The 133,757-nt window shown below is 48.4% G+C and overlaps 4 protein-coding genes across 7 annotated transcripts; 2 read left to right on the top strand and 2 right to left on the bottom strand.

Annotated features, from left to right (window-relative positions):
- Nucleotides 1-6,152: 6,152 nt before the first annotated feature.
- DHDDS (dehydrodolichyl diphosphate synthase subunit) lies at nucleotides 6,153-38,558 on the bottom strand. 4 transcript variants are annotated; one of them, XM_068539217.1, is made up of 15 exons: nucleotides 38,478-38,558; nucleotides 37,644-37,759; nucleotides 35,617-35,733; nucleotides 33,091-33,233; nucleotides 30,005-30,121; nucleotides 29,060-29,161; nucleotides 23,466-23,580; nucleotides 20,830-20,937; nucleotides 13,159-13,398; nucleotides 9,747-12,442; nucleotides 8,690-8,734; nucleotides 8,457-8,486; nucleotides 8,040-8,090; nucleotides 7,511-7,606; nucleotides 6,153-7,013 (listed from the first exon to the last, which is right to left on the bottom strand). In XM_068539217.1, the coding sequence occupies exons 2-9, from the start codon at nucleotides 37,704-37,706 to the stop codon at nucleotides 13,159-13,161; spliced, it is 1,005 nt and encodes a 334-aa protein (XP_068395318.1). In that variant the 5' UTR covers nucleotides 37,707-37,759; nucleotides 38,478-38,558; the 3' UTR covers nucleotides 6,153-7,013; nucleotides 7,511-7,606; nucleotides 8,040-8,090; nucleotides 8,457-8,486; nucleotides 8,690-8,734; nucleotides 9,747-12,442. The 4 variants fall into 4 exon arrangements, with proteins under 4 accessions (XP_068395318.1, XP_068395319.1, XP_068395317.1 ...); XM_068539218.1 differs by having other exon boundaries at nucleotides 9,747-13,395; XM_068539216.1 differs by lacking the exon at nucleotides 38,478-38,558 and adding an exon at nucleotides 38,380-38,460 and having other exon boundaries at nucleotides 9,747-13,398.
- Nucleotides 38,559-43,032: 4,474 nt separating this feature from the next.
- LIN28A (lin-28 homolog A) lies at nucleotides 43,033-54,883 on the bottom strand. Its single transcript, XM_068537808.1, has 4 exons — nucleotides 54,853-54,883; nucleotides 54,205-54,389; nucleotides 43,987-44,171; nucleotides 43,033-43,249 (listed from the first exon to the last, which is right to left on the bottom strand). Exons 1-4 carry the CDS (start codon nucleotides 54,881-54,883, stop codon nucleotides 43,033-43,035), a joined length of 618 nt encoding a protein of 205 aa, XP_068393909.1.
- A 13,203-nt stretch (nucleotides 54,884-68,086) lies between these two features.
- ZNF683 (zinc finger protein 683) lies at nucleotides 68,087-97,592 on the top strand. Its single transcript, XM_068537517.1, is given in 8 exon segments — nucleotides 68,087-68,163; nucleotides 90,973-91,088; nucleotides 91,971-92,095; nucleotides 92,736-92,940; nucleotides 94,321-95,015; nucleotides 96,078-96,206; nucleotides 97,219-97,513; nucleotides 97,516-97,592. Coding segments are annotated over 8 exon segments (1,719 nt in total).
- Nucleotides 97,593-99,190: 1,598 nt separating this feature from the next.
- On the top strand, nucleotides 99,191-127,543 carry CRYBG2 (crystallin beta-gamma domain containing 2). Its single transcript, XM_068537807.1, has 22 exons — nucleotides 99,191-99,306; nucleotides 101,333-101,402; nucleotides 103,047-103,783; nucleotides 110,417-113,063; nucleotides 113,476-113,523; nucleotides 113,611-113,723; nucleotides 113,894-114,023; nucleotides 116,262-116,401; nucleotides 117,226-117,352; nucleotides 117,593-117,628; nucleotides 117,983-118,119; nucleotides 118,280-118,406; nucleotides 118,686-118,825; nucleotides 118,938-119,064; nucleotides 119,330-119,362; nucleotides 119,487-119,599; nucleotides 122,440-122,569; nucleotides 123,840-123,979; nucleotides 124,358-124,481; nucleotides 126,021-126,179; nucleotides 127,185-127,344; nucleotides 127,439-127,543. The coding sequence occupies exons 1-22, from the start codon at nucleotides 99,191-99,193 to the stop codon at nucleotides 127,525-127,527; spliced, it is 5,643 nt and encodes a 1,880-aa protein (XP_068393908.1). The 3' UTR covers nucleotides 127,528-127,543.
- Nucleotides 127,544-133,757: the final 6,214 nt, after the last annotated feature.

The following is a 133,757-nucleotide window of genomic DNA, read 5'->3' as shown; positions in this document are numbered from 1 at the left end:
GAGGGCCAAGGGAAGATGCTTTTGAGGCTTGGTGTTTGTCCACAGGAATGATCCAGTAGAGGAGAAATGGATAAGGCAAGAGAGAAAGGGGACACCTGCATGGGTTTAGTCTTACAGGAGCTGAGAGGGATGGATCTGGATGACAAGCTGAAGGCTTGGACTTAGAGAAGAGAGGTCTACCCCCGTAAGAGGAGGGGATGCAGGTGGTAGGGGAGGAGGTGGGAAGATGAGGGGGCTCCTCTTGACTGCATCTTCCATGACTACGAAGCTTGAGGGGAAGTCACCGATGAGGACGGAGATGGGGTGTTGCAGAGGGGAGATGAGGTAAAGGTGTGGCACAGGTTATCTGAGAGGAAAGGTGAATCTTTTAGGGAAATGTAAGGGGGAATATAACATTATTTATCTGTTAAATTTTTTTTTTTAAAGGAAAGATTAAATCCAACAAAAAGGCCCATCAATGAGAAGGGAGGGCATAAGGCAGAGAATGATACAGGAACAGAAACTAGACTTCTCTGAATACATCTTGTTTTGTAGATTAGACCTGGAACTATGTAATTACTTTACATAAGCAAAATTAAACTAGGGAATTCCCTGGCAGTCCAGTGGTTAGGACTCCATGCTTCCACTGCAGGGGGCATGGGTTCAATCCCTGGTCAAGAAACTAAGATCCTGTAAGCCACACAGTGCAGGAAAAAAAAAAAAATTAAACTAAAAAATTCTTAAAGAATGGAAAAATAAAACAGGTTAATAATATAAATGTGTATCCAGTTAGAAGCAAGCCACACAGAGAGGAAGTATACTAAGTAAGTTTAAAACCAATTGCAATATGAGACCCTGTTTGGATTCTCAAACAAAAAAATTACTTAAAAAAAAAAAAAGGGGCTTCCCTGGTGGCACAGTGGTTGAGAATCCGCCTGCCAACGCAAGGGATACGGGTTCGATCCCTGGTCCAGGAAGATCCCACATGCCACGGAGCAACTAAGCCCGTGCGCCACAACTACTGAGCCTGTGCTCTGGAGCTCGTGAGCCACAACTACTGAGCCCGTGTGCCACAACTACTGAAGCCCATGCGCCTAGAGCCCGTGCTCCACAATGAGAGAAGCCACTGCAATGAGAAGCCCGCCTGCTGCAACAAAGACCCAACACAGCCAAAAATAAATTAAATAAATAAATTTATTTTAAAAAAAGACCTTTAGAAATTTGAGAACTTGAGTATTTCATATTAAGGAATTAATGTTTTTGATATGCTAATGGTATTGTATTTTAAAAAGTCCATATCCTTTAAAGATATATACTGAGGTATTTATGGATGAAATATGATGTCAGGTTATGGTAAGAGGAATAAGCAGACAGTGGTATTAAATAAAACAAGACTGGCCACGAGTTGAAAATTACTGAAGCTATGTGATAGGTACATGGGGGTTTGTTACGTTATTCTACTTTTGCACATACTTAAAATTTTCCATGACAAAAAAAATGAAAAAAAATTTTCCCAAAGTTCACCATGATTTAGGCACTCACTGGAAATGAGTGATGATGGGGAGGGAGGTGGGTAGCTGGGCTAACTTTCAGGATGATTGCTTGAGGGATGCTTTTACCAGATGTGGGACCAGCAGGGGAGGTCAGTTTGTGAAGAACAAGATGAGTTCCATTTTGGTCACGCTGAATTTGGGGTCCTGTGGTATGTCTAGGTGGGACTGCACAGGAAGTCAGTGCAAATACTAAACTCAAGACAGATGTGGGGGCTTCCCTGGTGGCGCAGTGGTTAAGAATCCGCCTGCCAATGCAGGGGACGCGGGTTCGAGCCCTGGTCCGGGAAGATCCCACATGCTGCGGAGCAACTAAGCCCGCGAGCCACAACTACTGAGCCCGAGTGCCACAACTACTGAGACCACGCTCTAGAGCTCGCGTGTCACAACTACCAAACCTGTGTGCCACAACTACTGAAGCCCGCGCGCCTACAGCCCGTGCTCTGCAACAAGGGAAGCCACCGCAATGAGAAGCCCGCGCAAGACCCAATGCAACCAAAAATAAAAATTAAAAATAAATAAATTTATAAAAAAAGAGAGAGAGAGATGTGGGTGGAAGATGAACATGTGAGTCACTGGATGACACCACTATGAGAAACTGTAGAAAAGGGGGTCTCAAAGGGGTCTGAGTGGTCATAAGGCAAAGACCAGGACAAATGGTGTCTTAGAAAATAGAAGGCCCAGAAAGAGGTCTAGAACAGTTTTTAAAAGGAGGGAATGCTTGGACCTCACACCATATACAAAAACTAACTCAAAATGGTTCAAAAACCTAAATTTAAGAGCTAAAATTACTTAAAACTCTTAGAAGACGTAAGTGTAAATCTTTATGACCTTGGACTAGGCAATGGTGGATTTAGATATGACACCAAAGGACAAGCAACCGAAAATTAAATAGGCTAAGATTCCATGCTCCCAATGCAGGGGGCCCAGGTTCAACCCCTGGTCAGGGAACTAGATCCCACATGCTGCAACTAAAGATCCTGCATGTTGCAACTAAGACTCGATGCAACCAAATAAATAAATAATTTTTTTTTAAATGGGCAAAGGATTTCAATAAACATTTCTCAAAAAAAAAAAAAAAAGGAATTCCCTGGCCGTCTGGTGGTTAGGACTCCATGCTTCCACTGCAGGTTCGATCCCTGGTCAGGGAACTAGGATCCCACATGCCATGCGGCAAAAAAAACCAAAAAAAAAAACAAAAACAAATGGCCAATAAGCACCTGAAAAGATGCTCAACATCCTAGTCATTAGGGAAATGCAAATCAATACCACAATGAAATATCACTTCATACCCACCAGGACGCCTATAATAAAACAGGAAAGTATGTGTTGACGAGGATGTGGGGAAATTGGAACCCTCATACATCGCTGGTAGGAATGTAAAATGGCACGGCTGCTTTGGAAAACTGTTGGTTCCTCAAAAAGTTAAACGTTAAGAGATACCATATGACCTGGCAATTCCACTATGTATATACCCCAAAGAACTGGAAACACGTCCACACAGAAATTTGTACACAATACTCATAGCAGTATTCATAATAGCCAAAAAGTGGAAACAACCTGAACGTCCAACTCATCAATGGATAAAATATGGTGTATCATCCATATAAGGGGCATTTGGCAATAAAATGAAGTACATGCTACAACACGGATGAACCCTGGAAACATGCTAAGTAAAATCAGCCAGTTGCAAGACTACCTACCCTAAGATTTCATTTAGATGTAATGTCTAGAATAGGCCAATCTAAAGACAACATGGAGGGCTTCCCTCGTGGCGCAGTGGTTAAGAATCTGCCTGCCAAGGCAAGGGACACGGGTTCAAGCCCTGGTCTGGGAAGATCCCACATGCCACAACTAAGTCCGTGTGCCACAACTGCTGAGCATGCACTCTAGAGCCCGTGCTCCGCAACAAGAGAAGCCACCGAAATGAGAAGCCTGCGCACGGCAGTGAAGAGTAGCCCCCGCTCACCGCAACCAGAGAAAGCCCGCGCGCAGCAACGAAGACCCAACACAGCCAAAAAAAAAAAAAAAAAAAAAAAAAAATTAAAAAATAGACAATGTGGATTAGTGGTTGCCTAGGGCTGGGGGGAGGGGGAATGGGGAATGACTGCTAATAGGTATGAGGTTTCTTTTTGGAGTGCTAAGAATATTCTGGAATTATTGGTAATTGTTGCACAACCTTGTATTCTAAAAACCACTGAACTACAGGCTTTAAAATGGTGAATTTCATGGTGTGTGAATTATTTCTCAACTTAAAATAAAGGTGGGGCGGGGGGGCTTGTGCTCAGCAGTGTCAAATACTGCAGTGTCAAGCCGTGCAAGGTGAGGCTTGGAGACATCACAGGATCTGAGTGTAGCAGTAATTGTCCACTCAACCCTTCTTCTGTCATCATCTATCCCTCCCCTATTTAATTTCAATAATCCTGTCTGAATCCTAAACAGATTCTGTGGTTCCATCCCTCTTGCCATGATTGGTTTAAGACTGGGCAGGTGACCTACTGCTGCCCAATTAGACACAAGCTACTAAGGCACTTCTGGGAAATAATTCATTATTCTTTTTTTGGCCACGCCAAGCAGCACGCGGGATCTCAGTTCCCCGGCCAGGGATCACCAGGGAAGTCCTGTATAATTCACTCTTCTTAAGGAGAAAAAAAGAAACAATCTTCTGCCTCTGGAGACTGGTGTCAAGTTGAGGTCTGGAGCAGCTGACTTGGAGGCTGAGGTGGGTGGACAATGTTCTGAGGGCAGCAGAGCAGCAAAGTTGGAAAGAACCACCCGGGTCCTTAGAACCACTCTACCTACCTCAGGACTTCTCTTAGGAAGATAAATCCTCCTGTTTTAGCCATTTGACTTTTTTTAAAGAGCCAAAGCAGCCTAATGCAGGTTACTGGCGACTCTTCCCAAATGGGCTTGGAGACAGGACTAAGGGGAAGGGAATCCATTTTTATATATCTCTGATTATTTTTAGTTCAGGTCAGGACTGCCACTGATCAAGCTATTACGGCTGTCTTAAATGTCCTCACCAGGTTTTCACATTTGGTTTCTTGATTTTTAAGCCCAGGCACTCTCATGGTCCACAGCCAGTCAAATCAGCAAATATTTTCTGGGAAGGAAAAAAAAGTTCAAGTTCACTCTCCTCATCCTAATTTCTAGGTAACACAAAAAAATGGTTACTACTGAGTATAACCCAAGTCAGTCACTTCATATCTGAGTCTGTTTCTTAGCTATCAAATGGGGGTAATACCTACACAGGATTGACCCAAAGATTAAAGGAGAGCATCTGGCCAAACTTCTAGCATGGTCCATGGCTCAACACGTCTTGACAACCTGAACTCTTAACAAATACTGATGAGATAACCCCAACTGTGGCTTTCCTCAAATCCTGCAACTTCTGTGCACGTAACAAGTTGCCATACCCCTACTCCTAACAGCTGTATCAGGCTCCACTCTGGAAGATGACACCATCCCGGAATAAAAATTAACAACCTACATCCTAGAACTATTTCAGCAATAATGGAAGCAAATGCCTGGAAATTGCCTAAGTGGGCAAACTTTACTTTATCTAAAAGGTGCCCCTTAAAAGTCGAACTCAGAAATTATTCTTGACTGAAGTTGGGGGTTTGAACCAGGACTTTGCTACTCATTAGATGTACTCATAACCGCTTCTCTTTAGATGTACACATAACCTTGAACAAGTCTCTTCATCTGAGCCGTTTCCTCATCGGTAAAAAGGGTGTTAAACACTTTACACAACTGCATTACACAACATTACACAACTGCATTACACAAAACTCAAAGTTTTGTCTCAAAACTGAAGATCAGAGATAATACACAGAAAACTTATCAATGAAGAGCTTAACTGATATGAAAGCTCTACCGTTTTGACTAAAGGCATAAACAAAGCAACGTAAGATTTTTTTAAAAATAGCCTCCAATTTACTTTATTCCTCTCAAACAACAGAGGTGACCCATGAAAGCAAATTCAAATTGCAAGCATCAATTTATTACAAGTTCTATTTCCTAACAGATAACTTCTTGCTATTTCCCTAGAGGAAAGGGGTTCTCTGCAGCGTCTCCAGAATAAGGCAATCAGCAAAGTCCCCATTAACATCTTTGCTTTTGGAGCTAGAGCAGTTTACCAGCAAGGACAAGAATTTAATCAATTCACAGAAGACTTGCAGGTCTGCTCAACAGCAGGGTGCCATCTGCCTTACACATCTTATGGCCAACTGTGTAGACACAGAGGCATTTTCTTCTCGCACAAGGACTATATAGCCGTATCTATTAACTTGCCAATTCTACAGAGATTTTAAATGTGAATGAAGTGGAAAGGCTCTTTTACTATCAGCTGCCAGGCCAAAACCTCAGATCTACCAAATACCTGCATTTAAAAATACACTTCAGGTAGTGCTACACAACCAAGTACAGAAACCACTTCTCTGCTCCCAGCCTCTCACCACCAGTCTACTCCTGGGATCTTTCCCAATAGCACTGTGTTCTACAGATGGACCATAAAGACTGACTGTGCACGGAACCTCTACACCTCACACCAGAATGCACCCTGTCCCAAGAGACTTGGAGAAACCAGGCTCCCCCACTCCTGGGAAAAGATTAGAGGCAGCATTCCAAGTCAAACTGTATCCAGCTTTATTAAAGATACTTTTCATAAACAATCATGGTATTTCAGGCAGGACATGGGCAGACAATCGTTAACAGTATACAACAACTTTCAAACTCCCTTTTGCAATGGACTACCAAAATCAGAAAGCCACTATAAAACCCAATGAAGTCTTCATGTGATGCTCTGAACAGGGAAAGTTTAGAGTGAGGGCTGACATTTCACATTTAGTATGTTGTTTAACAACTTTTCACAAGCCGACCCTGACTTTCAGGAAATGGAAATGAAAATGGCGAAAGTATCAATCTGAAGATCCACAATCTAAAAAAGGAACCGCTGCTCTTTTGAGGGACGCCATCTCATTGGTGACAATGCAAAGTCAAGATTGCCTGACATACTGGTAACCAATTTTGGGGGGTCAGGTTCCAACAGGTCTCTGGGTTTAAGGGAGTCAAGTCTATGCTGAAGGTGGAGAGGGAGAAGAGGACATAAAAACTAATTTTAGTTTTTCCACACCACAAGGCGTTTGTGCCAAAGTGGCTACTGTGTGTCAACATCAAGGAACCCCTCCTTCCTGGGAACCAAGAGGAAGTCTCTCAAAACCAGAAGGGAAAGGTGTTTTTTTCCCACATCAATCCAGCTGCAGAGACAATCTATTAGTGACATGTGCTCTTCCCCCAAAAAACAACAATGAAGTGTTCTGTATGCTAACAACATAGCTTAAAAAAAAAAAAGTAAAACAAAATTCTGCATTTTTATAAAACTTGATAAAAAATAGTATTTCAAACTGTACAGTCACCAGAAGTACACAGTTATCAAAAATGCACACTTCACTTGGCATCTCCAGCACCTTCAGCTTTCTGTGCCTAGAAGAAAAACAGACAGATGAATACAATATGTAGACGTGGAAACGATCTTCATTCATATTTCATTTATACCATTTCTTTGCTCCCAGGCCAAAGTTCAGGTTTTAGGCACTTTGACACTGAGACTCAGTACTTCTTTTGAAAATGACTTGGCAGGTAACTTTGCTAAGTCACTTCCCCTCTGGACTTTACTGTAAAATTGGGGAAGGGGGCACACCAGTATTACAAGATCTGAGGTTATTCCCAACTTGAAAACCATGGTGTAGCATGAGTGCAACACCTAAGGACAGGACAAGGCTCATACCACAGCTCTCTTTATTGGACAGCAGAGACTTCAAGAATCCAGATTAAACTCACAGAAAAAAAAAAACACAAGCAAACTCCAGACTAAAAGGCACACTTGGAGTGATACAGATGCAAGAAAAAGGCCATAAAAGCTTTTGGGATCATTAACTGATTGAATGGGCAGACTTAACATAAAGTGAAAATAGTTGTACCTGGTCTGTTTTGGCATCTCCGTTTTCTGCAGGGTTATTCCCATCCTTGCCAGCATCAGCTTTCCCCTTTTTCCCTTTGGGTACCTTCTCTCCCTTCTAAAATGGGGAGATGGGGGGAAAAAAGCTGTTTCTCCTCATTTCATGTCATCGGGATACAAGTCTACAAAAGCTCTGCACAAGTAGGATTGTTTATCAAATATAAGATACACACATAAACTATATACCCTCCCCCATTCACAAAAACAAGGCCAAATTGTGGTCTTCAATACACGGAATTCTTTATCTGAGTGTAAATAATAGAATAAGACAGCTTAAACACTTGCACTTGTTTAATACCCAAGTGTACAGTTTACTGTAAATTGAAGACAGAGTTCTTGGTTAAAGACCAGTCCTATTAACTTTGTCAAATCTCAACTTTGTGTCAACAGATGAAGTTGTTATATAGCAGGTCTCCCTGTCAGCAACATGGGAAACTGTTCAGGCTTTTATGTAAATCCTAGACGCATGTTTGTCTCACTGTCCTACTCACCTTTGCAGGGGCCTTTTTAGGCTTGGGCTCTGGCTTTGGAGGAGCAGGTTTCTTTTATTTGGGGAAGAAAAGGGAAGCAGAGAACATTAGTACAATGGACCAAAGAAAACAACCCACAACCAAACCACAGCACCACTGGCATAGAAGTTTCTCCTACTTTGTAAAGTTTGTGGCGGGCTTTCCATTAGAACTTCATATCTTCAGAAACCCACTCAAGTAACACTTGGAAGTGTCCCACTTTGGCTACAGCCATCACAATTTCAGAACCAGCAAATTCCAAATGGGCAAGAGTCCATAGCAGAGTAAGTCATTCAATACCAGCCACTGACCGTAATTCATGGGAAGCAAAGGGAATCGTTTTTCAATGCTTTTTAGTTTCAGGGAATAATATGAAAATTTAAAAGCACACACACTTACAGCAGATAACCTGGCAGATCTTCTCTGTGGCTATTTAAAAAAAAAATAAAGAAAGTTACAAATAGGACAGTTGAACCACTTAAAAACAAAAAAGTTTTGGAGCTAAACTCTTCTAGACTATAGGAAGTAAAAAGAGCTTACTGAGGCAAATTCAGGACTATGAATATGGCTAATTACCACTAAAGGAGCCCAAGGCTTTGTGAGACTCCAAAAGCAGTGAGAATAAGACTTACTTCATCCTTCACCTTGGTTTTATCTCCTTTAGCATCCCCTTCAGCCTATAAAAAACAAGCAAAGGCTAAGAAAGTTGCAGCTTCTGAAGCAGTTAATGATTCAGTAAACTTAACAAAGTCCTAAAGGGGGGAAAAAAAAATCGAAGGCAATCTTGTACACAACTTTCCTAGGACATACAAATCCTCAGTTTGTGGCATCCCCAGCTCCTATGCAAATCCCCGAAGTGCTCAGAAAGCTCTAGGAACGCTCGTAAGTGTCAGCTTCACACCCGGTGTGGCTCATAGCGCGCAGGGACGGCGGGGCCCCGCGAAGCGCGCGCAAAGCTGGAGCGAGGCGCGCGAAGTGCAACCCGCGCCGCCGCGCCAGGCAGAAGCAACAGCTGCACAAGGAGCAAACAAACCCCTCCGGAGGCGGGGCCCGAGCGCCGTTGCCATGGCAGCCGTCGAGGGCGGGAGACGGGAGGTGCACGCAGCCGGGGGAACTCGTGGGCGGCAGCGGCGCGCACCGGGGCGAGTCTCGTGCGCGGGGGCCGTGGGCGGCGCGCGGTGGAGGTGGGGCCACACTGCGAAGTCCCGCCCCCAGGGAAGAGGGCGCCGCCCCCTCACGGCGGCGGTTTTTTGGCGGCAGCGCGTTCCCCCGCCCGCCAACCCCGAATGCCGCCTTCCCGCCTTTTCGGGTTTGAATTGCCCGCCCGCGGGGAAAGGAGGGGGGGGGGGCCTAGCGGTGGGGGGAGGGGGCGCGGGGCGGGCACGTCGAGCCCAAGGGGAGCGGGATAAACAGCCGCCAACATGGCTCCTCCCGCCGCGGCCGCCGCTCCTCCAATATGGCCTCTGGCGCCCGCGGGCAGCCAAGCCGCGCAGGGTTAGCCCGGGGCCGCCTGACACCGCCTCGAGCTACCGCGCCGGGGGGCTGAGCCTGCTCCAGCTCGCCGGTGATTCGCGCTTCCCAAAGCCGGGGAAGCGGCGGCGGCTGCTGCATTGGTGGTGGTGGTGGTGGTGGTGGCGGTGGTGGTGGCGGCGGCGGCGGCCCAGCGCCTGGGGCCCTCGCGCCACGTACCTTTCTCTTGGGCATGGTGGCGACGGCGGCGGGACGTAGGCGCTGGACACGGGGATGCAGTGGCGCGCGGCTTTGGCCAGTCCAGGGGTCGCTCTCGCCTCTTCTTCACACTGCTCGGGCTCCGGGGGGGTTTATAAAGTTTTTATAGCGCTGGGAGCCCCGGACCGGTTAGAACCGGATTTCACCTCCCGCCGCCGCTCATTGGCCCAGCTGGGGTCACGTGGGCGGGGTTTAAACTCACCTCCTCTGGAGGGAGTGAGGAGGGGGGTATGGGGGGGAGGGCGCGGGAGACGGCGGCGCGCCTAGGGGGTGGGGGCGCAGTGGGGGAGGCGCGCGTCGAGGGCAATAAATGAGGGAGAGTGGTGCGACTCGGCGGGTTCTGGGTTTCGGCTCCCGCCAAGAGCTGGCTTTTGCAAACTACCAAGTTCCTTCCACCTTATGCAACCGAGCTACCCACTTCTCCAAGCCATGCGACACTTAGGGCGCATCTCAGCCGCTTTCCTTCCTGTTCCCGCTGGGGGCCCCAGAAGAAGGGTTTGCTAGGCCTGGCCGCACTGCCCTTCTCCGCCGGAGGCGGGAGGAAGCGCGCGGCTTGGAGGCACAGGCTGCAGTTCCCAGGGCCAAGGCTGACGCTGAAGTGGGGAAAGAGCGGGGAAGCCAGCTCGGTGCAGCCGGACGTGCATCCTTCCAGGCTGCCACTCGGAGGACGCCTCTCGGGCACCTCACCTGGAAGGCGGTCCACTCGAGGTGGGGTAGGGGTTCCAGGGGTAGACTTTACACGCAGAGGTGCCTTTCGGGTGCAGTGGGGCAGGTAGGAGCTGTCCTTTCAGCACCCGTTGCTCAGCCGCCTCCCCAAACACCAACGAAGCCCCCCCAAAGCCTGTCGGGTGGCTGGCTCTCTTAGGTCCTTGTATTCCTGGACCTCAGAACCCCGCCACCGAATGACAGAGAGTGGCGCCAAGAAGGCCTACTAGCACTCCCCTCCCTCTAAGCTTCACCCGCTTCGGAGACATGAAGCTCAGCTGCCCCCACCCGATGCAGCCACCAACCCTGGGCGCTGCAGACGCAGCTGGCGAAATCCCTCCTTCCTCACTGGCAGGCTGGCTGGCTTCCTTTCACTTGCGCGAGGGAAAAGGAGGGTGGAGGAAAGCGTCCGGGCATTAGGAAACAAGTAGAGGTACAGGTGTTGCAATGGAAAAAGGGCTCTTCAAGTGGCTCCCCCCCCCCGCCCCCAAAGCTAGGGATCCTGGAGGTAGCCAAGTGCACCTGAGGGAGGTAGACAATTGCTGCAGCAAAACATGATCTTCTGTTGCACTGTTCGCAAACAAGTTTTACATCTAAAAGAATTTTTAAAATTCTATTTGACACCCTAGAGAACTCAACACGATAAATATCCTCAACTGGGGGGGTTGGCTCACAGGTGGGAGGACATTTAAATAGGTCTCACCGAGTTTCTTGAGGCAAGGGTTGAGCTGGTTTGTACAAATCACACCGGTAGAAAGCAATCACTGAGAGTTCATATCAACTATTTGCAGTTCTTGTTCCTGAGCAGCAGCGATCCCTCGGCCTTCTCTTTCCACCCCTTACACTGCCTCCTGAGGCAGCCACTCCTCACCCCTCCCCACTGTGTACCTTTCCCAGAATACAGGACCTCAGGCCAAAGATATCAGCCCCATTAATCACCTCTGCTGTACCCCAATCATAGTTAGGGAAAGTCAGACCCAGAAAGGAGGCAGGACTCAACAACCATGCTCACAGGGCAGATTCCATTTGCTGCTTCCAGCCCCTCATTCCCGCCTTAATTGCAGGGCTCTGCATTATAGCCGCATAATTCATGCCTCCCTAATTAAGGCTGTCAACAGCCCCATTGTAAAGCTGGAAAATGTACAGCACCTGCTCTCTGGGAACCCTGTGCCAGGGATTGGTAGTGGGGAGTGCCAGGTGTGTGAGTGGGGGACTTGCCAAAGGGTGCATTGATTGGCTTCTCAATCGCAGTGCCGGGCATTTATGCTTGATTCTGGGAGCAGGGATGATGGCCAAAAGGTCTCTTGTGCCAGGTATCCAGGCACAGAAAGGGGAGGAGACTGGAGTATAGGGAAGTTAGAGGTTTTAAAGAATATGCTCTTAGCACTGCTTGCAAGATCCTACCTCTCCCCTAGAGGGAGGTGCTGGGAAACTGTGCAGAAAGTAAAACGGGAAGACTAAACAGAGTAGCCTTTGGTTGGTATTACTCGCTGGTGCTTGCTGCTCTGGGGCACCTGAAGCACAGAGCTGCTCAGACAGCTCTTCAAAGGCACTAATCCTCTCAGCAGCTCTGCAGCGAGGCCTGGCAGGGAGAGGTAAGGAAAAGGACACAGCCCTTGACTCGGCCCTCTTCTCCCTGCTGGGCAACCTTGGCCCTCACAAACTGAGACTCTGCCATGCTGGGAATAAATCGTCTCACGGTCTACTTAGGGGGCCAGGTCAAAAGCTGAGAAAAGCCTCAAAGGCTGTAGAGGTGGGAAGCAGAGTCCGAGATGCTGAGGGCAGGAGGCAGTCAGTTGGGAGAAGTGCTTGTTTCTGTGCTCTTGGTCCTGATGTGATCCAGGGAAGGTGGCCTGTGCTGGATTAGATTCACCAGGGCCTATAGGTCTTCTGTTACCCTGTAGCCATGGAGGGGACCGGTCTCACTGGGGAGTGGAGCCTGGCCCCATGCCCTGCAAGAGGAGGAGAAAAGCTTGTGTGGGCTGAGTCGACAATAGGTAATTGGATTGTAATCACCCGCCTGGCTTCCGTGCACCATTGGGGGCGCTGCTTTCAGTGAGCAGTCAGCACTGTGTGGTGGGAGGGGGTAGAGATTCAATAGCAAATCCCAGGTGGAGAGCCAAGGGGGAGGAGCAGCAGATGGGCAAATTTTCTTTCTGTCTCTCCCTCCCCTTCCTTGCCTAAATAACGCTGGCTGCCTATTAGCTATTTACCAGCAGATCCAAGGTGGGTCCACATCTTTTGTGAAGACTAAGATGGATGGGTAAAGGGCTAAGGTTCTGGGGAGACCTCTTCCCCGAAATTCTTTGTGTTGAAGGATGTGCTGGTGGAAAAAGACAGTGCACCTAGGAGTACAGGTAGAGGTGGCAAAGATGGAAGGGCTGGGGCCCTCTGCTCTCCGAACCTATTCGTGATCAGAGTTTGACCTGGATCAGAGTTTGGGTTTAGTGTACTTGTGAGAGACTCTCACCCTCAACCCTCACCAGGGGCACTGTCCCAGGCAGCCCAAAGATATCTATGGCCAGCAAACCTGGCCTCTGGGGCTCCCTTGCCGAGCAAAGGAAACACAATTCATCATCAGGAGGGAGGTACCTTTCACCAAGAAAAGAAAGGGGAGTGGGGCCCTAGAGGCAGAGGGCAGGGCAAAGTGGCAGGAGGCCAGCCTCACTCAGGCTGATGCAGTGCCCAGACGTGCCAGCCAGTCAGCCCGCTTGAGTTCTAAGGCCTGCAGGAAGCCTTGGACCCGCTCTTCTCGTCTGGCTGAGAGTTTGTGCAAGCGTGTCCGTCGGAGCTGGGCGTCCCCACTGGCCTGGAGCCCCTCTTGCAGCAGCTGTTCTGTCACTGCAGCCTGGTCCCTCTCCAGCTGCTGCCTCTTCCGATCCTCTGCATACATGTCTCGGGCCTTCTGCTAGAGAAAAGTGGGGATTGGGGTGGGGAGATCATTTTTAGGCGTGGGTGGAATTGGGATGGAGGAGGTAGGGGTGGGGCACAGGACAGGCCAAGTTAAGTGGAACAGTGGGAAGTCTGTAGCAGATTTGGAAAGATCTGGGAGTAGGTGTGCAATGGGTGGTGCCCATGTTGTATAGGCAGGGCAGTGGCAGTTCTGGATCCATCTTGGTTTGTTTTGGGTGGGAGTTTCTATATTTCTTGAAATTCTTCTCAGGTTTGCACTTGGAAGGGAACAAGACAAATGTGGGTGTGACTTCTGGTTCCCCCACCACCTAGCTTTGTGGCTTTGGGCAAATCCTCTCCTAACCTCACTTCTTCATCTGTAAAGCGGGGGTTGTGCCTACCTTGAAGAGTGGTTTTAAGGATTAGAGATAATATATGCAAAACCCCTCCAGCATATTAGCAGGCTCTCAAACAGAAACAGCAATTTTACAAGTTATTACTGCCTATTCTCTGATGCAAGGAAGGTTCTATTCCTGCCTGGGGCATATCCAGTGGGTCATTTCTTTGGTTTCCCAGGTCACGCTAAGGGTGCCATCCTCCCAACTCCCTAAAGTTATCTTTCAGACTTTGGATCCAGAACTGCCTCTCATATGGAGACCAGGCTGACTCGCCCAGCAAATGACCCTCCTGTGAACATTATGAGAAGCAGGTTCAGCTTTCTTAAGCCACTTACTTCATCCTGCCTCTAGAATAGGCACTAGTGTCCACAGTCCACATTTTCTGTTAGAAAAATGAACCCCTGAAGGCTCAGTGGAGCCCTCAGGCTCCTGGAACCAGTTCTGACACCAGGTAAGTGATTATATTCCTTGGCAGCACTTCTCATACCCTGTGTGTCTTCAGACAAACCATAAACTCCTAGAGGACAGAGACTGTGGCTTTTCCTTTCTGGCACTTGGGGCACCCTGTACGTGTGAAGTGCTCAGTACACTGACCGTATGATCCCAGGAGGACACGGAGGATGCTCCTGGCACAGAAGGGGAAAACCCTTTTGGAGCAGAACCAAGGCCTTGCTGTGCCTCACTGATGCTCTCTGCTCCTGCCACTCTAACAGGCTGCAGAACCTTAGCACCAGAGTCCCTCCTGCCGAACCTATTCCATGTGTGAGAAACTCCCATTTTGCTGCCGATTTGGTATCCTATACCCTTTGTGACCCTTACCATATTCTACCTTGTACTGTGGTATCTGGGTACCTGTCTGTGTCCTACTCAGCCTGTGAACACCTGGATTGCTTTGTTTTAATCCTTTAAGGAATATCTTACATGTACACAAGCACTTCATCTGTTGTCTCACTTGACCCTCCCAAAAGAGCTAGGGAGGTACTTTCTATCTGCTGGAGACAGACATGGAGGTTCAGTGTAGGGAAGTGATTTGCTAGGGTCTCTCAGCAATAAAGACTTACTGCATGAATAAAGATGACAAATGAAAAATCTGGAAAATCCCCCCTCCAGGCTGCTGAAAGATCCAAGGCATTCAAGGGTACTCTTCTGCTATGATAACGAACTCCCATATGGAGCTATGAAGACTAAAACAAGCTTAAAAAGTTGCTGCTAAGGGTCTTCATCTTGTTAGAAGGGCTTCTTCCTGGCCTTAGTCAGGAGGAACCCTGGGTCCTACATACAAGACTTTATTGGGGGTATGGAAATGCACAGGACGTAGTCACCGCGATCCATGTGCTTACAGGCTGAGTAGGACACAGAGATGCACCCAAATACCATAATACAAGGTGGAATGTGGTAAGGATCATCATGGAGGTAAGAGAAAGGGCCATGCAGTTCGGAGGAAAGAAACTGTGGTTGATGAAGTTCAAGGGGACAGTGAAATCTCATGGGCAGGCAGAATCTGAGCTGAGCTTTAACCAATAGGGAAGATTCAGATAAAGGTAGAGTGTAGTGGGGGAGGAGAATATCAGGCGGGGGAATAATGGGCAAAGACTCAGGAAATCAAAGAGCGTGATCAGGCCAGTGTGAGTCTGCCTGGAATAATGAGGTTTGAGAAATTTCTGTCCAGAGGACTCCCTCACCTCTCCAAGCCTATTTCTTCATCTGCAAAATGGGGATGATAGTGTCCATCTCACTGGGTGGTTTGAGGAAAAATGAGATAAGTGCCCAATCTGGTGCCTGGCTATTATTAACAGTTAGCCCTTCTTCTGTCACCACTGCTTGTGGCTAGGGCTAAGTAGGCTAAGTCCTGGCTGAACAGAAAGGATGAGGGCACTGAGCCACAGAAGGAGGAAATGCGGAGCTGGTTAAAATTGCTCCATGAGGCTCAGGCTTTTTCCAAATGGCAGCCCTAGACTGAGTGCTGAGCAGGGAGGCTGCAGCCAAGCAGATCCTGGCCCCTAATTTGCCAGGAATCAGCGATTCACTGTTAGGACGACAGAGTCAGGGGAGCTCGTAAAGACCATCAGCTCTAGCCTTCTCATTGTACAGACAAGGACACCAAGGCTGAGGTGCGGAGGGGCTTGGCCTAGGTCACACAGTGGGTTGAAGTTCCCTTGGTTTCTCCACTAACATAACTTCTTGAAAGATCTTTGGGAAATGTGTTTCGTGCCTCTGGATAAGCTGTACTTTCTAGGGGTGGAGTGGGGAACCAGTGGCCTGCATCTGGGCGCCTCTGTGCAACCTCCACATGGTCTGGATCTACCTCCCTATCTCAAAGGTGTTGTAAGTTCTTCTCAGGTACTCAGCCTCTGAAAATCTAGGCTAATGGAAGTCCTAATAGTCAATTTCTCTCTCCCTGACCATACTGTCTACTCTCCCTGTATAATGACCAATCAGGGGAGAGGGCGTTAATAATTACCTTAGACACTTCTTATGCAGACCTTATGTGGTCTTGGTGTAAGGGCTCCAAGGAGCTCGTTTTGAGAAATGGGGCCCTAACCTATTAATATAAATCTCTCCTGGGCATCAAGCCTCTCTGCTCTTGTTCTCTCCTCAGCCGAATTAGGGAACAAGATGTAATAGCCCCCCAAAAAAAAAAAGTAATAGCCCCTCCAGTATATAAACCCTCAAGTCCTCTGACCTCACTGGGGCATGGAGAGGATTCAGGTCTTGGGTTTCAAAACATTCATTAGCTAATGACAAGTCTTCCCATAAGTTCCCATTTGCCACAATCAATATGCCCAGGTCAGTAGCATGGGGGGTGCATTTCTGAGGGTTGTTAGAGACAGTACCTCTTGCTGGAAACATGATGTTTTGACGAGCACCCAGAGTCTCCCTGCTAAGGGAACTGTACTGGTGATGGGATGAGCGGGGTGCTAAGTGTCCGTGGTTTTTCTGGAGACAGATGAAGTCTGAAGAGCCCAGAGACATACATGGTGAACGATATAGGCCACCAGTCTCTGAAAATGAACTCTGTTCCAGCGCTTTTAGTGTATTAGCTTACTGAAGACTTATCACAAACCTGTGAGGCAGGTATTATTATTATCATTACTCCTCTCATTTTACAGATGAGAAAAGTGATTCTCTGAAGGGTTAAGTAATTGCCCAGTCAGTCACACAGCTAGAAGGCAGTGCCATGACTCAAAGTCAGGAATGTCTGAGACAATAGCTGAAGTTTTAAACTTCTCTTGAGAAGAAGATAGTGACTACCTGAAGAGCACTAGAAATAAAATGGTTGATTGTTCCACCCTGGCGTTTAACCTCTGACAAATGCATCAAAGGAAGTTTAGTGGGAATATGTATATTCTCCCTCTATATCATTACAGATTAAGTGGACCGAACACTTATTCCTCATCTCTGTCAATGATCCCCCCATGGACCTACCATCCATGCAGCTTGTAACTGAGGATCAGTGGCTCTGTACTGCTGCCCACCCCTTCCTTGCCCTGATTTTGTATCTGTCCTACTGTGTCATAGTCAAGATTTCTTCCATTTGCCAGCCCCCATTCTGTAACACGGATGGGTGACCACCTGGAAACTGCCATGGTCCCTTCAGATACCAAGGTATAGCCTCCAACAATTTGTAGCTGAGTTCCTGTTTCCATTAGCATCCATCAGCTGCCTTCATCCCAGTGAGCTACTATAGATCAAGAACCCAACTCCCTGCCCTGGCTTCCTGCAGGGAATGGGGACATACTGGGCTGGGCTTAGAGACAGAGCAGCTCAGAATTTAACAATGGGAATTTGGGAGATGGGGCAAGAACGCAGATGTGGAGGCAGAATACCAAAGGGTATGGGAACAAGGAACTGTGAAGAGTCCAATTTAGTGATGATACAGGATACATACAAGGGAGATATTAGAAAGATCAGCTCTCTGGTCTGAGGCCAAACTGGTCAGGATGTTGTCAGTCTGGATTGTACGCTTAGTGCTTCTGCTGAGGTGCTAAGATTTCTAGAAACAGAGTTTGAGGGCTCCTGGGTAGAGGAAATCTGGCCAAAACCCCTATGAGGTCTGCTGAAAAAAGGTTCAGGGCAGTCAATATCTCTATTACTTTGGTTTCCTCACTCTAAAAATGGGGGCAATTAATAATAGTATGTACCTTATAGAACTACATGGAATCTAAGTAAAAGGATGCCTGACACGTAAGAACGCAATAAATGTTTGAAATTATGATTCTCAGGTACCAAATGAAACTCTTAATGGCTGTCCTCAAACACGCTCCACCCCATCCTAGGAAACAGCAGAGCCATCTACCCAGCTGCCCAGGCCAAAACCTAAATGTTTTGGTTCCTAATAACATTAACATTTGTACTCATTTGTTTTATCCTACAAGATGCATAAAAGAGTTTCAGAGTTACATCATCAACATTACCACTAATAAACCTCTTAAGTAATGTTTAAGTTAGCTTTCCAGTTTGTATTATCCTTAGAATATATCCTACTAAAAATGTATAGTCAGAGAACTATGTTCAGGTAACTGGAATTAATCCCTTTCTCTGGGGGTTATATTATCAACTTAGTTTCATTTGTTTCTGTTTTAACTTTTGTTTTGCCTCCATCTCAGTCCACTCAGCCCTCCCCTTCTCTACAGCTGCCACCCCACCTCAAGGCACATTCTCCCACCTGGACTACTGTAGAAGTTTGGTCTCTGACTCCTGCCCTCTGAAAATCCTGAGTGATTTTTACAAAATGTAAATCAGATCCTGTCACTCCCCCGATCAGAAGTCTTCAGATGTGCCATCAGGGCCTACAAGGCCCTCAGTGATCAGAGGCCTGACTCCTACCCAGCCTCATCCCACATCCTTCTCCCTCATGCGTGCTGGCCTCTTTCTTTGTTCTTCCAAGACCTAAACTTTATAACTTTAGTATCCTTGCCCTTGCTGCTCCCTCTGCAGAGAATAATTCTTTCCCCCTGGATTTTTACCCATCTGGCTCCTTCTCATCTTTAATATAATGGCTTAAAAAAGACCTCCTTAGAGAGGCCTTCCTTGACTGCTTTATTCAGCACCTCCTGCTCTCTTCATTACTTTCTAGCATATCACCCTGTTTTCTTCATTGCCTTATTACAATCTGAAATTATTGTATATACTTGTTTACTTATTATCTGTCTCCTCAAGTAAAAATATAAGCTCCATGAAGGTACGGATCTTGTCTGGCCAACTAACTGCTTGACTCTCTTGTGCCTAATACTAACATAGTGCCTGACTCAGACCAGGTACTCAGTAATAGACATTTATGAAATGAGTGAAACTTGAGGTAATTCCTCCGATAGCCATGTGGGAAAGTATCTGAGAAACCTGAAATTACTAAAAGACTTCTGAGCAGCCAACTTAGAGACAAGAATATCCATACACAAAAGCTCGTGCACCAAGATCCTCTGGGCTTCATGCAAGGCCAGTTTACTCTCACTTTACAGACATAACTCTAACAAGCTTGGTTGCCTGGTTTCCTTGCCTGTAGCTGATTTAAAACTGGAAATAGGAAGAGAAGGGAAGAAGGGATGCTGTCAAAATTAGCCATTGACCATATATAAGAAATCCCAAAGCCAAGTATTTTGAGACAATCTAGCTTAGAGAAAGAGTCCCACCCTTCAAGGCCATCCTGCACAGTGAAGTTACTTCAAGATGGCAGTTACTAACATATTATCGTTATCAGCATCATTAGAATGTGATTATTCTAATCATCATCATTATTAGCAAGTGCCTGGTATACAGAAGGTGTTAATGAATTATGCACAAGACCTGTTTCAGAAAGTTTTCTATCAAAATAGGATTAAAAAATGTTTTAGTTCTTAGAGGGAGACTTGGTCATGCGGAAAAATCTGATATTCATTCCTGACAGTGGACAATTGAGACTTTGCTGTTTTTCCTTTTACTTGAACTCAACTTCCTTTTTCAATTTCCTCATATTCTGAGACTAAATGATCAAGCACATGACCAAACCGTCATGATTTGATTGACTTATTCCAGGAGTTCTGGACTTGGGATTCATGGAACGATTTCGGGAGTTACGTGAACCCCCAGAAGCAGTTTATGTGTTTCAGGGATTAATGTAATTCTATGCAAAATGCCATGTGTTAGAGTGATCTTTGCAATTTTTCTAGGGAAATGGTCTGCGGCTTTCGTTAGCTTCTCCAAGGAGTCTGCGATGCCAAGGGGACCGAAAAGCCCTGACTTACATCATTATTTCCTCCTGGCCATTACCTCTCCAGACTCAAGAAGCAGCACCAGCTTTGATTTTAAAATTCTGTGACCTTGGGACAGTTACCCTGCCCCTCTGTTGCCGTATCTGAAAAACAAGGACACCAAGCCTGCTGGATTGCTGGAAGGGTTAAATAAGAAAACTTACATGAAAACACCAAAGTGCCTTAGTAGACCCTCAATACGTTAGCTGCCACCACCACACACGCTGCCATTATTACTAAGAGTCCTAATCAGACGTAGGTGACTCTGCCTCCTAATGAAACCTGTTTCAAGATCTGGTGATCAAAACTGAAAGCAGAACTTCAAGTCTTGGTAGAACACGGTTTCATACAACAGAAAGACAGTGCTATTTCATTTTTAATCCCTCTGGAAGCGTCTTGGATTTTGTATACTTCCACTTCTACAATCTTTTATTAGGCTAATTCCTTCAGGGAATAATGGCCAACCTCTCTGAGAAGCCTTTCCTGGGTTTCCATAGTAAAGAGATTAAAGATTTATAACTTGAATCCCAGTTCCGTCTTTTACTGGTTATGTGTCCTTAGCTAAATAATTCTGATTTACTCATTTGCACAAATGGGGCTAATAATACCTAGCTCATTGGGTTCTTGGGAACACTGAATGAGATAGTGCACATAAACTGTTCACAGTGCCTGACACATAGTAAATACTCAGTAAGTGGTAGCTACTCATCATTATCTTTAACATGATTATTAGCAAGTGCCTGACATATATAGCCGTGGGTGGTCAATCAATGCTAACCTCTTCTTCCATTCCATCCAGTCAGGCCAGCCCTGAACTCTTACCTGAAGCATGCTATGGTTCATCTGGAACTGCAGGATGGCCTCACAGAGGTTCCAAAACGTGTATTCTGGCCACAGAACAGGCTGGAACACCAAGCAGGAGTGGGAGGTCTGGGAAAGGTGGGGAAGGAAGAGAGTATGGTTTAATAACGTTACTGGAACATATCCCTGGTCAGGCTCCAAAGAAAGAGCAGGCTGATCACACCCAGAGATGAGGTTGGACAGGCATCCTGAGCTGCAGCTGCTGCTGCCAGCCCGGATTCACTCACTAATAGGGGGACGGGTCATCTGAGGCAGTAAAATCACCTGCCTGTAGCAAGGCAGAACTAAAGCGAGACTAGATCAACATTTCCACCAGGATTTTTCTAAGCCAATTTTAGGACTATGAAATAACATCTAGATTATGTTATTGGCTCTTGGCCCTTAGAGGTCATCTGGGAGACACAGTGTCTGATAAAAGTCAGCAATGAACAAATGGTAGCTGCCACTGTTATTTTTAAGTAGCAGAGTGTGGGACAATGGTTAAGAGCATGGGCTCTGGGGCCAGACTGCCTGGCTTTGAATTCTGGCTCCACCGTTTACCATCTAGTTGACCTCAGGCAAGTTGCTTAACTTCTCTGGGCCTCAGTGTCCTCAACTGTAAAACTGGGTGATAAGAATAACTAGTTTTTAAGGTACTGTGAAAATTTAACAAGATAACATACATAAAGCAGAGCACAGAGCTGGGTGAACTTTTAACAATAATCACTGATATAGGACTCCCTTTTGGAACATTCTTGACAGCCACTGCTTGACACCTTTAGTGGTGAGGAATTCAGTGCCTCAAGGGGGATAACTTTAGCTGTCAGATAGCTCATTAAGTTAAACCAATGTCACCTACCAAGGTCTCAGGTCTTTTCTCTGGAACAACTTTATTTCTTCTTCAAAGTGACATTCTTTCAAATATTTGAAGGCTAGCTTAGAGCTGCCTGTTATCTGTTCCCAAGGTTGTAATGACTTGTTCAGTTTGTCTTTTCCAACAAACTCTAAGTTTTAAAATAGTAGGGATCGGGTTTCCCTGGTGGCGCAGTGGTTAAGAATCCGCCTGCCAATGCAGGAGACACGGGTTCGAGCCCTGGTCCGGGAAGATCCCACATGCCTCGGAGCAACTAAGCCCATGCGCCACAACTACTGAGCCTGCGCTCTAGAGCCTTTGAGCCACAGCTACTGAAGCCCGCGCACCTAGAGCCCGTGCTCCGCAACAAGAGAAGCCACCACAATGAGAAGCCCACACACTGCAACAAAGAGTAGCCCCTGCTTGCGGCAACTAGAGAAAGCCCACGCACAGCAACGAAGACCCAACGCAGCCATAAATAAGTAAGTAAGTAAATAAATAAATGATAGTAGGGATTATTTCTAACTTGGTTACTGCCATATTCCTGGCACAAAGGAGGAACTCAATATTTTTTCCCCAAGAGAATAAACTATCACCATTCTTCTCTTTTCCAGACCATTATTCTTCACTCATTCCTTATAGCAGTGGTCCCCAACCTTTTTGGTGCCAGGGACCGGTTTCGTGGAAGACAATTTTTCCATGGACAGCGTGGGGTGGGGGGATGGATGGATGGTTCAGGCGGGAATGCGAGCGATGGGGAGCGGCAGATGAAGCTCCGCTTGCTCGCCTGCTGCTCACCTCCTGCTGTGCGACCCGGTTTCTAACAGGCCGCAGGCTGGTAGTGGTCCGCGGCCCAGGGGTTGGGGACCCCTGCCTTATAGGACATGAGCTTCAGACTCCTTGCCATCCAGGTTGGCCTCTTCTGCTAAGTCCTCTAGTTTACCAGTGCAATCTCTTAAAACTCAGTACCCAGAAGTAAACTCTCCAGACGTAATCTGACCAGCAGAATGGGCCATAAAACCACAAGCTGCACATTATACTGCTTTCAATATAGCCAAAGACTAAAAGTATCTTCAGTAGCTAAATCTTGTTAGTTCACTCTTAAGACTATGGTCCATTAAAATTTCCAGAACTTTACCATGGGAATTGCTTCCAAGCCGAGTTTCTCCCTTCAGCCTCTCCTTGAACAAGATTTCCCCCAGCCAAGTGCTACCCAGGGGCCAAGTTAACAGATGATGGAGATTTTCAAGCAAAGACAAACTTATTTGGACATGGGCTTTTAGAGAACTACCTACACTGGGATAACTGAGCTGAGAGGCAATGGCAGGCCCCGAAGAAAGAGTTTGCATACAGTTTATATCTCCTGTGGCCTGTGCTTGGGTAGATGCAGCCCTTTATTCTAAAGGCGAGAAATTATTAAACGCAAGGCAAGGTTCTAGCCCAGAGGTGCTGGGTGACATGGCAGGTTACCAGGGCAGGAGTTTATGCTCAGGGACCTAAGGCAGAAGTCCGGTTCCTTGAAGAGAGGTACAAGTAAAGCTTTCACCACAGCTGGATAGCCTTGATTTTTCCCCTGGGCATTTTAGACAGCAAGAACTACACAGGCTCACAAAGCCAGGGACAGATGAGGAAGGGACAGCAAAAGTTACCAGGCACAGCCTGGAGACATTTCTCTGGATTTTAGCTGACCCTCCAATCTGTTTTGTGGGTGCAGTCACAGTTTTCAGTTTCGACACAAACAGAACAATGGTTGGAAACGACCTACCTGCCAGAGGAGAAAGTCGCTGAGCCTCACTTCCCCAGAAGTCCGTATCAAGATGTCAGGATGAGGAGAGTGGTTGGTATAGAGGCACTTATCCAGCAGAGACTCAGAGACATCGCTAAGGTGAGTGGGGAAGAGACAAAGATAAGTCCACATCTCTTTTTGGATTATTCTCATGGTGAACTTCCTTACATAAAGCTTCCCAGTTTATAGAACACCATCAAATACATTAGCCAATACTACCTGGTATGTAGAAGGCCCTCAGCAAATGCTTGATAAATTAATGAATGGTTTCAATCCTCACAACTACATTAGGTACTTCTATCCTCACTTTATAGATAAGGAAACTGAGGCTCAGAGAAGATGAAAAATTTGCCCAAAGCCATTTAGTTGCAGCCTAAAACCAGATGCACCCACCAGAATATGTGTTGTCCTTCACTTAAAACATCTTGTTTTTAAAATGGATACACCTTATGACCCTGCAATTTGATGAAATACTATGCAACTGTTTTTAATAAAGATAAATCTAACTGCATTGATTTGGAAAGATGTCTAAGATGTAATATTAGATGAAAAAAAGCACGTTTCAGAAAAAATACAGTGTGGAAAATACACACACACACTCACTCACACGTGTGAATACATGTATATATAAACAAAGAACAAAATCTAGAAAGGCATACACCATTCTATTAATGGTGATTACCTCTGGAAGGTTGGATAAGAAGGAAATACTATCTCTTTTTACTTTATATACTTCTGTTATTGTTTGAATTTATTATAGAGAACATTTTTAAAACCTTAAATTTAAGTCATATGGACCCTGAAACACTTCAAAAAATCCACTTTACTTAGGATTTGAAAAAACAGCAAAATGATGAGCCCTCTTGTGTTTGATAAGAGCTACTTTCCCAAGCAGACACTCAGAAAGGAGACGGAATGAAGGAAGAATGGGCACTGGCAGCATTTATCTTAAGTTAAACTCTCCTGTCCATGGAAAGAGGGTATTTGCAAGACTGGTGTGTGGTGGTTCCAAGAATGCTGTTTACCTATCCTGCCAAGTACCCAGAGGCAGGATTCAGAATCTCCAGGTGGTAACAGCTGCACCTTAGGAAGGGTCTAGAAGACAAAATTTCTGGGTGGGAACATTTTTCTGGGAGCATAGTCAAAAAAGAGCAGAGATCTGGGCTGAGTGTTCAGAACAAGGATCTACACTTACTAGCTGTGTGCCTTTGGGTAAGTTACTCCATCTCTCAGTCATCTTTTTGCAAACCACAGAGGGAGCTTTATTTTCTGTACCATCATATGGTAAATAATATTCACTTACGACTGGGCAATAAGAAGGGCTCTGGTTCAGATTTCCCTGATAATTTCTGAGTCTTGTCTTGACAGCATGATCTTAATTCTTTAATTAAGAATGTGAAACCTGGGAGATCCCTGGTGGTCTAGTGGTTAGGATTTGGCACTTTCACTGCCATGGCCTGGGTTCAATCCCTGGTCAGGGAATTGAGATCCTACAGGCCACATGGAGCAGCCCAAAAAAAAAAAAAAAAGTGAAACCCTGTGCAATCAACAATTTCTCAGCTCTCTTATTTTTGAAATGGCACATTTGCCCTATCTACTTATAGGTTATTGTGAGAGTCAAATCGAATGAAATAACAGATTTGAGTGTACCTTGGGAACTATAAAGCACTACATAAATAAGAAGAATAAAGGTTATTTCCAGACACACTACCCTGATGTGGGACTTTGGATCCCCACATAACCCCTCTGAATCCCCACATAACCCCTCTGAATTTCAAATGTGTCTGCATTTTTTTTTTTTTTTGGCCGCGCCGCGCAGCATCAGAATGACGTACAGATTTCAATTCCCCAACCAGGGATCAAACCCGCACCCCCTGCAGTGCAAGTGTGGAGTCTTAACCACTGGAGCACCAGGGAAGCCTGTCAACTAAACTTTTTAAACCTTGGTTACCTGGTCTTATAAAATAAGACAAATAATAGTCACTACCTTATATGAAAATTAGATGAGAATATGCATGATAAACTCCTACTAGTCTCGTGCCTGCCTCATAATAAGATCTGATGACTATTATTTATTTATTTATTTTTAGTATATTTTTTTGATGTGAACCATTTTTTTTTAAAGTCTTTATTGAATTTGTTATAATATTGCTTCTGTTCTATGTTTTGGTTTTTTGGCCACGAAGCATGTGGGATCTTAGCTCCTGACTAGGGATCAAACCCACACCCCCTGCATTGGAAGGCGAAATCTTAACCACTGGACAGTCACGGAAGTCCCTGGTAACTATTAGTTATTAATTTTTATTTTTATACTGTGTTTTTGTTCATTTCAACCTTCCTATAAGGCAGTCAGTATGCCATAGTGAAAGAGAACACAGGCTCTGGAGCCAGGCTGGAAATCCTGGTCAACTGTGTGAACTTGGACAAGTTATTTAACCTCACAGCAAGGTTCAATTTATAAAAACAGTATCTACCTCAAAGGGTCTAAGGATTAAATGAAATAACGTACGTGGAATACTTAGCAAGTGCTGGGCACAGAGTAAATGCTTAGTAAACATTAGCAATTATTATTAACACTATTGTTTTAAGAGGAAGACAGAGGCCTACAGATGGTCAAGACCTGCTCAAGAGAGTTTATTAACTATCATTTATGCTAAACCTAATTCCTTCTTCTGTAATTTGAGATTCAAAAAACAATCGATTAAAATGACTGCTAGAAAAAAATATATTACCCTGGAAGAAAGGAAAATGAGGAGTTGGATGGTGGTGATGAGAGAACAGAAAAATTCCAGTTATGGGAAGGGTAGAGCCTGACTGTAATTAACTCATTGACTCTCTGTTATAAATATGGATTTGTCTAAAGCTGAATAATGTAAAGAGCACTGCCTCAGGCCCTGATCAGCCCAGTCTGAGTTGAACATCAAGCTTCCTGAGCTGATGGGTTGAGATATCAGCCTCCTTACCCTAGTAACCCGCCCAGCCCACGCCATGTCTGCCTGACTAACCCATACAGGTAAGTTACTAAACCATGCAGGGCAGAGAAAACGGATATGAGAAAACTAGCTGGGCAAGAAGCAGGGGGTCAGTGGCTATTGCAATGTGTTATCAGTATAAATCACGCTGCACTAGGAGGCAAGATCAGAGTTCTAGTTCCAGGCATGAATGCATATTAAATCTGCTTGCTAAATAGCTTTTTTTCTTTTTAGCATAAACATTTGTCCCTTATTTTTTTTAAATATGTTAATTTATACAAAAAATTATATAAAACATTAATGGTAAAGCACTAAGAATATAATGAACTATGAAATCATTCCCCAAGCCAAGAATCAGAAAATTATCAATAACTTTCATCTACTTATATATCCCTCATCTACTTATATCTCATCTTCCTGCCCAGCCCCCATACTGCCAACTTAACCAATATCTTAATGTTTTTTCCCCAACAGCTAATTTTCAATCCACGTATTAACTGACCTCTCTACAGCATTTGACACTGTTGCTCCCACCAATGCACACCCGCCACCCCACCTGCACTAACAAACACCCTCTTTTCTTGGCTTCTGTAATACTGGCAGCCCTTTTGTTTCTACCTTTCTGGTTGTTGATTCTCTTTTTTCCTTAAGGCTCATTTTCCTCTACCCAGCCAGTAAAACTTATGAGTTTCTCAAAACTCCATCGTAGGCCCTCTCTTCTTCTCACTCTAGACTCTCCTTAGATTCCTCATGCTCTCTCTTTGCTTCAGTTACCATACTGCTATCTCCGGTCCCCACTTCTCTCTACTGTCAACCTGATATCTGTGTTCAACATCTACAATATATCCCAAACCAAACTCCTGACCTTCTTCCTCAAACTGCAGCCTCTCAGGTTCTCAGCACAGCGAAGGGCACCACTATCCACTGTTTTATAAGTCAAAATCCCTGGAGTCACCCATAACACATCCTTATCCCAGAGTCAATCCATCAAGTCCTCTCGATTTTTTTTCCTCTCTCAATAATATTTTCTTTTTCTTTTTTTTTATTTTTTGAATTTTATGTTTTTTAATACAGCAGGTTCTTATTAGTTATCTATTTTATACATATTAGTGTATATATGTCAATCCCAATCTCCCAATTCATCCCACCACTCCCCCACCAAGTCCTCTCTATTTGATCTGCTTCATAGCTCTTAATGCAGTCTGTTTGGTCTATTCCACCATCACCACCATAATCCAAGCTCCCTTCCAAGTACTCTCTACTTGAATTATTCCAACAGTATTTGTGCAACCAACAAGCTCTTCATAATACTGCCTCTTTTCCCAGTTACTGCTTATCCTCTCACCCCCTTCTTAGGTCACTTATCATTTCCTCTGGGGAGCCTTCCCTACCAGGTCCATTCCTCTTATTATAAATTCTTGTTGAACCATGCACCAATGCCTTTATCATGCTTATCATCATTATAAATTTATGCTAATTTGTATAATGTTGATAATGTTTGTTTCCCTTACCAGAGAGCCATGAAAGCAGGAAATATGTGTTTTTTATTTTTACCACTGTATCCCCTATATACAGCAATGTGTCTGGCCTTTAGTTGGCACTTAAAAAATATTTGTTACACGAATGAATGACTGATTGAATGAATAAACTACGTGGCACAGAAAGATCACTCAGCTGTTGGAGAGGAGAGGGATTCATAAAATAGCCTTAAAAACTGTCTCCTTTTCTTCTTATCTAATTTCATTCTCACTGAGAAACTTCTTCATTTTTAATTTAGTTTCCCAGGAAAATCGAATTACACCCAAGAAGGGAGTCAGAAAAACTCCTGGGTCCCACAATCCCATATATAATAAAGGTAAGGACAAAAACTCTAGAATCAGACAGTTTTTGATAGGAGTCCCAGCTCTGGCACTTACTAGCAGAATGACCTTGGGACAGTCATTTCAATGTGAGCTCAGTTTTCTCATCTATAAAATGGAGAAAAGACTCAAATCTCTTAAACATGAGAATACTAACTTAATCAAATAAACAGAGCATAACACATTGCCTGGCTTGTTTTTTGCTACTATTATTTTACTACTGCTGTTGTTAGTTTACTAATATTATTACCAAAGGTTACAATAATAATAACAGGAGAGGGACTGAGCAGATAGATGGCTTCTAAAGTCTCTCCCAGCTCTGATAACTCTACCGTGTTGCTAATGATGAACAACTTTCTTTTTGAAAAATACCTGGATCTTGCATGAAACTGGAACATGAGAGGCCTAAAGGCCAATACCCCCAACAAGCTGCATTCCTGAAAAATCATTCTTAGAAAAACTCCGCCAAAGGGCCAGGAGGGCATCATGTTTTATTGAATGCCACGGTGTTGCTACAAGCCATGCCATTTTTTCTGGAGCTTCTTGGTTTGTGGTGAACACAGAGAAATTCTGAAGCAGGCTATAATAAGTCATTCCAAAGCTCTAAGTGCGGGGGACCATCCCTCTCAAATCTTTCCACATACATTCCCGATTTGACTTCTGGCCCAAGTACATGACTTAGGAGGGATTTTATGGTTCGGTGCATGCCTGTTTTCCCTATCATGCTGAACAACTGCGTTACCTGGGATCCAGCAGGCCTTGCTCCACTCCCCAGGCCATCTCTCTCACAGCATTGCTGATCTCATGACGGGATGTGTAAGCAAAACAGACGTTCAGGAAACACCTGAGAAGGGAAGAACAGAATAATTTACCAAAGGGGGGCGGCGGCTAAGGAGTGGAGTCACTTATTACAGAGCACCCCTTCTGTGGTAGAACAAACACACACCAAATGTTAACCATGGATACCTCTGAAAAGCGAGATTATTAATTTTTTGAGTTTTCCAAGTTTTCTTGGGAAAAAAACATATTAGATTTGTAATAAGAAAAATACTAACTGACCCTTATTATTCTCCTAATCTTCTTCCCTTCTGCTAACACCCAGCTTTCAGAGGATGTGAATTCACTGTGATATTAGAACAAGCAAAGAATAGGAAGGAAATCTGATGTGAAACAAATCCACTGCCAAATATGCATTATATTCCAAAGCCACACATAATGAAGTCTAGATTATTAAACTCTGTTCCCCTCTGCATCTGCATGCCCTCCCAAGGTCATCCCCTCTATTGGTTAAAGCAGTGGGACAGAAAGAGAATTTCTTGAAGGATCTGTCTTCAGAGACAGGGATAAGGCCTGCTACATTCCCACCCCATTCCCTGTCAATTAAACACACACACACACACACATATATATTTATATATATATAAAAATACATATGTATATGGGGGCAAGGCACATGAAGGAGGAAGATAAGAAACTGTATGTGTGAGTATACGCACATATAACAAGGTGCTGCAGAACCATCTCTGGTCTGCCCTGCAGATGGAGGAAGAAGTCTCAAGCATCCAAAACCAACTCCTCATTACCTCTTGTACCAAATGCAGGCTAAGGAAGGCCTAGGACATCTCCCTAAAGTTAGCAGGGAGTCATAGATTGATACAGGTCCCTAAGGGGAAATCTGAAAACTTACTTGTTGTAGTTCTTGGTGGCCTGCACAGCCTGTGCGATCAGCTCCTGGAGATCCAAGGGCAACAAATGCAGATCACCCAGGACCCGGATACATACCCCATGCTTCTGCAGTTTCTCCCTGATCAGGGGGGAAAGGAGGCAGGTTTGGGAGGTGGGACAGAGCACCTGCTGAGCTGGAGAAAGCAAAGTGCTTAGCTGATACTCAATTACCAGTTTTTGAGTGCCTTCCTGTGTGTCAGGCACTGATCTACAAGTATTATTTCACTGAATGCCCTCAACAACTCTGAAGGGAGTTTACTACATTCCCTGTTCTACAGCAGGAAACTGAGGCTCAGATAGAATAGTTAGATAGGGATTGCCCAAGGTCATACAGCCATTAAGTGCTGTGTCGGGACCGAATCCCAGGTTTGCCTGATTTGAGAACCCAAACCTCTTTACCACACATTACACCACCTTGGGTGTCCTTGTCGACAAGTTGCATTTCACATATTCTGTGCTGTTTGTCCCATTTTGATGGGTGAATAAACTCTTCAACAGCAGGAGTTGTATTATTGGTTACTCTTGTAACATCTAACATTAATTATATGTTTACTAAGTGCCAGACATTGGTCTAAGTGTTTTACATGCATTCCATCCTTACATCAACCTTTGAGGCAGACACCATTCTCATTCCCCTTTTACAGACGAAGAAACTGAGGCACAGGGAGGTTAAGTAATTTGTTCAAGATCAGACAGCTGGTGAGTAGAAAGCCAGAAATCGAACTTAGGGAGTCTGGTTCCAGAGCCTGTCTTTTTAATCACAACATTACACTGCCTCCATATGATAACTCCCAAACCCTGCACAGTGAGCACGAACTCACTGTTCCCCAGCCAGCTTCTCACACTTGGGAATGCTATGGAGGAACTGAACAACTAATGTTTGGAAAATGGGAGCTTCATAACAAGAAGTACACTGTGGGGCAAGGGTATCTGGCAACGTCCTGGAGAACCCTGATCCAGAGCTGAAGGCTACACCCACAGCCTATCCACCCTATAACCCTCAACCACATTTCTTCAAGAGTGAAGCAAGATCTAATCACCTAGCTTTGAGAACCCACTTGAGTTAGAGTAGACAAATGTATATTCAAATTAAGGCAACATTTGAATAAGAATACCTAGATTCAGGAATTCCACGGTTCCTCCGTGGTTCCACTGCAGGGGACATGGGTTTCATCTCTGGTCGGGGAACTAAGACCTCGCATGCTGTGTGGTGCAGCCAAAAAAAAAAAAAAACCTAGATTCAAGCCCTAGTGCCTAGTACCACCGATTACTATCTGACCTTGCATAACCACCCCTGCCATACTGTGAAAGTGCTTATTCTCAGACATCAAGCACATGACCTGAGTAAGAAGGTGTAAAAGCCCTGGCGAGGAGCCAGGAGATCTGGGTTCCCAGCCTGGCTCTGCCACTAGCTAGCTGCGTGACCATGGGCAAACCTTTCTCTTCTCTTCACCAGGATTAGTTTCCCAACTGATGAAACTGAACTAGGCCAGTGGTTTTCCAAACTTCTTTTAGCCAAACAAGTCTTTCTTGAAATCAAATCTTAAACAGAAGCCCAATAAATAAAACAGATAAATGCAAACAAGCACCGTATACCCCATTCCCTCTAGGTCATTGCATGCCCACTCCTCACAACTATGGGATTCTGTGGCACCTCGTTGGAAAACCACCACTAAGGTTCCTTCTTGCTCAGTCTAGGACTTCATAACCTAAGACCATCTTCTCTACTCGTGACTGATTAGAACAATCTCAGGAGCACCTCTACTGCCATGCATTTTGATCTTGTAAGAAGTGTTAAGACTGCTTCCTGTCTCTACAGCAGACAACAGCTCAGCTCTAGAGTCAGAAAGACCCTGTGTGCTTTGGCTCGGCCTGTCTCATAGCTGCGTGACCCAGGATACACCCCTAAACTTCTCTGGTTTTTACTTTCCTCCTCTCTACAACTGGGATAATAATATCTTTCTCACAGGATAATATGAATTTTAAATGAGAGTACATGTTAGGCTCAGGGCCTGACACATAGTATAAGCACTTAAAAAAGGTAAGATTAGTGTGAAGTACAGAAGAATTTGAAGAATTTGAACACCTGGAATGTGTCCCCATTACCTCTGTCCCCAGCCCCTTGGGTGTGAATTCTGAGCCACACGGGAAGGAGTAATGTCTGTGGCCCAGAGACTCACTAATATGGACAGAGAGAAGCCTGGCTATGCTCCCCGCACCCTGACCCACACAGGGATGGAAATGACAGAACTGTCCTAGGCCCAGCTCCACTAGAGCTCTAAGCTCTCTGTTCTCTCATCTTCCTGGTCCTGGTGTCGGGAGGAGCTGGGCAGAGAATGGTTGTAATGAAGACTTTGGGGCAGTCCTGGCTGGAGAGGGTTCCACACTTTGAAACAAATGATCTCCACCAAACTTCTACTTTGCCCCATTCTGGCTTTGCTCCCTAAGTTAAGCTTAAACATAGTGATAGCAAGAATAGTACTGACTCATCCCCATAAAGGCCTTTTATGCATCATCCTGTCTCATCCAAGGGTATATGCAGGGAAGTACAGTAACTTTTTAGGGATGACTTGCACAGCAGAAAATGGCTTTTTCAAAGTCTCTCTCACTCTACTTCCCTGGTCACAGTTCACTGGTCCTGGGGTAGAAATTTGAACTAAGGTGGACCAATTAAGGGTTTTAATTCATTCTGAGCTGCTCTCTTGAAGCAGACAAAGTTAGTCTGCGGAGCAAAGGAAGTAAATGTCCGAGGAGGCTCTACCTAATGGATTTCAATTCCTGGCTTCGGTTTTGCCTGAGGCTGGCTATCCTTGTCCTTGAATTCTGTGAAATAACTCTATACCCTCAAATAAATGTCCCCTTTAAAAAAAAGAAAGAAAGAAAGAAAGAAAGACAGAAAAACTAGCTTGCCATATTTGCCACTGAAGAGGTCTGACTAACAGTAGAAGGGTTTAGAGTTCCTTAACTAGCCTCAGAAAAGAGAGTTGAGGGTTACGTAAGGCTGGACGTGGTAGAAGAACACAGGCTCCCCCTCTGACAGCATCTTACTTTTCTTCCATCAAGCGGCTGAACTTCTGCCGGGCCAGATCCATTAGCCCATCTACCTCACTCTTGGAGCGTTTGAAGTTCTCAATGCTGAATGCGTAGACCGTCACCTCTAGGACGCCCAGGTTCAAACACCAACGCAGAGTCTGAGAGGGGAGAAGGCAAGGAGCTAGGGTACAAGGAAAGAGCAAGAAGGGAAACAGGAGATGCCTCAGCCCTGACTCAATGAAGAGACAGACTTTTCTCCTCCCCAAACTGGGTAAAGCTAGGATAATACCAATGCTTCTGTCAGAATAATGAACCAAATAAGCAGAAAGCCACCACCTGAGAGACTGAAAAATGTGAACTTAATGAGTACTATTATGCTGATGCTATTGTGGTTTACTGGAAAGAGCTTTTCACTGAGAGAGTAAAGATCTAGGTTCTAGTCTCTCACTCCATCAAGCACTTGCTATGTGACTGCAGGCATATCACTTAACCTCTCAGGGCCTAAGTCTCCTTATCTGTAAAATAGGATCACAATCCATCCCTCACAAGGTGGCTAAAGATACATAAAAACACAAGGTATTATTACTCACAGCATAACATCATTATTCCAATAGACTGAGAGGCTGATGAGTTATAAGAATAAAAGCAACAATTGCACAGCTGTGTAGCATTTAAGTCTGCAAAGGGTTTTCACATACATTATTTCATTTGATTCTTCAAGCAACCCCTTGAGAAAGGAATTATTGTTTTCATGCCTACTTTATAGATGATAAAATTGAGGCTCAGAAAGTTGAAGACGAGTCAAAAGTCCACAGCTCTACCATATGAATCCATTATATGAGGTTCTAGAACAGCAAAAACTCATCTAGAGTGATAGAAATCAGAAGAGGAGGGGGAAGGGGAGGAGAAGAGGAGGGAAGACAGGGTTTGACTGGGAAGGGGCACAAAGGAACTTGCTAGAGAGATGGAAATGTTCTATATCTTGACAGGGGTGTGGATTAGACAGATGAATGCAACTGTCAAAACCCCAAATCTGTGCATTTCCCTGTATGAAATTATACCTCAACGAAAAAAGAAGTGAAACTCAAATTTAAACTCAGTCCTTTGGTACTGCTCTAACCCAGTGCCACTAAAGGCGGAGAACAAACTGGAGATGAGAATAACAGTGTTGAGATGGGGAGCCTGGAGGTTAAAGGTAAGGGACAGAAAACATTCAAACAGAACTGAAGAAATAAAGCTGAAGAGCTACCTTTCTAATCCCTTATCAGACATACAAACCCATTCACTGCCACCTTAGGAAAATTACCAGTGCAAACCTGACACTTGAATAGGCTTGGGCCCTGAAGATCTTACCAGGCAGCGAACTTGGTGGGTACACCTGGGTCGGAACCCACCACTGACCTCAGTCAATATAGGCTAATAACAACAGCTTCAATTTTTTGAGCACATCCTTTATGCCAGGTCTTGTGCCACATGCTTTTGATTGTGCCATCTTGTTTAATCCTCATGTAATCTCCCCATTTTACAGATGAAGGAACTGAGCCAAAGGGAAGCTATGTAACTTGCAGCAGGTCACAGAGCCAGGAAGTGGCAGAGCAGGGGTGCCAATGAGTTCTGAGTGACTAAAGAGCTTTAGCTCCTAAGCACTAGGCAAAAACTGCCTCTTAGTCACAAAAGAGAACTGAGATCAACAAACCTGAAGACCTCAGTGTTGGAGAGAACCCCACAACCACTCATTCAAGGCAAAAAGTATCACTGCCCTGGCTTCAGGACGTGTTCTTGTGCCAGGAAGCTGGGATCCGTGGGCTACAGAGTTTCACAAAGATCGACATATTCCATTGTTATTGTTAAATTTACTGTTTCCCAACTTGCAGTGGGCATTAAAACCATAAAACGTTGATGATGTTTGGTTGGAGTGATGTCCTGGTTTGTCTGGCACTTTTCCTAGTTTAAGCACTTAAAGGCCTGTGTCCTGAGAAACACCTCAACCTCAGGATGGGTAGTCACCCTCTACCTTTGCTATGGAAATGTCACTTCTAAGAATTTATTGTAAACTAGTACCATTTATAATGTCCAATAATAGTGGAGCAGCTAAACAAACTATGTCAGATCCTCAGAAAAAATGTTCCACAGTCATTAAAACATATAGGTAGAAAGCTATAGATCAACCTAGAAAAATACTTGCCAAAATGTGAAGAAAAAAATAAGGTTATCAAAGCTATAGATGTAATTTTATAAATGTTAAGTCATGTTGAACATATTACAAGGATTGGGATGAGGCACAGAAAAACATAAATTGTTGATTAAAGTGGTAAGAGGAGACAATTTTGTTCTTATTTCTAATATTTTGTGATGATTCACTGGATGACTTAATTTTCTGTTAATGTTGATATGAGATCTATGGCTAGCAAGCAAGCAATAAAACAGACAAACAGCTATAAAAAAACACTCTCAAACCACAGCAAACTCAGGGCCTGGTCTTCTAGCTATAATCCAATTCTCCACAGACCATTCACCTTGGGTTCTGCCACGTGCACCCACCTCAGCCAGTTTGTTGAAGCCCTGTGAGTGGCCCTCTTGCCTCTCCACTTGGCACTTCTTGGCATAGCGACGGTTCCCATCCATTATAAACGCAATGTGTTTGGGCATTGGGCCTGCCTGTGAAGTAAGAAGACAAATGAACACATCACATACTCCTCAGAGATAAAGGGAGACAATATCCCAAGCTGACAGGCTTGAGCTATATGATAAAAGCCCTGAGGAAAAGAACTGGGTATTCTGTACTTTTAGCTCAATACATAAGCATTAAGCACTTTTATTCATTTTTATTTATATGTTTATTGAGCCCTTACTACATGCCAGTAACTATGCTGAGCTTTTCACATTTCATCTTAATTTTTTATCATACAAACATATGAAGTAAATAGTGTTATCTTCATTTTATAGGTGAAAAAACTGAGGCTCAGAGAGGTCAAGTGACTTGCATAAGTCACACAGCCAAGAAGAGACAAAGAGGCATACACTTCTCAGTTTTATCCGAGTCCTGTCACACAGGAATGGGGGCCTCATATTGTTGGATCTTCTTATTTTACAAGAGAAGCCAATCAAGATTTTTATAAAAATTTAAATGTCAGGAGCCATTTGAAAACAAACAAAAAAGACATTTTGGGGGCAAACAAAACAAAACAAACAAAACTTCTGGCCTAGAGCAGACTTTTGTTGTCTATCATAGCAAAAATTCACTCCTTGGGCTGTTTTTCCTCACTGGAGGGGCTCTTCATAGACCACTTCCCCTGCATCTCCCAACATTTTCTACTTTTGTCCCCCATATATAGCCATAAAAAAAAAAAAAAATTCCAGTAAAGTCATGCAGCTTGCTCTTCCCAACACGTGACCACAGTGGCTCCTTGAGGAGATGCTTTTCTATTTCCTGGACTGCCTGAGATCACCTGGCATTTGTGTGTGAGTGTATGTGTGGGTACAAGGCTTACTTACTCATAAATTCACTGCTACTTGCTGCTTGACAGCCTGTGGCTGAAAAATAAAACCAAGCTGACTGGCTCCAATATCAAACCTTTCATATGAGGAGGATATAACATTGCTGTGATTCCTAGAGAAAAAGCTGAGGGAAGATCTAGGGAACCAAGTGGAGTGTAGGAAACAGAGTGATTGTAGTCTTCAAATGGTTGAAAGACAGCCCCAATAATAGTAATTAAAAACTGCTAGACACTGTGCTGAGTGTTTTCTACGTAGTTTCATTTAATCCTCAAAACCACCATATAAAGTTACATGATTAATAAATGATAGAATAGGACTTTCATTCATGCTTGCCTCCAGAGCCCTCTTAACCATTATGCTCTACTGTCACATCAAAGAAAGATTAGTTATTTTATCTAAACCCAGAGGTCAGGGACTTCCCGGGTGGCGCAGTGGTTAAGAATCTGCCTGCCAATGCAAGGGACACAGGTTCGATCCCTGGTCCGGGAAGATCCCACATGCCGCAGAGCGACTAAGCCTGTGTGCCACAACTACTGAGCCTGAGCTCTAGAGCCCGCAAGCCACAACTACTGAGCCCGCATGCCACAGCTACTGAAGCCAGCACGCCTAGAGCCCGTGCTCCACAACAAAGAGAAGCCAGCACAGTGAGAAGCCCACGCACTGCAACAAAGAGTAGCCCCCGCTCACTGCAGCTAGAGAAAGCCCGCACACAACAACGAAGACCCAACGCAGCCAAAAATAAATTAAAAATACAAAACAAAGCCCAGAGGACAGTACTAGGAATAATAGATCAAAGTTCTAGGGAAACAAATTTCAGGAAGATCTAACAGTCTATGCTGCCCAATGATATTGGGAGGTCTCAGGCTTCCTGAAAATGTGAGAGTTAGGACAATAATCTGACAGAAATATAGACCTGGAAGTTACCTGCAATTCTAAGACTCTTTGATACCATTGTTAAATTCTACTACAAATCCATAAACATCATGGGTTACCCAGTTTTAATAACAGGTTTTGATATAAGATTACCCAACGAACCAAAAGGCCAACTGGTGCTTTGGGCCACTGCTCACCTTTATGATGTTGGCACAGAACCGCTCCCAAAACGACAGCTCTCCTTCCTTGATCCATGACATAGTTCTTGCCTCAGCAGAAGAAGCACAGAACAATTAGACACCAACCAGGTAACCTTGTATAAACAAGACAGAGAATTAGAAGTCACCACACCTGCAAACAACTATGGCTGACTTGCAGGGATTCACCAAAACGGTAGAGAGCAGCCAGCATTAGAATCCAAAAACACTGGCCCTGGACTTCCCTGGTGGTCTAGTGGCTAAGACTCTGCGCTCCCAATGCATGGGACCCGGGTTTGATCTCTGGTTAGGGAACTAGATCCCACATGCCACAACTAAGAGTTCGCATGCTGCAACTTAAGATCCCGTGTGCCGCAACTAAGACCCGGCACAGCCAAAAAAAAAAAAAAAATACTGTCCTAAGCCTCTAGTCTTTCACCACCCAGAATTTATAAGCCAATAGGACCTTTGGGGCAGAGGCCTTTCCTTGGTTCTATGGGCTTGGTGGACCTTGCTCCCATCCCCTTTTTTCTCAGAGTCTGCACTGCCTTTTTCTGAACATGTAAGTCTGCTTCCTGTCACATCGTAGTGCCTACATCCTGATCCTTCCCCCTTCTTCCTTCTCCATCTTCCACCAGGCTGTTTCCCACTCTCGGGGCTCCGGGTCACTAACCCCTTCAGTTGTTGCACCCGTTACCTCCTACCCCAGAGATTTCCCAATTATTTACTCCCTCACTTGTATCTTCCACTGTCCCCTTTGTCTCTCCCACAGCTGCCTCCCGCTCAGTCATCTCTCTCCTCTTCTCCTCTAATCCCCCCTCATGAATCCAGCACCTTGACAGGCTCCGCCGGCACCTTTCAACCGCCCGAGGGGACCGACACTTCCTCACGACGTGGCGCTGGAAGAACACGTCATCGTTGGGCGCTGGGACACGCTTCTGCCGTCACCTGATGGGCGGGGCCCTGGCCTGCGCCTGCGCGCTCGGAGGAGGAGCGGAGCTGAGCGAGAGTTCTCGGCTGTTCGCCCTCCTGGGGCGGGGCGTGGTGGGGTGAAGGGGAGAACCATGCGGGCTACCCGGCTCCGGGCCACGTGCGGGGGACCCGGCTGGGGAAGGCGGGGTTCAGTCCACCTGGGAGAGCCGAGGAGTCTGTAGACAGTCAGGCGGGCTAGGTTACGGGGCAAGAATTAGGAGAGCCCCACCTCAGAAATGCAGGGACTTCTTAGCCACTGGTGGCAGTTTGGACTGTTGAGAAAAGGGGTAAGGCAGCGTCCTGCTAGCTGGAAGGCCGCAGCACTGGCTTTAGAGCTCTGGTACAAGTGTTTTTTGTTTGTTTGTTTTTTTGGTACAAGTCTTAAAAATCCTGTTTTTATACTCTTTTGTCTTATTTAGTGAATTTATCGTTTGCGAAGTTCCTAGCCGTAGTTAGCCTCACAGGGCACTTAATATCAGTCCATTTTGTGCTGATTTAAGGCACTCAAGATTTTAGGATTTGCATTCTCAGGACCTACCCAAAGAACTCAAAAAAGGGTTAAGGCCAGAAAGAACTCTAAGAATGACTTCTAAAGTTTAAGAAAGGCCATCAACTAACCCTGACAGAAAAATCAAGGGCATTCATTCTGTACCAAACCTTTAAAGAAAAAGGTTGCAGGAATTTGAGGCACTAACTCACAAAAGATATTGGGAGTTTAGTTTTCTCAAAATTAGAGAAGGGAAAAAAAAAAAAAACTTTACCATTTTCAGAGAACCTTCTTGTAGTTTCTTACTTTGGGTTGCAGTGTCAAGGAAACAAGGCAAGGAAGAGATACTGCAGTCATGACTCCCGATTCATTACGTTTGTCTTCCACTCTTTCTGATGAAAGGGTTATTTTTAACAGAGTGAAATGATCAAAGAAAGCCCTCCAGAGATGAGTAACCCACCCATGAATAGTCTCTTAAGCTTTTCCATCCTTCCTGCTTTGCACGTAGGTTAGTAAGTTTCTGCCTAGCTGATTACTTCAATTTTGCAGGAAAACCATTTATTTAAGTCCAGTAGTAGTTTGCTACTTTTAACATCTTCCAAGGTCAGCTTTGACTTTTGGTAGGAAGTCCCTAGAGGGATATATGAAACTTCTTACCCTTGTTCTGTTGAAGTTTCCTTGTACCTTGTGTGATAGTTGGTATGCCTCCAATCAAGTCTTTCTTTTCTAAACCCTCCTTCCCTTAGGGGGAGCTAGATGTTTAAAAATACCGTGTTCATCAGAAGGCTAGTGAACTTGTTAACATGTGTTTATAGCTGGTCAGTGTATCTCCTCTGGCCTCAATTTCTCCAGTTTCCCGTATTTCCATCCCTGGGTTGCTGAAGGGGGTTAATTAATTAAGATTTGTAAAGGGCTTTGAGGAGCAAGGGACAAAGTATTATTAGGGTCTCATGCCCCAAGCCATGGCCCCATCCTTTCATCCCAGTCAGTGGCACAGGCAACCCCATTCTTATGCATGCCAAGCCTTTAATCCCCTCTTGAATGTGGCAGCTTCTAAGGAAAGGACAAGAGGCCTTAACTAGAAACAAAAATCCACTGTAATGAGGTGCGAACTGAACTTTCAAGATTCACTCCTAACAAAATGGCTGAACAGAAAACTTAATGGTTCTTCTTGTGACTTCCGAGTCCCAATCCAAGAAAGTGGAAATAATGGTAGGAAGAAAGCACCTTAAATATCAACCAAGGAGATGACAGTTTCGGTACCAATAAGTCTTTATTCATTGTATTTTCCCAAGGAAAAGAAGGGGAAGGGAAAAGGGTCAGCATGTGTATTACAAAATGATAGCAAATGGGAAAGGAAGTACCTGGCACAGCAGAATCAACCAACAAATAAACACTGCCCAGATGGGGTCGCCAAAGCCCAAGGGGGCTCAGTCTCCTGCAGTTCAGTAATGAGGGGAAGGGATGAAGAACAGGTACATGCTTTTCTACCCTCCCTCCCTCCCCATAAATTCAAGATTTCACACAAAGCTTTGGTTTCTAGCAGTAAACATGGAGTTACATTCGTCCGTCTCCTATTAAACAATCTTGTGGCCACTTTGACATAAGTTTCTTGCACCTGCATAAAAGTTCCTGAGTGACTTGGCTATACATTCATCTTTCCTTTCGTGGTCTCCCAACCCCACCTTCTACATGGAAGGCCCCCTCGTTGCTCCTCTCTACCCTAGGATTAGAGATTAAAGTAGGTTTTAATCCATCCAAAGACAGCAGTCTGTTTGGCATGAATCAAATCAAGGAATGGTCATGACTCAGGAGATTGAGAACAAGGGATGGTGAGTTCTTAGCTTCTTCAGGATTTTTGCACAAGTCATTTAATCACAGACACCCCACAAATTAAACATATAGGTGTATGGACCATTTCGGGGGGGCACGAAGGGGAAAAGAAGAGGGGGTAGGAATACAGTTTTTAGGACAGAAGATCTTGTTCAAAATAGGAAACAGGGGAGGGGGAACACAAAAGAAAGTGTAGTTCAAGACCTCCCACTTCAAGAAGCGGGGCCCCCAAGTTTATGTTTCAGATCTTTTTGGCTGGTGCAGACCTTTTGTCAAAGATGCTTTGGCTATTTTTCTCAATATAAAAAAGAAGTTTGTAAACAATAAAACCCCAAAAGAACACGGAGAAGACCAACACATTATATTTACACAAACTAGGCCACCTAGCAATCACCAAATCAGCTACTTGTGAAGTCCTACGAAGCCCAGACAAATACAATAACTAGAGGGGGGCAGCAATTGGGGGAGACAAGAACCCAGGATCAGACACACATCACCCAATGCGTTCTATTGCATTTGCCCCGTTACAACACAGTGAGGTAGGTTTGCAGTGATCTCACAGCATGTAAACGAAACCCCCTTTTCTCCTTTAGCTACCATGACACTAATTATTGCTGCAGCAGGGCAGGACACTGGCTCTGGGAACCACAAAGAAGCCATCACTGATGGTCTCTCTGGAAACCAAGGAGGAAAAGTCCAGAATTGTTAAAGATTAAGGATCTTGTCCTTGCTTCATATATCCATCCCTGGGCAGCTCAAGATGGGTACAGAGATATCATTCTTAAAACCTGTCCTTACCAACTCACAGTTTTTACAAAATCACATACAATACACCCTGTTGTGTATGTTAGGCCTAGCCCAATCCAGTGAAGGATGGACCTGGTATGTAAAGCGAGTTCTATGCCCTGGGATTAGAGGTCTGGAACAGGAATCCTTTATCACACATACAGATGACCTCTGCCTAATCTTGGCTTCCCCTCTCTGCACCTTTTACCTGGCCCAGCCTCTCCTAACCTCTCTGTACCACCTTTTCCTGTTCAGACCAATTTCCAATCTTTCAGTAGAAGGAGACCAAGTCATGGGGCAACCCAGTTAAAACCTAGTCTCCCATGAAACATTGAAGATGGAGGGGTTTCAAGAGGACACTGTGGCAGAAAAGCCAGCTCTAATTGGCAAAAATGAGGTAGTTCGTTAGGCTATACGCTCCAAATAGTTGTTCTCTCTGGTGATAGAGCAACAAAAAGTATTCCCGCTGTGCAGACCCGGAGCTGCTGCCGACTTATCCCTGAGATTGCTCACGTACCTGAGAACACAGTGCAGGAATGAGGGCCTTAGATTAAAATACACAAAAATACAAAACCAGAATATTTATATTATGAAAAAAAAAAGTTAAAATGCACAAGATACGTCATTCGCACACAGCTAGTGCACTTGGCATCCTGGAGAAAGTGGGACCCAAGGTACAGTCATCCAAGGGAGCAAATAAATAAAATTGTATTGGCCCAGAATGGGGTGGGAGTGAGCTTAGAAGCAGCAGGTCTGCAGCTGTTCCCTCAACCCCCCTTTTGCCTATCATCACAACCCACTGCTTGGGACAGTTCTGTCAGCACTCTATCCCAGGAGGAGGTTGTGAGGAGACAAGATGTGGAAAACCCTGCCTTACCCCTGAGATATTTCCTCCCACAGAATGTAGTGGCTTGTGGGTTGGGTCCATCAATCTGGTCTCATGCTTAATCTTTTCACTCTGGCACAGGAAATATTATTCCATATCCTTCTTGAAGAGTAAAACAACTTCCCTATCCAGGCCACTTTCAAAAGCTGGAGATTCTGGGGGTGGAGACTCAGATAAAGCATGCAGGAAGGGTTACCCCCCAAAGCCCTCACGTGCATTTGGATAGAGCATGATTGGAGTTTCTTTGCCTCACCCCTTCCCCCCACCAAGAGGGAAGAGGGGGTGACGCTTTGGCCCCCGGCCTGAGATATATGGCAGTGCCAGCTGCCCCTACCCACCCTGCCCCCACTTTCTCCGCTCTGCCGATTGATTCCTGTTCCTCAAAACTTTCTGATCACAAACGGATAGCCCCCACCCACTGTGGCTCAATTCTGGGCCTCTGGGAGCATGGCAGGGCTATGGATCTCTTCTTCCTCCTCCCGAAAGTAGGCTGGCTTTCCCTGTGAGCTGGGAGCTTGCTGGGCCTTTAGTGGACACGAGGCTACCATATGGTTGATGCTCTGGCAGAAGTGGCACTTCTTGGGCTGGGGTGGCAGTTTGCATTCCTTGGCATGATGGTCTAGACCTCCACAGTTGTAGCACCTAGCACCAAGCAAGATGGTAAAGTTGAGAGAAAGGAGTGAGAAGAGACCACAAGCCTTCCTCTGTCTGAGAGAGGACACCTGGGCTCTGGTTCAAGTTGTTACTATATCCACTTCCCTTCCTAGAGACCAATTTCCCCACTTAGAAAAGGAGGAATAGGACTAGATGACACTGAGTCCTTCCCAGATACGTAATTGTCTAGATGATATCTTCAGATTCATGTCAACTTGAAAATACCAAGAACAGAAATCCTGGACCCCAGTTGGGAACTACCATACCCTTAAAAAGAGTACCTGTCATTCATTAAAAATATAGAAGAAATTAAAGGAGCCAGAATATGTGATCTGTTTGAGCACAGAACTAAGATGGAAGAAACCAGCCATTTGGAGACGTGGTGAAGAAGTAACAGGTACAGATACACCATCTTGTCCTGACCACATACACTTTCACATCCATGGTCTCTTTTAGTTCTAAAATAATCATGTGAGGTTAGTATCGTGATCCCCATTTAGCAATCGAGGCTAGAGCTAACAGAACATAATTACTTGTCAAGTAGAAGAGCTGGGTCATGAAGTACCCTCCTCACATACTGCCCTCTCTTCACCTCCCACATCCAGGGGCCACAGGCTTCCTTTTACCTTTGGCAATCTGGTCCAAGAAAGGGGCAAAATTAGGAGAGTTTTCCTCATCCTCAGCATGTCCCTCCCAACCCACACAAGCTGCCTTGCAATCCATACCTGTCTCCCTTTGATCTGCGTTTCTGCATGTTCTTCCCTTTGGGCCGCCTCTCACTCCCAATACAGAACACCCCACCAGGGCCGGTGACTCGGATAGATTCCAGGCCCTTAGCAGACTTCTTAAAGGTGAACTCTACGGCCTCACCCTCCTTCAGGCTCCGGAAGCCCTCCATGTGCAGCTTACTCTGGGGGAGGGAAGCATGGTAGATTTTAATGTTAGTCTCCATTATTACACCAAAACCAAAAAAATCTGCATGCACATGTTCCTCTAAGGTTGGAAGAACACTTCCATTTTATCGGTAAAGAAACTGTGACTCAAAGAGTCATCACAATTAAGAACAAAATATCTACATCACATTAGGAACAATCATTAGATAAACAGATGCCATAGCATTTTTTGCAGCTATTCTCAAAGTTCTACGAAAAATAAAACAGAAGAAAAATTCTTGAACATAGCATTTATAAGAAATCAACCAATGTAAAACTGTAAAATATAAAGTAACAGGCCTGGGGCTTCCCTGGTGGTGAAGTGGTTAAGAATCCGCCTGCCAATGCAGGGGACACGGGTTCGAGCCCTGGTCCGGGAAGATCCCACATGCCGCGGAGCAACTAAGCCCGTGCGCCACAACTACTGACCCAGTGCTCTAGAGCCCGTGAGCCACAACTACTGAGCCTGTGCTCTAGAGCCGGTGAGTGACAACTACTGAGCCCGCATGCATAGAATCCGTGCTCCGCAACAAGAGAAGCCACCTCAATGAGAAGCCCGAGCACCACAAGGAAGAGTAGCCCTGCTCGCTGCAACTAGAGAAAGCCCGCATGCAGCAGCGAAGACCCAAATGCAGCCAAAATTAAATAAAAATAAATAAATATAAATAAAAATAAAAAACAAATAAAGTAACAGGCCTATACACTTAAAAAATGTCAGTCATGAAAGACAAACCCCAGAGAAGTAAAGAAACTGAATGCAACACATGATTCTGGACTGGATCTTAGAACAGGAAAAAATATTAGAACAACTGACAAAATTTGCATATGGAATGTAGATAAATGTTTCAATGTTAAGCTCCCCAATTTTGATCATTGTACTGAGATTAGGTAAGAGAATGGCCCTATTTTAGAAAAAAACACACTGAAATATTTAGTTAAAGATGCTTGATATCTGTCTGTCTATCTGTACAAAGAAAAAGAATAATAAAGCAAATGGGACAAAATGTTAAGGACTGATAACTCTGGGTAAAGGTTATATGGGAGTTTTTAGTACTATTCTTGCAACCTTTTCCCAGGTTTGAAATTATATCAAAACAATGTTTCTGAAAGTTGAAGGGAAAAGACAGTATGACCCAAGCAGACAGATCAGTGGATTAGAAGGGAAAGTCTACTGGGAGATCCAAGATTAAGTGGAGAAATCAACAGGTGAGGAAAACAATTCCATAAATACTATTGAGAAAACAGTTATCCATTTGAAAATGAAGCCAGAAATCTACATTTTGCATCATATGTATGCAAAACATATTTCGGAAGAATTAAATATCTCAGTGTTAAGAGGAAAAAACTTTGAGACAGTTTTTTAAAAAATCAAGACAGATAACTAAACTGATAAAACTACAAAAAGCTACATAAGTCAGTAAGAAAAAAGAATCACAGAACAGAATATAAGCAGGTAATTTGCAGGAGGACTTAGCATGACACATATGTTCAGTATCTCACTCGTTCAAAAAAACAACAGGAAACAAAAATACCATGAAGCCATTAAAAAGGATGTAAAGTTGTAAAGTCCCTGTTTTGTTCGCTGCTGCATTTTGACACCTAAATAATGCCTAGCACATTTTGGATGAATGAACAAGGAGGTAGGTTTTAATTATTTAACTTGGGAAGATGAGCAAATTGTTAAAGGAAAGGACTTCGAATAATGTGTGGAACAATCTCACTAAAACACTGCATATTTGAACCAAAAAAAAAGGAGTTATTCACACAGCTAGTTGAGTGGCAAAACCAGGATCAGAAGAACCCAGGGTTTCCGATTTGAAGCTAACAGTCCATTTCACCTTGCCACTTACTGCGTCAATAACACATTAGTGGAGTGACAGCCTCTCCCAGACCCTGCCCAGAATAGGCTTCATTATAGATAGCTTCCAAAACAACCAAAGAGCATGTCAAATATGTCAACAAGGTGCAGTCCTCATTGAAAATGCGGTTCAGAAGCAAAAGGGATCATCGTGCACCCAGTCCTGGCTTGAGGCATGTTATGCTGCTGGTGGTAGTGACGGGGCAGGGTGGATATTTCAAACTGGGACTTAGGTGAAACATGCTCTTTTGCCAGATGCGATCCCCAATTCCTCAGTCATTTACATTTTTGTTTTAATTTAGATGGTACTGCTTAAGACAAAACTTCCGTTGAGGTAATTGGTTAAGAGCATAGGCTCAGGTGCCAGACGCAACCTGGTTCATGAAATGCTGTTTCTACCAATTTCCAGCATCATGTGTGACCTTGGTCAGTCACTCACCTCTGGGCCTCAGAGCCTTCAGAGAACAGGATAAAAACCTACCTTAGGATTTTTTTTTTTTTTTTTTGGTTGCACTGGGTCCTAGTTGTGGCAGGCGGGCTCCTCAGTTGTGGCCCGCCGGCTCCCCAGTTGCAGCACCGCGTGGGCTTCCCAGTAGCGGCAGGCAGGCCCCCTTGGCTGCGGCTCCAGGGTTCCTTAGCTGTGGCATGCGAACTCTCAGTTGCAGCATGCATGTGGGATCTAGTTCTGAGACCAGGGATCGAAGCTGGTCCTACTGCACTGGGAGCGCGGAGTCCCATCCACTGCGCCACAGGGAAGTCCCTACCTAAGATTTTCATGAAGATTACATGGGTAGGGAAACATCAAGAATATATGCTCAATAAATATCAGTGAAATATTCCAAAGGTTGGGGATCCTTTCTTCTTATTCCCACAGGAACAGCCAGAATTGTGATGACTCCCTCCACCAATCTTGATGTGGAGCATTAAAGCAGAAAATAAAAACATTGCAGAAAGGTGAAATCTCTTTCCCTCTCCCTGTTGTATAACAACCACACTGAATTTGATGTTAAATCTGACTTGTCTCTTATTGAGCTGGGACAAGCCAGTGAGTCAGGAAGTGCTGGAGGAGCCAGACCAAGAGCATTCTTGACCCAGGCAAACCCAGCTTTTCCCATTTGCCTAGTGGGCTCTTAGGCTGGAACACTCCCAGTCCTCGCTGTGATTCAGCAGATAGACAAGTGACTAAGAGCCAGGGTTTAGAGTCTGACAGCCTGTCCCCACTTTCTGTGCTACCCTACAAAATGGAGGAAATAATAATTTTATGGTGGTGCTGTGAGGGTTTATGCATGAACCGTAGTTAACACATAGCCTGCCACACATAAATCCTGAGTGGCAATTATCATCAACCTCTTCAGACTGGATGAGGGTGTGGTAACAGTGAGAAAGAAGTGTCAAGAGACTGGGAATTTTAACTCTAGTTTTTATGACTAACTGGCAGTGGAAACTCAGAAAAACATCCCCTCTCTGAGCTCCAGTTTACTGAGGACAACACTCTCCGCCATCCACACCTCCTAGACTTACTATGAGAACCAGAGGATAATATAAATGGGGACATATGAAATTGACCAGCCCTCTCAGCTCACCCACTCCATCACTGGAGGATTTGAGGTCTGCTTAAGACTTTAAAAGAGTGGAAAAAAAAACAAAAACAAAACCAAAAAACCCCCAACCCTGCAGGCACCTCACCATAACCGGTCAAGATTTAGACTGGTGGTCTCCAGGGGTGGCTCCCGGGGAGTGGGTGGGGGCCTACCCCGCCCCTTTCTAAAACACATAGTTTGAATTCCTCTCTTATCAGGTAGGTAATCGGCGTGCAGCCCCACGGAGCCTGCCTCACAGGGCCTGCATCGGAAAGGAGCCTGAAATTCTTGCTATCACCCCACCCCACCCCCAGCCACACACAAAGCGGGGCCCTGGCCCCGCCCCTCTCTCCATCCCCTCCAAAAAGAAAAGACCTGGGGGGGAGGGGCAAGGCTTGAGCTCCCCCAATAGAGCCCAGCTCCGGGGAAACAAAGAGTTGACACTGGCTGGTTCTGGTGGTCAGATTCCTGGAGTTCCAGAGGCTGCAGATTCCCCCCTGACTCCCCCCCACCCCACATTCACCGCATTCATCAGTTCCTTCCTTCCTCTCCACATAGGGGTTATGGTCACGGTGAGCGAAACGGATACAGAGACACCTTTCTTCCCCAGTCAAGCTTGCTGGTCTGCCAAAGTCACCGCCGCCAACAGCCATCTTTCCTTCTGACCTGCCCTCCCACCCTTCCAGGGCCTTCAGTCAAACCTTTTACTCAGGGACCTAATTAGGGTTATTTATTCAGATAAATTATATTAAAGGTGGGAGGGAGGCAGGCCTCCCATCTTCCTTTCCCAATTTGTTAGAGGTAGGAGGGTGGGCAGCCTATAGTGGGGAGAGAGGGGAAGATGGCAGTTAATCAGACAGAAAACAGTTACCGGAGGCATTTCTCTTTTTTTGGATGGCAGGGAAGGACTTGGGCCAGTTACAGTACTTAGGCCTCCTGCTCCCCTAATACCTCACCACTGCCTACGCTAAGCTTCCCCCACATCAAGTATTATGCCTTTATAACTTAGAGATAGAAGGGACCTTAGGGGTCACTCAGGGCACGTGGAGTAAAAAGCTCACAGGAACCCGAGTTTCCCTCAACTTGCTCTATGAAATTTGGATAAATAAGTTCTGGTTTCTATAATCATCTGTAAAAGCAGGGGATCAGACTTGATCAAAGCTTGGGTTTCTGGCTTTTCTGCAATACCCAGGGCCATTCCAGCTCAAGACTACCTAGTGCATGTTTATACCCTCAGTTCTAGGTGCCTAGCAGTGCACAAACATTTGTAGAAGAAACTAAGTTCTCTACTATCTAAAATGACTAATATTTAATTTTATTACAAATATTTACTATAGGCTAAGCAGTGTTTTAAGCACTTTACATGTTGTAACACATGTGACCCTCATACCAAGCCTGTGAGGTAGACCTTATCATGCCCCCTGTGTTACAGGTGAGGTCACAGAGGCAGAGGGGTGAAGCACCTTGCCCAAATTTATAGTGTGAGAGCCCCGAGCTGATTGCAACTAGCCTCACTCTATATCCAGCACTATGCAATATAATGCAAGACGCACAGCCGTTTAAAAACTTTCTAACAGCCACAATGAAAAAGTAAAAAGCAGCAGGTGAAAGTAATTTTAATGACCTGGTCCCAAGGTGTCCTCGCAGTTCAACCCAAGCGTCATTCCTGACGGTAGGGTTTGGAAGGAGCTAGGAAACCAATGGGTTCTATTAGAAGCAGTTTATTTTGATGATGTGTGTGTCAGGGAGGGTCGGGGAAAGAGATCCGTGCAGAACCAAAGGCTGCGAGCATACAACCCCACACACATCACCTCTGCTCAGACACACGGCCAGGACCACCAGCTCCAGCCTGGAGTTCTCCACCAGATGGTGCTGCTCGTCAGCCTGTCTGCACAAAGGCAGCCAGAGGGAGACCGGAGCAGAAGAGAGGAAGGAGCTGCGCGGTTCTCAACTCTGCACACAAGTGTTCACCTAGACTGATCTTCCCAGCTCCTTAGGGTGGGCATCTTCTCCTTGGTCCTTAGGAAAATGGAGTCACAAGGGGACTGAATTCTGATGAGGACCCATCCCAGGGAAGGTCCCCACCCCACCCCCTACCCACCTACCCATGGAGTGAAGAAAGGGTCCGGGAGTTTCAAACCAGTAACCCAGTTGTTGTTCTGCTCTGTTGACAAAAGCCATTTACTCTCCTTTCCAGTCTGAATTAAGTTAACTCCAAGCTGCCTCTGTACTAAGTGCATACTATTCTTGAAAGTTTTCTCCTCCTCCCCCCCACCTCCTTTGACCTCCCAGATTTAACACTGATAGTAATTGCTATTCTTGCCTGCAGGAAGAAAGGAGGGGTGGTTTGCCTAGGGCTGTTTCTCAGAAAAATAAAAAAAGCACCAGCAAATTCCAATAGGCTAAGGAGTATGATAGTTTGATTAGGAATGTTCCAGAAACAACCTTGCCCTGGAGAAAATCACTGAAAACCACTTGTATGGCAAGCTTGTGGTGTCACCAACCACAAGCTTTGCTCATGATGGTGGCACAGCCTTTACTTGGGACACTGTCTAGAAAGCATGTCTCTTCAGAAAGAGAAGGACCCAAGAAGATCCCATAATGCTCAAACCAACTCATGTGCTTCTCTGCCAACTTCCTGAAAAAATCCACTCATTTAAAAAATAGTTTCCTATTAAGATGGAAATGAAATAACTAATTAATGAATGACCCATCACACCCGTGCCTCCAATATCCTATCGGGAGCTCAACTGCGATCCATTGACATTCACTCTACAAGCTTTCATGGTGTTTCTACTGAGTGCCAGGCCCTAATCAGGCCCTAGTCCAGAAAGAGACAGCAACTATCAGTTAACATTCCCTCCCTACCTCCAGCCTATTTTGTCTGGAGGAAGACTTCTGCTGACAAGGACCCCCCAACTGTTAGTGTACTCCTGATTCCTCAGGGGACCCATATTCATTTCTTCAGCCCACCAAGTGCGTACTAGAAAACTAACCAGACTGCTAGTCTCTCTCTTCAAAGAGTTTACAGGTTAGAGGAGGGGTTAAGATAAGTACATCAAAAAACGAAACATAAGGTGGGTAATCAGAGGCACTAGTAAGGTTATAAACCAGGTGGGAAAGATCCCTTTACATTCTCCCTGCCCCCAAACCCAAGAGCCCTACTCTAGACAGGCCTGAGGTTGCTCTCACAACCGCCCCCACCTCGCCACCCCCCCCCCCACCCCACCCCCCCCCCCCCCCCCCCCCGCTCATCCTTTTCAGAAAAAGCAGGCCACGTGGCTTCAGCAGTTTCTTGGTATTGGAAATTTCTTCTCCTAACCCAAATTTGGTCCCTCGGTCAAATTTGGGCTCTTCTTTTGCCTCCAAGCCTTGTAATACAGCATTTTAGCCAGAAAGCCACTTTAAACAGACTTGGGTTCCAAAGAGCTGTGGGAGAAAGCAGGGGACCTTTTCCTCATTTTCAAATTTCTACAAATCTAGGGGGTTTGGGAGTTGAGCCACAGGAAAACATGAGGTAAGCCAAAACTCTTAAAATGGCCACAGAGAATTGAGAATTCTTGGTGAACCTCAGGAAACCAGGAGACAGTAGTTAGCTCTTTCTTGTTCCACCTTGCGATGTATAACTGTTTTTCAACTGGGGGTGAGTTTGCCTCCCAGGGGGCATTTGGCAATATCTGGAGACATTTTTGGTTGTCGCAACTGAGGGATGCCCGTAATGAGAAATTATCCTGCTCAAAACATGTCAATAGTGCTGAGGTTGAGAAACCTTGATTTAAGGGCTGGCCACCTGTCATTATTATGATTCTTAAATTCCCCCAAATTCAGGGACAGGAAGAGAGTTCTAGCATAAGACCTGTGGCTGAGTAAAAGGGTTGTTACAGAAGTCTCTTTGCTTTATGGGTTTTATTTACTCATTTTTTTAAAAAGCTAAAGGTAGGTTTTCTTTCCCACTCATCCACCCCTGTGGGGCACTTTGTGTTTGACAGGGAGTGTAAGAATAGTGAACAGTGTGTTGGGAACCAAATAGGCCCAACCTTGGAAGGGAAAAGAAAATGTTTAATTGCTCCCCCCTCCTCTTTCCTTAGGAAAGGAGCTCCCTGATCCCCTCCCTTAGCAGATGTTATCTTAGGACAATTATCCTGCTCACCACCCACACCGCAATTCTAAGGTACCCACCACCAGCAGCCAAAGGAGAGGTTTTCTTGTTAAAGAGAAATGTCTTATTCTCTCCACTTTGGGAACACTCCCCTCCCCCAGGAGGATTTTTAAGGATTGTCCTGCATCTACCTAATTCCTCTATATTAGATCCCCAGGGAGAGATTTCAAATTTCTCAAGTGCAGGACTGCAATCACTAGTCTAACTGCTATGGTAGGGTTTGAGGATCAACCTAAGACCCAGCAGTGCACAATCTAAAGACAGAGCTACCAGGTAAGGCTCAGGGAATTTCCACCATTGTCCTCTGTGACTGTTAGTAGGGGGTGTTAGGGAGACAAATTCTTGATTCCTTATCTCAGCTCAACTCCTTCTGATAACTTATTCAACTGTGGAATGTCCCTGGACATTCCAAGACCCCAAAGTCCAGTTATCTCCCAGCAAACCCACCTGAAATAACGTGGTATGGGCTCCACTCCCCAAACCAGAAGGTCCCTGCTTTCCTTTATGCCCTCCAATATTTCCCAGCTGTTTTCGATCCTAAGGGTAAGTGGGCTGAGGCACAGATCCATTTGCTCAGGAAAACCTTCCTTGGGAGTTGGATATCACCAAAGAACCTCAGAGGGGCTACATTCCCCTCCGTCCTTCCCTATTCAACAGCCTTTGGAAGGGAGGCAAGAAAACGTTGGGTTTGACTCTTTTATTCCAAGCCTTCCAAAGTTGGGGAAGCTGTCCAGTCATCTCCAGACCAGGAGAGATTTTAATCTCTTTGTGATCAGATAAATGGGAGAGTGGGGGAGCTGGCCACCCCGCTGAGGAGGGCCATTCAAAGCTGGTTCCTGTAATAAAGTGATTTAATAGATCTAAAGAGGCCAATTCCCTTCTTTCTCCCACAATTACTTCCTGTGGGTTATCATTCACATATGTAAATGAGACAGGGAAGGGGGCAAAGCCACCAGCCAGAATTAGTTGTCTGATGGGGAGGGGGTAAAGTTGGGGGTGGAGGAACTGGGTGAAGCAAGGGGGTAGCCAAGCATTCTGCTGCCGACCCTTCTGGAAAGATGTTCTAGTAGCCCAGTGGCCCCAACATTAACTGGTGGGCCCCCATCTCCCCATATCCTCTATCTCCCCTGTTCCCCCCATTCTGTGTCCTCGTTGAGGGCCATGCTCAGAGACTTCCCTGCTGCCTCCAACTACTCCACCCAGCATCTCCACCCCTCCCCCTCCAGAATACCATCCCTCAGGCTCCAACCCTTAATCCCCACATCCTCCTTTCCCCTCCCCCACTGCTCCTAAAGCCAACCTCTCCGAAGTAACCCCTCCATGCCCGGCCTGGGTGTCAACCTACTGTGCCTGGGATTAGCAATTTCTTCTCAGGTCCAGCCCCAAACCTCCAAAGGTGGAGGGAACACAAGCAACAACTTCCTTTACTTGGTTGTTATGTGTGGCTTGTGCCCAGGACCACAGAAATGCTTCTAAGATATTCAGGAAGGGGTGGCCTGGGAGGAGGGAAACCTGAAGTCTCTGGTTCCTTGTTTGAGGCTGGGAATGTTAGGACAGCAATCAATGGCTGTCTGGGGCCATAAATGCCAAGCTGAGGAGAATAGGTCCAGAGGCTAGCCTCCCTCCACCCTCTGCCCTGCGACACTGAATTTCACCCCCACTGTGCTGCCTTGCTTTAACTGAGAACTTGGGGTTGCAACCTAACTCCCTCCGAGCTTGGCCCAGGAATCTAAGGCCTGGGCTCCTTGGGTTTTCTTTCCTGATAGGAAATTAACAGCAAAAGCCCAGCTAGTGAACCATGTGCCTGAGACTGTGTTCTTGAGGAACTTTCAAGTCCCCAGAGAGATCCTTCAAGGATCTGCCAAACCCACCCAGGCCCCAGAGCTTGAGTTTTGGGTGACCACCTGGGTGAGGAGACCCCGCTGACTTCTCAGCTTTACCCCGTTGGGTCCCAAAGTGGTTTCCTTCCCTCTCTCCAGGCCGGGAGCTCCATTCACACCATAGTGAAAGGCGCGGGCGCTCACGGCTCTGCTCTGACCGGGCATGTGCTTCCCTGGCCCGCCTGCTCGCCCTCCCCCCACTGGCAAGCACAATACAACCTTAGTTCTGCCACATGGGGTCATCTCCCTGCCCCCTGCCCCCTGCCCCCTGCCCAGGGGAAAGAGGTAACAGACACGTGGTAAAACCAGAGGGGTTCCCGGAGGGGGGTAGGGGTGCTGATACTCGGCTCTGCCCCCAGCTCTCGTCCCGCTGGAGTTAAAGGGGACTCAGAACTGGGGTGCCACGGCAAAGATGGGAGCGCACAATGAGGGCCCTTGATCTCCCTCAACCCAACAGCCGAGGCCGTCCGCCCACCCTTGGATCCGCGCGCCAACATCCCCTTCCCGCGGCAAAGTTACCGGGATCGGTCTCACCTGGTGCACAAAGACATCCACCGGAGGGTCGAGTGCGACCCCGGCGCGGGCAGTCATGGACAGGAAGCCGAATCCCATGCGCACGTTGAACCACTTACAGATGCCGGCGCCGTGCAGCAGCTGCGGCTCCTCAGCCGCCCGGGCCGCGTCCTCCTGCGCCTCCTCCGGCGCCTTGGCGCCGCCACCTGGAGATTGGGAGGGCGCTCAGCTGGGGGGCCACGGAATTGGAGGACCCCACCAGAGACCCGGCAAGGAGACCCGAGTGTGCAGCCCGCGGGTGGACACCCAGGGCGCTGCAGCTACCAAGCTACCGGCGAGAAAATACCTGTCCCGGCTGCCTCCCGCGCTCCCCAAGCTTAAACTGAGGCCAGTGGTGCCCCGAAAGTTTTGCTCATCTTCCCACAACACGTTGCCCGGGGACAGACGGCCAGACAGGCCCCTCCTCTTCTCTCCCCCGCCCCCGTAGCTTCAGCTTGCACGCCACTGGGACACCAGGGTTCCTTGCTCCAGAGATCGCCCCCTGAAACAGGAGGCCGCAGACTTGGGGTCCTTCGGCTAGCCTGGGGGACACTTCCCCCACCTCCCTTTTATGTGGCTTCTGGGCGCCCCTGCAGCCTAAGTTGTCCCCAATAAGTCCCGAGGTCGAACCTGCAAACTGCTGGTTTGACACAGAGCCCATGGTAGTCGGCTGAGCCCGCGGCCCCGGGCCCCAGGTCGGCCGGCTGCTGGCCCCAGAGAAGTCCGGAGGCAAAGGGGTGGCTCGGAGAAGAGGCTGCTACATCTTCCCCAGCACAATAGCGGTGGGAGGGCCCACGGCTTTTCAAAGGCTCCCAAATTCTAAAAGACAATGACCCAACCCCCCGCGGGCAGCCCCCCTCCCCTCCCCTCCCTCGCCTCTCCCCTCCCTTTCCCTCCGGCTCCAGCTCCGGCCCCCACCCCCCACCCCCGCCCCATCGGTCTCTGACACCTCTGGGGTGTCCCTTCTCAGAACCTTGAGGTTTGACACCCCCCCGCCCACCCCCCACATCTGGAGATTGGGGCCGTCAGCCCTAGAAGTCTTGAGTACCCGGGAATTGGGGATCCTGCGCTTTAAGGACTCATTGGGGGTCCCCAAAGCAGCATACAGGTGGGGGGCCTGTGTGTGGGGGGATAGTTTTAAAGCCACGTGACTGCTCCCACACACACTCCCACACCACCCCCACCCCCCTTGCAGATAATTATACATTCCAGAGAGTTGGGGGAGGGAGGTGTGAGCCTGGCAGCGCTGGCCAATCAGAGACACAAACCACCTGTCAAGGGAGAAATGGATGAGCCCTCCCCCTCCCCCAGCCCTTGAGCGCCCCTCCCCCTCCCTTCCCCTTCAGGCCTCAGAGCTGACCCGGCAGCTCAGCGCTGACCCGCTCTCACCCCCACCCCCGTGAGCTTAGATAGACCTGGAGTTCAGGACACTAGGAAGCCTAGGATGGGGAAGCAGGGGGGAGGCTGGAGACTCAACAGGGCTGATCTCCACTCCTGACCTAGGTGCAGCCTCTCAAAGTCTGTCTCTGACTAACTGAATGTCTCTGCCTCCCTGCGTTTCCGACTGAGTTTTTCTGGATCTCTCAAAGCGCTCCTAAATTGATTCTGTGTAAAGAATCCTTCCTTGTTTCCTGTGTCTAAAACTGACCCCACGTAGAGTTCCCTGAGAGAACAGGAGGAACCCAAAGAGGCTTGAAGGGTGTTCCTCTCTCCACCAGCTGCCCTCATCCTGCCCCCATTCCCATCCCATCCCTATCCGTTGCTGGGATCCCGACACTCTCAGGTTCCCAGACCCTCCTCGTTTGAGCCCCATCCTGAAGTGCGCTCTCTTCCCCATCGTGAGGTTGGTGGGGGAACTGGAGTAGGGGCTCTCCTCATTTGAAGAGTTAGCCTCCCCTTCTAGAAGATAAAGAGGGTTGGCCAGGGGGGTGGCTAGTGCCCTGGTCGGAGATGGACAATGGCCCGGGGCTCAGTGCACGGCCCTGGCCCTGCCCCTTCACTTCCGGTGCTCAGTTCAAACTGGACAATGCCAGCTCCGGCCAGTTCCCCTCCCCCACTGCTACAACCCATTTAAAGGGACAGAGCCTGCTTTCGGGGGCATCCGCTCGCTCGGAATTCAGTCGTCTCCACTAAGTGTGCAGGAAGCTCTCGTGCTTCTCACCCTGCGCCCGCGCGCGCGCACGTGTGTGTGGGTGTGTGTGCGCGCGCGCGCACGTGTATACTTGAGAAACGGAGAACGGGGATGAGTGGGGGTAGGGAACGGGAAGATGGGGAGGAGAGCAAGGGGCTGCGAAGAGATTATTTCTCTCTCTTTCCTGCCAGGAATACTCTCCAAGAGACTAAAACTTCAGTATGAGATGGGGGATAGGACTTTGGGATAAGAAGGACAACAGTGGCCCTTTGCTACTCAGCCTAAAAAAATACAAATCATTTAAAAATATCACTAACAATGCCACACTCCCATCTGAGGACCCTGATTTAGATCTTCCAAGAGTTGTGAGAGTACATCAGCCAAAGCCATTTTTTATATATATAATACTCCTCACCCAAGTCTTATCTCCTCCCGTTACTAGCCCCCTGAAAATATACTCACTCTCTGTACCCCTGTTCCTAAGATTCAGGAGCAGGTGACTGAGGTCTCGCTGAAGAAAAGAGAGAATAAGGGAATTTAGCGCTTTGCTTTCCCTTGGTCTGCTCTCAAGTCAGTCTTGTTCCCGGCAGGCTCGACCAGCTTCTCTGTCCAGGGTCCTGAAGGCGCCCGGAGCTCTGTCCACGGTGCTGAATAGAGACCCGCTCTCCTGGCTCCCAGCTCCCAGCTTTGAGAATGCCTTCTTGAGTTCTCACCTCCAAGTCCTTCCCAGAAAGCCTGGTTCTTCTCAACTCCCCAGTGACCCTGACACGTTTGAGACGAAGGAACAGACTTTTCTGAATGCTAAAGAGAGGGCATTTCCAGACGTACATGACTCTGTGAGAGCAGTGCAAGTATCTCCAGCTCCCCTTCAGAAAAATGGGTATAACTATGCAAGTAGCCATAGAGTGAGGAAAGAGGAAATAATATTTTTGATTCAAATAAAATGAGACTAGAAGAGAGACTAATCTTTTTTTTCAAATTATTTCTCTAATTATTAGCACTTTTCATGGGAACACAGACGTTGGAATCAGATTGTCTATGTTTGAATCTATCTATCTATTTAATCTATCTATTTATAGCTCTGACACCTGGGGCAACTTCTCTATCTTTTTTATGCCTCAGTTTCCTCCTCTGCCCAATGGGGATAATGAGGATTTAACTCTCAGAGTTATTATGAGGATAAAGTTAGATCATCTAAGTAAAGCTTTTAAAATTGTGTCTGACATATAGTTAGTTCTTAACAATGAAAATTATTACTATTACTATAGCTATTGTGCACCAACTTCTGTGATCTAGAACTCGCTGGACCATTTGCTCCCTGAGGATTTGGACCATCCATGTGTTATTTCTTTCTGCATCTTCTCTCACATCCTTACCAGTATTTAGCACAGTGGCTGGCCCACAGAAGACACCCAAGAAGAGTTTCCTGAACAGGTTTTTTTTTAATTTATTTTTTATTGAAGTATAGTTGAATTACAATGTCGTGTTAATTACTGCTGTACAGCAAAGTGACTCAGTTATACATATACATACATTCTTTTTCATATTCTTTTCCATTATGGTTTATCACAGGATATTGAATATAGTTCCCTGTTCTATACAGTAGGACCTTGTTGTTTATGCATTCTATATATACCAGTCTGAATAGGTTTTGATTGAAATAATGAATGTTGTTACAACAGTCATAATACTTATTCTTCTAGGCTGCCTCTCTCAAGTCTAAGCAATACAAACCCAGGAAGGCTCAGGACCCCATAGAGTGGCACACGTGGAGGCAGAGGATGATTTAGGAAGGGACACATGGCTCCCAACATAACTGATTCCTCATCCGCATTGGGTTGTTTCCATGTGGGAGATGGAGGCTCCTGACTAAACTTTCTCCCTTTCTTGGGTCCCCATCTCAGTGAAAACTTATTAGGTAGCTACTATGATCCAGTCATTGTGCTAGCTCACACATTTGGTGGAGGAATCAGATACATAATATGCACTAAGTAGTGTAATGACCAAAAATGTACCCCCAAAAGTAAAGAAGAAACATTTCCTGCCATCCAAGAAGTTGCAGTCTAGTTAGGGGAACAAGACAGGATATAGCTAAGTATTGCAAATTTCTTGTGTATTGGTTTCTGGGAATAATATTATCTAGGTAAAAGGAAGAAAAGGGAGCTCTTTAGAAAAGGCAAAGTTGTCTAGTATCAACACAAAGAACATCTCCCCCTTTTTTTTTTCTTTTTAAATATTTTTATTTATTAATTTGGTTGCACCGGGTCTTATTTATTTATTTATTTTTATATTTATTTTTGGCTGTGTCGGGTCCTCGCCTCTGTGCGAGGGCCTTCTCCAGCTGCGGCAAGCGGGGGCCACTCATCATCGCGGCGCGCGGGCCCCTTCACTATCGCGGCCTCTCCTGTTGCGGAGCACAGGCTCCAGACACGCAGGCCCAGCAGCCGTGGCTCACGGGCCCAGTTGCTCCGTGGCATGCGGGATCCTCCCAGACCAGGGCTCGAACCTGTGTCCCCTGCATTAGCAGGCAGATTCTCAACCACTGCGCCACGAGGGAAGCCCATCCCCTTTAAAGTACTTTGCTAAGTTTCTCTTGTGTAGGCTTATATCTCCATAAAAGGAAGAGTTGAAAGTGATCTTACTAACAATAATAACTCATCAACATTAAAAAATATATATATTTATTGAGCACTTCCTCTGTGGCAGGCATTGTTCTAAGTGTTGGGAGTAAACAATGCAAACAAAAATCCCACCTTTGTGGAGCTTATATTCTGATAGGTAATACTAATAACAGCTATTATTTATCAAGAATACAGGCAATTTTCTTATCTCATTCAAGTCTGTCAATAACTCTAAGTAATAGGTATTAATGTTTCTACCTTACAGGGGAGGAAACAAGCCTAATGAATCAATACAGTTTGGCTAATGTAACTCAGCTAATACCTGGCAGAGACATATTTGAACCCATATGTTTGACTCCAAAGCTCACATTCTTTCCACAGTCCCAGTATGTTGTTATCATGACCGGTACTGTCCCCATTTTACCAATGAGGAACAAGATATGTGCAAACAAAATGGCTGTGAGGGGAGACTATATGTTCTATATAATTAGTAAATAGGACCCAAGCTTGTGACTCCTCTTCCCTGGGCCAGAGCTCTAGTCTGCCATTTCTATTGATCACCCTCCCCCAAACTCCTTGACTTTCTAAATCAAAGAGCTGACAAGAGCCAAAACAGGTCCTCTTTTGGGCAATCATCCACATCCAGCTCACATTTCTGAAGTGTTTTGAGAACCCTGTGGTGAGGTCCAGGGTGGTTGCTTGGAATTAAGACCTTGACCATATGCTAATATGAGTGATGGTGTGCATTTGAAAAAAGTATTTTCCGCAATGTGTCCCTCAGGATACTAGTTCCATGGGATCATTAATACATCTTACCATTTTAAAAAAGTCTCTATAGTGAAATCATTTGAAAAATGGTATGTTAAGTAGGTTTCTTATACAGGACTTTGTAAAGCCTTTAGTATGGTAACATGCTCTGTGATTCATGAGGAAGGGAATACGATGTGTGCAGTGTTTCCATTCATTCATCGGTTCATTCACTAAGTCATCTAACAAATATTTATTGAGCATCTATTATGAGTCAGGTGGCACTGTTTGCAACCCTGGGGATACATCAGTAAACAAAACAGATGAAGTTCCTGCCCTCATAGAGCTTACATTCTAGAGAAGAGGGACAGATAATAAACAAATAATTAAGTAAAACGTATAATATATATAGTTCCAGCCTGTTCATTTGTCCTGTGATCTCAAGAAAGACACCTAGGTTTATGCTTTAAGGGTAAAATGAGGGAGTTGGGTTAGCTCTTAGACAAATGTTTCTTCCGTTTCTGACATTCTAAAGTGATATGATGTGTGTGTGTGTGTGAGAGAGAGAGAGAGAGAGAAAGAGAGAGAGAGAGACGCCATTCTTAACTGCTCTGAGAAACAATCTATTTTCACCCCATGCTGTCATCTTCATCCCTCTCCAAGGACCAGGGCTTCCTACATCAAGCAGGATTGTGCACCTCTCACCTCTTAGGCCTGTTGAATTGGCAGAAGGAGGATGAGCCAAGGGAGTCCCCTTCCTTCTTTCAGTCCTGCTCCCCATGTGGGCCTTGCTTCACAGAGCAAGACGCCAGGCACTTGCTTTCACCAATAATGGCTTCATTACTTTGAAAGGAGACTAGAGTGACCTCAGTGAAATAGACTTCCTGACCCCAGCTGACCTCTGACCCTCACCCTGACAGCCTCTAAATCTTTTCCTTCTGACACATCCCCCACAAAGTACAAGCAAGAGGAGGAAATGATGAGCCTCCTATAGCCCACTGTCCAGAGACTGTAACTCACCAGGTGTCCTCTTGCAGTAGAACTTGCCAAGCCAAACTGTAATTTCCCTCATGGCTGCTGATCTTTTCAATGTTCCTCACTGTGACTCTGCTCTGGCCTGTGAGTCACAACTCATCCAGCTGTCTTTCACCTGGTGTCCATTTGTATGTGTCCAATGATTGTCATGTACCATGGAGGCAAAAGGCAGGGTATCTCACCAAAAGCTGTCATTTCCCCAAAACTACTTTAGCCTAGTCCTTAACTTATTCTTCCCTGATGCTGCAGTTACTGTTTGAGAGCTGATTATATACCAGGTATGAGCTGAATGCTTTGTGTATATTGTCTCTTTCTGTCCTCAACCATCCTACCATGATCCCATTTTACTGGAGAGGGAACTGAGACTCAGTGGAGTTAAGCGACTCACAAGTCACAAAGGGTGCATCCCAGATCTAGCTCACTCCAATATTCTTCCTCTTCTTCTTCTTTTTTTTTTTTTTTAGCAGTTAAAGTAATTAATGCATGTGGTTAAAAAAATCAATTAGTATTGAAAGAATTATAATGAAAAACAATAGTACCCTGACTACCCTACCCCCTCCACTCCCACAAGTCATTTCTTCTGGAGGATATTTCCATGTCTCTAAATAATATGCATGTACCTCTGTTCCTTGATTTATCAATTTTAGATATTATCTATTGATTTCCTGTTATGGTGGGTGAGGACTTAACTTGTGTACAGGGCCTACCTCTCCTTTCCTCTTCTTCCCAGTACAGTTAAATCACCATTTTCAACTAGATTGATGACCAGTGTTTACATTGTCATGATTATGGAAATGTTCACTGCATTGCCAAGTAGTATACTAGGACAACGTTTCTTTTCTTATACTCTGTTTTATTTTCCCTGGACTCTCTAACCTCCTCTCTCTCTCCACAGTATTTGTCATTGAAATATCCTCAACTGTTTTCAAGGGCTCCGTCATATTATCTTTTCCTCTAAGCCCCTTCCTGAAGCCCTCCCTCCTGGTTGCTCTCTGGACTTGCTTCACAGCTGTCACCTTCACAACCTCTCACTACAGTGGATACAGCCACTCTTTCCTGGATCTTTTTTCTTGCTTCACACTTGATGAGCATCCTCAAGTTACCGCCTAAGAAAGGCTGCATGGGGGAATTCCCTGGCGAGCAAGTGTTTAGGACTCCGCTTCCACTGCCAGGGGCCTGGGTTCGATCCCTGGTCAGGGAACTAAGATCCTGCAAGCTGCACAGCGTGGCCAAAAAGAAAGAAAAGGAAAAAAAGAAAGGAGGCACGGGAGGGGGATTTTTTGGACCTTATAAGTCTGAGCCTACTGCTTTTTTTTTTTTTTTTTTAATTATTTATTTATTTGGCTATGTCGGGTCTTAGTTGCGGCACGAGGGATCTTTTGTTGTGGCGTGCGGGCTTAGTTGCCCTGTGGCATGTGGGATCTTAGTTCCCCGACCAGGGATCAAACCAGCATCACTGCACTGGAAGGCAGATTCTTAACCACTGGACCGCCAGGGAAGTCCCAAGCCTACTGCTTTTTAACATTACTTTTTTGATGGTTTCAAAGCCATACTCTTTACCACTCTGCTCTGCTGACCCCTAGCAAAATGAAAAAAGACACTTGGCTTGCTTTGAGGATATCAAAGTTGGAGATGTCTTTTCTAGATGCTGAGGTTGTGAACCCAGAGGTATCAATGGGATAAAAATTACAACTGTTAACGCTTTTCGAAGGTTCTCCACGTGCCAGGGACTGTGCTGAGTGCTTTACATAAATTAGCTCATTTATTTCTCACACCAAATTTACGAGATAGACATGGTTATTGTTCCCATCTTACAGATGAAGCTGAGCACAGAGGGGCTGAGTAACTCCCTGAAGGTCACGGAGTAAGTGATAGAGTCAGGATTAAAACACTGGTAGGTTGACTCTGGAATTAGCATTCAGATTCAATAATCTACACTTCACTTCTTCTATTAGAAGAGGCTTATAAGTTAGTATCTTCAGACTTTATCTTCTCCCAACCTACTTTGTAAATGTGGAAACAAGACCTAAAATCCAAGTGACTTGTTCAAGTTCCATAGCTAGTTAATAATAAGAACTAGAAACTCAGGTTTCCTAGTATTCCCCTTTTCAGTCAGGGAATGGGGCTTCAAATTCAGGATTGGTTTCCCTACCTTGGTTTCCCTGTCTGTTTAGTGGGGAGAAAACTAGTGGAAAGGACATGTAAAAGATATACTGGGTTGGCCAAGAAGTTTGTTCGGAAAACCCAAATGAACTTTTTGGCCAAACTAATATATCCCATCAGATTGTGGCTGGCACATATAATAGAGACATATGTAATGCACTGTGGAAACAATGAAAGCTGACTCATTTTATATGTTATGGAAGGCTTCCCGGGGGGAGGTGGCATTGCAGTGGACCTTGCATAGGAGTTTGAAAGCCAGGGAAGGGCAGGGCATTACAGAGAAAAGGAACGGCAGAAATGAAAACAAGGAGGCTTGAAAGTGAGCAGCCACAGAGTTTGGTTCCCACATTAGCAAGTCCTCCACGTCCGTGTGAAGACATCCAGAGAGACCTGTACTCCCTTCATTCAATCTTCAATCACACATTCATTCAACATTTTGTCAATAATAGAGATAGAATTGTATGGTAAGAAAGTTCTGGCTCTAGTCCTAGCTCTATCACTAACTCACTGTGCGACCTTGAGCAAATCTCTTCCTCTCTGGGCCTCAGTTTCCCCATCTATCAAATGGGAGTGCAGATTTATGATTTCTAAGGCCTTTTCGTACTTGCTGCATCTGTGATAATTACAGAGCAAGAATAGGACAAAAGGTGTCGAGGTATCTTTGACTCCCCTCCATTAGAGGAAGGAAGGAAATAACATCTGTTAACTTCTGCTGTGTGCCGAGCATAGCCCCCTCCAACCACCCTATGAGGTAGATGTTATCTCCTCACTTAACAGAAGAGAAAAATGAAGCTCTGACTGTTTGAATAACTTCCTCAAATTCTCCCAGCAAGTAACAACAACAAAATAAGGGCTAAAATGTTTGAGTGTTTACCACATGCCAGACACTGTGTCAAGACCCTACATTAGCTCATGTAATCCCCCAACAACCTCCATTTTAAAAAAATTTTATTGAAGTGTAGTTGATTTACAATGTTGTGTTAATTTCTGCTGTATTGTGAAGTGATTCAGTTATACATATATATATTCTTTTTCATATTCTTTTCCATTATGGTTTATCACAGGATATTGAATATAGTTCCCTGTGCTATACAGTAGGACCTTGTTTATACATCTTATAGATAATAGTCTGCATCTTCTAATCCCAAACTCCCAATCCTTCCCTCCCCCATGCCCCACTCCCCCTTGGCAACCACAAATCTGTTCTCTATGTCTGTGAGTCTGTTTCTGTTTCATAGATATGTTTATTTGTATCGTATTTTTAGATTTCACATATAAGTGATATCATATGATATTTGTCTTTCTCTTTCTGACTATCTTCATTTTCAAATGGGGTAACAGGAAGTGTCTGATGCTGTAGGCTATGCTCCTAATTACTAAGCCACACTTCATCTCAGTGATGACGTCTGAGACAGCACCAAACTCCATATAAGCTACTCTGGAGTCAAAGCCTCCAGATAACAGGGGACCACCTCTTCCCTCTCCTCACCACTGGGCTCCTGTGGTTTGGCCATGGTGGAAGAAGGGCGAGAGAAGGACAGAAGCATGGAAGCTGTCCCTTCTCTCCTCCAGCCTCTCGTGAATGCAAGCTGCACTTTGAGGTTTCTGCGAAGAGATGCCCCCACTGCTGTCCTGTTAAAGGATGGGGTGTGGGACAAAGAGAAAGGAGACCCAGGATCCATGAGTCCATGTCTCTCAGAGCCAAAAGTGACCTTACAGATGGGCTGACTCCCTGCCAGATCCCAAGCTTGATATCAACCATTTTCTAGACTCAGCTTACAAACCTCCAGCAACAGAGAGTTTACTGCTTTTGGAAGCCTTCTCCATCCCCTGATAGTTAGGACTCTTAGAAAGTTCTTTCTTCCGTTGAATTGAAGCTGATGTCGATAGCCTTTACCCACTGGGGTCTTTAGAACAAGTCCCCTCCCTCTTGGGCAGACTCTGGGGTCAAGCTTTCTGTTCAAACCCCAGTCCCACCCCTCCCCAGTTGTGTGACCTTGGACAAATTTACTGGAGGCTCAATGCCTCAATTTTGGTTAATTTCCCACTGTTCCTGTGGAAGTTAGCCTAAAGCTAGATTTACCTAGCTTGATCCTCAGTGATCCATAGCTCCTTTCCATTGTCTGTGCATTACTTGGCACAATGCTTTTCCAACCACAAAGTGTTTTCCCATGCATTATCTCATCAGACCCTGGAAAACAGGGCTGCTGGAAAGGAGGGAGGCATGACTGGCATGTGGTTATCTCAGTTTTGCAGGTGAGGCAGGTCTCTGACCCCAATACCAGACTTACCTCCAAACTTACGTTCCTCATGCCTCTCACAGTTAGCATTCCAGGGCCTCTGAATGCCTTGCTCTCTCCTGCCTGGCATTTCCCATGCTTACCTTCTGCCAACAGCACCATTTCTCCTACCTCACTTTGCTGATCACTATTCATTCTTTAGGCTTCAAAGATGTCACACTTTGTCCAGGGATCTCCTTGCTTCCACCCACTCACTTACCCAACACCACTCTCATGTGTTCTTTTTTTTTTTTTTTAAAGACCCAAACTCCCTGATGGCTTTTGGGGGAAGGGTTTTTATTTTTTATTTTATTTATTTATTTTTTGGCTGCATTGGGTCTTTGTTGCTGCGTATGGACTTTCTCTAGTTGCGGCAAGCGGGGGCTACTCTTCCTTGTGGTGCGCGGGCTTCTCATTGCGGTGGCTTCTCTTGTTGCAGAGCGCAGGCTCTAGATGCACTGGCTTCAGTAGTTGTGGCACGTGGGCTCAGTAGTTGTGGCTCGCGGGCTCAATAGTTGTGGCTCGCGGGCTCAGTAGTTGTGGCTCACGGGCTCAGTAGTTGTGGCGCATGGGCTTATTTGCTCTGCGGCATGTGGGATCTTCCCGGACCAGGGATCGAACCTGTGCCCCCTGCATTGGCAGGCGGATTCTTAACCACTGCGCCACCAGGGAAGTCCCTCGTGTGTTCTTATAGTACCCTGCACTTCTTTAACAGACTGTTTGCCCCCACTTTATTATATTTTTTAATTTATCTTTCTCTCACACTGGCTACTAGAATGTAAACTCCATGAGGACTATGTCTGTCTTATTCTTGTGTGGCCAGCATACAGCACAAAACTTGGAATAGAGTAATTGCTTATTAAATGTTTGTTGAATGAATAAATGAATGACTTGCCCAATATTCCATAGTTAATAATGGCCTAAATTAGAATCCAGGTTTTATTTCTAAGTCCAAGAATTCTTTTTACCATCTTCTGAACCTAACCTAATTCCTACCCTAACCCCTACTGTCCCTGTTCCCACTTAATTCCTTAGAATCTTAGATTGTTTATTTGGAAGGAATGCTAGCGCTCATCTGATTAAACCCCTTCATTTTATACATCAGAAAACTAAGATCCACAGAGGTTAAGTGGTTTGCCTGAGGCCACACTGCAAATTGTGGCCATCCTTCCTGACTACCAGACTGGTGCTTTCCCACTGAGTTCACCGATGCGTTCATGGACTCCTAGGGCTTTGTCCTGGGGGTGGGATTAGTAGTAAATAATTCCATCCAAATCCCTGCTTTATACTCTCTAGTTATTCCAAAATCCAAACACAAAAAGTCTGAGACATCTCAGAGGCAGAAGTGTCAGACAGGACTGGATGGAGAAGGTATGAGTGTGTGTGTGTGTGTGTGTGTGTGTGTGTGTGTGTGTGTGTTGGGGGATCATGGGAAGCCAAGGATGCAGACATGGAAACCAGGCTGTGCAGCACAGCCCCACTGTTGCGGGGTCTCTGGAGGCTCCCACTGTGGCCACACCACTCCCTCTGTCCCTGAAGCTGACCTTTGGGGTCAGAGATCAATAACCCAAGCTTTGGCTTCAGCCCCCTTTAGCCCTCCAGTGACCACAGGATGCTTAGAAGAGCAAGTGGGACTCAGGGTCATTAAGTAACTGTCACTCTTCCCCAGCCCCACTTGGGGCACTGCTGGGGGAGGGGCCAGGGATGGGAACCGTTATGGAGAGACACAGGTGTGGTCGGTTCTCCCCTCCCCACCAGAGGAAGAACGAGACCTCTATCTCTCCTTGACCCCCACCCTCTTCCCCTTCTTACCATCACCCAAGATTTCCTCCTGCCCTCTCCGTCTCCTCCCATATTTTTAGCACTGAGCCCTGACTCCCCTCACTGAACCCCTAAACTCCTATCTGAGCCTCCATCTTGGTTGCTGAGCCCCATTCCTCCCTCAATGAAACCCTATATTTCTCCTAGCCCAAACTCCTTCTATGATTCCCTCCCCGGCCCCCCATGCTGTATAATCTGGAACAAGTTTTTTTCTTTTTCTTTTTTTTTTTGACTGTGCCCCGCAGGATCTTAGTTCCCCAACCAGGGATTGAACCTACAGCTCCTGCGTTGGAGTGCGGAGTCCGAACCACTGGACCGCCAGGGAAGTCCCAATGTGGAACAATTTTATGCTTTTTCAGTCAAGGCAGTCGATGGGAATTCCTCATTCATCATTTCCTAAATATCTCGTCCCAGGTACCTTCTCATCCCTCGCATCCCTCCAAGAACAAACCCATTGTTCTGGCCATAATATTAGCAGGACCCTGTTTCGGAAGCATACTCACCCACCCACGCCCCTCATCCCACCAACTTTCCATGCTCCCTGCCCACCATTCCTTTCCCACCCCAGTGCCCTAACCAATCACTTCTGATTGATTGATTAGGGAGGAGGAGAAAAAGGGATCGATGGAAGAATCTGGGCCTATTCTCTTGAAAGCTAAAGGCCCAGGAGGGAGGGATATTAATTGTGGGGAAGCTCAGGGGATGGTCCCTATGGAGCTGTGGGTGAGGTGGTCTGCAGTGTCGGGGAGGATGGGTGCAGAGCTCAGACCCTGCTCTGAAGCTTGGGAGGAGAGCTGTGGTGGCGCTGATAGAAGTGAGAGGGAATAAATCTGTAGGAGTCTTCCCAAGACTACCCCACAGATAAGAAATTTACCACCCCACTGTTCTTCCCAGTGCAGGCAGGAGTCCTGGGTCCCTGGTACTCCACGTGTCCAGTAGGGGGCGTCCCGTCCCCACATTTCCCCTTTCCTCACCCATCAGAATCAAGTCCTTTCTTTCCTTCTTCCATTCAAAAACATTGTTTGAGCACCATTGTGTGCCAGGCACTGTGCACCAGACAGTATGCCATGGACTGCAAAAATACAGGCACCAACAAGACGGAAGGACAGACAAACAAGGTCCTAGACTTCGTGGTGCTGGCAGGGTAGGATTACAGTGAATAGATAATTATTGTGATTTAATTTAAGGGAAAGGGGATCAGACAAAGCCTTCCTGAGCAACTGCCTTTTAAACTGAGACTTAACAGATGCCTAAATCTTGACCAGGTGACAATGTGGAAAAGAGGTGAAGGTGGGGTGTGCAGGGGTTGTGTTTCAGACAAAGGGAACAATGTGCTTCAGAGACCTGAAGCAGGAAAGATCAGGGCCCCTTCAGAAGGAAAGAAAGAAGCCTGCCTTGTGGCTATATCCAGCTTTGGTCAGAGGTTTAACCTCTTCTATTGTGGAACACACACAGCTAGAGCCCTCAACTTTCCAAGGCTCAGTTTTCTTGAGAATTGCATTTTTGGGGGAGAAGGGGAGGAGAGAGAGTCAGCAGGTCTCTGGGGCCTTTCTAGAGTAACCAAGCTTGGGAGGGAGAATTCCTGTTCATGCCCTCCCTAAGCTCAAAACTTTTTGTCCAGAAGGAGTGGAACAGAAGTCGATTTAGTTTAAAACTCAGGGCCGCTCCCAAGGCTGTGGAGGGAGCCAAGTCATATGCTCACATATTTTTATAAAATGTGAACAAATGAAATTTTTTTTTTTTTTTTTGGCCACACAGCTTGCAGGATCTTAGTTCCCCGACCAGGGATTGGAGACTCAAGCCTCCTGCAGTGGAAATGCGGAGTCCTAACCGCTGGACCTCTGGGGAATTCCCCACAAATGAGATATTTAATCACAGTTGGAAATCTGAAATGTGAAATACCAGCCACTAGTCTGTTAAAGAGTAGTATAGAGGTGTGCCAGACAATTAGTTAATACAAATATATTAGTTAATACAAATATAATACAAATATATTTTATGATGTTAAATAAAATTTATGATTCATCATGACTTCTTTTCTCATTCTAAATAAATGTTCACTTGGGTTATATATTTTATATTTATAATCTTGTATTTCTTTTCTTAAAGAGGGCCTCCTAAACTGTAAAAGCTCCAGGCCCAATAAGACCTGCATCTGCCTGAGTGGGACTCCAGAGCCTGACTGCTGGCTCCAGACCTTAACTGGCCCCGGGATCCTTCCTCTCCCTTTGATCAGTCTCCCTGTGGTCCACGTTGGGTGGATGGCTCATGGGTTATGGGTTATAGGAATGCCAGGGAGGGGCCCTTTGGAAAGAGGGATGGAGAAGCATGTTGAGGGCTACAGAGCGTTGGAGCTGCCCCTCCTCAGCCCTTCCTTAGCTGGGCCCCAGAAGAGGAGCCACCTTCAACTATCCAAGGTATTTAGGCTGAAATGAAAGTCTGTGTGCATGCCAATGTCCATTCACCCACTAGTTCATTCCTTCGTTATGATGACCTATCCAGCAGCTCTAAGGGCCTCAGTGGCTTTCACATCTACTTCATGGATGTGTGTTAGTCCTGAGTCAGACGTGTCACCATGGACCCTTTCCCAGGTGGTGTTGTAGACAAAGTGTGCCCAGTCCACTTGAGTTGCTTAGGTATTTTGAGATGGGCGGGGAGAGGTGAGAATGGTTTGAATGATGTGATTTCTTAGGATAGATAGAGCCTAAAAGAGGGGTACACCCGCATCGGTACTAGCTCATACTAATCCCTCAGACCCACATGGAAGAACCTCTGAGGCTTAGAGATCTGGGTTCAAACTCTGATTCACCACTAATTGAACAGCCTGAGCCAGTACGCTCAGTTCTCCAAACTCTTGTTACCCACATTTGTAAAATAAGGATGTAATAAGACCTTCGCTTTTAACTTCTACATGAAAAGCCAATGAGATAATTAATGGTAAAATGTTTTCTTTTAACTTTTTATTTTGAGATTGTTTCAGATTTATAGAAAAGTTGCAAGAAGAATCAAAGAATTCTTGTATACCCTTCACGGAGATTCCCCAACTGTTAAAAATTTACCTCATTTGTTATCATTCTCTCTCCCTTCCCCATCTCTCTATGTATACTCAACTATTTCAGAGTAAATTGCAGACATAATGTTCCTTCATCCCTACATACATCAGAGAGTGTTTTCTAAAAATACAAGGACATTCTCAAACATAATCATAGCGTAATTATCAAAGCCAGGATGATACACTATAATCTACAGAACTTACTCGAGTTTCTTCAATTGTCCTGTTAAGGGTCTAATAATGTTATTTCTTGTCCAGAATCAATCCAGGATCACCCATTCCATTAAATTCTCACATCTCTGTCTTTTTAATCTGGAATCATTCCTTGGTTTTTGTCTTTTGTGACATGACATTTTAAAAAATAGTTGGCCAGTTTTTTTTTTATTAACTAATTGATTTATTATTTATTTTTGCCTGTGTTGGGTCCTCATTGCTGTGCGCGTGCTTTCTCTAGATACGGTGAGCGGGCTTCAGTAGCTGTGGCACACGGGCTTAGTTGCTCTGCAGCATGCGGGATCTTCCCGGACCAGGAGTCAAACCTGTGTCTCCTGCATTGACAGGCAGATTCTTAACCACTGCACCACCAGGGAAGTCCAGTAGGCCAGTTACTTTGTAGAATATCCTTCAGTTTGGGTTTGTCTGATGTTTCCTCATGATTAGATTGAAAATTTGCATTTTTGGCAGGAATATCACAGAAGTTGATATATCTTTCTCAGTATATCATATCAGGAGATACATGATATTAATTTGAACCATTGTGTGTTGAACTTGAATCACTTGGTTGAGGTGTCAGTTTCCTCCATTGCCAAGTTGCTATTTTTTTTCCCTTTGTATTCAGTGAGTATCTTGTAGGGAAACACATTGTGATGACATAGATCCTGTTTCTCACAAACTTTCATCCCGTAGTTTTAGCATCCATTGATTAATCCTTGGCTAAACTGATTATTATTTTGATGTCTACCAAATGTGATTTTCTAATTACGTTATCTTTCTACATTTGTTAGAAGAGCTTTTCCTTCTCCATGTATTCATTCATTTATTTATAATAGAATGGGGGACTTCCCTGGAGGTCCAGTGATTAAGACTTCGCCTTCCAATGCAGGGGGTGCGGGTTGGATCCTTGGTCAGGGAGCTAAGATCCCACATGCCTTGTGGTGAAAAAACTCAAAACATAAAACAGAAGCAATATTGTAACAAAATTCAATAAAGACTTTAAAAAAATAAATTTATTTATATCAGAATGGATTCATGGATTTCTCATTTTTCAATGGGCTATAATCAATTACCATCAGTTGTTCTGATGTTTAAATTGCCCCCAGTTTGGCCAGTGGGACCCCCTTCAAACTGGTTCCCAGGTCCTTGTGTCCTCATCTTGCTTTGAGTACTTCCTTGCTTTCTGGCAAAGCAAGCTGTTCCAGGCTTACCTGTACTTCCTCAGCCCAGCACTAGATCAGCCATCTCTTCGAGGAGCCAAGTGTTTTACAAACTGAAAGTGTTATGCAGAAGCCAGTTCCTATTAGTCTAGTGCTTTCAGTTTGTAAAGTCCAAAATCTCATGTTTCTTAAAAAGCCTTCTGCCTTATAAAGGGCTGAGCTTGAGTGTGGAGTCTGCTTACTGGCTTTCTTACCTTAGGTAATGGGAGCAATAATGCCTACCCTCAGAGTTGCTGTGAGGATGTAAACTCCAGAAGGGCAAGGATCATTTTCTGCTTTTGACTGCAGTGTCTCCAGCACCTAGCAAGTGCCGGGGGACAATGGGAGCTCTGTAATAGTCTTGAAGGTAGGAATGACCTGAGATGCCAGGTGTGAAGTGTTAGCATTGTACCTGGCAGATGCCCAGCCTGCAGCCAGGGGTGGCCACTGTTATCATTTACTGGATGCGGTCTGTTTTGTGGACCATTTGCATATGCTCAGAGTTAGAGCTAATTGTCAGGAGTACATTGGTGATGGGTTAGCTAGAGGCCTCTGCCCCTCTCAGAGGAAGGAAGGATTTTGACTGAACAGATTAAAACAAACAGACAAACAAAACAAAAAAAAACAACTGGCCTAAGTGTGCTGAGAAGGAGGCCAAAGTAAAATCCAGTAAAGTCCAGAGGAAGTTGCAGCTGGAAATCAGTCAGTGGCTCTGGAAAGAGTGTGGTGGGGCTGGACCCCTGGGTGGAGGACAGGACAGGGGGCAGATAAGAGGTGCGGGCACTGATAGAGGCAGACTTCCGGGAGACAGGAAGCAGCTTTGTGCTAGGCTTGGGCAGACAAGTGGACGAGGCTGCATCTCAGAGGCCCTGGCTGAGACTCCTTATCTCACGCAAGATACAGAGCCCACACTGTGGGGCCTCCTCGTCTCAAGGGGAGACCAGGACACAGCCTTCAAGGAACCCCTAGGCAGACGGGGAAGACACAGACGCTCCTCTTGGGGATCTCATACCCTGACCTTCTCACCACTAACCTTGCCCCCTCCTCCTAATTCTGCTCCCTGATCCCCCTCCAAATCTGGTTGGACTTCTAGACCCTTGGCTTGTCTCCCATCTGTCCAGGAAGGCTAAGGATCTTGCACCAGGCTTCATTTCTTAAAAGCCCCTCCTTTGTTCAGCTTCTGGGGGTTTCCTGGAAACAGCGTGGTGATGAGAATCTGCTTCAAAGTGGCCACCAGTCTCTCCTCGGGGGTTATTTTGGAAGGTGACACCTTCCCCCTGTCTACCACAGCTCCCCCCAGAGCCTCCCCCTTCCCAGCACCCACAGTTGCTATGACAGCTGACAGAGGGAAACCACAAGACCAGAAGTCGAGCCAGTCTGCTCAGGAGAAGCCAGGGGCAGAGGATGGTGGGGAACAAGGTCCCTGCTTGGCACACCCATGGGGGCACAAGGTGCAAGTGCATGACCAGCAGGTTTTAATGCCACAAAAGCAGCCACTTTGCTCTAGAATCCTCTGTCCAGGAGTCTGTTTTTAAGGGGCTCTGAACAGCAGGTTCCGAGGGACACGTAGGAGCTCCTCTTCCTCGCACCCATTTTAAGGTGTGGAAACTAATGAAGTGACGTGAAGAAGCTCCAACAGCAAGTGAGTGACAGGATCAGGCTAGAACCCAGATCTCCCAGCTCTGTCCTGTGTCCTCTTTCCGCACTCCCAATTATCCCTTGGCCAGGAATTCACGAAATCCAGAATTTTCCAAAATGTTTCCTGAGACTTCATGGAGTATTCTGAAAACACAAATAAGGCTTGTGATATTTATTTCTCTTAAAATGTACTGGAAAAATACTTGCGTAATAAAAACTAAACACGTTGCTATGGTTGGTCTTGCTGTGACATACTTATAGCCCTTAATAAATGGTATGCCATACCCAAGTGTCATGTGTGCCCCAACCATAGTGGCCGGAATCCTTCACCACAGGACCTCTGGGGCCACACTTCCAATGGGTGGCTCCCAAGCAGGGACGAAGTCAACAAGGACAGGAAGGCAGGGCCATCCCGGAAGGCAAGGGAGTCCTGTGATGGGTAATTTTGCATTGAGGACTCCCCATTGGCTCTGCTGAAACTTTCTTAGAATTGCACTCCCGTCTAAGACGTTTCCTGCCCAGTCCTCACTCCTTCCTCTGTCCTCCATGGGGATTTCACCTGCACTGTGGTCTGCCGGCTCTCCCAGCTTCCTCTGGCTCCTTGCACGTTTTCCCTCTCAGGTACTTTCCCCAATAAATCTCTCCCACATCTAATCCCCTCTTGACATTTGCTTCTTGGAGGACCTGAAAGAACACATCAAGAATTCCTATGAGTTTCAAGAACTCATCTCCAATGCATAAATGCATTGTTTCATTTCAACAAATAGTTTCACTTCCACGTGAATGTATTCACCAACCACATATTAAGTTGCAGTCAAGACATTTGATCATTTTACTATGTCTTGCAACTTGTCTCATAATTTCAGCCTGTGACTGTGATACTCAACGCTTACTGTCTATTCAAAAAGGAATCAATTTTTGATCATTTCTTGTAGCAGTTAATTTGACACCTCTGTTGTTTTGTTAGAGGCTGGGCTGTCTCCTTTAATCTGGAGGTCATGACCTCCTGGTAGTGTTCTGCTAAAATATCCTTACTTTATAGGTGTTCCATGGGAAACTTTGGGAAGAGCTGGCTAGAACCCGTCTTGAATGAGCGTACCTTCTCAGCTCCTGATGCTGCTCAGGGCAATGGGCTTTACACAGCTCCTCCTGGCTGAGGGCAGAGCAGAGTCTGGTATTGCCATAATCCACAGGGAACAGTCTTCCAGAATCTGTGCCTGCCCACACTGTCCAGAAAGGAGGACACTCAGTTTTGTAAGCCACCTCTTGTTGACCCCTTTGGTCTCCTTTGATGTCTTAAGAGTGACCACATCTAGAGGTGATATTATCATTGGATTGCTTGAGGGTTTTGATCAAGATGAGGAAAATATTTTCAAGTTAACTCAAACGACATTTACTACGAATGGTGTCTTTAATTTCTCTTGTATGCTTCCCAAAGTGTTTTTACAAGTTGTTCATTTAGTTTTTAAAACGACTCTGTGATTCTTAGAGCACAGGCTCTGGGGTTGGGTCTGGGTTCAAATTCTAGCCTGTTTTGTGACCTTGAGCAAATTATTTAAAATCTCTGAGCCTTATTTCTTTTTCTATGAAATAAAGCTGCAGGATGAAGCGAGGTCATATACACTTTGTGGTGGCCTGGGCAGGGGCTGTATCAGATAAGGCCTCATAGGCTAAACTGGGGGTCTGAGGAGCCATGGAAGCATTTTGAGTCATTAGTGACACAGTGAGATTGGCTTCCCTGATCCAGGCAGGAAAAAAAAAAAGACTCCTTGCTCTGTGCTCCTGCAACAGTTTCTCTCTTTGTCTCTTAAAGGCTTTCATCGTTATCACTTATTGGAGTCTTTTCTACCCAGCCTGGGAGATTTTGGGTGGCCAGAAGCAGGTGTGGAGTCTGCTGAAGTTCAGACATTAGGGGCTGGGCTGGACCCCTGAGGCCCATGGGTGCGAGGGCTGAGGAGTTCCCTGGGGAATGAAATGGCCGTGATGTTGAGCCAGAGCCACGGGGTCTGGCTGAACAACAGCCCACTTGTCAGAGTCCCAGGAGCTGCTACCATGATGGGCTCTGATGTATGGGAGAGCAAGTGGTGCCTTTTCAGCTCCCTCACCCTCTGCTGACAAAGCGGGACCTGGGGCATGAGTGGGACACCCTTCTCATCACTGAGAGCAGAACATGTCCTAAGAGTGACTTGCTGGCCCAGTGCTGGAGGAGCTCCGGAGGCAGCATCCTTGGCTTCCCATGGAGGCAGTTGCTAGTATCCCTCAGGTGGCATGATTGAGAGCCCACCAAGCCGTCCCCAGAACCTCTCAGAAAAATCCTCTCGGCAGCTCCATTCATCCTGCCCTTACTCTGGGCGAGGTGCTGGGTTAAGCACTTTCCATGCACTGTCTGCTACAATCTTCCTAACACCCCAAGACCTCGGTCTGTTACAATTCCTATTTTGTAAGTAGGTAAGGAAACAAACTGAGGCATGCCACAGAACTTGCTCAAGGTGCAAGCTAGAGTGGCAGAGACGGGATTTGAACTTAGTCTGGTTGACTTTAGGGTCTTGGTCTGTTAACCAAAATACTCAACTGCCACAGGAGAAATAATGAGGGCGGTTTCAAGGTTGGGTTGGAGTGAAATTTAAGTCGTTTCTATTAACATGCCCTCATTTATTCCCAATAAATGGGAAGCCTGGGTGTTTGGGTTACATTTACATCCCAGCTGTGCTAGGCACCTAGGCATCTGTAAGTGTCTGTTGTGTGACAGCTATGGCAGCAGGAGAAGCTCTGTGTTAGAACCGTGGGACTTCCCGGTACCGAAAGCCCTGGACTCTGCTGCCAGGAGAAAGCCGTCTGACCTCGGCAGTGCCTCCTGGCCAGGGCTCTGAGGTCCTCCTGGCCCCCAGCATGAATACAGCATCATAGCATCACACCTCTCCCATATCCCTTGCCCTTTGTAGATGAGCAAAGATGGTAAAAAGTTCAACAGACTTGGCTTGTGATTCAGCTCTACCACTTATTGGCTGTATGGCCTCAAACAAGTTAATTAACCTTTCTGAGCTCAGTTTTTTATCTGTTAAATAGGGGGAAGCCTATCCACCTCACAGGGTTGTGGTGAGGAATAAATGAAAGAATAGATGTCTAGCACTGAACTTACTAAAAAAAAATGTATCATAACAATAGAAAAGTTCTAATTCTCCTCCTCCTCCTCCTCATTACTATTATTATACCGTCTCCATTCTCAGGACCATGATCTTCCTCTACTGCCTGCTGAGGTCCCCTCTCTGGATTTGAAGGTTGAGACACCCAGCTCAGCTGAGCACTGCAGCTTGCACTGAGCCCTGCCCTCAGGGCAGCAGGTTAGAGCCAGGTTTCAGAGCCAGGAGACCTGAGTTCTCCTCTCAGCAAGGCCACCAATTTGCCATGGGACTGTGGGCCAATCACTTTTTCTCTCCAAAGATCAGTTTCCCCATCGGTGAGTAGGGAGAGTTGTATCTGCCCTGCTCACCTCACTGGGCTATTGTGAGATTGACACAGGGGTATGAGAGTCTTTGTGAGGAGCGGAGCCCTGTATGGGGTTATGGTGTCCCTTGAAAGAAGAGCAAGTGTTGCAGGAACCCAGAGGAGCCAAGCAGTCTCCTGCCTCCAAGCCTCTGCCCAAAACTCTTCTTTGCCTGTTTCATGCATTCATTCACATATACTGATCAAGCACCTGCTATGTACCAGGTAGTCTTTCAGGTGCTGGGGACACAGCAGTGAACAAAACAAAAATCTCTCTCTTCATGGTACTTCCATTCTAATGGCTGGAGACACACAGATACTAAATGAAGTCAGACAAGGCCCCACCTCCTCCAGGAAACTTCCCCTGACAACTTTGTCCCCACCTCCCCAGGTTAGACATTCCCCTCTGGATGCCCCTAGCTCAGTGATCACACTGGACTATAATATCACACATGTCTGTTTTATCACAGCCTGTGGGCCTCTCGGGTTTTATATCCTTGGCACCAAGCACAGGGCTTGGCACCTGGTTAAGACTCAAGACAATTTTGTTCAACAAACGAATGCATGAAACAAATGGAGTGATGTAGACCATAGGCTCCTAGTTGTTGACTCATTCAACGGGTTTTGTCAGGCAGCCTCTGGGTGCGGGTGTGGATGGGTGTGGTTGTGGATAAAGAGATAATAAGGTCCTGCCTCTGCCCTGAAGGATGGTATAATCTGAAAGGAAATAGCAGGAGAGGGGCCAGGAGGAGGGACGACCATCTACTGAACAGGAGCCCCAGTACATGCTTACCCCTCTTTACCTCTCCAGCAAAGTAGGTATTAGTAACCTTGTTTTACAGGTGAAGAAAGAGGTTCATAGCGGCTCAGTAACAGGCCAAGGCCACACAAGTACAGTGGGGCTGATGTAGGTTTGAGGTCAGCCCAGGCCTCCTATTCTTCCCACTGTAATCATGACACAAGGCAGGATTTGTTGTGTCCCTGAGGAGCGGTCTGCCTGAAATGAGGGCTGCAGACCCTCAGAGGTGGGAAACGTTGCTGAACTGAGGTCCGGTCTTAGAGGAGGAAGTTGCCCACTGAACCTTAAAGGTGGGCAGTTGGCGGGATGGGGATTGGGGGCCCTCTCTGAAGGTGTGAAAGTCCTGGGGCCCTGGGAGCGGTGTCCTTGGAAAGGTCTGAGGCCTGCTGATGGGCAGGCGAGGGTGGGCTAACAGTCCCTGCCTGGGCTCCCTGCTATAGCACATGTTCCCGCAACCACTGTGGCACCTCATGCGTAGCATGTTTTAGGTCGATGTCAGCCAAGGGACTAGATCTTTCTCTCCTGACTCCTTGGGTGAGCATTCAGAGTTGTCATCTCAACTAGATCCTAGCAAAGGACCTGCTGCCTTCTGAATGCTCTTCGTGGTACCCAAATTGCCCCAGTTTTCTGGAGTGGTGTCCTTGCCCACCGAGCAATCCAGGGGGCTGTCTCTCCAGATAATTTCTCATTGAAATGAGGTTGCCACCTCCTTTCCTCAAACAGAGTGGGGAGTGGATCACGTGCCAAAAGTAACAGGTCTGTGTACAGTGTGCTGAACAAAGGCCTCACTCTGCAGTCAGACAAAAGTGCCTTCAGATCCATTCTCTGCCTTTGTGGCTTGTTGATCTTAAGCAAGTCCTTTATCTTCCCTAAATGTCAGTCTTCTCATCTGTAAAAGAGGGCTACTGGCACCTAGATGGTCCAAGCCCCAATCTGGTGGTCTCTCCCCTGCCCTACTCTCTCGTACCTGACACAACGGGACCTACACCACTTGGCTCTGAGTTTTAAGGATGCAGAGATAGGAAATGTCGGGGTGAACTTCTGGGAGGAAGGAGGGTGTAGCCTGAGTCTGTTTGTTACCTCATAGGAGTCCAAGCTACGAGGACCCCTGAACTCAACCAGATAGCTTCAGTTCATGAAATTGTTGTCAAGTAGTATGCTAGCTTTAAATACTTCATATTTAATCCTCAGTGAGGTATTCTTACTTGCATTCTAAAGATGAGGATACAGGGGCTCAGAATGATTACATGTCTTCATGCAAGACAACATGGGCGAAGCGGGGGTATTCCTTAAGGCTCAGCTGCAAATAAATAAACTGCTATTGGGACTTTCCTGGTGGTGCAGTGGTTAAGAATCCGCCTGCCAATGCAGGGGACACAGGTTCGATCCCTGGTCCGGGAAGATCCCACATGCCGCGGAACAACTAAGCCCATGCGCCTCAACTGCTGAGCCTGCCCTCTAGAGCCCACAAGCCACAACTACTGAGCCCGCATGCCACAACTACTGAAGCCTGCTCACCTAGAGCCCGTGCTCTGCAACAAGAGAAGCCACTGCAATGAGAAGCCCGCACACCACAATAAAGAGTAGTCCCCGCTCGCCGCAACTAGAGAAAGCCCGTGCGCAGCAACGAAGAAGCAAAGCAGCCAAAAATAAATAAATTTATTTAAAAAAAAAAAGCATCTGATAGTTTCAATAAATAAATAAACTGCTATTGCCAGTTGGAAAGGGATGTCATACAGGGCATTAAATCTTCCAAAATAACAAGAAGGGACTGGGAGCTGGTTCTAGACTAGGCCTCCAGGAGTAATTCCAGAACAACTCTACAGAACTGACCAGGCTGGGGAGCTGCTCCCTTTGCTTCACTCAGAAAGGTGGAGAATCTGTAAGGGCTGGCTCCAGACCTATGACAGATCCACAAGGAAAAAGAAAACAAAAGATGCTCCAAAATTTGACTCTGGTCCTGCTGCTGATACTGTTGTAAAAAAGGCTGACCTAGAGCCTTTGACCTCTTCACTTTCACCTTCCAAATCTCATCCAAATGTATCTGGATTAGCACAACCATATTCATAATCAGTGTCCTAGCTGCAAGGGAGTTTGGGAAATGTAGTTTTCTCACGTTCCTCCTGTGCAGTACAGGAAGGCACGCTAGGAGGGAGCAAGGGATGTTGAGTGCCAAGCCACCATTTCCATCACCATTTCTGCCAAAGCAGAGCTTGTGCATGGAAATACTCTGCCCTGGGCCCGCTCCTGCTCACATACCATTAAGCTGAAGGTGTGGGGAGTCTGACATACAGGTTTTGTTTTGTTTTTTTTTGAATTTTTATTGAAGTATGGTTGCTTTACCATGTTGTGTTAGCCTCCACTGCACAACAAAATGAATCAGCCATACACATACAGATATCCCTTCCCTTTTGGACTTCCCTCCCATTTAGGTTACCACAGTGCATTCGGTAGAGTTTCCTGTGCTGTACAGTATGTTCCCATCAGTTTTCTATTTTATACATAGTATCAAAAATATCAATCCCAGTCTCCCAATTCCTCCCACCCCACCCCTTTCCCCCTTGGTATCCATACATTTGTTATCTACGCCTGTGTCTCTACTTCTGCTTTGCATATAATATCAGCTATACCATTTTTCTAGATTCCGCATATATGTTATTTTAAAAAAATATTTATTTAATTATTTTTATTTATTTATTTTTGGCTGTGTTGGGTCTTCGTTGCTGCGCGTGGGCTTTCTCTAGTTGTGGCGAGTGGGGGTTACTCTTCGTTGCGGTGCGCGGGCTTCTCACTTGAGGTGGCTTCTCTTGTTGTGGAGCACAGGCTCTAGGGCATGGACTTCAGTAGTTGTGGCTTGCGGGCTCTAGAGCACAAGCTCAGTAGTTGTGGCACACGGGCTTATTTGCTCTGTGGCATGTGGGATATTCCCGGACCAGGGATCGAACCCATGTCCCCTGCATTGGCAGGCGGATTCTTAACTAATGCGCCACCAGGTAAGTGCCTAGATTCCACATATATACGTTATTATACGATATTTGCTTTTCTTTTTCTGGCTTACTTCACTCTGTATGACACTCTCTAGGTCCGTCCAGGTCTCTACAAATGACCCAATTTCATTCCTTTTTATGGCTGAGTAATATTCCATTGTATATATGTACCACATCTTCTTTATCCATTCATCTGTTGACGGACCTTGTTTCCATGGTTGCTTCCATGTCCTGGCTGTTGTAAATAGTGCTGCTATGGACATTGGGGTGCATGTGTTTTTTTGAATTATGGTTTTCTCTGGGTATATACCCAGTAGTGTGATTGTTGGGTCATATGGTAGTTCTAGTTTTAGTTTTTTAAGGAACCTCCATACTGTTCTCCATAGTGGCTGTATCAATTTACATTCCCACCAACAGTGTAGGAGGGTTCCCTTTTCTCCACACCCTCTCCAGCATTTACTGTTTGTAGATTTTTTGATGATGGCCATTCTGACCAGTGTGAGGTGATACCTCATTGTAGTTTTGATTTGCATTTCTCTAATAATTAGTGATGTTGAGCATCTTTTCATGTGTTTGTTGGCCATCTGTATGTCTTCTTTGGAGAAATGACATGTAGGTTTTGATGGATACTTCACTAGAGCCTTCATTTCACGGAGCTCCCATTCTAGCAGGAGGCATTTATGGAAACTCCAGGAAGGCATTCTAGTGTTAGGAAGGCAAGAATATACTTATCTCTCTCTTTTTAAGAGCTTTAATATATAATACAGTGTATACTGTACTATTCATCCATTTAAAGTGGGCAATTCAGTGGTTTTTAGTATATTCAGAGTTGTGCAACCACCATGATCTTATTTTTTTTTAACCATGACCTATTTTATTTTTTAATTTTTCTAAATTTATTTATTTTATTTATTTATTTTTGGCTGCGTTGGATCTTCATTGCTGCGCGCGGGCCTTCTCCAGTTGCGGCGAGCGAGGCTACTCTTCGTTGCGGTGCACAGGCCCCTCATTGTGGTGGCTTCTCTTGTTGCGGAACACCGGCTTTAGGTGGGTGGGCTTCAGTAGTTGCAGCATGCAGGCTCAGTAGTTGTGGCTCATGGGCTCTAGAGCACAGGCTCAATAGTCGTGGTGCATGGGCTTAGTTGCTCCATGGCATGTGGGATCTTCCAGGACCAGGGATCGAACCCATGTCCCCTGCATTGGCAGGCGGATTCTTAACCACTGTGCCACCAGGGAAGCCCAACCATGACCTATTTTAGAACATCTTCATCACACTAAAAGCAAACACTCCCAATCTCCCCCTCCCAACCCCCAGCTCTAGGCAACCACTAATCAAATTTCTGTCTCTATATATTTGCCTATTCTGGACATTTCATATAAATGGAATCATACAATATGTCATCTCTGTGACTGGCTTCTTTCATTTAACATAATGTTTTTAATGTTTACATTGTAGCGTGTATTAGTACTTCATTTTTATAGATGAAGAATATCCCATTGTATGAATATACCACATTTTGTTTATCCATTCGTCAACTGATGGACATTTGGGTTGTTTCTTTTTCTTTTTTAATTGAATTATATTAGATTTATGTGTTGTTTCCACTTTTTAGCTATCGCAACTAAAGCTGTTATGAACATTCATATAAAAGTTTTTATATGAACATATGTTTTCAATTCTCTGGAGTATATATTATCTAAGAATAGAATTGCTGAGTCATATGCTAACTGTTTAAATTTTTGAAGAACCACCAAATTATTTTCCACAGTGGCTGCAGCATTTTGCTTGCCTGCCCGCAATGTATAAGGGTTCCAATTTCTCCATATTGTTACCAACACTTGTCTTTTATCATATTTTTTAAAAAATTATAACCATCATAGTGGGTGTGAAATAGTAATTCATTGTGGTTTTGATTTGCATTTCTCAAATGACTTTTAATGTTGAGCTTTTTTGCTGTTGTTGAGAATTTTTATATGTTTATCGTCCATTTATATGTCTTCTTTGGAGAAATGTCTGTTCATATCCTTTGCCAATTTTTTGATTTGGTTATTTGTTCTTTATTATTGAGTTGTAAGAGTTGTTTATATATTCTGGATACAAGTTCCTTATCAGATAAATGCTTTGAAAATATTTTCTCCCATTCTGTGAGTTGCTTTTTCACTTTCTTCTTTAAAAAATAATTTATTGGGCTTCCCTGGTGGCGCAGTGGTTGAGAATCTGCCTGCTAATGCAGGGGACACGGGTTCGAGCCCTGGTCTGGGAAGATCCCACATGCCGCGGAGCAACTAAGCCCGTGAGCCACAACTACTGAGCCTGCGCGTCTGGAGCCTGTGCTCCGCAACAAGAGAGGCCGCGATAATGAGGCCCGCGCACCGCGATGAAGAGTGGCCCCCACTTGCCACAACTAGAGAAAGCCCTCGCACAGAAACGAAGACCCAACACAGCCATAAATAAATAAATAAATAAATAATTAAAAAAGAAAATTTATTAAGGTAAAATTCACATAACATAAAATTAACCATTTTAAAGTGAACAATTCACTGTCATCAGAACGCTGTACAACCACCACCTGTATCTAGTTCCAAAAGACTTCCATAACTCCCAAGTAAAATCCTTTACCCTTTAAGTAATTTCTCTTCATTCCCTCTTCCCCTCAGCCCCTGGCAATGACCAATCTGCTATCTCTATGAAGTTATCTATTCTAGACATTCATATAAATGGAATCATATAATATGTGACCTTTTGTGTCTGATTTCTTTCACTTAGCATAGTGGTTTGGAGGTTCATCCACATTGTCTAATATTCCATTGCATATATATACTATAATTTATTTATCCATTCATCTGTTGATGGACGTTTGGACTATTTCTACCTTTTGGCTATTGTGAACAGTGCTACTATGAACATGCGTGTACATGTACTTGCTTGAATATCTGTTTTCAGTTCTTTTGGTATATGTCTAGGAGTGGGATTCCCGGGTCATATGGTAATTCTTTAACTTTTTGAGGAATCACCAAACTGTTTTCCACAGCAGCTGAACCATTTTGTATCCCTATCAACAATGGATGAGTGTTCCAATTTCTCTACATCTTTGCCAACACTTTTTTTTTTTTTTTTAATTACAGCCATCCTAGCCTTTTCATTTCTTGATGGAATCCTTTGAAGCACACAAGTTTTAAAGTCTAATTTACCTTTCTTTCCCCTTTTGTTGCCTATGTTTTTGATATTGTATCTAAGAAGGCTTTGACTAACCAAGGTCACGAAGATTTGTTCCTATATTTTCTTCTAAGAATTTTATGGTTTTAGCTCTTATCTTTAGGTCTATGACTCATTCTGAGTCAGTTTTGTACACGGTGTGAGAATTTTGTGTGCACACAGATATCCAATTTTCTCAGCACCATTGGTTGATCTTGTGTCCTGCAACCTTGCTGAACTCGTTTACTAATTCCAATACGTTTTTACGGATTCCTTAGGATTTTCTATATATAAGATCATGTCATGTGTGTATAGAAATAGTTTTACTTTTTCTTTCTAATCTGGATGACTTTTACTTCTTTTTCTTGCCTAAAATTGCCCTGGCTAGGGCCTCCAGGACAATGTTGAATAGAAGTGGTGAGAGTAGACATCCTTGTCTTGTTCCTGATCTGAGAGGGAAAGCAACAAGGCTTTCACCATTAAGTGCAATGTCGGCCACTTGCTTTTTGTAGACTTTCTTTGTTGGGATGGGGAAGTTCCCTATTCCTAGTTGAGTGAGTGTTCTTATCATGAAAGAGTGTTGGATTTTGTCAAGTGCTTTCTTTGCATCTACTGAGATGATTGTGTGGTTTTTGTCCTTTATTCTATCGATATAGTGTGTTACATTAATCAAGTTTTGGATGTCAAACCACTTCTGGTATAAATCTTACTTGGTCATGGTGTATAATCTTTCTCTTGTGGTGCTAGATTCTGTTTGCTCATATTTTGTTGTGGATTTTTGCATATATATCCATAAGAGATATTTCTCTGTAGTTGTCTTGTGATGTCTTTGGTTTTGGTATCAGGGTAATACTAGCCTCATACAATGAGTTGGGAAGTGTTCTCTCCCTCCTTTTCTATTTTTTAGGAGATTTTGTCAAGAATTGATATTCTTTGAATGTTTGATGGAATGTGGGTCATATCCTTTGGAGACAGGAAAGAGCTAGGGCTCTGGGACCTTGGACAGAGGCAGCTGAATCTGACACACACATCTGTTCTGATTGGCGGGCACATTATTTTAAAACATTTGAACCAACTTTAAAAAAAAAAATCTAGAGATTTCACATAAGAATCCTGATTTTCAGATTCTCTAGAAAAGTCAGAGCCTTTGGCAGCACTGGCCTCTAATATGCTGAGTCATGATGAATGGCCTAAGCTCTCTGGTTTACCTCAGGCCCCACCTTTCCTTGTTAATCCTGACACCAAGGCTGAGTGTCAGGTACCATTTGCATCATACTTATTCCTGGACCACTCTTTGTTAACTGCATGGCCACTGTAGGTATTTGAGTGGATGCTACCTGGTTTACCCTTGTTGAATCTTTGTTTGCTTATCTATAAAATGGAGACATTAATAGTTCTTACCTTGGAAGATTTCAAGGAAGATTAAATGAGACGACTATAAAGAGGTTTAGCACACAGGGGGCACTCAGTTGATTTATCCTTTGCATTTTGCTGGCTGCGTAGTATTCTGTTGCATGTATGTACATAATAGGTACAATTCTTCTAATGGTGGGCATACAGATGGACTTCAATTTTTCTCTGTTTCACACAAGGCTGGATAGGACATCCATGTATATGGTAGGCAGTGCTATATGGTGGTTAAGAGTATATTAGCGCTACAGGATTTGAATCCCAGCTGTGTGACCTCTTTTTGTCTCCTATCCTCTTGGAATGGTTGAGATAAGGGGATGGGTGGGATGACCTCAGATGTCATTTGAAGATATATCTACAGTTTTGTCCACAGAAGGACTGGAAGTTTATGGGTGGGTGCAGGGGAAGATGCAAGAGTCTCGAGGCCCTTTCTGCAAATGTGAGAGCTGGCGAGCCCTATCTCAGGATCTCCCCGCCCTGGGGTGTGAAGCCAAAGGCCAACTCGTTGCATCTGACTGACAGCTGGGCTGTCCGGGGAGATGAGATAAGTGGGTGTCAGGCAGAGGGAGGGAGGTGTCAACCACAGAGTGGGGGCAGGTGAGCGCACTGTGGACTGGGCTGAGCTCTCCACCCTCAACCCTGTCAGAGTCACAGAGCTGCTTAACCCTCTGAAGAAATGATGGTCCCAGACCCCCCTCCTGACCTGGCTGATCTGGTGCCCCCTAAAAATTATGCATGCAACAGAGTTCCAGGACCCCGGCACTGAGCCAGCCAGGAGCTCAGCTGATTGTCCTCAAGGTTGGAGGTGGCAGTGGTTATGGATTGGAGAAGTTTTTGAGGTTTTTGAAGAGGAAGTGGGGCTTTTGCTTGTGGTTCCACTGTGTTTCTCTTTGTACTGCACAACGCTAGCCCAACACTCCTGGCTCTACTTTGCTTCCCAAACCGTTTAATGATAATAAGCTTTGATAGTTGCACACAACTTTTTATTTCAGCAACATCCCGCAAGCCTTCTGATAAGTGGGCTGTAAATTGCAAGGTCTGTGTCATGTTCCTATGGGCTTTATTCCCAGCAACTAGTCCAATGCCTGATACATACTTGGCAATCAATAAATATGTGAGTGAATGAGTGAATGACAGGTTCTTGGGGGAGCTTGCACGGTGCCAGATGCTAATTCTGCAGCGCATTTCCCCAGTCCTTTACTTGGGTCTCTATCCATCTTTACTTTTCCAAGGGTCCTTTGGCCTCTGAAGGGAATCCAGGCTCTACTGTACCACATTTGTGGCCCTTTTTGTCTGTTCATAGGTACCCCTGAATTGCCCCAGGAATTCTTCCCTGAGGTCTCCTTCTCTTCTGGGACATCGCAGCCCCAACCTGGGTCACGTGATCTTGGGCCAGTCACTTTCCTTCTCTGAGTTTCAGTTTTCTTGTCTGTAAAACAGAAATAATAGCATCCATCTTGCCATTGTGTTGATAGAGTTAGACAAAGCTGGTCAAAGTGCTTTGCAGGGTTCCTGGCACATGGGGAGGGCTCGAATGCCAGGAGCTACTATTGCTGTGGTATGTGGACTGGTGTGAGGGCAAGACTGCATTGGAGGAGAGCAATGGTCTCCAACCAGGGCTTAATGAATAAAGCAATAAAACTGAATGTAGTTCATCTCTCCAAGTGTGCTGCCCAAATTCTGGTCTTCCAAAGTGAGCCAGGAACATTCATCATCAGCTTTTAGGAAGCTGACTTGCAGATACTTGCCTAACTAGGCAAAGATTGATATACAATATTAACAGTAACCCACATTTGTCAAGTGCTTGCATTGGGCCCGGCACTGTCCTCAGGGCTTTACATAAATTATCTTGAGGAATCATTGAAAGAACGCTGTGAGGCAAGTGCTATTATTATCCTCATTTGACAGATGAAGAAAGAGGGACAGAGGTTAAGTGACTTGCCCTAACATCACAGAGCTGAGATTAAATCCAGCAGAGTTAACATTCTTTAAAAAAAGAAAAAAATATATATAGTCCAATTCTTTTCCATTATAGGTTATTACAAGATATTGAATACAGTTCCCTGTGCTACATGGTAAATCCTTGTTTATCTATTTGATATATAGTGGTGTGTATCTTTTAATCCTATACTCCTAATTTATCCCTCCCCCTCCTCTTTCACGTTTCCTAACCATAAGTTTGTTTTCTATGTCTGTGAGTCTGTTTCTGTTTTGTAAATAAGTTCGTTTGTATTATTTTTAGATTCCACATATAAGTGATATCATATAATATTTGTCTTTCTGTGTCTGAGAGCTAATATTCTGAAACACTCTGCATATTACCTCTGCATGGAGATCCTTTCCAGCCTTGTGTGGAACAGGGAAAAATTGGAGTCCACCAACAGAGAAATGCTACATATTATGTCCATCAGAGGACATATAGGTGGTTCTCTGCAATGGAACACTATATAGTCAGGAAAAAAACAAGAGGCAGATGATGTGTACATTCTGGCATGAAATGATGGCCACAGTAGATTGTTGGTAGAAAGAGCTGCAGAACAGTACTGTCATATAATCCATTTGTGTATAAAAACAAAATTTTAAAGTCCATTTACTTGTTCGTAGGTTCATGGATAAATGTCTGGAAGGATAAACACCAAACAATTCACACTCACCACTGGGAAACTGTGAAGGAGGGAAGCTTCCATTTTTTGTCTGTATATTCTATGTTGCTTGAATCGTTGACCACTCATCTGTATTATTTTGTAATTAACAGAAAGATGAAGAAAGCAAGTGCACAGTGAGCCAGGAGCCTGAAGACCCCTGTGCACCCCTCCAGCTCTTCTGCTCCAGATGCTGATTCCTTTCTGAGGCCTCCCTGGTGTTTTCCACTCAGCACTGAAGGCTCCTCAACCCTGCTTCCCCTCCACGATCATTTCTCAAGCCCCCTCTGGTCTCCAAGGACTTGCCTTGGCCTGGGTCTCTCATCTGGGTCCAGGCATTGGTCCAGGTTTCCCAGGAGACCATGGTCCTACCCCTTGTGCTACCCCTCAGGGGGATGTGGGACATGGTGACATCACAGTTAAGCTGGTGACATCACAGTGGACCTGGAGGCTGGCAAGACAGAGGACCTGGCAAGGCCCAAGAGATGGGAGCAAGGAAGGGATTGGCAGGTAGAGGCTGTTTCCAGTGAGAACTTGAGGGATTGTGTCCCCAGCCCTCCTCCTGGGACACTCCTAGCCAGGCCTTTCAGGGATTGGAGATCTGGAAATCTCCAAGGCCATTTTCCTTTTTGTTCCTAACCAAGAGGTTGTACACTTTTCTGTGAGCTGGGAGCAGAGTGTGATGCCAGGAGGGGGCGGACTTGGCAGATGGAAGCCAAAGGTGTGTGTGAATCCTCCTTCGAGATGTGGGTGGGGCCTTCTGTGGGTACCCAGTGAGGCTCTTGCACCCCTAGATTCCAGGCAAGGCTGGAAGGGAGGCAGGCTGTGTCCTGGGAGGCTGGGAGGGCTCCAGCTTTGGGGAGTGGAGTTCTGGTCGACCAAGATGGTGAGGAGTGCCATGGGAAGGGCTCCTCAATAATCTGAAGGATGCTGAGAGGGCAACTGGGATGTGCAGGGTTGGTGGGGGGAGAGGATGGGGAGGGTGGTCTGGGCCTTGGGAATGGCACTTTGGAAGAGAGCATGGGGAACAGAAATGAAGCAGTGGGAGTGGCATTGGGGGTGGGCTGACATTGCCAAGAGACAGTGGAATCTGAGGGTTGGCACCAGAGAGCTCTTGGCTATTTGCTGTGTGACTCTGAGTGAGTTGCTTACTCTCTCTGAGCTTCTGTTCCGTCATCATGGGGATAATAAAACCAACCACACAGGCTTATTGTGAAGATTAAATAAGATAATGTTTATGAAGCCCCTAGCACAGTGCCAGGCACATAGTAACTGTAAATGTAGCTATCTACTCTAATCCTCGGAGTATTCCAACCTGAGCCTGGCGCTTCATCTATTCTGGACGTGTATAGTGCAGGATTCTTGGTTGTAAGCTACAGAAACCATTTCAGGAGGATTTAAGGAGAGAAGGAGGGAATTCCCTGGTGGTCCAGTGGTTAGGATTCTGGGCTCTCACTGCTGGGGCCCAGGTTCAATCCCTGGTCAGGGAACACAAACCACGCAGTGTGGCCAAAGGAAAAAAAAAAAGAAGAGAGAGCGAAAGGAGGAATTCACTTAAAAGATGCTGGGGAAGCTCAGAGAAGGTTTGGGAAGGCTGCAGAGCCAGGCTTGGAAAACAGGGCCAGGACCACACCCCCAGCACCAGGCCCGAGAGGACTGGTGACACCCTCTGAACCCCCTTCTTTCCTCTGCTGTCCTGGAGGCTGGTGCAGCACCGTCTACGTACAGAGTGGGCTCCACCGACCTGCCACCTCAAGGCCGCTGGCTTCTTTTTTTTTTTTTTTTTTTTAATTTTAAAAAAAATTTTATTTATTTTATTTATTTATTTTGGCTGCGTTGGGTCTTTGTTGCTGTGCGCGGGCTTTCTCTAGTTGCAGTGAGCGGGGGCTACTCTTCATTGCAGTGGGCAGGCTTCTCATTGCGGTGGCTTCTCTTGTTGCGGAGCACGTGCTCTAGGCATGCGGGCTTCAGTAGTTGTGGCGCACAGGCTCAGTAGTCGTGGCTTGCGGGCTCTAGAGCGTAGGCTCAGTAGTTGTGGCACTCGGGCTTAGTTGCTCCGCGGCATGTGGGATCTTCCCGGATCAGGGCTCGAACTCATGTCCCCTGCATTGGCAGGCGGATTCTTAACCATTGCGCCACCAGGGAAGCCCCAGGGCCACTGGCTTCTGATCACAGTCTGGATGGACACATCTGGTCAGTCTGGTCCATGTCATGTGCCTGCATCACGTGTTGGAGCAAGGAGGTAGGAATGCAGCATGTGGCCATTTTGGCTTTTATAGTGGAATGTGCCTTCTGCCTCCCTCCAGACTCATGTGGGAGAAAGTTCCAGATGCTGGGCATCCAAAAAACCTGGCAAATACCTACATGGGAAACAAGAATAAGTAAAGAGTGGTCCCTGACCTTGAGATACACACAGACACGTAGGGGTCAGTTATATGGAAAAATGATTATGACAGGAAGTGACGGGGGCCATAGTGGAAGTGAGTACTGACCAGGGGCTGAGCTGGCAGAGTAATATGCCCCTTGCCTACAATGGAGAGTTCGAGATGTCCCTGTGCATTCCATGCCACCTGGGTGGCATGGCCAGGTGGAGTTTGAGGCCTGGATGGGGCTGCCACACTGGGCCAGACACTGCGGACACACCAACCGGGCAGAATCTGTGTGAGGCCGGGGGGCGATGCACCTTCTCTTGCTCACAGGAATGATGAAATTGCTCAGCCTGAAGCTGTTTCTGGCCTAAAGGGTCTCCCTTTTGATATCGAGTCACGAGTCACGCCTTACAAGCATTCTGCTGTGTCTTTGAATTATCTCTTGCCCAGAGGGGGGGCCTCAGCATTCTATCTAAATTAGAGAAAGGATTCCCCAGAACCGAGAAATCAGAGATGGGACGAAGAGGAGGAAGACGTACTCGCTGCCCCCTGGGCCCGTGCTGTGTGAGATCGGATTCCTGCTTTCTCCCCTGCCTCACCCTATGTTGCCTGCTCTTGTCTCTGCCTGTTCCTGTCCCTGCCACCCCCGTCACTGTCTTCCCTGTCAACATCACTGCCCGTCTCTGTCTCCGTTGGGCCCCCTTCCCCGGAAGGACCCCAGCTCCAGCCTCTGAGCCCTGCGCTGTCCCCCTCCTGCTCAGCCATCTGAGTTCTCTGAGAGCCAGAGTTAACCACCCCCACTCCATCCCAGCCCACACACTGAAATTCCAGTAGCTCCAGTTTACTGTGGCCCCAAGCTCTGGCAGTGTTGTCTCAGGTAGGTAAAGGCAGGTGGGCGGCTCGCCCTTGTCAGGTCCCGGAGGGCCCCCGCCCGCCTGCCTGCCCCCCCTTCCTATTTGTGGCAGCTTCAAATGTAGCACCTTCCTGTCACCTCTCACACCCACGGGGGCCTCAAACACAGACAGAGGCTGGCTGCCCACCTGCTTCCTTCCCCAGCCAGAGGGGACTTCTGCCGAGCCAGGTGAAGAGCCTCACCCAGGCCGCCTCTCCTTCTGGGGTGTTCTGAGACCTGGGGCAGGTTGGGAGGAGTCAGGGAAGAGGGAGAGGAGACCGGGTTTTGGAGGAATGAGACACCCGCGTGAGGCTGCCAGGCTCTGAGGGGCACCGGGGGTTAAGGAGGGTTACGGAGGGGAAGGGGAAGGGCCTCGGGACACTTGCCGAGCTGCGTGGTCCCTGGGCTGCGCGGCCCTCAGTGAAAGCAGCAGACAAGTGAGGCGCTAGCCGATCAGACAGCTGGCGCAGGGCAGCCTCCTGTCAGCCCAGTCAGGACCGGGGACTCTGGGTCCGCTCGCTCAGACCGCCCCTGCTGAGGAAGCTGAGCCCGGGAAGTCTGGGTGGCGGGACACTGGGGCTTCCTCAGCTGCCCAGAAAAGCTGTGTGGATGAGCTGGGGGGCAGGGGCGCCCCTCAGTGCGGAGCCTGTGGTTGGTAGAGTCTTGGAATAGCTTCTCAATTCCCTGTGGCCCTGAGGAGGTCTGGAATGTTTCCTCAGATCTCTGAGCTCACCTGGAAGTACCTCCATGAGGACCTCCCTCTCTCCTCTCTTCCCCAGGGATGGGGACCAGGCCAGCTCTGCTCTTTGCCTCTGATTGGCCAGTCTCCATTCAATCCTCTTCTTGCGCCTACCAGGAAAGCATCATTGGCTTTGATGTCATTGCTGAGAGAGTCCTATCACATCAGCCAGTCCAACTCTCCCAGTTTGCAGATAAGGAAACTGAGGCCAGGAGGGGCAGTGACTGACTCAAGGTCACACAGTGGTTTCCTGGGAGAGCCAGCCCTCGAAGACAGGCTCTTATTTGGAGGACCTTCACTGCTCACCTGTGACTGACCTGTCTTCCCAGCAGGTAGTGGGGGCATGAAGGGGGAACCCGCTCCTGATTTCAGTTGTTGCCACAAGACTAAGCCCCTGGGGAGCACAGGAGGCTCCCTGTCCCCCCACTCGGACTTCCAGCTCTGCCAAGGCGATCAGGTAAGGTGCGGTCCCATCCCCAATTTTGAGGCCAGGCTGCTTCTGGAAGGTGGGGATGTTAGGAAGAAGTAGGGGGAAAATCTGAAGGGACCTCGATTCCCCTGGTCCTGAGCACCCCTACCCCGGCACATCATGAGAATGTGCCCTTGGAAGTGCCAGAGACCCTCTCCCGTGCCCCAGGGGCCCGACTCTCCTGTGAGGCATGAGAAGGGACAGGGCCATGCAGGAAGCTTGGCTGTGTGACCGTGACCTGGGCCTTAGAGGGAGGAGGCTCAGGGCCCTCCTGTGGGGTACACAGTCTTTGATGAGGATTTTCTCTCAGTTCACCTTGGCTCCATTCAAGTAGATAGTCTGGGGGTGGTCAGGAAGGAAGGGTAGGAGGAAGAACAGGGCTGAGTGAGGGGTTCTGGGGCAGGGGGAGGGTAATCCTGGGGGTGGACGTGTAAGTCCCTTGGGAACGCGGAGGAGGGAAGGGGAAACCATTTGAGTGACAGACATGGTGGAGGCGGGTGTATGTTGGGGGGTGGTCTTAGCTTCTCCTCCCCGTTTGGAAACCAAACTAGGGGTGGAACCATCCCAAGGGACTATCCCAGGGGACTCCCAGTCCCTAGCCCCCAAGCCCCTTCCCCCTGCCCTCCAGGTCTTCCCAGCCTTCAGGCCACTTCCAGACACAGTGGATGCCCATGGCCCGTCCTGTGCCAGCTGGCTGTGCCCCTTGCCACTGGCACTGGCCAGGTCTTCCCTGCTGGCCTGCCCTCAGGGCCTGGACGTATACCTGTGCACCCTGCAGTCGGCACCCCCGGGCACAGCCCCGCAGGGTCTCAGAGAGGATGCCTTGAGCACAAGTAAGCCCAGGGCACGGGGCTGCACCTTGGTGGAGGCTGGAGGTGGGAAGCACTGTTAGGTTTGGGGATGAGAGACATTGCGGACCCAGTGTCACTCGTGAGGACAGAGCCTCAAGCACGCGTTACTGCCACATTTTGAACTGGAGCTCTGCCTGGGGGTGCGAGGGGCTCTCAGGTGGTGACACGTGAGCAGAGGTGAGCAGAGGAGGTGGGCAGTGGTTTTCTCAGGCATGGGTATGGGATCTGGTGTAGGCGTAGCTATTCCCGGGGATTGAGAGTGGCGCTTTGTCTGCCTAGAACGTTTGAGCTAGAGGGGCCTATTTTATAAGACAGGAGCCCTGGGAGTCAGGGAGTCGGGGGTGGAGTCCTGGTTCTGCCCTTTCTGGCTCTATGACATCATGGAGGCCAGTTTCTTCTTCCACAAAAGTACAATCTCACTAACCTATGTTCTACATTTATTGCTTACGATACACCATTTCCTTATGCAACTCGACCTGGAGGGCAGGGACCATGCTGCTGTGTCCTTTATTTCCCCAGCACAGAGTAAAGCAGCTCAGTAAAGCTGGTTGAGTGAATAAATGAGGATCCAAGCAGACAATCTACTTTTTAATCTTTATACATATTTAGTATTTTACTTTATATCACTCCCAGTTTAACTCCTACCTCACTGGCTGTTGCACCTCAGTCTCCCTTGCTTACTCTCCATTACTTACCTCCTAAGTCTTCCCCTGCTCAGGAACTCAGTCCAGAGCCGCCTCCTCATCCCTCCCCTCCCCTCTCCTCCACTGTTCCCATCTCCTCTCCTCTCCTCTCTCTTCTTTCCCCCCTCCTCTCCTGTTCTCTTTATCTAGAGTAGCAGTTTGATAGAACTTCCTGCAATAATGGAAATGCTCTGTACTTGTGCTGTCTGATACCATACCTACTGAGCCTTTTAAGTGTGGCTAGTGCAAGTGAGGAACTGAAGTTTTTACTGTACTTATTTTAATCAATTTAAATGTGTCTGGTGGCTACCATTTTGGACACAGCAGATCTAGGACCACATTTTATGGGATCTCATTTGGGCCCATGGCACCCAGATTTATGTCTCCAGCTCAGGCTGCTCCATTAATCTCCAAACCAATTCACCCAACTACCCACTTGACTTCTCCACCTGTACGTCTAATAGGTTTCTTGAATCGTTTTCTCTCTCTGAAATCATTATGCGCTGCACAAATTCTAGCCTCTTTTATTGGCAAGGGCAATTGCAGACCAGGAAAGCCCAGAGAGGGGAGATGCCGTGCAGGCTAGAGCCCTCTCTCAGCTCCGAGCCAGGCAGGTTGATGCAGAGCAGAACTTTACCCGAGTCTGTGCGGCCCTGACCGTCTTCCCTTTCCTGCTCAGGGCACCAGCCACCAAGGCGGCCTGCCGGCTCCTCCAATGGCGAGAAACTCACAGCCAAGTACCCTCTGAGCAGGGACAAGATGGGAAGCCAGCTGGAAAGAGCTGGCGAGGGGTCCCCCCGCCCATCCTTCTCTCCTCACAACAGCTCTTCCCCAAACCCTTGGCAAGATAAAAAGAGCCCCAGCCCCTTGCCTTTCTGCTCCTGGCCCCTGCCCACCCCCATCTCCAAAGAATTCCCATCCCACCTCCGCCCATTCTATCCTGCGTACCCACTTCTCCTGCCCTCACCTTACCTGGTCACCTGTGGGGGCCTACCTTCTGTGCAGTGTCCCCCCCTCTTCATGCTGCCCCAGAACACCTCCTACACCACCATGGCTGTGCCCAGCTTGCTGATGAATGTCTATGAGGCTGGGCACTCCAGCACCCAGGGGGAGACCCTGCACCCCTACCCAGGGGCCTCTCAAGCCTCTGGCCAAACCCAACCCTCCCAAGCCCAGAATCCAGGCTCTGCAGCTGCCAGGACCTACTCCACAGGGCTGGAGCGTGCTGGCTGGGCGGTTCCAGCAAAGTCGGCCCCGCCGGGCTCCCAGGCTGGCTCTTCGGCCCTGCCTTATCCGCTGAAGAAAGAGAATGGCAAAATCCTGTACGAGTGCAACGTGTGCAGCAAGAGCTTTAGGCAGATCTCCAACCTCAAGGTATCTGCCTCTGGGCTCCGTGGCTCCCCTCAGCATCCTTCAATGACCCTCCCTCCCATCTAGAATCAAGAACCTTACAGCCAGAAGGAACGGCTGGGCAACCTCTAGGGCCTATGACCTTGGCTGGTTCATTTGGCCCCTCAGTTTCACATCCGTAGAGAGGAGTCCTCTCCACACTAAAAGACTGTCTATGAGATCCTCTAAGTTAAAAATAGGGAAACTGAGAAAAGATTTGCCCAAGGTTACCTTGATTTAATGGTGCAGTCAGGTCTTGATCTCAGTCTCTCAAAATCTAGGGCAAAGCCCTTTCTTGAACAACTATCCTCTCTGATTCCCAGTTAAGCCTCCTCTTGTTTACTTATTTGAAGTTCAGGTGGGGGAACAGGTAGATTTTAGACCTGACAACCAGCCTTTTTCATGTGGAATCCTGCACATCAGCGCTGTGCTGTAAACATCATTATAGGCATCGTCCAGCAGGGGGCAACCATGGGCACATCTCTGTGTATCAGCAAACACCGGAAGCTAGGCGCGAGTTGGCACCTGCTGAAGTTGAGGAAAAGTTACGGTTATTGGAGAACAGCCCTTCTGCATCCTCTAGGGCATGAATTCTTAAACTTTAACGAGTCTCAAACCACCTGGAGAGCTAGTAAACATGCAGATTCCTAGGCTCAGCCCCAGAGATTTTAATTCAGCTGGTCTGGGGTGGGACCTGAGAATCTGCATTTCTAACACTCTCCCAGGTGATGCTGCGGGTCTGTGGACCATACTTCGAGAAGCACTGCACAAGATACACACACACACACACACACACACACACACACACACACACAGGGTACCCCTCACCTGGCCTGCTGACCACAGCCATCTCCCCTCTTGCAGGGCAGCAGAGAGAGTGAGGGGATCCTGGGGAATGGTAGATTGGCCTTCAGGGAGGTGATACAGATGCAGGGGGATTGAGAGGCCTTGATGCCTATGGGGATGTGGGTAGAGATTTGAAGAGGATCCCCGGCCCTGCTGGAGGGCTCTGGGCAGTTGGCAGCATTTCTCCCACACCTGGCTCAGGTCCATCTGCGTGTGCACAGCGGGGAGCGCCCGTTCCAGTGTGCCCTGTGCCAGAAGAGCTTCACCCAGCTCGCCCACCTGCAGAAGCACCACCTGGTGCATACTGGGGAGCGGCCCCACAAGTGCCCGGTGAGACCATCCTCCCCCTCCCCTGTACTCCTGCAGGCTGCAGAAGAATTCTAGGCCCCCGGGGGATGACACCCGTGGCCTCCATTCCCCAACCATCCTGAGCAAGTGGAGACAGGACAGGAGGCAAAGGCTGGGGGGAAGAGGGAGGTGGAAAGGAAGGGCCAGGACGTGATATTGGAGGTCACCCCCTGGGCCTGGAGGGGAGAAAAGAGATGTATGTTTGTGGGGGGAGAAGAATGAAGTTAGGGGTCCTGGGGATACCCATTGCCTACTTCCCAGCATAGTTGGAGGAGTTAATGCTATAGTGTGTGTAAAGTATATAAACACGACTTATAACATCAGCTCATGTTAGCTCCCTCCCTCTTTGAGCCTCACCATGTCCCTTGGGAGGTCAGAAGGGCCCAGACTCTTTCCCTGTTTTAAAGAGGCAGAAACGAAAGCAGCATAGTGGTTATAGTCCGGGCTACCTGGGTTCAAAATCTCTGCCTCCAACTTGCTGTGTGAGCTTTGGCTAGTGGCTTCACTTCTCTGAGCCTCTGCGTTTTCATTGTAATATAGGAGTAGTACTTAGTCCTGCTTCTCCAGAGTCCTGGAGAAGACTAGTACACGAGAACAGTTCCTGGCATGTAGCAGCTCCCAGTAAATGTTAATTATGCCCACTGAAGCTGCAGCCCCACGCATAAGGGTTCTATGTGATTATCTCATTCAGTCCACCATACCTATGAGGTTAGGTATTAATACTCTCATGTTACCAATAAGGAGAGCAAGGATCAGAGAGGGGAAGTCACCTATACAAGGTCATGCAGGGAGTAAAAGAACCAAGATACTAACCCACTCTGACTGGCTACAATCTGCCAGACACTGTGGGTCCCAGGGAGGAATCATGGGGGGAAAGCTTCCAGGCCTGCATTACAGGGAGGTGGTAGGGGGGTATTTTCAAGATGGGGAGGGGGAGCAGAGATCCTGGGTCAACCAGGTGGGCAGAGCTGACGCCAGTGCCCATTCCCATCAGATGTGCCACAAACGCTTCAGCAGCTCCAGCAACCTCAAGACCCACCTGCGCCTGCACTCAGGGGCCCAGCCCTTCCAGTGCAGTGTCTGCCCAAGTCGCTTCACCCAGCACGTTCACCTGAAGCTGCACCATCGGCTGCATGCACCACGGCCCTGCAGCCTTGCTCACACCCACCTGCCCCTGGCGTCTCTTGCCTGCCTTGCCCGATGGCACCAGGGGGCACTAGATCTTGTGGTGGCCCCATCAGAGAGGCAGATAGACTGGGACGTGGACAAGGTCAAGGTGTCCTCAGCATCCCGGGGAAAGCAAGGGCAGCCAGCCTGAGCAGTGGTGCCAGGACTGCCCTGGGGAGGGGGCAGGGGCAGAGCAATTAAAGGATTTTCTCTATGATGAGTTGAGGCCTCCAGAGCTTCAATAGTGGAGGGGGAGGTCACCATGTATTTGCCAGACTTCACACCCCACTCCACCTGGCAATTCAGGGAACACAGCCAGGAAGAGACTATGCTACCCACTGCGTGGGGTGGGTGCCTGCAGCCATCTACTCTGGCTGGGTTTGAGTTCCACTCTCTGTTTGGGACCTATCTGGGACCAGCCCCACCATCTCAGCTCGCTGATGGACAGTCCAGCCTTCCAGGTCGCTGCAAGGTGCAGACCGTGCTGCCAAGCACAGGACACACTGCCCTCTTTTCTGAACAGATGTTCCAGCACCTGCCCAGATGCCTGTCTGCTGCTTCCCGCAACGTTCTTGTCTCACAGTTGCTACGTGCCCCCTCAGCTGGTACTCCCTGCCGTGGTCAGGTGCAGCATACTCCTCCCTCTGTACATGCCAGGATCTGAGCTCCCTGTGGGAGAGGCAGGAACACAAGGATATCAGTGTCCACTCATGACCCACAAGCAAGATGTCCCCCTGTGTGTCAGGAGCAGTCATCACAGAGAACAAATGGCTAAGGAGGCACCAAGCTCGGGGAAGGGGTTGAGGTCCTACAAGGACTGCCAGCAGGGAAGAACTGGCAGAGAGCCTGGGGAACTGGGACCCTCCTGATGGTCTTTCTTCCTGCAGTCCCAGAGGATCCCCCAATGTGCAAGGTATGCCCCCCCGAGAGTTAAGAGAGGTAGCATCAGGTGGGAAAGGGTACTGCCCTTTGGGGGTACAGGAGGCCCAGGTTATAATCACAACAGTAGCCATTATTAAATCATAATAGCTGGCCAACTTCCAGCAGGGGTCGCCGTTCGCATCCCTGTGGGTTTCGGATAGGCTTCCCCACCAGGGGAAGATTCCCCCACACGCGAGATTCCCGCTGTGTCATAGGGTCTCCAGGACCGAGAGAGAGAACTCTCATAAGGGTCCACCATGGCAGGGTAAGGGCAGGGTCAACGTCGATCCCCACCAGTATCGAGGTCTAGGTTCCAAGCCCACCTATCACCCTTTTGGCCCCGCCCAACATGCCAACCAATCAGGCTAGCCCCCCCAATCACGCCCATTCCCGCCCCTGGCTCCGCCCATGCGTTCTAGCGCCTCCTTCTCCGGGGGAGCGGGAAAGACCCTTGGCTCAGTCCAGGCTCCTGGCCCCTTCTAGCCCCAGGACCTTCCTTTCCGGCCTACTTTGTGCAGGCCCAGCTTGAAGGCTTCCAGCACCGGGACCCGGTGGGCCCCTGGCGCTTCCGGAGGCCTAAAGAAGTAGCACAGACAGGGCCAAGAGCTGCAGCGGGGCGGGGGTGGGGGTGGGGGAAGCAAGGGTGGGGGGTGGCCCGGGTGGGGACGACCCCTGCAGAGCGCACCCCCTGCCCTGGGGCTTGGGCAGCATCTGGATCGGTCCTCACCCCGCGCCCGCACTGCGGGCTGGGCGCTGTTTGCTCAGGGGGGCGGGCCGGAGGAGGCGTTTCTCTGTAAATGAGCGGGATCTGGGTGGCCCCCGCGGCCCGGGACCGGTCAGGTGTCCTGACGCCCCGAGCCTGGGACCTTGCCCTTGCCATGGCCGAGCGGCGCGGGGGCCTGGGGGCCCGCCTGGCTCGCCGCCTGGCCAGGCTAGGGCTCCGGAGGGAGTGCAAGGGGAAGCCGATACCGGAGGAGGCCAGATCCCGGGATAGGTGAGGGGTTTGGAGGAGGGCCGCTCGGGGCGCCCCTGGGCCCAAGGGTGTGGGTGTGCGTCTTGGAGTGTACCTGATGTTCAAATATCCTGTACGAGTGTCTGGGAGCATAAAAATATACCTGTCGGTGTACCACGATTTTGGTTATGTGGACTTTATATTATAAAGTTCCTGTGCTTTTATAAAACTTTACAACAAATTTGCAATTTCCTAAGTCTGGCAGGTGGCATGCCAGGGAACTCCTGATTTTCTCTCCAGAGATAGTTGAAAGGCAAATATGGTGGCTCCTCCTGCCCCTGTGGACTTTGATTCTTTCATCACAGGCCAGTTTAGCTCTGGTCTTCACGTCCCTTTGTCATGAGTATGACAGGTTCCTGAGTTGGCTTAGACTGCACTGCATTCGCCCTTAAATGCCATGAAGAAGTTTTCCCACTGTCATCTCAGATTGTAATAACATTAAACTTTTATTTGTCACTTGCTTGGTGCTGTACCTGGATTATCTCATTTAATCCTCACAGCAGCCAGACAAGGCGGGTATTTTGTGTGAGTCAGATAAGGAAATGGAGGTCCAGAGAGGTTAAGTCACCGCCTCAGTCACACAGCTGGGAAGTGGTGGGGCTGGGACACAGGCTTAAGCAGTCTGACTCCAGGGCCCACATCCTGAAGCACTGGGCTGCTCTGTTGCTTGGAGAGATTTCGGGACTGCGAACCAGGGGGCCGGAGCTCTGTCCTAATCCTAGATGCCACTGGCCACGTGACGCTGAACAAATTGCTACATCTCTCCTAGCTGGTTCACTGTTACCTGATGTCTGAGAGGAAGGGAAAAGGCTCTGTGGGTGGCCAGGCTGAATGGCTGGGAGGGGCATAGCGAAGAGGACCCCAGTAGCTCACAGGCCCTGTATCTGCAAAGAACATGGCGTGTGCTCTCAGGCACGGGGTGTTTGTGTCTCTGTGCAGAGACTGGGCAATTTGTTCTGATCTTATCATGACACGGCTGTCTCCAGCCTGCCCTGGGAGGAGTGGAGGCAGTCGTGGTGGGGCCAGAGTGAGGGGAGGAGTTTGTGCTGCTCTCTCACACAAAAGAGAGAAAGGAGGGGAGGGCCTAGCCACCCTATACCTGGAAGCCTGGATGGCCGGGGGTGCCCACACCCTGCCAGTGCCCTCCCTGGAAGTCACACCCCCTCCCTTTACCCTGTCTGGCAGGAACCTGCCCTATAGGCCCAGATGGCACTGCTCCTCCCTTTCTTTCCCCACTTGAGAGGAGGCAGGGCTGCGGGTGAGTCAGGGACAGGGAGAGCAGGGTAGGGACTTCGCATGCTCCTGGGCCAGCATGATGATACATCCCATGTGTGCACTTGGACTTGGTTCTCACTGGCTGTGGGAATGGGACTCTGGCCCTGAGGCACAGGCCTCTGCTCCCTGCTGATTGCCTGGAGTGGGGGGCAGAGTGTACGGAGGGGGCAGCCAAGGCACTTCCTCATCTTGCCCCCATTAGCATGGTGATGCCCAACCAACCTTTGGAGTGATACCATCCTAGTGTCTTAACTCCAAGGCTCACTAGCTGTGTGACTCCAGGCAAGTCACTTTACCACTCTGGACCTCAGTTCCTTACCTGAAAAATGAGGACAATAATATCTACCGTTTAGGATTATTTGTGAGGCTTAAAGGAAATTATGTAGGCCTGGTACCTAGTGCTAAACCTGGCATAGGGTGGGCCTCAGCAAATGGCAAGCTTTTGAATTATTAGGGTACTGTCCTTTTTCTGTATTCTGGCCCTGATACAGGCCCAGGCCCATCCCATCCCTGTCTCTCTGTCTCTGGAGGTGGAGTGGACAGCTGGGGGAGGGAGCAGAGAGGAAGCTGCTGCACAGACCTCCCCTGCCCCGCAGCCCCGCCCCCCCGAGATTTCAGGTGCTCATCCTGCCTGTGTGGGCCCTGAGAGAAGAGGTGGGAGAGCCACTAGGTCCAGTCTGGGCGTGGGAGAGGAGGAGGCTTCTTCATTCCTTTCCCTGTGCTTCCTTCCCAGGCCCTGGGGTGGCCAGAGCTGCCCTGACCTGGCCCAGGGCCAGGGCAGCACCAGCAGAGTCAGCCTCAAGGTAGGAGAGAATACAAGGGTGGGGGAGTGTAGGGGAGCAGAAGCTCTGGGAGGGGCTGGGCCGGCCCTGAGAACCCTGACTTACAAGTTAGGCAACTGGAGTTCTCTCATCCCTCCTCTGCCACGGGTTCACTGTGTGACCCTGAGCAGATCACTTCCCACTTCTGAACCTCAGCTTCCCCATCTGCAAAATGGGGACAGTAATGCCTCTTAGGGCTGTTGTGAGAAATAACGTAACAGATGTAGAACCTCCAGTGCGGGGCCTAGATGCTCAGAAAACAGCTTCCTAATGTCGGGGCCCCTGGGGGAGGCATGTAGGGGCAGTACCTGTTCTCAGGACCCCCTTTCCACACTCCCTCCTTTAGCTTGACCTTCCCCATCTTTGACCCCTTTTCCCCACTTCCTGGCATGGCCCCCAGGGGTGACGCTGGGCCGGTGGCTTAACCTTCTGCCCGCAGTTTCCCCATCATCAGTGGGGGCCTGAGCCATGGATTGGACAGAGACAAGGTCCCCCACTCCCCACCCCCTGGAGGAGCAGACGGCTTCCTCTGGAGGTGGCTCAAGCAGCCATGTGTCTCTCTGTGATCCTGAATACTATCAATAATTACTAGCATTTAATTGAGTACTGCTGGTACTCTGCATGGATTATCTCATACAATCTTCACAGCACTCCCAGGAAGCAATATTTTTATTATCACGCCCATTTTACACATGGGGAAGCGAAGATGCAAGAGGTATTGCAGCTAGAAAGTAACAGAGCTGAGAATCAAGCCCAGCTTGCCTTGCTCCGGGCCCCCAGATTAGTGATCCAACCCTCCTGTTTCTTGAGATGTTCAGCCTCTGGGGAGTGAGAGGCTGCATCTATTTCATAGATGAGTACATTAAGGCATTTGGGATCAAGGGCCTCTGCTAGGAGGAATTTGACCCCAGATTTGGCTCCTCTGTTGCCAGGGCCACAAACCCATCCCTGAAAACTGGTGTTTTGGGTGGCAGTGTCCATTTGGGTCCTTGGTCCTGAACCCTCTCCCCTCACACCCACAGCTAGGCTGGGCCCCAGGGGAAGACAGCGGACAGAAGTCAGTGTTGTCCCACTTAGGCAAAACCTCTTTCCAGGCTCCCTCTTGTCCCAAGAACATCTCTATGCCCAAGTACCTCCTCCCAGGTGTGTTTGGGAATCTCGGGCTGGGGGAGGGTACTGGGGAGTTGGCTGCAGGCTCTCTGGAAGCCAGGAGCGGGCAGAGGCCACGGGCATTTGTGGCAGGCCTGCCCACAAAGCCCCTAATGCCCAGGGCAGCTGGTACCAAAGGGCTGGAGGCCAGAGGATTCCTGGGAAATCAGCAGTTGGCCTGAGAATCAGGAGCCCTCACTGTGTGACTTAAGTCATGTCAGTGTCCACTCTGGGCCTCACCTTCCTCACACGCAGAATGGGAAGGGGTGAGTTGAATGCTGAAGGGCCTTTCCAGAGCTCTGCCTCTTTGTCCAGATCTTGTGGCCTAAGAGGCAGTCTCTCCTTAAGGCAGCTCTGCTTGGTGTCAGAGCTCTGCTCAGCTTCTTCTGTGACAAGGAGGGCAGCCGGGGTGTCAGGGGTACCCAGAAGGCAGGGGAGCGATTCTGTCACCCGGTCTCTGCTTCTGCTTTCCCTCAGGCCCAAGCCCAGAGCCTCTCAGAGTTGGACCTTTGGGCAGGGAGCCGTGGCTCCTGGCTTTGGAAGCAACCACACAGCTCAGGGAGGTCTGCTGAGCCACTGGGGCGCCTACAGAGGCCAGCAGTGGGCAGCGCCTCTGACCTGGCCAACTATGCCTCTGTGGGGCCAGAGAGCCTGGCACTGGCGGTGACCTCAGCAGAGCCTGCTGGGACCGGGTGTCCCTCATGCCCACCACCAGCTCCTGGATGTTTGGAACAAGGATCTCCAGGCTGCACCTGCCTGCAACCCCCGTACACAGCCCCAGAGATTCCTCTGAGGCCTGAGCCACCCAGCAACCTGGAAGACGTGCGGCCCCGCCCAGCATCCTCCCCCAGGGCAGAGGGGGCAAAGGGCGAGCCTACCAGCGCAGGGCCAGCCCTGCCCGAGCCAGCCCAGACTCTACGTGAGTGTCCCTCTGCCAGGAGGACCCGCTACCGCATCACCGTCACCCTGCAGGGGCGTGGGCAAGCACCTGGGGAGGAGACTGAGGAGCCCAAACCGGCCCGACTAGCTCCCCACCCCTGCGGCCCTGAGGAATCCAGGGGCTGGCAGGAGCCTCCCCAGGGCCCCCGCCCCATCACAGGGTGCCTGGTGGACCTGCCTCAAGAGCCCCGGCTGAGAGCCCCACCACATCAGGGGAGCACGGCCCAGCGGCAGGAGCTCCAGGCTGGCCAGATGCCTGGGTCCCCGCATAGATGGTGAGTAGACTTCGCCCCACGTGGGGCAACGCGGGGAGGGGAAACCGGCCTGTCTGCCCCCTCTTGGGTCTCTATCTTGTCTCTGGGCTTCTCCAACTCAAGGCCCATTCATTCAGTTCCCTGGGTGTGAGCTGACTCTGCCATCCCCTCCCCTTCCCAACTCTGCCCTCCTTTCCCTCCCCTCATCCAAAGGCTACCTCCTGGGACCCAGTGCTTCCCTATTCCTCTGTCCGCCTGAGGAGGGGGATATCCTGTCATGGAGAGGATGAGGGAGGGATCACCTTATCCTCAGCAACACCCCCTCATTCCCTCGTTCTGTTCCGGAGACCACATTCCCAGCCTGAGAAGAGACTCTCAGCCAAAGTGCTGTATGTCCTGGGGCAAGTTGCTTAACTTCTCTGGGCCTTGAGTTGCCAAGTAGATTTGGTAGCTGGAGATGAGGAAGGAGGAGGTGGTTACAGGAAAATACTTTGTACTCTAGAGAGTTGGGCTGCTGAAATAGCAGGGATGATTTTTTAAATAAATTTATTTATTTATTTTTGGCTGTGTTGGGTCTTTGTTGCTGCTTGTGGGCTTTCTCTAGTTGTGGGGAGCGGGGGCTACTCTTTGTTGCGGTGCGCGGGCTTCTCATCGTCGTGGCTTCTCTTGTTGCAGAGCACTGGCTCTAGGAGCGCAGGCTTCAGTAGTTGTGGCACGTGGGCTCAGTAGTTGTGGCTTGCAGGCTCTAGAGCTCAGGCTCAGTAGTTGTGGCGCACGGGCTTAGTTGCTCCGTGGCATGTGGGATCTTCCCGGACCAGGGCTCGAACCCGTGTCCCTTGCATTGGCAGGCAGATTCTTAACCACTGCACCACCTGGGAAGCCCAGGGATGCTTATTAATAAAGCTTCAGTCGCAACAATAGTTACCCCACATGGTTCTGTGTTGGCGGCACTGAGGTTCCCAAGCCTCCGTTTTTAATTTGTGTTGAAATTACTCTCCTGAATCTGCCTGGTGGGCTCAGAGGTGGAAGGATGTGTCCCCTAAAACTCACTGAAGAGGGGATGAACATGGGTTCTCTCTAGAACCACCGGGAAGGGCACTGGGCCTCAAACAGGGCTCTGAAAAGTTCCTAATGATGACGGTGGTGGCTGTCACTTATGGTTTGTTTTCTGTGCATAATTCTATTTAATCCTCACAACAGCCCCATGAAGTTGGACTAATCCTGCTCTCCACCTTTCCACCCCAATTACAATAGGGAAACTAAGGCTCAGAGAGGTTTCATCACCTGCTCAAAGTCAACCAGAAAGTGAAGGGGCCAGAATTTGAACCCGGGTACCTGTGTTCTAACTACTTCTCTCTCCTGCCTCTAACGGAGGCCTCGGTGGCCTTGTGCAAGCAATGGAGTGTTGAGTGTGGTTGCTGTGTGCACTGCAGAGCTTTCTGTAACCTCATGGAGGCAGACTTGGCAGTACTGTGTCAGCAGAGGCAGCATCAGGGATGACCAGGCCTCTGGGCAGGAGTCGGGGTAATGATTCTGTGATAAGGAAGAGGGACATGTGCGACCCAGACTGGCTCAGAGACCTGCTGCAGGGGGAGGGTGTGCCCCAGCTGGGGGAGAAGGGCTGCAGAGAGAGGGAGGGTGAGTGGGCGGGGCAGTCCTTGGAGAGGGGAAAGGAAGGAGCAGGAGGTTCATCTGGGGGACTTGGGCTCCTTCTGCCACTCCCTGACTATTTTGGGCACAGGTGGATAATGACAGACTCGCAGGAGGTGAGGGCTCACTTAGAAAGGAAGGAAGCGGACCTCCAGGGGTGTCATCCTTCTCCGTTCCCTTTCTGGGGGAGGGTTCTCTGGGCCAGGATTAGCAACTATCGGGGGTGGGGAGGCGCAACGCAACTGGGTCTGGAAATGTAAGATGTGTACGCATCCAAGTGTGTGCATCTGTTCAAATAAGGGTGAATTTCAAGGGGAGGAGGGCTGGGGGCTGTGAACTGACTCTGTGTGTGTGTGTGTGCTGTGAATGTGTGTGCATGTGTCACTGTGTTTGTGTGTTTCTGTGTGACTTGTGTGTCTGCTGTGTCCCTGTGTGTATATCCCCGAGTGTCTGTGACTGACTCTGTGTTTGTGTGTCTGACTGTGTACGTTGGGGTAAGTATCTATGTGTGTTTTTGTGCCTGTGTGACTCTGTGCGTCTGTGCCGTGTGTGTCTGTGTGTGATGCGGCACAAGCTTGTACGCCTGTGGGCTGGTTTGACCTAGTTTGTGGGTGACTCACAGGTAAGCGGGGAGAATCCAGGACGTGTCGGGTTAGACGAGGCTCTTTCCCACACTCCCCCCGCCCCCTCCTCAGCCTCTCCCTTTCCCAGCCCCACACACCTGATTTGGAAGCCACAGGTTAACCTGTGACAAATCCACCTATGGTCCGGGGCCCTGAAGAAGAGAGGGCTCTGGAAATGGGCATTTCTGCTGGCCTGGAAGAGGCATCCTGGGTCATTGGGGTGTGTCTTCAGAGGAAGGACAATATGGGGGAGGGCTATAGGCAGGCAGATTCCTGCATAGTTTGAAGAACATTCTAGCCATCACAACTATTCAGGGATGGGACAGGTCAGCTGTCAAATTTCGACCTCCCTGTCGCTAGAGGTATGCAAGCAGAAACAAATGATCACATGCTTGTGGAATGACTATCAAGGGTGTTGTCCAGGGGTTGGGTTGAGAGAAGCATAGAATCATAGGTCACTGTGACCTATGATCTGATTACCAATGGCTTCCTCTGAAGCTGATCTGATTACCAATGGCTTCCTCTGAAGCCGCTCTCCTGTTGCTTTGCCTATGGAGGCTTTCCAAATGTGGTTCCTGTTTTTTATGTCTAATTCTTTGACTTCTGTACTCCTAGGATACCACCTCCAAGAGAAAATTGGCTTTGGATGAACCTAACCAGGGCCTAGCACATCACGTGACACGATTAGCGCTGAATGAATGAATAAATGACTTAGAACCCAGGCTTTGACCCTTACTATCTGCCATCACGGACAGGGAATCTCAGCGAATGGTAGTTGTTATTGTTATTCAGAAATGGAGATGAGACTTGGGACAGGGGCTCATCAAGGGGTGAAGGCTCCATGTGCGGGGGAGTCTCAGCAAGGAGGACAGCGGAGAGGGTCAGGCCTCAGGGAAGGGCTGCAGTCCAGGGCCTCAGGTGTCTGAGTGTGCTGCTCTCAGGAATTCTGGCCCGGGGAAAGGATTGGGCATCCATCTCAGCCCCTCACCTCCCCCATATACAAGGCTTTTCTGAGGCCACTCAGACCCCGTCCTGGGCCAGGCCACATGCTGTCACAGCCACCAGTGGTCCCCGAGTCAGGTCAGGCTTCCCTGGGCCTCATCCCCATTCATCTCTGCCCCTCATAAAACCTGAGTCACTGCTGGGGCCACAAGACAGGGCCAAAGTTCTGGGTTCTACCAGCCTCTCAGGAGGGAGGAAAATAGAGAGGGAGGAGGGAAGTTGGGGGCATGGGTCCATTTCCGGCCTTAACTGACCTTATAATGGTCTGGGGGCTGCCTCACAGAGAGGAGGAGCTGAAGACAGGCTGGTACTGAGGCTGATGCGGAACAAGCTGACCTTTTGGGTCCTTGAGGCCTGAGAATAGGATTGCCCTGCTCAGTGCAGCCTGGAAGTCGGAGTAGCTGACTGGCCCCTCCCCCTCTAGGACTGTGTGGCCTCCTTTAAAAGTAAATCCCCAAACCACAGAGTCTTAGTTTACCAGATACATCAGGGAATTTGATTTGGTGGTTAAGCACTTAGGGTTGGGTTCAACTCTTGCCTCTGCTACTGTGTGACTCTGGGCAAGTTTCCTAACCTCTCTGAGCCTTTCCCCCCTCATGTGCAAAGTGGGAATGTTTGTTTATAATTTTTTAAATTATTTATTTATTTGGCTGCGCTGGGTCTTAGTTGTGGCACGTGGGATCTTTTAGTTGCAGCATGCGAACTCTTAGTTGCGGCATGCACGTGGGATCTTGTTCCCTGACCAGGGATCGAATCCAGGCCCCTGGAATTGGGAGCAGAGTCTTAACCACCAGACCACCAGGGAAGTCCCTTGTTTATAATTTATAAATAATTTATTCTGTTTTTTAAAATTGAAGTGTAGTTAATTAATAACAATTTATAATTGTTAGTTTCAGGTGTACAGCAAAGTGATTCAGTTATATGTATCTTCAGATTATTTTCCACTATAGGTTATTACAAGATATTGAATATAGTTCCCTTTGCTATACAGTAAATCTTTGTTGCTTACCTATTTTTTTTTTTTGCTTATCTATTTTATATATAGTAGTTTGTATCTGTTAATCCCATACTCCTAATTTATCCCCTCCCCTTCCCCTTTGGTAACCATAAGTTTGTTTTCGATGTATGTGAGTCTGTTTCTGTTTTGCATATAGATTCATTTGTATTATTTTTTATTTTTTAATTATTTATTTATTTATTTATTTATTTATTTATTTATGGCTGCATTGGGCCTTCGTTGCTGTGCGCGGGCTTTCTCTAGTTGTGGCGAGCAGGGGCTACTCTCCGTTGCGGTGCGTGGGCTTCTCATTGCAGTGGCTTCTCTTGTTGTGGACCACAGGCTCTAGGCGCGTGGGCTTCTGTAGTTGTGGCACGTGGGCTCAGTAGTTGTGGCACACGGGCTCATTTGCTCCGCGGCATGTTGGATCTTCCTGGGCCAGGGCATGAACCTGTGTCCCCTGCATTGGCAGGCGGATTCTTAACCCCTGTGCCACCAGGGAAGCCCCTGCATTATTTTTTAGATTCCATATTCAAGTGATATCATATAATGTTTGTCTTTCTGTCTGATTTACTTCACTAAGTATAATACTCCCTAGGTCCATCCATGTTGCTGCAAATGGCAATATTTCATTCTTTTTTTATGGTCGAGTAATATTCCATTGTATTTACATACCACATCTTCTTAAGCCAGTCGTCTGTTGATGGGCAACTGGGTTGCTTCCATGTCTTGGCTATTGTTAAGAGTGCTGCTATGGGGCTTCCCTCGTGGCGCAGTGGTTGAGAATCTGCCTGCCAATGCAGGGGACACGGGTTCGAGCCCTGGTCTGGGAGGATCCCACATGCCGCGGAGCAGCTGGGCCCGTGAGCCACAATTACTGAGCCTGCGCATCTGGAGCCTGTGCTCCGCAACAAGAGAGGCCGCGATAGTGAGAAGCCCACACACGGCGATGAAGAGTGGCCCCCGCTTGCCACAACTAGAGAAAGCCCTCGCACAGAAACAAAGACCCAACACAGCCATAAAAATAAATAAATAAATAAATAAATAAATAAATAAATAAATTTAAAAGTAAAATCACAGGTTTAAAAAATGGCAACTGTTTAAAAAAAAAAAAACTAAAAAAAAAAAGAGTGCTGCTATGAGCTTTGGGGTAAATGTATCTTTTTGAATTAGAGTTTTCGTCTTTTCTGAATATATACCCAGGAGTGGGATTGCTGGATCATATGGTAGCTCTATTTTTAGTTTTTTAAGAAACCTCCATACTGTTTTCCATAGTGAATAATTTGTTCTTTATGAGGAAGCTTATGAGCCAGCGTTTTAGTTTATAAAGTGAGTTTTTTTCTTTTAACATCTATTTCTTTTTTTAAAATTTTAATTGGGGTATAGTTGCTTTACAATGTTGTGATAGTTTCTGCTGTACAACGAAGTGAATAAGCTATATGTATACATATATCCCCTCCTTCTTAGACCTCCCTGCCTACCATCCCACCCACCTAGGTCACCACAGAGCACTGAGCTGAGCTCCCTGTGCGATACAGCAGTTTCCCACTAGCTATCTATTTTACACTCGGCAGTGTATATATGTCAATCCTAATCTCCCAATTCATCCCATTTCCCCTCCCCCCCTCCCCCGTGTCCGCACGTCCGTTCTCTACGTCTGTGTCTCTATTCTTGCCCTGCAAATAGGTTCATCTGTACCATTTTTCTAGATTCCACATATATGCGTTAATATACGATATTTGTTTTTCTCGTAAAGTGAGTTTTAATTCTTTCTCTCTTACTGGATGCTGACAATAATCCTGTGAAGCACGTACTCTTGTTATTCCAGTTTTGTGGCTGGGGGCCCTGAAACTTGCCGGGGAGAAGTGGCTGCCCAAGGTCATCCTGCTAGTGAGTGACATGGCCAGGGGGAACCCAGCTTTGCTGGAGGCCAAAGCTGTCTTTCCTTACCTTCCTTTATAGTGATCAGAAACACGGTCAGAACATCACTTGCCTAATTCTCAGTTTTCCAGTTTTCTAGTTTTCAGCTCCTGGAGGACTAGCCCCAGGGCTCCTTGGGCAGAGTCTCAGCCCCATCCACAGACAAGCGGGTCAGACCCATATGCCTTTCTGCTCTCTCCCTTCTCTCTCCTTCTAGGCTTAGGCCTTAGCTTCACTCCTTGAAGGACCCTGGCATAGGAGAACACCTGAAAGTAGGGAGAGGGGTGGGAGATCTGAGAGTATCGTGCCCGGTTTACAGATGAAGAAACAAAGGCCCCAAAGCTCAAATGATTTGCCTGAGGTTACTCAGCCTGACCTTGGCAGGGGGAGTGATTCTGCACTGCAGAGAGCTACCCTGACCACCCCCGACCCTGTCTCTCCTCTTCCCGGCACCCTCTGCAGTGAGCTGGACCACAGTGAGCCAAGGACACCTCAGGATCCGTTGCTGGGGCCCAACACGGACGAGGCCAGTGGGCCCCCAGCTCGGGCCAAGGCCCGAGTGGTGAGCACCTCACTGACATGGGGGCAGTGGCCCCCTGCCCAGGAAGAGAGCAAACACCGTTTTCACAAGGTGTCCCTGGTATCAGGGGCACGGCTGGAAGTCCCCCAGGAGGAGATGTCTGAGAATGGCCACCATCGGGAGGAAGTCAACGGCTTTGCTGCACGGGAAGAAGAGACTATGAATCACCCGGGTCCCGGGGACGGGGCTGGCTCCAAAAGCTTCCAGAGCCATGGGCCCATCTTTTCCAAAAAGTACACACTGCCCCCCAAGGAGAAAAGGCCAGTGGGAAGGCCAAAGGAGGCTGTGGACCAGGGTGATGGCAGTCCCCAGGACCCCAGGACTGAGCCACCGAGCCCAGGAGCCACGGCCAAGACTGAGTGTTTGGCGCCGGTGCACGGGCCCCATGAGCCCAGGCCCAACCCAGGTGTGAGTCTCACCAGCAGGAGCTCCCGGAGCCTCGAGGAACGGCGGGTGACATGCGCTGTGCGGACTACCATGGTGGTGGGAGGGCACGTGGACCGACAGGTGAACAGCTCTGTGACGAACTCCGTGGGGCTAACGCTCCCGGGCAAGGCCCTGCCCAGGGGCCGCAATGCCGCCCGCGTGGTGCAGGCAGTGGTGGTGAGCCCCCGAGCCGAGGACTCACCCAGCCGCAGCCAGGCCCTGGAGCTGCTAAGTAGCCTTGTGCCTGCTGGGCGGAGCCCACCTGCCAGCCGGCTTCCCAGGCCCCTGGCTGCTGTGACAAGGAGTCCAGGTCTGGGCAGCACAGAGGGTGCAGCCCCGGGGCAGCTGCCTGAGACGGGGACAGCAGAGCCAGAGGACAGATCTGTCCTGGCTCCCGTAGGCTTCCGGCACTATGCCCACCCGCCTCAGAACCAGGATGTCCCTGCAACCCACCTGGACCGAGACCAGGACAAAGCCCCAGATGCCAGGATCCATGAGGTCCCAAGAGTGCAGAGAAAATCCAGCCCCACCCAGCTCCCTCTCCAGACCTCTCAGGGCCACACACCAGTACCCTCCTCTCCCAGACTCCAGACCCAAACCCCCTCCCTGGGCCTAGGTCACCCCCCAGAGCAGCCTGAAGTACCTACTCATGCTAGGGCCCAGCTGACTCTCAAGCCCAGGGGACCCCAGGCCTGGCCCTCCGTCAAAACGGAAGGGCATCCAGATCCCCCTGCTGCCACCAGCCTGCCCACGGTGAAGACTGAGGCTGTTATAGTCCCTGGACAATCTCTCGCTCCATCCTCTACAAGAAGGAAGGCTGTCACCAGCCCAGGAGGTCTTTCTGCTCCATCCTCCCCAAGGAATAAGGTTGTTCAGGACTCTGAAAATGTCCCTATCTTCTCCCTTACCCAGAAAGAGGTAGTGCAGAGCCCTGGGGTTCCTGCTGACTCAACCCCCGCCCAGAAAGAGGTAGTACAGGGTCCTAGTGCTCCTGCTGCCTCATCCCCTAAAGCAACCAAGGTTGCCCAGGCCCCAGAAGGCAGCCCTAGCACCCAAAAAGAGGTTGTCCAGAGTACTGAAGGCAGCCTTGCCCCTCCTCTCACCAAGGAGGAGGCTAGTCAAGGCCTGACAGCTCCTGCTGTCCCATCCCCCAAACAGGAAAGGGAGGTTCAGGACTCTGAGGAGAGCCCTATCTCATCTCCTACCCAAAAAGAGGTTGTCCAGGGCCCTGGTGCTTCTACTGTCCCATATTCTACCCAGAAAGTAGTTGTCCAGGGCCCTACTGCTCTCATTGCCCCCTCCTCCTCAGGGGGCGAGGTATCCCTCAGCCCAGGAGGCCCCCCTGCCCCAAGGCTGATGGGAGCAGAGGCCAGCCTGGAGTCCCAGCTTGTCCCTGACTCCGCCGAGGGCAAGACGTTCCCAGAGCCATCAAGGGAGGAGGAGGAGGTGGCCCTGACTGCTGACCTGGAGATTTTCCTGGATACCCTGCGGAGTATGGAGCCCCCCGAGATCCTCCGCACTCACCGGCTGCCACGAGCCCCCCGCTCCTCCTACCTGGCCATATACGCCACGCTGCCCGCCATCGAGGAGGACCAGCCTGGGCCATGGGTGCTGGGACCCAGCCCCCAGGGGGTGCCCGCACTGGAAGAAAATGAAGAGGAAAAGGGAGAGGAGGAGGAGGACGAGGAAGAACCACAGAACCCCTACCTGAGCGACAGTGAAAAGCTCCAGCTCAGGCAGGAGAAAGCCAGGCCCAGCCCCTCCTGCGACTCCCACCCTGCCCGACCCCCCCAGGTCTCTTGCTCTCTTCTGGAGATGATGAAGAAGCACACAGCAGGTGCCAAGGGCGCCCACCCAGAAGTCGGGCCAGAGCGGCAGGCAGGCAGCCGGCCCACTTCCCGTCTTGGATGCAGCCTTCTCTTTGGGGGTCTGGTGCCTGCCCTCAAGGAGGCCCCCACTTTGGAACCACTGGGCACAAAACCATCCGCTCTACCGCCCCACGGGGCACCAGGGCTCAAGAAGGTGCCAGAACAGCTGCCCCTGCTCTACGGGGAAAGGCCACCTCCAGAGAAGCCCGCGTGTGCCCAGCCCCCGGAGGGGTGGGTAAGTGAGGCCTTGGGTGGGCAACGGAGGGGGCCTGGCCTCATCTGGGCCAGGGTTTGGGTGGTGTGAGGACCATGATACTGGGGGGCAGAATCTCCAGGGGCCAGGGGCGTGGGTCTGAGGTCTAGTTCAGTGTGACCACATTTCTCTGGGCCTCCGTCTCCCTATCCAAACAGCAGATTTGCACTGTGGATTCCAAAGGGCTTGATATCTTGGAAGCTGGGGAAGGGGACAGCTTCCAGGGACAGAGTGATGAAGGCACCTGGGGGTTGGGAGCAAGTGTAGCATCCTTCGTAGGCCAGCTCTTTGGGGGTGGAGGCCCATAGGGAGGATGTGGGGTTCCTGGAATGGCAGGTTGGGGGAGACAGTAAGGAGGCAACCCCATAAGTTCTATCACCGCTCTCCATTCCAGAGCTCAGCATTGAAGACCCAGGGCAAACTGAACACCAGGCCTGGAAAGGTAGGGGGTGGGGGACAAATGGGTGGGGCAGCAGGAGGTGGGGGACCTGGGGACAGGGCCTGAGGACCCTCTCTGTGCCTTCTCCAGATGATCCTCTTCTCGGAGCCTGGCTGCCAAGGCAGCAGCAGGGAGGTTTGGGAAGACACTGCTGATGCTTCAGGCTGGGCCCGCGTGGCTTCCATACGGGTGGTACGAGGCTGGTGAGTGCGGAGTTCCTGGCAGGGTCCTGTGTGTGAACCTGGAGGATGTGAGGGCAGTGGGAAGTGCCCAGTGAGAAGTGCCTGGCAGAAACCCCCTCAGCTACCCAGAGACCCTGTCTTGTGGGTAGATCATTTCCCCACTCAGTGACCCTAGGTCTCTGTGCCTGCAGCTGGGTGCTGTACGAAGAGCCGGCGTTCCGGGGCCAGAAGCTGGTCCTGCCTGAAGGAGATGTGGAACTTGGAGCTCTGGGGCCAGCATGGAGTACCCAAGGCATTGGCTCCCTGAGGAGGGTTGTCCGGGTGAGTGGCTGGGTGTGGGGGACCAGATTTTGCCCCATCTACCCTAAGCCCCAGGCCCTGAGGAGGGAGACAGCCTCAGGTACCTAGAGTTGGAATTTCTGGGAGAGATCATATGGGATCGGAGCCTGGAGAGGACTTATCATGGTCTCACCTGTAAAGTCCCAACCTCGGAGCCAGTGGGGAAGAAAAGGATTCTGGGTGTGCTCAGCCTGGCTTGGGGAGGCAGGGGCCAGGCAGAGGCCAAGCTCCAGTGGCTCCAGCTAGTGCTGGAGAAGGATTCAGTTAGAGCAACAGAAGCGGGTAGGGGTGGCTGTGAGTGCTCACCTCCCCACCCCGGGCCCAGGCTTTCAGGCCCACGGCCAGAGCCAAGGTGCCATGGATGTGTGCTGATTCACGTGCTCACAGATGCTCTTTCATGTCAGCTGTGTGCCCGGCACCACGCCAGGCAATGAGTAGGTTGGGAGATCTGCTCTCTGCCCTGTAGGACTCATGGTCAAGCTAGGGTATGAGGGCTGGGTTTGAAGCAGGAAAGCCATATAAACAGATTAGAGATTTAGAAACATCCTTCTGGTTGCCAGGAGGAGAAAAGACAGGGATTCTGGAGACAGGAAGACCAGGAAGGGCTGTGATTTCCAGCCGAGGGGAACCTCTGAATTTTGAGGGAGGGGTATGTGGTTTGAAAAGGCATAGTCTTATTATAGTTTCACATCTGTAAAGTGGGGAAAAATAATACTGTTTTCATAACACAAATTTACAAACTGCTAAAATTAAGCTTGACAAAGCCGTCTTGGCCGCTAGGGAGACCCAGATGAGAAAGCAAAGATCTAAAACCAGGGCCTAGCCAACGTTTTGGGTTTTTTTTTTTTAATTTGTTTTTTGTTGTTGTTGTTTTTAATGGAAGGACAAATAACCCAGAGTCCAGAGCTGTTGAAATCCTCCCGGTAAGAGAGGATGAGACTCAACTAGGGCAGTGGCCCAGCCACGCAAAGGAGGGGACAAGAATTTTCAAAGCCTCTCCAGAAACACACAAATATTTGTGGACAATTTATTGTGGGCTTCTCACAATAAATTCATCTTCACGTGGGAGGTAATGAGGTACAAGAGAAAAACAAGGGCTTTGAAGTCCAGTGGACCTGGGTTCCTTTGATTCATTCAGCACTGACTGGGTGCCTAGTGTGTATCAGGCACCTGGGATGTGCCGGGTTGCAACAGTGAACAAAAACTGCAGTGCTCTGTTCTTGGTCTTGCTACTTACAGGCTGTGTGCCCTGGGGCGGCCCACTTAACTTCACTGAGCCTCACTTTCCTAGTCTGCGAATGGCGTAATAACTCTCGTTGGGAAGACCAAATGAGAAGGGGTAGGACAGGCCCTTACATATATGCCTTGCACCCAGTAGGTGCTTCATAAACAATTGATGAAGGAGTGAATGAAAATGGCCCTAGTGAGGAAGAAACACCCAGAATGCAGAGAGGACCTGCAGCTTCCTGGGATGAGGTGCAGCTTCCTGGGATAACGAGGCCAGTCTGGACAGGCATAGAGATTTGTATACAGTCTGGAGTTGTATACAAAAGAAGGGTCAAAGTGAGACCTCAGGAAGTGGCTGTCTATCCCGCCCATCCCTCCACCAGGCTGGAAATGAGGCTCCCAGAGGCAAGGCAAAGGGCATGGCACTTGGCAGGCTCCTACTGGGAATTTTGGTCTCAGGTCCCAAAGGGCCAGTGTGGGACCAGTGAGGGCTTTGGTCTCAGGCTTGTCTGGCTGACCTTGCAGAGAACACCCTACTCATTTCTGGCTTCTGGGGAGAAGTCCCCGGGAGCCCCAGCTGGACAGACTTGGGGAAGAAGGTGTGGGTGGGGGTGGTCTCTGAGGGCTGTTTTTTTTTGTTTTTTTAAATTTTTATTTATTTATTTATTTATTTATTTATTTTTGGCTGTTTTGGGTCTTTGTTTCTGTGCAAGGGCTTTCTCCAGTTGCGGTGAGTGGGGGCCACTCTTCCTCGCAGTGCGCGGGCCTCTCACTGTCGCGGCCTCTCCTGTTGTGGAGCACAGGCTCCAGACGCGCAGGCTCAGTAGTTGTGGCTCACGGGCTTAGTTGCTCCGCGGCATGTGGGATCTTCCCAGACCAGGGCTCGAACCCGTGTCCCCTGCATTAGCAGGCAGATTCTTAACCACTGCGTCACCAGGGGAGCCCCAGGGCTATTGTTTTATACTTCATTTTTCCACCCCTTTCCTTCCGTAGGACTACATTACCCCAGAGATCAGCCTGTACTCTGAGGAGGGCCTCAACGGGGAGCAAGTGAAGCTAACCAAGGCCTTGGAGGACCCCCAGGGCCTGGAGAGACCTCTGCAGGTGGCATCTGCCACTGTCTCCGCAGGACTGTGAGTCTGGGCTGTTCTGGAAACCCTACATTTAACATTCACTGTGCTGGGTGCTGGGGACACAGAGGTGACAGGACATGGTTCCTGCCCTCAAGACGTGCTCAGTCTACTAGTGGGGCCAGGCAAGCAAGCAGACAGTGGCAATCCAGAGTTCCAGGATGGAGAGACACGGGGCTGTGGGAGTACAGAACAGCACCAAACCAGCCTGAGGTCAGAGAAGCCTTCCTGGAGGAGGAGACTCCTCAGCTGGGATGAGTCGGCCCCAGAAGAATCTAAGCTCCATGAGGGCAGGGACTTTGTATGTTTTGTTCACTACTGTATCTCTGATGCCTGAAGCAGGGCCTGGCATGGGGTAGATGCCCCTAAATATTTGATAATAGAATGAATGGGGAAGAGAGTATACTAGCACCTGCAAAGGCCCAGAAGTGAGAGACTGACTTTGAAAGTTCACTCTGGCCAAAGAAAGCAGCAAGTGGGGAGATGTGAGGTCCAGGAGGAAGGCAGGGGGACAGGACAAAAGGCCTCTTTGTGCAGCTGGGCTGTATTGTGAGGCTAATGGGGAATTACCAGGAGTTTTTAAGCAGGTCCAGCTGCTGGAAAGAACTCTCAGCCGCTGTGTGCAATTAGAGAGGGCCAGGTCAGAGAAGGGGAGATCAATGGAGTGGCTGCTGCAGGAAATTATGGGGGCCTGAAATGTCCTCCAGAGTCCCCTTGATGGGGGCCTCTCCCCCAAAACTTCTTTCCCCCCTCTACCCCTTCCACCCCATCCACTAATCTGTGTTCCCGGGAGTCTGGGGTGCAGCTGCCTCTCTGCCTCCCCTCAGGTGGCTTCTATACCCCAAGCCCTTCTTTGAAGACACTCCCTGCATCCTGGAGCCTGGAGAGTACCCCACCCCAGAGGCCTGGGGTGCATCAGACCCCAGTGTGGGCTCCCTGAAGCCCATGAGATTGGTAAGGAGCAGGTGGTCCCAAGCAGCCTTGTCCTGTAGTCTGGGTGAAGAGGCAGGGCCTGGGACCTCCTACTGGGAATGGGATTGGAGGAGAGGGAGGATTAGTCCAAGGGTTGGGGGAGAGGGAGGACATGGGGTTGGCCATTTTTAGGGGCCCCAGGAACAAGTAAACCCTAGGTCACCAGCCCCATCTGTCTTCCCGCACCTCTGGGCTGGTGTCTCAGCTCTGTCTCCTCTGCAGGGCTGCCCAAGAGTGGAGAAGCCAGGGGAGCCCAAGGTAAGCATCTGGGCCTCAGGGTCAAAGAGGACCTTTGGGTGGGGTGTTTGTATGTGTGTGGCTATCACGGCCTGGACTAGAAGGTGGGAGAGGTGGGAGCTGGGGGCTAGAGGCTGGGCTGGGGAGGGGCGGGGTGGAAACCCGATGGGCTAACTGGGAACTGGCTTTTGATGTGTAAGGACCAGGTCAGAGGTCAGAGAAGAGACAGGAGTTAGGTAAGGGCTTGGGGCTCAGTGAGGGAATGGGAGGGCTTAGCTCTGGGTTGATGCTGGATAGAGTCATCCTGGGGTGGCTGGGTGGGTCTGGGTCCAGATCACTCCCCACCAACCTCACACAGCCCCTCTCCCCCCGCAGGCTGTAGTGTATGAGGCCCCAGGCTTTCAGGGCCAGAGCTGGGAAGTGAGCCGAGACATCTACAACCTGCAGCAGCCAGAGGACAGCCAGAGCCCCAGCTTGGCCTCTGTGGGGTCCCTGCAAGTTCTTGGGGGCTGGTGAGGACTCAGGACCCTTCCTTCTCCCTCATCCTCCCCAGTAGCCTCTACCCTCCAGGATGGGAAGTGACCTGGTCTGCCTAGGGGTGGGGGCAGCTCTCTTACACATCCATGGGCTTCCTGTGACTGAGTCTGTTTGTCTGCCTCCCCCTTCCCCCAGCTGGGTGGGCTACGAGAAGGAGGGTTTCCGGGGTCACCAGTATCTGCTGGAGGAGGGAGAATACGCTGATTGGTCACATTGGGGAGGCTATAACAAGGCGCTGACCTCCCTGAGAGTCATCCGGACGGTAAGCAAGAGCAACTGGGACATCCCTCTGCCTCTGGCCGCAGCCATACTTACCCCAGCACAATTTGTTGAGGGAAGAATTTGCGCCTCCTCTCCCTGTTCTCTAGAGCACCTGGAAGTGTTCCCTGAGGTCTAGCCTCTCTCCCTCCTGCTGCCTTTCCCCAGCCCACACTGATCACCTCACCGCAAAGTCCCTTGGTGGACTGCGTCCTTGGGGTCTGGGCACTCCCAGGGGTTTCCGTCGGTGGGCGGGAGAAACCTGACTGTCCCTGGGGCCCAGGACTTCGGGGACCCGGCGGTGGTGCTGTTTGAGACCATGGACTTTGAGGGGCATGGCGTGGAGGTGAGCGAGGCATTGCCGGACGTGGAGCTGGCGGGACACGGCCCCCGAACGCAGGCCATCCACGTGCTCAGCGGCGTGTGAGTGACCGAAGCTCCGGGAGCTGGGCCGGTCGGGGGCGGGTGGGGGGCGGGGTGTTCCAGGAGAGGCACTGGCTCCTCCATGCTAACCCGCGCCCCGCCCTTCCTGCAGGTGGGTGGCCTATCAGGAGGTGGGCTTCTCCGGGGAGCAGTACGTGCTGGAGAAGGGCGTGTACCGCAACTGCGACGACTGGGGCTCGAGCAACAGCGCCCTCGCCTCTCTGCAGCCGGTCCTGCAGGTGTGTGCCCGCCGCAGGAGCGGGGCCTCTCAGAGGGGAGGGGCTTGGCGTCCCCCCGCAGGCGGGCGGGACTGGAACAACCAGGCTTGGAGCGCCTGGGGGCGGGGCTTCCTGGAAGGGGCGGGGCCTCCTGGAAGGGGCGAGGCTAATACGGACCTGGAGGGTGAGGGACCTGCGAAAAGGGTCGGGAATATTGAAACCAGAGGAACTGAGGCTGGGGGCTAGCACACTCCTTAAATCTCGAAACTTCGGTCCCTCCCTTCAGGTCGGGGCGCACAATCTGCACTTTGTCTCAAAGGTAAGGAGCTGGTGGGGGCCTATGTCTCCTCTTCCCTCATTTTTCAAATCTCTCCCCCACTTACCCATTCTCTCTGTCCCACTCACCCTCCTTCACTCTCATCTCTTCCCGTCTGTGCCGCCAGATTCAGCTTTTCTCCGGTCCGGACTTCCTGGGCGACCACATCTCCTTTGAGGATGACCAGACCTCTCTTCCCCCCTCTTTCCAGCCCCAGTCTTGCCGGGTCCACGGCGGCAGGTGAGGAAGTGGGGAAGGGGAGACGGGGGCGGGAGGGGGGCGGTGGGCACCTGCTCAGAAGCGCTTAGCTCAGCTTGGAAATCGAGGCTGTAATTAGAGGTCTTTGTTTCAAATGATTTCCTTCCTTTGGCTTCCTTGAGATTAGCTATTCTATCCCGAATCATTCAATCTTAAAGCAAACAAAGCAAGATAAAGTTTTAGTAGAAAATGTAAAAACTGTAGACAGTATAGTGTAAATTAACAATAATTTATTACCTAATACCCAGTCCATGTTCGAATTCCTCCCGTTATCTCAAAAAATGCCTTTGTGAAATTGGTTTGTTTTTCTCAGGATCCAGACAAGGTCCACACATTGCATGTGGTCCATTTGATCTATAATGTATAACAGTACCTTTCCCTTCTTTTTATTTTATACGATTTATTCGTTTAAAGAACCCAATAATTTGCCCTGTAAGTTTCCCATCTTCTGTATTTAGCTGATTGCTTCCTGGTGGTGTTTTAATTTTGTTCCTCTGTGCCCCATACTTCCTGTAAACTGGTAGTTAGATCTAGAGGCCTGATGAGATCCAGGGTGTTTTGTTTTGTTTTGCTGGCAAGAAGACTATTAGAGGTGGTATGTGTACTTCCCACTGCATCACATCAGGAGGCACATGTCTAGCTGTCCCATTTTTAATGATATTAAGATCCCTACATTATAAGATTCCTCGTTGACCTTTCACCTAAAGATTTTTAGCATCCATTGATGATAATTGCCTAGACCCATTATTTCTTTAGAGGTTACAAAATGATTTTCTAAGTTTTGTTATTCCCTATACATATATTGGCTGGAATACTTCTATAAAGAAGAACTTTACCTTTTCAACTATTTGTTTACCTGAAATAGTTTATACAAAAAAGGCAGTTTGATCTTTTCCCAAGAATCAGTGTTTGCCCCCTTTCTATCAATTTTCAGAATAATTTCTGAATTGGTGCCCTAGCAACCTCCAGAGCTGACCAATGAAGATTTTTTAAAGTACTGTTATGAACTCATGGGTTTTTTATGTATATGAAATGCTCCAGTCCCTTGGAGTCACTATTCTTTTGTGTACTCAAATTGTTTCATCTTGGCAAATGGGAGCACCTCCAAATTGCTTCCTGGGTATTTTTTATATGACCCCAATAGGTTTTTTTTTTATAACTTCCTTGTTTTTCTGGTACAGTAAGAGGTTCCAGGATCATTTTGTACATTTTTTGCCTCAAACCGGGAATCATTTCCCAAAGAATCCTGGTTGCTTTTAATGCATAATGCTCGTTGGAGACCAAAATCTGCACGCTAGGTGTTTCAAAATTATAATACTGATATTACTAACAGTAAAAACCAGTGAATGCTGTTTGAGGTCTCTCTGTTGTTCTTTTGGTCCTCAGAACATTCACCTACATCCCATTAGGTATGTACAGTTCAAACTATTGTGTTTTTAAGACATTTGAAATAATACTTCTTTCTGTGCAGTTATGCCACCAACCTGATATACAGTTAGGTTCATTTATTTTGTTTATTTTAATTTTTATGAATACTTCTCATTTTTACTTAATTCTGTTTCCTAATTACATAAAATATTTGTAGTGTTCCTGTCTTAGTCAGCTTGAGCTACTATAACAAAATACCATACATTGGGTGGCTTAAACAACAGGAATTTATTTTCTCAGAGATCTGGAGGCTGGAAGTCCAAGATCAAGGTGTTGGTTGATTTGGTTCCCTGGTGAGGGCTCTCTTCCTGGCTGGCAGATGGCTGCCTTCTTGCTGTGTCCTCACATGGCTGAGAAAGAGAGCTCTTCCTCTTCCTATAAGGACACTAATCCCATCATGGAGGCTCTAACCTTTTGACCTCATCTAAACCTAATTACCTCCCAAAGACCATCACATTGGAGGTTAGGGCTTCAACATTGGAATTCTGGGGAGATACAAACATTCAGTCCATAGTATTTCCAAAGTCAAGACTCAAAAAATCAATAGCTTTCATCCCTGTCCCTGCTACCTTTTCCACTCCCTCCCCCTATAGGTAATCTTTTGTGAGTGTGTGTGTGTGTGTGTGTGTGTGTGTGTGTTTAGTTTATTCATCCATTGTTTCTTTTTGAAGATATAAGCAAATATGCACTCATATAAATTTACATATAATTATAGAAACCAAATATGTTTTGTTTTCCTCCTCCTCCATTTTCTTACACAAAAAAAGCATACTACAACCTGGTAAATATACTAAAGACCACTGAACTGTACACTTTAAAAGAGTGAATTTTATGGTTTGTGAATTATATCTCAATTTTTTTAAAAGGAAGCATACTGTAAACACTGTTATGCACCTTGATTTTTTTACTTAACAGTTTGTATCACTTTATATCCCTTTAAGAGCTCCTCCTCATTCTTTTTGACTGCTATGTTACACTCCAGATTCTTAGTTTATTCAACCAATCCCCAACTGATGGACATTTGGCTGCTCCCACTCTGCCACTGCAAACAGTGTGTAATCAATAGCCTTATGTATGTGTCATTTCATGTTTTTGAAGGGTGTCCTTGGGATAGATTCTGAGAAATGGGATTGCTGAGTAATTGTGCATGGAGTTTTGCTTGATGTTGCCAAATTTCCCCCGAAGGGCAGTATGATTTCATTCAGTCCTTTCTTAAGTCTGACCTTCGTCCCTGCTGCTGCAACGCCCGTTTATCCTTGGCCTCCCCCGGACCGGGGGATCCCCATCAAGTCTGCATCCACTCTGCTGTATCTCAGGGGGACCTGGGCAGGCCAAGGAGAGGGTGGGCTCAAATATCTACTCACATCCCCCCACTCTTCCCCTTCCTTCCCCAGCTGGATCCTGTTTGATGAGAAGAACTTTGAGGGCGAGCAGCACATTCTCTCTGAGGGCGAGTTCCCCACTCTCACAGCCATGGGCTGCCTGGCCTCCACGGTCCTGGGCTCTCTCCGGAAGGTGCCCCTGGTAAGTGCCCCGCTCCGGTTCCAGGCACCCCTGAGGCAGGGGTTGCTGCTGGGGGAGCCCACACACAGAGCCTCTTCTCACTGCTGAGTGGGCTTTGGGGCTTAAACCCAGTCTTCAGAACCACCCCAGGTCCCCTCGACCCCAGGGCTTCAAAGCCAGGTCAGCTTACTAGGGATTTATTGAGCCCCTGCTGAGATAGGTCCTGGAACCCTGCAATATATCAGACATAGCCCTGCCTTCAAGGAACCCAGAAAGATTACAGCTCAGAGTGCTGTGTCCTGAAACTGAGGTGGGACAGGGCCAGGAGGGGCTAGCACTCAGGGGTGGGCTGGGGGCAGGGGCGACCGATGAGGTGGTGATTCTGGGCAGGGAGGAGTGGAATGGCAAGATGGCTTTGCTGCGTGGGGGGAACGGTGGGCGGGAGGAAGGCAGTGGGGCTGCTGCTACCGTGATCCAGGACAAATGATGATGTCCTGGACTAGGAAGATGTGGAGAGGAGTGACGTGGGCTGATGAAGGACCTGGAGTCTGTAGGACTTGGTTGTGGGCTGGGTGGCCAGTGGCAGCAGCACAAGCAGAACAGCTGGTGTTTCCTGTACTGCTCTGGGCAGTGTTTAAAAGGCTTCCCGTGCACTAAGGCATTTAGTCCTCACCACAACCCTATGAGCCATGTAACTATTATCTTCTCCCTTTTTCCGACGTGAAAACTGAGGCACAGAGAGGTCACGTGACTTGCTTCGGGTCACACAGCTGGTAATAGACAGAGCCAGGTTCCGTACAACTACATGCTGGGCTCTGAAGACAAACAGACCTGGTTCTGAAGCCTGGCCCTAGGGCCTTGAGCGAGTGATTTACCTTCTCCAGCCTCAGTTTCCCTCTAAGTGGGGATAATAATAGCACCTGCTTATAGGGCTGTTGAGAAGTTATAATGAGATCAGGTAAAGCACTTAGCACAGAACCTGGCGTGTAGTAAGCCCTGAATACATGAGAACTGCTATAATGACCAATATTATTCTTGTCACTCATCTTAGAAGTGCCATTTACTGGGGAGGAGGTTTGAGGGGCAATGGGGGTTCCATCTGGCACATGCTGCATCTGAGAATCTGGGGGACACCCAGCTGGCAGTGTCCAGGAGTCAGGGGCCCTGTGGGGTGGAGCTCAGGAGGGAAGAGAGCCTGAAATACCATTCTGGGAGTCAGGGTGTCTGGAACTAGAGGGGCTGAGTCGGGGGCTCTCGTGGCCTCACCCCTTCTCCGTGCCCCCGGCCGCAGCACTTTTCAGAGCCATCCATTTTCCTGTATGGCCTGGAGTGCTTCGAGGGGAAGGAGATCAAGCTCGGTGGGGAGCTGCGGAGCCTGCAAGCTGAGGGCTTCAACAACCACGTGCTGTCCTTGCGGATCAAGGGGGGCGTGTGAGTGTGCCTCGGGGCTGCGGGGGCTGTAAGGGAGGGAGGGAGGGGGCCTCCAGGTCTTCCCCCCACTTCTACTGCACTCCCCTCCACGCCAGGAGGGAGAGGGGGGAAGTGCAGGCTGAGAAGGGTCACTGGCCCTCAGGGCTTGGGCCCCAGCCCGAGGTGCTCTCCAGGACCCTCCCCTGCCCTGCAAATCCCAGAGCTCCCTCCCAGCCTGCCTCTCTAACCCCTCCCGGGACCTGAACCCCAGGCAGAGGAGTCCAGGCGTGAGAGAGGAGGAGGTAGAGAATGTTCTGACGGCTGCTCCTCCTCTTCTACCTGCCTGTCTGTCTGTCTGTCTGTCTTCCTCGCTGTGTCTGTGGCACTTGCTGGGCCCAGCTGGGTGCTGTGCCAGCACAGTGACTTCCGGGGCCGCCAGTGGCTGGTGGGCAGCTGCGAGATCACCAGCTGGCTGACGTACAGTGGGACCCAGAGGGTGGGCTCCCTCTACCCCATCAAGCAGGTAGGTAGCATGTCGGGTTGAGCACGTCTGGGCCAGTCTGTCTGGCTGTTTGTCTGTCTGTGCGTTTCCCGTGTTTCCCAAACTCAGCCTTTGTATACTTTTGTCACAATTTTTGTCACACTATCATTCCTTTTGAACCATTGTCTCCTTAATATTTTCCTCTAAACCAACTCACTTTTTTTTTTTTTACTTTATCCTATCCTAAGGAGTAATGTCCATAAGATCATGGGTTTGATGTGTATGTATGATTTTTCCTTAATAGACATTGTGATAAATCATTACCATTTAATTTTTAACAACAAGGCTTATCCACATAAGCCTGAAAATTATCTCATGTACCACCCACCAGTGGTAAGCACACCTCACTTTGAAACACTGTGTCTGTACTTGTGTTTCCATATGTCTATGAGTGCATGTCTGGACACGTGTCTCATTTATGTGCATGTGCACTTATGTGGAGGCATGGCCACAGAGGGTGTGTGTGTGTGTGAGTGTGTGTGCGTGCGCGCGCATGCCCATCTGAGGGCGTTTCTGTGTCTGTGATGTCACTTGTATCAATGTGTCCTCTGGAGGTGATCTGTGGGGGGATGTTTGTCATCCCCTCACCCTGTACATCTGTGAGAGTATATTTATGACTGCACGTGCCTGTACTTGTGACACCGTTGAAAGTGTGTGTCTTTGTGTGAGGAAACTTGTGTGGTCCCTATTTCAGACTCTTATAACATCATTGCTAGAAGGAATCTTGGAGATAATCTCCAACCTTCACATTTTACAGATGGGGAAATAAAGGCCCAGAGAAGTGGACAAGAATTTGCTCTGCAATCTTCACAAGTATTTTACCTCCATGGGCCTCAGTTTCCTCATCTTTAAAATGGGGGTGCTATGTATGATAGAGTTGTTTAGAGGATTGAAGATAATAATGATGTAAAGCCCTTAGAACAGTGCTTGAATGGTTAGGCACTCAACAAATGTTAGCCGTGATTATTATTATTACTATTATTACTGTCACCACCATCCGAGATCCCCAGGTGATTTGTGGCCGAGCCAGGTCTGATGTCTGACAGCCCAGTGTCCGCCCTGCTGTGGTACCTCTTCAGCATGGGTAGTGCATGCATTTCTCTCTGTAAGTGTATGTGCACATCTGTATTCCCATACACATCCAAACTTTTGGCAAACATAAGTGCCTGGCGTGGAGTCGGCTGGGGGGGCAAATAGTGTGAGTGTACATGTCGAGGTGTATCCATGTGTTTGTGCCTGCGGCACTCCTGTACAACCATGTGGATCTTGGGTGCATCTGCCAGTGTTTCTGTGTGTATCTCTACAGACATGGAACTGTGTGCGTGTGCACTACGTATGTGCCCCTGGCATATGTGTGAGAAAGAAGGAGTGGCTTAGAAGCAGGGTTGAGGATGGTTTGGGGCAGGAGGGAGAGCTTGGGAGCTTGGGATACTGGAGGGTCCAGAGTTGAGGGCATTGGGGGCCCAAGTGGGAGCATCCCTGCCCAGAGACCCCTGACTCTCAGCTCCCCCCACTCACCAGCGCCGGGCTTATTTCCACCTCTGGAATGCGGCACTGGGGGGATTCCTGGCAGTGCCGGACCACGTGGAGGACATGAAGGCGGGCCGCGTGGTGGTCTCTGAGCCCCAAGCTGGAGGCAGCTGTATCTGGTACTACGAGGATGGGCTGCTGAAGAACCAGGTACCAGTTTAGGGACTGGGACAGGGTCACCAGGGCCCCAGACCCTCACAAGCCTACCTTTGGGAGTCCCAGCCTGTTCCCAGTCAGGAACAGGACCCAGCCTTGGGCCAGAGAAACAGAGAGATACACAGACACCAGGACCCGGGTGGAGGTGGAGAATGCAGGCTGTGTACCCCTGGGCACTTCGGGCTCTTCTCTGGGTCTGTCTCCCGTCTGCAAAACAAGAGCGTTGAACCAGATGCTTCTAAGGGACCACTCAGCTCTGATATCCTGTGACAGATTTGGATCCTATTAATAATGATAGATCCACTCCACAAACATTTCCTGAGCACCTGCTATGTGCCAGGCCCTGTTCTAGGTGCTGGGAATATAACAGTGAGAAGACAGAAACAACTCCTGCCCTCCTGAAGCTTGCATCCTAGTGGGGAGAGAAAGAAACAAATGAGTAAAATATCTTAGTACCTTAGGTGTTGAAAAGTGCAATAGAGGAAAAATACATTAAGAAAGGAAAATAGGAAGTATCAGTAGCTCTGACAAGGGGAGCCCTTCCCGAGAAGGTGGCATTGGAGGGAGGCACCTTGCAGGTTTCTTCACGTGAGTGCCTCATGTAATCCCTAGAGGGCACTAGGGGGCAAGTCCTATTATACTTCCCATTTTATAGGTGAGGAAACGAGAGCACAGAGAAGTTAAGTAACTGGCTGAAAGTCACATAGCCAGTAAGTATGTGGAAGCTTGTCTGCTGCTAAAGCCTGTGCTTCAGGAGTCAGTCATGGAAGGCTTCCCGGAGGAGCGCATATTTTTCCAGCCCTTTTATGGTTTCTCACATTGAACCCTCACAACAGCCATCCCCAAGGAAACCAGAGCTACTGGTTTAGGATTAGGAGATTTGCCCAGAGTCACAGTCCGTAACAGCCAGGATTCAAAGCTGGGTGTGTCAATGGTGTCTTGGGTTTGGTGGAGTCTCTGTGGGGAGGGCCAGTGCCTGACGACCTCCTGGGGCCTCAGGTGGCCCCCACCATGAGCCTGCAGGTGATTGGCACCCCCAGCACAGGCTCCAAGGTAGTGCTGTGGGCTGAGAGCCGTCTGCCCCGCCAGACGTGGAGCATCAACGAATCAGGCCACATCTGCAGCCAGATGTTTGAAGGCCGGATCCTAGATGTGAAGGGTAAGTTGGGCATGTGTGTGGGAGAAGGGCCCTGCAGGCAGCAGAGTCCCCAGCTCTCTCTGACCATCTCCCCGTCTCTTACCCCCTCCCCCAGGTGGCCAGGGCTACGACCGGGACCACGCGGTGCTGTGGGAGCTGGCCAAGGACAGGGCATCCCAGATCTGGACTGTCCATGTGCTTTGAACTTCCCCCCACCCCCCAGCCCTGGAAGCTCTCCCTGGGATGAAATGTTTTTATAGGTTTTTTTGTTGTAACATAAACTGTTTTATAATATGCTCCCAGGTATCCTCATCTCTGTGCACCTTGATATTTGGGGGTGGGAGTGAGGATTTGTTCACCTGCCTTCTTACTAGCCTGCACTCAGGTGGGCTTCTTCCCTCCCAGCTCCAGTTCTGGGGCCCAGGTAAGGCCTCCGTCTGCCACCAGAGGGAACACTGGGAGCAGGCTAACCGCTGAGCGTGGTCTTGTGTGCAGTCACCCCAGATGATGTGCTCTCAGATCCTGCTCTGAGCCAGGTTTGGCACTGGGCTACGGGGACACAAATATGAACCAAGCCCCTTGGTCCCCGCCCTCAAGCAACTCACAGTCCAGTGGAGGATCCCCCTGGGAAGGGTGATACACTCGGTGACTGGGTAAGAATGGAAGTGGAGGGATGCACAGGGGAGGAACCTAAACCATTTAGGGGCACAGGGCAGGGAACACTGCTCGGAGGAGGGAACCCTCAGCTGAGATGTGGAGGATGAGAAGGAGTCAGCCAGGCTAGAGGGTGGCACAGGGATGCAGACAAGTCCAGGGGTGGAAACTTGGAAGTGCAGTGCGGTGGGGACTCAGTGGGCGGGGTGGGAAAGGCAAGTGGGAGCCACACCTCAAAGGGCATTGCCCGCCCGGCTCCTCTCAATTTCCCCTAACTCTGGTCTCAAGTCCTAAAGGTTTGGCCCCCAAGAAGCCAGAACAGGGGGTCTTGGTCCCTAACCCAGCTCAGAGAGGGCAGGACATAGTCTTTCAATCTAGTAGACACTTGTCCCCTTGGCCAACGTCCTCCAGGAAGAGGCAGAGATGGTCAAGTCCCTTGGGGGCTTCTCCAGAGTTCCCTTCCTACTCTTCAGCTCCCAATTCCACCAGCCCAAACCCAGGAGGGGTAGGAGTGGTTGGAACAGCTGTTTGTCCTTCCTGCCTTCCCAGCCCATGGGTAGGCAGGGAAGAAATGGACAGTGGCCTCTTCATCTTTTTCAGCCCCCAGTGGTTGGAGACGTGAAGACAGGAGGATGGCTGTGAGGCTGGGAACCCCTATAGGCTGGGGGGGGGGCTTCTCTCTGAATCTGTCATTCTGAGGACACCGAGGCAGTGGAGTGGGGGGCTCTCTGAGCCTCTGCAACTGGGGATGTCCAGGGTCTGGGAGGCGGTGGGGGTGGGTGGGTCCTCTGGGACCGTCATTCCCAAACTCCCAGGGACAGGTAAGCAAATGCAACTAAAGGGAGGGTGAAGATGGCAGGTTCTGGGTCGTGTCCCTGCAAGGGGATTCGAAGGGGAAGGGCCTCTGCATTTGGACTTGGGCGCAGGGCAGGTGAGGTGCAAGCTCGCTGGTGCCACCTCGCCTGCTGATGGGGCTATAGGTGGCCCCTTGGTGCTGCTGCAGACCTGGCTCTTTGGGCCTGGTGACGTCCAGTGACCACACACAGGACCCCGCTCCAAGTACATGACAACTTTATTGAGCCCTGGCTGGGTGGTGCTTGCCCCTCCATGTCAGTATCTCGCTGTGTCGGCCATGGCCCCCCAGGCTCTACCTGTCAATTCCCACAACCTGCTCACCTCTAGCATCAGCCCCTCCCAAGGATGGGGCGGGGAGGGGCTTCTCTTGCTAGTGATGGTGGCAGCTGTCTCAGGGGAACGGGGCTAGGGCTGGGCTGGGCTGTGTCACCTCATCTGAGGTGGAAGAGCTGGATGAGGGTGTTAGTCAGGAAGAGAAGGATGCTGCCGCCGCCCAGGCTTCCGAGGGCTGGGGCCCCATTCCTCTGTTTGTTGGTGGTGGTCTGGTTTCCCAAGACTCCAGTTTGTATCTGCAAGAGGAGAAGTGTGGCAAGCTCACAGGGGGTTGAATCTCATGTTTGTTGTTTAGAGACAGTTCCCCCACCCCAAGACTGTAGTTCTCAGTTCCTGCCCCAGTGACCACAACTTCTGCCACAAGGTCCTGTGGGGATGGTTGGCTGCTTCCTGCCTCAACACAGGCAGGGTCAGAGGCGGTCCCTGGTTCACGTCCCACAGAACCTTCCTTTCATGTCCACCAGATCACCAGCTCCTCCAGCATGTAGGAGATAGGGGAGCCTGTGGCCCCAGCCCTTGACCATCCAGGGCCTGAGCCTCCCTGAACCTCAGTTTCTTCATCTTGTGAATGGGGAGAAGAGCCCGTCACAGTCATGGGGGTCACATGAGACAGGGCTGGTGAGAAGGCACCTGGCAAAGTGTAGGTAGGTGGGGAGGTTGTGACTTCTCCCCTGAGGAGGTGGCCAGATGGTGATCAAACTGTTCTCAATGCTTGATCAGGCTGCAACTAAAACTGCCCCTGATGGAGATTAAGCTGTTTTTGATGGTGATCAAGCTGTTCCTGATGCTTGATCAAGCTGTTCTTGATCGAAAACTTGATGGTTCCCATCTCCTATACCGACTAACATGTGAGATGCTGCCAAAGCTGCCTCTTGGAATAGCAGCTGATCTCGAGACTCTACCTGTTTCCGGAGTGGGAGATTTCTATCTTCTTAGCGTTGCCGAACACGCAGGCTCCTCTCCCGGGAGGTTTCCTGCCACCTCCAGAATCGGATCAGGCTCCATTTGAACATTTCCCGGCCCCCTCCCATAGGACCATTTCCCCAGGTTCCCTGTGGGTTGATGCCATCCTCACTCAGGGCTGTCTTCCCAAGCCTCTTAATCCCCTGTTATTCCACAGCACCCCTTGGGTGCCTCAGTGTGCCTGGCACCCTGTAGGTGCTCCCCAGCCTCGGGTACAGCAGACAGTCCTGCTCAGGGGCGGCCCTCAAACAGTCTGATCCCAACCAGAAGGACCGGAAGGCTGGGAGCCAGGCCCTCTGAGCCCTGGGTTCCCCTGCTGGAGCCTCTGCTCTCGTGGAAGAAGGCTGGGTGCCCAGGAGCCTGCATGCCCTCTCCCCCATGCCGGGCAGGTCTGGGGAGTCCTGGGTGATGGTGCCGGGGGCTCTGGGGTGCTGCGCTTACCTGAATCATAATCAGGAGGCTGATGGTGAATAGGAGGAAGAGGAAGCCTTTCATCTTGGGAGTCTCTCAGTGGCCCTCTTTGTAGCAGCTTTTGGAGATGAACGCAGGGCTGTCTGCGGGCCTCTTTTGGCTTGGCTGCTTTTGAACGAGAAGGAGGCAGGGAGGCGGGGTAGAGGGAAAGGAAGGAGGGCCTACCGCGTGGGGTGGGGTGCTACTGCATTTCTACAGACCTTGGGGTGGAGCGTGCCAGGCCCTAGGTTCTACAGCCCTGGCAGATGATGGGTTCTGGAGAGGGACTGAGGCACATCCTAGGGGATGGGAGGTAGGCATCCACGAGGCACCTGTGGGGCAGTAAATAAAACCCTGGGCTTGGAGTCATGCATAGCGGGGATTGAATCTTGGTTTAATCACCTATCAACTCCGAGACCCTGGGCCAGAAACTGTACCTCTCTGAGCCTTTAACAAAAGAGCTGCCAGAGAATTAAATACAGTATGATTAAAAGGAGATTGGGGCAGGGGATAGGCGCTGAAGGAGAAAAGGCTGGGATAAATTTAGGTTTCAAGATAAGGTAGACTGTTCCACAGGTTCAGAATGAAGGCTTGGGGAGCATGAAAATTTGGGGTGGTGGGGGAGGAGATTTCTGTGAAAACGAAGGAGCACTGTGTTAGGAATCCAGAAACCTAGCTTCTAGGTAAGCCCATTCCCCCTGGGCCTCAGGTTTCTCATTTCAAGTGAGAAGGCTGAAGTGGATTATTTCTGAAGTTTATTGAGACCTAGCATCTTGTGATTTGGATGAAGAAAATAACAGATTGTGTATTTCAATCTCAGATGGGTAGGAGGAGGGCTAGTGGAGGGACCAGAAGTTAATAAACTGCTGGGGAAGGGGTTTGGGGTGGGGTGGCTGTGAAGTTCTAGCCAGGGGTAGGGGATGAGGTGAATCACAAAGGTGCCTGGACAGTGTTCCATTCTTTATACAACCTCTCATTTTATTCTCTCAGTGGGGTTCTGCAGTAGGTTTCATAATTATCCCCATTTTCCTGATGAAGAAACTGAGGCTTGGATATTAAGTGACTTGTCCAAGGTAATAAAAGGTGGAGCCAGTTTCACGTGAAATTGAATCCAGGTATGTCTGAAGCTGCAGCCATGTATGTAACCTCTGGGGCTTTCCTAGAAGTCACCAATTAAGTCTTGGTTCCCTGACCCGCTCCCTCCTAGAGGACCCAGGGATTGGCTCTACAGCCCAGCTCCAGCCTCACTTACTCTCCCTTCCGTAGTCTATTCTGTGTCTCATCTTCATGCCAGAATGTGAAAAAAAAACCCCTCTCACTTCCCTTCTATGCTTTTGTGTCTCATGTATCAAGCCTCAGAAAAACCTGAGTGGGCCTTTAGGGCCTCCAGCCCTGGCTAAAAAGAAACAGAAAAGAACTGAAAGTCAAGGCTGGAGAGAGAAAGCCAGGAAGTGGCGAGAGAGGGGTAGGAATCTCGCCCCAGGGAGGTGGGTAAGGAAGGAAGTGGGTGGAGCCCTCAACTACCTGTCACTGCCCACCCCCGTCAGCTCCTTCACCAGAGGCCTTTCCTGACTCTCTGTTCAAGTCTCAGCTACCTTTGGTGCACCTGTTGGGGTGGGTGATTCTGGGGGTTCATGAGAGTCTGTGAGGCAGAGATACCAGAATGGCACTGGCCCAGGAGACAAGAGGCCCATGTTAAAGTCCAAGATTGCTCTGCTGAAAATTGGCTCCATCATACTGGGCAGGGGCTAAACCCTGGGGCCAGCCAGGATGCCCTTTCTCCATGCTGTGGATTCTTGTGAGGATACTTAAATGCCAAGCTCATATTTGCAAAAATATTCTTACAAACCTGAGAAATTTCTTTTCCACATCCTGGGTCTCTGCTGTCATTTGAGCTTGAGCTGCTAGTGGTGGGGGGATCTGGGTGCTGGAAGGGGTTTTAGGGTCATCAGGACTTGGGGCATGAAGGGATATCTGGAGTCTGTCAGTACCTGAGAGAAGTGGGGCTTCAAACCTTTGCCTCTCCTGCCCTCTGAGCAGTTTCTTTCTGTCTTGACACCATCTGGATAGACAGAACCCTGGTCGCAAAGCTTAAAGAGCTTAGAGAGACCCCCGTTTTACAGATGGGAAAGTTGAGGGCCCAAGAAGGGCAGGTTAATGGCAGAGCTGGAGATAGAACCTAGTCTATTTCTTGACTTCCCTGTCCTACTGTACACCTTCTCCAAACCTGACTTGATGGGAAATCTCAATCCACACCCCCTACAACTCCTTCAAAGAGAGGGAGTTCCTCAGTGTTCCAAGAGCTCCTTCTGTTGGTCACCGCACTAAAGGTTGCGTCTGCTAAGAATATGGTCTAGTAGCTTGACCCAACACCAGGTCCCTCTAGGTCTCGTCACCTCTTTAACTCAGCAGAAAACAGAATATGGGACTTCCCTGGTGGCGCAGTGGTTAAGAATCCACCTGCCCATGCAAGGGACACGGGTTTGAGCCCTGGTCCGGGAAGATCCCACATGCCGCCGAGCAACTGAGCCCATGCGCCACAACTACTGAGCCTGCACTCTAGAGCCCACGAGCCACAACTACTGAACCTGCATGGCACAGCTACTGAAGCCCATTTGCCTAGAGCCCATGCTCGGCAAGAAAGAGAAGCCACCGCAATGAGAAGCCCGCGCACCTCAACGAAGAGTAGCCCCCACTCACTGCAACTAAAGAAAGCCCAACGCAGCCAAAAATAGATAAATAAATGAATAAAACAAAACAAAACAAAAAACCAGAATATGGCAGTTAGGCTAGCTGAATGAATGGGTGAATATAAGGTGATCACTCCCACCTCCAAGCCTTGCATACCTGTATTCATGCAGTCAATAAATGCTTATTATAGGGCAATAGCAGACTAAGTACTGGGGAGTGACCAATGAAGAAAAGAATTAAGGGGAACAAAGAGGTGAGCCCTTTGGGGCTGCTTTTCCCCTAAAAGTATTTGCCACTTCCAGAAGAGACAGCTGAGAAACTGAGCAGAGCTTTCTACAGATTTATGGGGCTGGGGGAGAAAAACTGTAGTTCAAGACCTACTAAGAAATGGGGGCCCTGGTAAACTCCGCCACCCTCCACTAGGCTTTGGGTTGGGACCATGAAAGGTTACACCTGAGGAGTAAGAGTAAACAGGAAACAACAGCCCA

This window comes from Eschrichtius robustus, chromosome 3 (assembly GCF_028021215.1).
Source record: "Eschrichtius robustus isolate mEscRob2 chromosome 3, mEscRob2.pri, whole genome shotgun sequence".
Lineage (NCBI taxonomy): Eukaryota > Metazoa > Chordata > Mammalia > Artiodactyla > Eschrichtiidae > Eschrichtius > Eschrichtius robustus.
Note: the sequence above shows the minus strand (reverse complement) of the source record. Positions and strands in the feature narration are given on the sequence as shown.

Excerpts from the sequence above, each read along its gene's own strand:
- DHDDS (XM_068539217.1), bottom strand. The coding sequence starts at position 37,706 with ATGTCATGGATCAAGGAAGGAGAGCTGTCGTTTTGGGAGCGGTTCTGT. Across the intron at positions 35,734-37,643 it reads TCTGTGCCAACATCATAAAG|GCAGGCCCAATGCCCAAACA; the intron begins GTGAGCAGTGGC and ends CTTACTTCACAG. Across the intron at positions 20,938-23,465 it reads GCGACTTTCTCCTCTGGCAG|ACCTCCCACTCCTGCTTGGT; the intron begins GTAGGTCGTTTC and ends CACCTTTCCCAG.
- LIN28A (XM_068537808.1), bottom strand. The coding sequence starts at position 54,883 with ATGGGCTCTGTGTCAAACCAGCAGTTTGCAG. Across the intron at positions 44,172-54,204 it reads TGGATGTCTTTGTGCACCAG|AGTAAGCTGCACATGGAGGG; the intron begins GTGAGACCGATC and ends TCCCTCCCCCAG. Across the intron at positions 43,250-43,986 it reads CGCAGATCAAAGGGAGACAG|GTGCTACAACTGTGGAGGTC; the intron begins GTATGGATTGCA and ends GCTTGGTGCTAG.
- CRYBG2 (XM_068537807.1), top strand. The coding sequence starts at position 99,191 with ATGGCCGAGCGGCGCGGGGGCCTGGGGGCCCGCCTGGCTCGCCGCCTG. Across the intron at positions 113,524-113,610 it reads TGAACACCAGGCCTGGAAAG|ATGATCCTCTTCTCGGAGCC; the intron begins GTAGGGGGTGGG and ends TGCCTTCTCCAG. Across the intron at positions 113,724-113,893 it reads ATACGGGTGGTACGAGGCTG|CTGGGTGCTGTACGAAGAGC; the intron begins GTGAGTGCGGAG and ends CTGTGCCTGCAG.